Below are 112,545 nucleotides of genomic sequence, written 5' to 3'. Positions count from 1 at the left end.
TTTCTAACTTCTCTTGCGGCTATTGGTCTGTGTGAATGTTATCATGGACCAGACAGAATGACCCAGCAGCCAGGGACTACTTCATAAGGAAAAGTGAGTCCCCTCACAGATGAAGGATGTAGTGAAAGCAGCCAGGTGACCGGGAACTAGGAAAACCCAGCCCCACCCTCTGTGTTAGCCTGCTAGAGCTGCTGTAACAAAGGACCACACGCTGGGCGGCTTAGACAACAGTTCTGGAAGTTGGAAGTCCAGGATCAAGGGTGTGGAAAGAATGTGGCCCAGGCCCAGCTCCCAGCTTCTAGGAGTTCCTTTGTCTCCGGCAGTCTTCATCCGGCATTCCCCCTGTGTGCGGGCCACTGGATCAATTTCCCCTTTCTAGGGACTTCCCTGGTGGCGCACAGGTTAAGAATCGGCCTTGCAACGCACAGGATGTGGATTCGACCCCTGGTCTGGGAACTAAGATCCCACATGCCAAGGAGCAACTAATAAGCCTGCTAGCCACAACTGGAAGGCCCGAGTGCTGCAACAAAGAGCCAACGTGGCCAAGTGTTTGCTTAATTTCCCCTTTTTATAAGGACCCCTGTCATACTGGATGAGGGACCCGCCTCTTTACAGTATCTTAGCCAACTACATCTGCAAGAACAAACTGGTTCACAGACACTTGCTGCTTGGATAGCAGGAAAACTCACCAGATAGCAAGTGCCACTGACCCCCCACCCCCACCCCACACCACTGCCAGGGCGGTGTAGGAGGAAGGACCGACGCCAGGAACAGAGAGCCTCTTCCCCTGCGCCTTGCGGGACAGCATCAGCACGCTACAGAGCCTCCCTCTGCACCTGCTGGCCGTGGACAAGTGTTCTCAGGGCCCAGCTCCAGAATCTCAAAGCAGGGCCCAAAGCGGGTGGATTTGGAGGTGAGAGGCACTCCATGGATACTGACACAGAGGATTTTCCTTCTCTCTGCATTAATGAAGCAGGGAGAATCACACACACACACACACACACACACACACACACACACACAGAGTGGGAGAATCACACACACACACACACACACACAAGTGGGAGAATCACACACACACACACACACACAGAGTCAGCTTGGCTGAGAAACACACACACACACACACACAGAGTCAGCTTGGCCGAGAATCACACACACACACACACACACACACAGAGTCAGCTTGGCCGAGAATCACACACACACACACACACACACACACACACACACAGAGTCAGCTTGGCCGAGATGGAAGCAGCCGCAGTCATGCCAAGGCCAGTACATTGCCAAGGTGGTGGACCAACATTCCTGCTTTGGACACACACACACACCAACATTCCTGCTTTGGACACACACACACACACACACACACACACAGTCAGCTTGGCCGACACACACACACACACACACACACACAGTCAGCTTGGCACACACACACACACACACACACACACACACACACAGTCAGCTTGGCACGCACACACACACACACACACACACACACACACAGTCAGCTTGGCACGCACACATACACACACACACACACACACACACACAGAGTCAGCTTGGCCGAGATGGAAGCAGCCGCAGTCATGCCAAGGCCAGTACATTGCCAAGGTGGTGGACCAACATTCCTGCTTTGGACACACACACACACCAACATTCCTGCTTTGGACACACACACACACACACACACACACACAGTCAGCTTGGCCGACACACACACACACACACACACACAGTCAGCTTGGCACACACACACACACACACACACACACACACACAGTCAGCTTGGCACGCACACACACACACACACACACACACACACAGTCAGCTTGGCACGCACACACACACACACACACACACAGTCAGCTTGGCCGAGATGGAAGCAGCCACAGTCATGCCAAGGCCAGTACACCTTGGCCGAGAAACACACACACACACACACACACAGTCAGCTTGGCCGACACACACACACACACACACACGCACACAGTCAGCTTGGCACACACACACACACACACACACACACACAGTCAGCTTGGCACGCACACACACACACACACACACACAGAGTCAGCTTGGCCGAGATGGAAGCAGCCACAGTCATGCCAAGGCCAGTACATTGCCAAGGTGGTGGACCAACATTCCTGCTTTGGACACACACACACACCAACATTCCTGTTTTGGACACACACACACACACACACACACACACACACACCAACATTCCTGCTTTGGACACACACACACACACACACACACACACACACACCAACATTCCTGCTTTGGACACACACACACACACACACACACACAGTCAGCTTGGCCGACACACACACACACACACACACACACACACACAGTCAGCTTGGCACACACACACACACACACACACACACACACACACAGTCAGCTTGGCACGCGCACACACACACACACACACACACACACACAGTCAGCTTGGCACGCACACATACACACACACACACACACACACACACACACAGAGTCAGCTTGGCCGAGATGGAAGCAGCCGCAGTCCGAGATGGAAGCAGACACACACACACACACACACACACAGTCAGCTTGGCACGCACACATACACACACACACACACAGAGTCAGCTTGGCCGAGATGGAAGCAGCCGCAGTCCGAGATGGAAGCAGACACACACACACACACACACACACAGTCAGCTTGGCACGCACACATACACACACACACACACAGAGTCAGCTTGGCCGAGATGGAAGCAGCCACAGTCATGCCAAGGCCAGTACACACACACACACACACACACACACACAGTCAGCTTGTACACACACACACACACAGTCAGCTTGTACACACACACACACACACACACACACACAGAGTCAGCTTGGCCGAGATGGAAGCAGCCACAGTCATGCCAAGGCCAGTACATTGCCAAGGTGGTGGACCAACATTCCTGCTTTGGAAATGAAGACAAAACCTCTGCATCTGTAAAGCTTCCTCTTCTCACTCCTCTGGTCCTCCCGCTTCTGGTCTGTCCCCCACACCCCCATTTCCTTCCAGTAGAGCCCTTTCCTGCTCCAGTTAGACATGATGCTTTCTGATGCTTATACTCCAGGACCCTGATGAATACAGAGGATGAGCAGTAAGGAGATGGGGTTGTGACACAGAGATGCGCAGGGGTCTGAACAGCCTGCCTGCCGTCAGGAGTTGTACGCCAAGGGGAAGGAGAGCGTTAGTAAGCCTAGGTTCTTGGAGTAAAAATACAATATTCCCAGCAAGGAATATTGAAAATGAGGGTCTTGACTCAGGGCAGTGGCATTGTAAATAGAGGACGGGAGGAAACAGAGGAGGGGGGAAGGAGGGGCAGAGGACAGGCAGGACTTGGGAGGAATGGGACGGGGAAGGGAAGGCTGTGACTTGAGTCCACAGGGGTTCTTTCAACCGGTACTTACTGAGCACCTACTGCAGGTTCCGTTCCAGGCACCGGATACGCAGCCGTCAACACAACAGAGCGGCTTACAACCTGCAGTGCGGAAGACACAACAGCCAAACTAGCAAAAGACACCATGTGCTGGTATGAAAACAGGTGAGGGAACAGCCAGTGCTGGAGATTGGGGGTTGCTGTGCATATCACAGGGTTCTGCAACCCCACCGCTCTCCACATTTTGAACGGGATAACTATGTGTTGCAGGAGGCTGGCCTATGCATTATAAAATATTTGGCCGTACTAGTGCTTCTCCAGCTATTAATAGAAACCAGTAAAACCTCTACCCCCATGCACACGTACACACCAGTGACAACCAAAAACGTCTTTAGATGTTGCCTTATATGTTTCTGGTGGCAGGGGCAGGGGTCATCTGATTGAGAACTACTGTTGTAGATCATGTTTGGGTTTTCTGTTTTGTTGTTTTATGCCCCAGCACGTGTCTGTCTTGGCAAATGTCCCACGTACTTGAGAAGAATGTATTCTGCAACGGTTGGGTATTCTGAATTAAGCAATGAGGAAATTTCGCAGGGACATGTGGACTCTGGTCCATTCTATAACTAACTTGGTGGTGGTTTAGTCACTAAGTCATGTCCAACTCTTGTGATATATTTATTTTTTTTAAAAAGTCAATGCCAGTGCCATGAAAACAAGCAAACAGAAACCTTAAGAATTTCTACATTAAAAGAGACTAAAGAGACGTAACAACCAAGTAACATGTAAGCATTTGGGTAAGAAAAAGCTATGACACATTTTGGGTAACAATTGAGGAAAGTGAAATATGGACTAGAGTAGATACTACTGATTTTTTAAAGTGTGATAATGGTATTAGAGTTATGTAGGAGAATGTGCCTGTTTGGAGATGGATGCTTAAGTATTTAGCAGTAAAATGTCATGATACCTGCAACTTACTTTCAAATAGTTCAGCAAATGAATGTGAAAGTCGGCCAGTCACGTCTGACTCTTTGCGACCTGACCTCACGGACTATACAGTCCATGGAATTCTCCAGGCCAGAATACTGGAGTGGGTAGCCTTTCCCTTCTCCAGGGGATCTTCCCAACCCAGAGATCTTATCTGTAAACACTGAGATGAGACTATGCCTATCTGTAAACACAGAGGGCAGGAAGAGAAGGGGACAACAGAGGAGGAGATGGTTGGATGGCATCACTGACTCAATGGACGTGAGTTTGAGCAAGCTCCGGGAGATGGTAGACAGGGAAGCCTGGCGTGCTGCAGTTCCCGGGGTTGCAAAGAGCTGGACACGACTTAGTGAATGAACAATAACAAACACCACTGATAACTGATAATTAAAACTTACCTGACTGGAATTCCCTGGTAGTTCAACTGTTATGCACTTTCACTGCCAGGGCCCAGGTGCAATCCTTATTCAGGGAACTAAGATTCTGCAAGCCACACAGCACAACCAAAATAAAAAAGTAAAACTCACCTGATTAAAATAGTGTAGAAGAGCCCAACATGATATGAAAATACATAGAATATACATAGAAAAAATCTGGAAGCAATATGCAAACATTTAACAGCAGTTTACCTTTCAAGTTTCATTTACAAAACTTTCACATTTTATGTTAAAGTTCAAACACTGTAGAAACGTCTGATGGTGAACATATTTTGATAACTGGGAAAAAGGTTTTTTAAAATCCCAAATATGTATTTACTGGATGATTATGTAACAGATGCCCCTCTACCAAGTTCCCAGCAGCTGCCTCCTTCCCAAGGGGCTGAGGAGGAACAGACAGACAAGCCGGCGGAGGAGCCACCGCCGAAGAAAAGTGCTCCTGAGAGGAAGCAGTGAAGCTCCCGATTCCTGAGGAGCAGCCTTCCCTCCACCAGGGCCTGCAGGTTCCTTTGACAAATGGGCTGTTTTTAAAAATTAAGGCTGACTATTCTTTGCTCCTTGTTAACAGTAGAAAAGAATTTAGATACGGGGTTGTAAAAATAGAAGACTCATTTTTATTGTGACTTTAATAATGCTAAATTTCAACACAACTATATATGCTGATGGTACTCCGGAAATTGGCCGTTTTGCAAATGAAGAAAATTATCTTTCAACTAATGAAGCATTAAATGTTTCAAAAATGTCTTTCCACAATCATCATCTTGACAAAAGAACCCACACAGTACAAGCAAAATAGGGGAAATGGGAGTAACACTGGTGGAGAGTACCAAGTCAGTACTCGGCTTGTGATGCGTGTTACCGTTCTGCAAGATGGCCCATTGGGAGAAATCCGGTCCAGGTACACAGGCTCGGTCTGTATGACTTCTCACAACTGCATGTGAATCAACAGTAAAAATCTTCATTAAAAAAAGCCTTTCAAAGGATCTCATGAGGACACAGACTCATGAGGACAAAGTAGGAAGCAAAAATCTTTGTTTCTGAAAAAATTCACATTTATTAAAAACAGCAATTTCTAGCCAAATAATATAAAGCATTTTAAATTAATTATTTGAAAGTATGTACACTCTTTGTATAAGTGAACACTTTAAACTGTACAGATTTAAACAAATAGTCATTTAGCAAACAGGGTGGATCACTATTACCTACTCAGTAAGGTATTTGAGTGTTTCAGAAATAAAAGCTTCAAAGCACAAGAATGAGTGCCATCAAATATTTTTATCCTTAAGAACACACTCTGCTCTGTACATCAAATGAAATCAGTCACAGTACTGTACAATAATCATGCCCTCATTTCTTTGGAAAGGCTATTTAAAAATCAAATGTACATATAATATACAAAACTGGATATTTTACAATTTATTTCATTAAACACATATTTAAAATAGTAGAAGTGAAAAGAATCTTCCTAATTCATTCATTTCCTATCAAAGAATGAATATGGCCCCTCTTTACCTTCTACCTTCCCAAAATATACAGAGTATTAAGGTCTATCAAGCAATATCCATCACCAAGTTACACTGAGGTGAAAAGCAAGTGACCTTTCAAAATGACAGACATCAGGGTATGTAAACTATCCACACGCGGCAGGAGTCTACTTGAAGTGAATGAAAAATACTAGTCTCAAAGAATGAGGTCTGCTAGCTACATTCCAGAGCCCTTGTTAGCGTTCTATCTCTAAACTAGTGTCTGAGTAACTCAAAATTCATTGTGAACCAAAAAGCAGGTGACATTTACTGTAACATCAGAGGCAAAACCAATTCAATCAGGAAACAGGTATTTGTAGGAAAACTCAAGAGATGTGCGTAATTAATTTGATGATCCCTGATATCAGGCAGTCCATTTTGAGGGATGGGCGTCTTCACCAGTTTGTGAGTAAACTGTATTCTGCTGTCGCAGGCTGCCGGCTCGAGGCACAGCCGCTGTGCATGTCCCGGACATGAAAGTGCTTGCTTTCAAAGAACTACGGAAATGGAAGGCAATGTGCAGAAAGCTGGTAACCCTCACCATCATGCATGCGACCTGCTATTCACTGGGTTTCCTGCCTCCTCACTGTGCCAGCCTGAAGACCCCTAATTGGTACCTCCCCCTCACAAACACTGCCTACTGTACCGTGAGATTCTCATTAAAGACACGCACGCACCCACCACGAGGAGGCTGCAGCCCCCGCCTGCTTCCGAATGCTCTGTACTGAAGCCATTCACAGAGTACACATTCTGGGACCTTACATGAGGCCCTGTATCTTGAAACTACCTCACATCAAACACACAGAAAGAGAATACCCTGAATGCCCAGGAAAGCAGGACGTGTTCTCAGAAGCAGCCAATCTACTCCAAACTAAACTTCAAAGTGAGAGGAGAAACATTACAAATAGAGTGTAGAAATAACATTTCTGGAAGTAAAAAAAAAATAGTCACTGTGGAATGCTCAGTGTTAAAAGGACTGCAGTGTTTCTCGCTCTAACAAACCTCACTCTTAGAATTTCCTAATTAGCTGTATTTCCGAAAAGCTCTTTGTGGCATTTATTGTAATCTATTTTCACTGCATTTTTCTTAAGAACCATTTCCCTGTGTGCCCTCCATAAGTTTTTCCTCTTAAAAACTTACACTGCTTGTGACCGTTTAAGTGAGGCAGTTATCAGCGCTCATAGACTATATCGCTTATCTTTGGCATGTTGATGTTTTTAAAAGGGAAACACAAATCAGTGCACACATGCTTCCATTTCATTCTGTGATCAGCCCTGAGCGGCGGCCGTGTGGTTGGGACGTCCCTCGTCCAATTCCCCGGTGTCCTGCAGGCCTCCGGACCCAGCAGCCCGTTCCTGCCAGGTGGCCGTCTATACGCACAGCCCCACAGGCCGAGTTATTTAGAAACTGACAGTAGGAGGTTCAGCTGAAAAGCAAGGAGAAAGGCTGTGTTAGTTCCGCTGTGCAATACCGTACTCAAGAAAAGGTGTTCAGATTCTCACAACCAGAACAACAGGGCAAGTCTAAAATTTTTAAGAGACCAATAAGCTCGGCTGTAAAGTAGAACCTGGACCCGTGATGGTCTGACTCCTGGAGCAGCCCCAGGGGCACCACACATCGTGGGGTCCTATAAGGAGGCACTGCCAAACCTGGACCCTTAACTCATTCAGAAACCGATGAGGAAGACAGAAAATAACTAGACACCAACACTGACAAAAAACAGAAATAGCTTTCAGAGGTCCCCAAACTTCTTGGCACCAGGGACCGATTTCATGGAAGACAATTTTTCCATGGACTGGGGATGGGGACAGTTTGGGGATGATTCACTTGAATTATATTTATTGTGCACTTTACTTGTATTATTATTACATCACTTCCACCTCAGATCATCAGGCACTAGTTGGGAACCCCTATAAATAATCAACTTCATCTTTCTCTATGCAGAGTGTGCTGTGCAGAGAGCTGTATGCTAGGAATTCTTTCAATGATTCTTCATTGCACAAGAACAGGCCCGGCAGCTTCGGGAGCCCCCTGCCCCCTCTTTAAAGGAGAGCGTGACATAGAGCCGGCCCAGGGAAACCAGAGAAGTCACCACTGTCACCAGCAGGGATGCAGCCTGAGCTCTGCCACCCTGGCCCCGGGGAGACCTGTGGCTGACTGAGCCTGGCAGCGCATCCTTCTAAAGGCAAGGGTTTTTTGGGTTTGTTTTTGGGGTTTTTTGCATTTTATTTACTATTAAGTATGCACATTGCAATTTATGAGATCTATTGGCAACTATAATTGTCCTTTCCTTTAAAAAAATTAATTTATTTAATTGGAGGCTAATCACAATATTGTGGTGGTTTTTGCCATTCACTGACATGAATCACCCATGGGTGCACATGTGTCTCCCCATCCTGAACCCCCTCCCACCTCCCTCCCTACCCTATCCCTCTGGGTGGTCCCAGAGCCCCGGCTCTGAGAGTCCTGCTTCACGCATCGAACTTGCACTGGTCATCTATTTCACATATGGTAATAGGTATGTTTCAATGCCGTTCTCTCAAATCATCCCACCCTCTCCTTCTCCCACAGAGTCTAAAAGTCTGTTCTTTTCATCTGTGTCTCTTTTGCTGTCTTGCACACAGAGTCGTCAGCAGTCACTAATACCAGTTGTTATTATTATCTAGAAAATGTAACGGTTCTGAAAGAGGATCAAGGAACAGAGAGGAGGATGGATTCTCTTAGTGTTTTTCAAACTACTGGTTGCAACCCATTGGTTCGTCGTCATGAAAACTGTTCAGTGGTTCATCAACAGAAGAGAGAAGAAAATCAAAGCAACTGAGTTGCACACAGTGTGGGTGACCACGACAGAACGTGGAAGTTACAGACATACGCACACACACTAGAGCACATTCCTCACGGGCAGGAGTCAGGTGGGGACCAGGAGCTCTGCGTGTTCTGGCCAGACCCTCCCCCCCTCACACCTTTACCCACGCTCGTGTCGCCCACCAGAGGCAGCCCAGGCCCCTGAGTCACCCCGCTGGGCTCCTCCCCACCTCACAGCCAGCCCTCTGACCGGCAGCCCGGCGCCCGCCGGCGCCAGGAAACGCCGCCTCCGCCGCCTTCGCAGGTGGTGGCTGTTTCTCTCACACTTGCCGCGATCACCGGGCCTGGAGGTGGGACCGGAGTCCCCCTGCCCCTCACTGCCATTCCCGGGCCACTCTCCTTCCCTCTCCCGCCACCCTCCACAGCTCTGGTTTTCAGGCCAGGCCACACATCACTCCTCCACCAACCACTCCTCGGCTGCAACCTGGCCGTGCACTTTTTGCAGGTCTCAGAACGCTATCATTTTTTTCTAAAATTACTCCTGTGAGAATTCTTGGTGATTTCAACACCCTGATAGTTAACCTTCCAGGGTGGAGGCCTCTCAGTTCTACGGCCCCTTTCCTCTAATGCCCTCTTCTTTCACCAACCTCGTCAGCTCCTCAGGCCATGGGCACCTGCCAGCTCCATGTTACCCCTCTCTGCAGCGGCTCCACGATCCCACTGTTACAGCTCACACTGCGACCCCACAACGACCTTCCAGCTCATCTTCCCTCTCGTCCTCCCCCTCCAATGATACTGACTCAACCAGGACCTATGACCCGGGTTCCTCCCGCCTTCTCACTCTCTTTCCCGTGCTCCTCCTACTTCTCGTCTGCCATGTTCCACAGCAACCACTACAGCCACTCCCTAATTACTTCAAATGACTTATAAAAAAGCATCCTGATTGTATGCAAGAACTACAGAGACACCTTATCTTTGAAAAATAAGAAACTCATACAGTCATAAGAATGAAGTTCTGATGCAAGCTCCAGCATAGATGAGCCTTAAAAACATGATACTAAGAGACAGAAGCCAGTCTTCAAAGGCCATGAAATGCATGATTGCATTTAATGCACTATCCAGACTCGGCAAATCATAGAGACAAAAGTGGATTAGTAGACGAGGGGAGAATGAAGACTCTGCTAAAGGGCTTTCTTTGGGGTGGGATGAAGATGCTCTGAAATTAGACCGTGGTGATAGTTCCAGGACTTAGTGGATACACCAAAAACTCTGAATTAAAAAGATGAATTTTATGGTATATGAATTATACCTCAATTTAAAAATGGCCCCACTTCTCCTCCAGTTACCACCCCATCTCTTCTCTCTCCGCATAGTAAAACTCCTCAAAGACTGACCACACTCACCGCCTCCAGTCTCCCCCTGCAGGTTCAACGCAAATCAGACGCTCACCAACCTTACTGCTCTCCTCTCTAGTCCTTACTAAACTCCTCAACGATTCTTAAAACCAGAGACAAAACATCCTCTGTGGCGCCAGTCTACTCCTACTCAATGAAAGTTTGCTGACAGAACGGAATAAGTGATGAGAGTAAACACAGGCTGAGCTCTCTATTCAGTTTTTTTTAATTTAGGAAGAAGAGAAAAAGAGGATATCTTTCTAACATCTTTGAAATATGGGCCTCTTATACATACTGCAAACAAAACTATGCAGCAACCTAAATACCACTATTTGAGTCTTCCACAAAGAGTTTATCTTAAACATAGCAACTTTCAACTACAGAAAGCATTAAAAAGCAACTGAGGGGACTTCCCTGGCAGTCCAGGTGTTAAGACTCCATGATTCCATGGCAAGGGGCCAGGTCTGATACCTGGTTGGGGAACTAAGACCCCATGTGCCACAAAGTGTGGCCAAAAAACAAAAAAGCAGCAACTGAAAATCTGAACACCATCACCAAACGTGAGATAGCAATTCAAGGCTTAAAATCTTGATCATCAGAATAATGTACAATTTTAAAAATTACAACAAAATATGGTAACTCAAAAGATACTATCTACTGAAGTAAAATAACTAAAAGGTTATAAAAGTAACACAGATTACCTACCTGTTCCATAGAAGGACAAGCAATGATTTGAACATCTTCAGGGCTAAACTCTTCCTTTAACAAGACATGGAACTTCTGGAAGACTTGCTGAATATTATTCTTAGAAAGAAGAAAAGGCAATCGTATTACATGAGTCACTGAAAACAGATTCAGCCTCCTTAAACATGAAGAACCAAGGAAGTTAAATACTATTATTTGCCAAAACAAGTGGAGGAGACGTATCTTCCAGGGGATTACCAAAGACATGTAACTAGCACTTAATATTTCACATGCCAGCACAACCTGACTAATAAGACTTATCAGATAGTATTTCCTAGAAAAAACTAAACTCTTGCCAGCCTTGTCCCCTCCAGAGAATAAGAGTTTTCAGCAGCAATTTCTTCCACAAAAGATAATGAAGTTCCCAGACACATAAATTGTACTTTAAAAACCAACCAATGCCTTGGGTAAAGATGTGAGCTCAACACAGAGCTGGAAGCAGTGAGTACTAAATCTGCTCTGGCGTTTAATCCCCTGGGGGTCGCTGCAAGCCATTTATTTCCACTACTCACCAGTGAAATGGGCACAGTTCCCGAGATGCTGTTCTCTCAAGTGTTGGGCCACATCTCACACAAAGGTCTGATTACTTATTTACTCATTTACTAATTTCTACTTTTTGGCAGAAATTACCTTTGGGCCATAGGTAACCATAAAAAATTAAGATAAAATGAGGGCTGGGCGGGGAAGGGCGGGCAGAATCAGACAGATGCAAGCTTTGTAAGTCTTTCAAACATTTACAAATATTTACAGGAAGAGGAAAATGCTAGACAAAGCAAGAACACTTGAAGAGACCAGCCAATGTTCACACAGATCATCATGAAACTTACCCTGACTGGTTTAAACAGGATGAACTCAGTGTCCTTGTTGGACAGGTACAAGGACATACTCCTCAATGTCAGGGGCAGCTTTGCTTTTATCGTCTTGTAGGTACCTGCCACAAGGTCACTGACCTTTGCTGCAAAGAAATCAGCCTCCTCAGTATCACAAGTAAAAGCAGAAGTACTTCCATTTTAATTCAGAGGAGAATAAAAGGAGAGAAAAACAGCAAAAGAAGACTATTTCCTCAAATAATTTTTTTCACTTTTATTTATCAAGTTTAATCACAAGCCCATAAACATTCATTAAGTATTTAGATACATAAAATTCTAACCACAAAGGCTAAACAGAAAAGAATTCCCCCAGCATGGCTCAGGACATTCATAGGGACGGTAGTATGGTGCCTTTGGAATTTGGAGATAAGAGGTAAGGTAAAATTAGAAGTCATTTGCAGAGAAACACTAGAAAGAATTACTTCGTAATGAATGAACTTATTCACTGTGACTCTTATTGACTCACAGTAAGAGATGCTCTCTGTCTTATGAGATCATTCAGAAAATGCCCACACATCTTTAATGGGAACTAAAAATCCATTTGTTATGTTCTTATACTATATTATCAGAAAAGGAATAGAAGCCCAGAAAATTGTAACTGAAATAATTAGTAGCCCAGATGTAGTGTCTCAAAAGAAGTACAAATGGAAAAGAACAGTAGCAATCTGTATAAAGCATTTAAGAGGGAAAATTACCTAGAAAGCTAAAAAGGAAAAGACTGATTAATCATTTCAAAGATGGTCAACCTCCCTCATAAGTAAGGAAATGCATATTAAAACAACTGAAATAGTTCAGACTGCTTACAATTACTAAGGTGGTGCATATCCACATTGCAGAGGAGTGGGGAGACAGGCCACCTCATGCACTGTTACTTGTGGCCATGCCCTGAGGCACTGAATGTGGAGACCTAACAACTGGTTGCCTGTTGTTGTTCTAGTTGCTAAGTCATGTCCAACTCTCTGCGACCCCATGGGCGGTAGCCCACCAGCTGCCTCTGTCCATGGGATTCTCTAGGCAAGAACACGGGGGTAGGCTGATGTTCCCAGGATCAAACCTGTGTTTCTTGCGTTGGTAGGTGGGTTCTTTACCACTGAGCCACCTGGAAAGCCCATTTTAACTACTGGACCACCAGGGAATTCCCCTTCATCCACTGTTGATGGGAGTACAGTAGAAACTGGTTCAACTTCTTGGAAGAGATACTGGGCAATGTCTAGCAAAACTGAAAATACACATACTCTTTAATATTTAATGTTTGTACTGCTAAAAATTTATGGACATGCTCACAAAATACCACCAAGATAGGTGTGTTTATTAAAGAGTATAAGGAAAAACTAAAAGTAATTTAAATATTAATTGAATTATTAAAGAAACTGTACTCTAGTGATACATGTGTCCATTAATTAGAATGGGTAGAGCTGGATACGCTGACATAGAAAGGGCTCTAAGGTACAGAGTTAAGTGTTTTAAAAAAAGGGGGCGGGGAGGGGATATTTTATAAGCAGATTGGGTAGGAGGTCCCTGGAGAAAGAGAACCAAGCATGGTTTTCTTGACATAAGGGAAGCCATTTTGTCCTAAGCCTTTCTGTGATCTAAGCCCAGCCACAATGCTTGTCCCTGAACAGGTCTCAGTAACTGATGATCTTAAGGGAAATAAGGGAATGCAGGAACAAAGGAAAAGCAGTCAAAAAACAACGGTTCAGTGACAAAACACTAGCTCTGTCCTCAGGGATACAGAGAACAATCTGATACACATCTTTGAGTTCTGCAGGCAGTAAGGCCCACAACCAGGTGGAGGCTGGAATGATGATGTTGACCCTCATGACTTCAATCAACTAAAGCTTAGATTCTGTAGACCACTGCCCCAGTTCAATGCTCAATTCTCTGCTCAAGCCCCTTCATGCATACGTGTACCCTTGGCTTAAAACTTTCCCAATTTTGCTGTCTGGGGAGATGCTACTTTGGGAAAGATCCCTGGTGTTCTTTCTTGCCGCAAGTAATACCTCCTTCCTTCTCCTGATCTTTGCCTTGTTTATGTCTTTTAGCTCAATAGTTACCAAAAGGCAAACTTGGTGAGTGTGGAGCTAAAACTTGTTACCTGAAAAGTGGTTACCCAGGTTTTTCAAGTATAATCTTATTATATTATAATCTTATATAGTATATTATATCTTATTATATTATAATAAGTATATTATATAAGTATATTATAAGTGTATCTTTTTATTATAATTATAATCTTATTATAATCTTATATAGTATAATCTTATTTGTATAACATGTTTCAAGTCCATATATGCTAGAATACCCATGTTCAGGAAGCAGCTGTGAACAGTTGTTACCTTCGAGAGAACTAGTTTGGAGGTGGAGAACAGAAATACTTCTAATTTTATACCTCTCCACATTTCAACTTTCAAACCACGTTAAAATTTTTTTAGTTGAGGAGGGTTATAGATGAGCAGGGCAAGAAAGTGCCAGTGCTCTCAAGAAGAAAGAACAAACAATCCAAGAACTGTATATTTTTCAAAACAGATGAAAACTCCTTTAAGACAGTTAATTCCATAGGCTCTGGTCCTCCCATCACTAATACATTTGAGGCATCACTGGTCAGTTTTCAGAAGTCTGGATAACTACAGTTATATGTGGAGCTCAGTAAATAAAGTACCCTAATTCTTAAGAAGGTATATTTCCCAGAGTGAAATAACAAACTGGCATCCTAATTATAGCTCAATCTCATGAGTTCATCAGGAATTGACCCCAAGAATGTGATCAAGTCGGCATGTACCACATTAACCCTGGGCTCCAGGGGTCCAAGACAAGTTCCTAGACTCTTCTTCTTGGTGCTCCCTCCCCAAAGGCTCGAAAATCCTTGACATTTCAGTGTGGGTTTCTCATGTTACAGATCAAGAGACAGTAACGCCATAGCTCCCTGTGGCCAAAGGGGGCATAAGATACAACTAGGTAAACTGAAGTGTCACTGCTAACATTCGCCAGCATCTCCTCACACAGAAAGAAAGAAAGTGATTAAATGACAAAAACAGTAGGCCCTATTTCATCTAGTCCTTCTGTCGGCTTCCTTTTCCTTTCATCTACTCCTCCTTTACTAATGCCAACGGTAGCGTTACTTAAGAGCACCACACACTCAACACTGAGACTTCTACTAGGATTCCACTTGAGAAAATGACAGCCCCTATTCTGAGCAAGAGAGAATCTTTTCAGAGCAGAAAGGAAATACATTAATTATGCATCGAGCCCCCAGGCTTAGCTGTACTAACTATGCGTATGCCAATTTGTTGGTTTCTACCTATTTTAAGAAAAATTTATTGCTCCCAAGAGTTTCATCTACATTAACATTCAAAATAAAATCAGCTCCTATTCTAAATAAACTCGGCAAGTAACTGAAACCTTGAGCCAAAAGCCCAGTTAATCTAAAAACAATCAGAATTCCTTCTAGAACTGGTGCTGAGCTACAGACTGACAAGCCTGCTGCTGACCCTGAGGGGTCAGAACAAGTGGTTGCCACCAGGCTGACTAGTTAGAATGTCCAGTATTGTCTGTAAAAGACTGGTTTTCTGTCTCTTGACAGAATGCACTACGTGAAGGATGTTCTCTGTCCTTTCGTAATATGGCAAAGATTTCAACCTCATATACAACACAAGGTTTAAAATAATAAATCCAGTATACCACTCACTATCTCTACCACAGTAAACAAAAGGACTAAAGCGTGTCACAAAGTTTATTTGCAAAATAAAACAAATCAATGCAAACCTATAAAATTCCATGACAAATTATTGGAATAAAATCCTGCCTTCCATTCAAATACAAGTGACAATTCTCTATGCTTCACAAATCTTCCTAAGAGATACAGAGCTACTCTTACTCTTCTCTGTTCAACTTCAACCTAACCTGAGGCACTAATAAGAGTAACTGATAATTTCAGAATGGCCTCAATTCTTGTTCCCAAAAGAAATATGTAACTGACAGACATACATTCTTTCAGTATGGAAAGCCAATCATGTTAAAACCTAATTCCACTTTAAGTGCCTATAGACAGTCAATCTTTTATGGCTGCTGAGACGGAATCATCTTTCGGCTTTCTCACTATAAGCAAAACGCTTCCTACCAACTTGCAAACGGCTTACCCATAATTAAAACAGATTGCTTCGCCATCGTGCTCTTCTCATTCAAAGGATCTCTATCCCAACACGAGCCAAGGAACAGCAAGAAATATATAATCTAACAAAGTGATTTATTCTGGTTGAATGACAACTTAAACTGTCACAAAATGGACTAAAAATAACCCACAAAACTAGTCTTGATTTTCAATGTCTAATATCTTATGCCAAAGAAGGGAAAAAACCTTCTAGCACAAAAAATTTACATTTAGGAAAGAGTTAAGACAGGAAACATCTCAAGCATTTCTGCCAATCAATGACATTACCTGCCAACTCCCAAACAACTTTTACAATTTTTTTTCAAACACTCTAAAACATTAAAGAGAATGTAACTTGTATAAAATGTAATAATGTCCAATATTTCTTCATATAATACTTGGAAACAGTAGCATACTCTCCATTAATTTCATACTATCAAACACTGTATTTTCATCCAAGTTCTAAGACAGTGAAAAGCAGGTATACAAAAACTAGTGCACTCAAAGCATTTTCATCTAAGCCATATTTTATTTTTAACTGGGTGTGTGTGTATGTATATGTATGTGTGTGTGTTTTTAATTCTTCCTTTGACTTGGAATGCTTACTGAAATACAAGTAGTGTTGGCTCAATTAGGACCTGTCAACTCCAAACTGGATCTTGCATTAACCTAAATCACAGCAGGAGTAGGAAACCAACTCCAAGCTGTCAGAGCAAGACTATATAAATGCACATTAACTGACATCCTAAAAGAGAAATCCCAGTAGTAAAATGTGGATACCTGGTTGTGCCCAAGGCTGTTGAGACAGCGTGTACTTAGGTCCTCCCTGACTGGCCATTGTTTTTAATGCTGAAACCTAGTAGAGGAGACAAAAGGAAAAAAGTTTCATTTCACTGGTGACAAATTAAACAGGACTGCTCTCAAAAGATGTGACACCATTCGAACCTATGAAAATGATAATAACCAAATGTACAGCTCTAAGAGAAGATGGATCATTCCCCATAGTCCTTTACAACCAATAAAATACCTTAGCAAAACTTCTTTCGTGATTTCAAGGCATACCACTGTTTTGCAAAAAGAAAACCACACCAATGTCCTGAGGCATTCTGCCTGAAACATTTCAGCAAGACAAGAATGAAGACTGAGAGAAACATCAACACCAAACAGATCTCTCTTTAAGTGGACTGTTAGGTTAACTTTAAATTATTTTCCTAAGTTATCAGAAAACTGTCACAGGAGCTGGACAAAATCCCCTTTATATATCTACAGGGTCCTTTTCTTCATTATAGGCAGAGAGAATGTTATTAAAAAAAAGGTTTTCAGATAGCATCAAAAAGCACACCTGACTAACCAGTGTTAGAGGTATGAAATTGGATGCCCACCCTCTAGTCACTTCTCTCTTCATTCCTCAGCATCAGTCCAGAGAAGCAAAACCATGCATTTTGGACAAGAATGTTCTTAAGATGGCAAATTACAGTGGAGCTAAGGTGGAGCTGGGGAGCGTAAAAGACAGAAATTCATAAAACATCTTTTTTAGAAAGGACTGCTAGGTGCCAAAGGTCCAGGCCATGATCTTGGCCTCAGCAGACAGTCTCATTAGAAAGACTTCAACACCAGCTCTTTATATTTCTCACAGAGAAGGCCACATAAATATTTAGGCAGAGAATGAGCACAGACAGGATATAATGTTAACCCAGACCTCTCCAGTCCTCTGTTTCTACCGAGCTCACATTCCTGGAACTACTTCTAGGCCCTTGCTCATGTTGTCATGTGTATAAAATCACCCCTTTCCACTGTCACTCAATTCCTCTATACGGCTTTATTTTTACTATGAAATGCTGCTTTTAAAAGTGAATCATTGTCTAGGGATTAGACAATGCTAAAAGAAAAACATGTTCATGTTTAGTGTATATTATCCCCAATATTTCCCAACATAAATAAAAACATACTAATGTGTCTACATTTACAAAAGCAGGAACACACTGCTCTGAAAACTATTTTTTTTCCACTTAAATCTAAGTCCTGAACATTTTTCTGTATCCAACTGTTACACTTTAATAGTAATGCCTGCCTGTTAGTCCACTGACTGTTCCAGAATTTAACCAATTTCATAATGACATATATTACACAGAACTATTTTTTTTATTAAAAGCAAATATATACTTGTATATTCACCTCTATTTACTATCTAGATAATATATCAGGTAGGCCATAAAGTTTGTTTCAGTTTTCCCAGTAACATCTTATGGAAAAATCTGAATGAACTTTTTGGCCAACCCAATACTTGTCTTTAAGTTAAACCTCAAGGAGCATTTTCCTCAAACAGTTTCCCCAATCAGCCCCATCTTTTTTAAAACCCCACAGGATGAAGACAGACCCACTGTCTCATAATGACACTGCTGTACATATCTTCATGTTTACATAATATCCATCTTGATTTCCCATTAGGTTATAACTCCGTAAGAACAGAAATTAAATTTATAGGTCAAATTCTATTACAACACTATGTCAGAAAAAAATTTAATTTATAGTGTTACTGGGGAAATTAATAATACTTCAGAGGGAACATTAAGAGTAAACTTGCAATACTTTAGCAAATTGCTTGAGAGGAAATGAAAACTGCTAAATAAGTCTGATTTTTTAGCATAAACTGGTCCCACCATGGGAAACACTTTTTAGCTTAGCTATAAACTTTGAAATTATACTTCCTATAAAATACTTTCATTCAGGTTTTTTTTGCAAAAGCAAAATCTTCGCTTCATATTTGTCACATACTAACATTTCTGCAAGTACTTAGAAAGTGCTTTGCTATTTTTGATCTTCTGGTTGATATATATATATATATCACTATATAGAGTAAGTGAAAGTTGCTCAGCCGTGTCTGACTCTGCAACCCCATGGACTGTAGCCCACCAGGCTCCTCTGTCCAGGAAATTCTCCAGGCAAGAATACTGGAGTGGGTTGCCATTTCCTTCTCCAGGGGATCTTTCCAAACCAGGGATCAAACCCGGGTCTTCTGAATTGCAGGCAGTCTCCTACACTGCAGGCAGATTCTCTACCGATTGACCTCCAGGAAAGCCCATTGCACTTTCTAGGACCATTCAAATGATGCTGAGAGAAAAGGCTATTTTTCAAGGAGCAGGAAACAAGGCAAAGTTCTTCTAGAACTTTATCATTCTAAAGAAATTTCATTATTTTATAAAATAAAATTTTATTAACTGTGACCCCAAAAAAACAGGAAGGATGTTTACACCAGACAGATAGAAACATCATAGAAGTGTTCATCTTATGTGTAATGGGTCACACTGCTAAGGCTGAATTTCTCAGACTGAAATGAAGATGATTTAACTACTCTAGGTACAGGGGATATAAGGAGAATTAATGAAAACAAAGCATCTCAACAAAGAGAGCTCAAGGAAAGAGCTACATAAACAATAAAGGCAAAAAAAAACACCAAAAACAATAAAGCCAATTTACAACAGGCAAAGGGGATTGGAATCACACCTGGAGTCTTCAGGTACAAAAAATAGTCTTCTGACAACCTAAAAATGTTTTATCTACAGACTCTCATAGTTTGCTTTATGGCAAATCCATACTTATTTTATTCAGTCCAAACTCAGAAACAAGCTGAGGACATTTTGTTAACGAGGCTTACATCCAAACAGTAAATGCCGAGACCTACAAGCATACGTCCAAATGAAAGATGAAAAACTGTTTCCTTTCTACCTCGATGAATACTGCTTTTGTTCAGTCATTTATCAAGGCACAAGAACTGACTGCCTTACAATGGCAATTATAACAAAAGGGGTATAAGATTCTGCACCTGCAGAATTACCTTCAAAGAAAATCCTTTTAAAGTTTTAAAATCATTTACTCTGTCTCTAATATTCAGAATACTAGTAATGTTGACTTGGTGAAACGTGAAACATGAAAACTGGTTCACAAATTCTAAGAAACAATGTCTTAAATGATCGCAAGTGTCTGTATGAACTCTAGTGTGTACAGCGCATGTTGAGTTGCCTATGTGTGTATATATCTTCGCCTTTGACCCACTCTATGCCAAGAGGACAAGGGAAGAAACCTAAATTTGGAATTTGTTGTTTTTCAGTCGTTCAGTCGCGTCTGAACGCATCTGACTCTGTGACCCCATGGACTGCAGCTCACCAGGCTTCCCAGTCCTTCACTACCTCCAGCAGTTTGCTCAGTCTTACGTCCATTGAGTCAATGATACCATCCAACCATCTCATCCTCTGTCACCCCCTTCTCCTCCTGTCCTCAATCTTACCAGCATCAGAGTCTTTTCCAGTTTGGAATAAGATAACGTAAAAGGGATGCTGGGTCCTCTAAGCTGAAGTATCTACTAAAGAGTCTGACTAAACAGAGGAGCAGTGAGGGACCAGGGTTGTAAAACAAAAAACGAGACAACTGCGAATGAACTGAGGAAGGGCCACACAGACTGAGCTGGTGCGGGAGTGAGGGAGCCCTCTGCCTCCCTGTCCCGCAGCAGGAGCTGTGTGATCAGCTACACAGGGGTCCCCGCTGCAGGGTGCAGCATGGCCATGCAGAGCCATGCTATAATTCAGACTCGGCTCAAGGATGTTCAGTGTCCAGAATCTTCCAAAATACACAAAGGTAAACCAGATTCCCAGGTGGCACCTGTGGTAAACAACCTGCCTGTCAATGTAGGAGACGTAACAGACGTGGGTTCAATCCCTGGGTGGGGAAGATCCTCTGGAGGAGGGCAGGCAACCCACCCCAGTATTCTTGCCTGGAGAATCCCACAGACAGAGGAGCCTGGCGGGCTACAGTCCATAGGGTCGCAGAGAGTCAGACACAATTGAAGTGACTTAGCACATATTAAATACACCAAACTTATACTCGGGTCAACTTGGACAACTGCCATCAGTAAATTTTCATTCTTTTGACTTCTGGGAAAACTGTGCTTTTCTAGGAAAAAACCCGTTAAGCCAAGATTTCATTATAACCAACTTGCTTACATCAGAAGATTCATTCTGCTGCTCTGTCACTGTAAAATATTCATCTCTAGCATTTCCCACCAGTATGAATGTGGACGCCCTCCCCAAAACATATACTACAATCTACAAACTAGTTGTCCTTGAAGGCAGTTTTAGTAAAAACTATGATGACTTGTTTGTAACTTACAAAATATCAATATTTGCATCATGTTTTAAAAATCAAAAGCTGGTAGAAAACATTTACACCACACTCCTTTTAAATTTATGTAGTGAGGAAAAAAAAAAAAGACGCACACATTCCAAATTCTTGACGAATATACCTCAATATAATATACCTCAATCATAAAAAAAGTTTACCATTTCTATATTTGCGTTTTTTTTTTTGGTATCATTTCTTATTTTTAAAAACTAGTATCTTCTGTCTTTATCACAGGACCCAGCAACACGTTACCAATGAACAATTTCCTGAGCTGCCTCTTGTCTTTTCATAGATACACCCTGTGTCCCCATTTAAGACTTAGGTAAGCAGATTTGAGAAAAAAAGGCTATCATGTTTTTTTTTTTTTAAATGTCCTCAAATTCAAGTCTGGATGAGATTAATAAAGTTAATGTCAAAACTTTTTAAACATCTTTACTAGGTAAGTCCTTAGCAACAAAACTTAGGTTTTTTAAAGACAATGATTGAAAAAAGAAAGTCATAAGTGCCATGATCTGGTTTTTTTCTTTGCTGGCATTTGCCAGTTCATGGATTTTAGCTGGGAGACAGAGAGACAGACAGATTATTATAAATCTATATATCTGGTGATTAACTGCAATGATATAGAATCTTCAATTCTCAATACAAAATGAAAGGTAGGAACAGCATGTAAAACAGGAGGAAAATAAAGCACTCATTTAGGTAATGGGAAACCCTCACACATAGGTCTGTGACTACTGCCATGAAGGTCCCAATCCAAGTGAGAGTCCCAAACCACATGCAGACACCTACACTGTGGAGATCAGAGCTAACCAGAGCCTGCGATAACTAGCTTTGCAATACTCACACTTTCTTTTAAAACTGAAGAGTTCTGCATGCCTACCTAAAAGTCCAAACCAAAATGCTTCCGTAAGAGGAAACACGGTGATTTCTCAGGATTGTTAAGATGTTGGTTTACTATTTCCTTCTGCCAAGGAGTTCACAAGGTAATTCAAATTGCAATCTAGGGAAGAAGTCAAAATTACTTTACCAAATATGCAGCAAGGTCTATACCTTTGTTAGGAACTCCTCCAGCGGCTCCGTGAACAGCTTGGTCTGCTGCTGAATAAACTGCTCACAGGCTGACTTCAGGTGGCGGTCTACGTCTTTTTTAGAATCAAGGTAATGTTCTCTTATCTCGGGAGTACCCTTAAAAAGAAGACGACAATTTCCTTCTGTTTTTGTGTGCCTAGAAATTACCAGACATGTAAAGAATGTCATTTCTCTCCCACCACCAAGGAAACAGACTCCTTCTCACCTCCAACAAGAACTCTATCAAGGCATTGTTGCTATTCAGCCTAAAAAATCTTGGAACAGTCATAGGATTCAGGATTTTAAATGCTGCATCTGTGAAACAAAATTACTCATCCAGTGAACATGTACAGTTTTAACAGAGAAGTTACGTAACTATTTTGGTGTGTGAACATACACTCGTTCTCTATCACCACAGAGCAAGGGTGCTTTCATTTCCAAGTCACCTCCATGAGTGGGTGAGGTTAGTGCCGTGATGGCTACAGTACTCACACACACATAGTTATTTTCTAGAACTCAGAATTGCAAAATGGCTATTAACCGCAATTATTTATTTTTAGGAAAAAAGAAAAAGGATAAATGGTAATTAACACCTTCAATTTCACAGCTTTGCTTTAATGATGCTAAATAAGATTTTCTTAAGAAGAAAAAAAGATTCACATACTTACCCAGCTTCTTTTGTTTAAGATCTGGCTGGCATAGAAATTTATTCATTCGAAGCAGAGAGAATAAATTAATATGTCAGCCAGAAAAAAAGAAGAAAAAAAAACACCAAAAGGACATGTTTACCCCTTAACCTCCAGACTAACTAGAATCTGTATGAAGTACCAACAGGTCTCATTAATGTTCAAATGCAATAAGATATAACGTTAGTCGTGAGAGGTTAGAGGCTTAAAAGTAAAGATAGCAAGTATTATTAAGTGATAGTCAGAAAAGACCATTGCTTTGCTTTGCCTTGCCAGGCTGGAGAAAGCACAGCATGAAGTGCTTCTAGCCTGGAATTAAAAGCACACACACACCACACTGTACTCCCTGCCTTGACTGTGAACTGATTTTACTGAAAAAAAAAAAAAATCCCCTATCAGATTCAGTATTCTGAATTCAGTATTCTTTAGTAAATGACTTTCATTTCCACTGTCCTTTCTGTAAGAAACCTGAAAAACTGTAGGTAGGTGATCATACAGCATGATTACAGAATCTTCATTATGTTATAGGGAAAACATACTTTAAACCAAAATTTGCCAAAATTTTAGAACACTTCATTTTCTCACACCTCAGTGGATCTATAGTAGAACGAAGCAGCAACAGGTTATGAATTAGAAAAAATATGAAAGAAAAATAGATCAGTCCTGCTTCACCTCATCCTTTGAATAAAGTAAGGACCATCAGTGCCTGGCACTCCTCAAGGTTAGGGTGCTAGTCCCACATGTCACACTGAAAGGAAAGGAGGAAACCAACCGGAATGTTTGGGTAATGGAAGCCTCTGATGAGAATAAACTTTAAAAAAAAATTATGCATTCTGTAAAGGCAAAAGTCAGGAAATCTGGCCGCTGTTATAAAAAAAAATTTACAGAGCAAATGAATAACATACAGGCTTACTATCCAGATTACATCAGAACCAAAAGGTATTCTCTACAGTGAAAAGGAAAGTGCATTAGGAAATGAATAAGAGTAAGCTGTTTTACTGTGACTCACTCTGATTCCAAGTGATATTATATCAAGTCCACTATTTTATAAGCAGTCATTAGGAAAGCAACTTGTTCCTCTTGGAAATCCTATATTTGGAGACCCTCTAAACTAAGGAATACAAAAAGTAATCTGAATGGCTATGAATTTTCACAATTCTCCCAATGCACAAGGGAGAAATCCATTCATTTCATAAATGGATGGCTTAAGGCATTAGAGCTTAATTTCCTTGGAAATGGTTAAGAAAAGATAAAGTTTAGATAAATTTGTAAGTAAGGGAGATGGATATTGATGGCATACCCTTTAACTGTTCAAGATCAGCCTCTAAAAAAATAACTAATCTTTCGGAAATTATCACTTGCTAATTCAGTCAGAAACAAGTCATTAGTATGGATGAAGCGCCTATCTCAAGATGATTCAATGTCTACCACTCAAGACCCTATGCGATTACTTAACCAGCTGATTTAATAATACAACTTAAGTTTATTTAAGCACCTTAAGCTTACAAAAACACTTATATATATTTTCATTCATTTTCATTCTTAATGATCTTGATAATCTGGTGAAAGCATCATGACGGGTTGATTCTGCTCATTTTACGTGTGGTACGTAAGCTAAAACACCTATTTGAAACAAGAACCAGGAAACGATGGACCAGGAATAGAACCTGACTCACTCTTCTGATTTTATCCAGCTGGCTTCCTGAGTTTCTATGAACTGACAAACCCAACTCAATGTCTAAAATCATTCCAGTTAGCTGACACTCTTAAGTATTATTACAGTGATCTTTCATTTTTTAACTGGTTATGGTAATATGTGGCAGATCTAAGAGAAGTCATACTCCACTGCAAGTTGAAATGCTCAAATATAGTTCTCTCCATAAAGAAAACACAGCAAGTTAGATGTAACTAGGATGCTGTCAGCTCAGCTCAGTATGAACAAGCAACATGCTCAGCAAGCACAGCATGCAAAATAAAAAATTGCAGATGAACATAAAATAAACCTATAAACCTGTGCTGCCACACTTGGACGGGTCAAACACACCCAACTGTGCCAGCCAAGGCAATGAAGTACCTCTAGTTTTCTTGAGGTCCAGGGAAATTTCCTTAATGGTGAATTCAGTGTGAAACGGAGCAATTTGTTCACGAAGAATCAAAAGGTGCTTTATTAAGAAAAGTTGTCCATCAATCTGAGTCTAAATTGTAAGACAGAAAAATGGATATTATCACAGATTAAGTAAAAATAGGAATACATATAACACGTTTGCTATTAACTCAACATTAATCTCTCTAGGTCACTTGCCTTTAGCATAACTACATGGTACCAATACTCCTGTTGTGCGATGAACTCTACCGTATTTTCATGTTCGAACTATCTGGAAAAATCTTACTTCAAGCTTTTATTATCATCTATTCTACTTAGCAAACCCAAGAAAGTAAACCAGACAAAAGGTCATAAAAGCAGCACAGTTAGAAGTCAAGTCTATTCTAACCTGGTGCAGAAAGAGAAGAGGCAATACGGCCCAAGAGGCAGAAGAGGCAGAGAGAAAAGAGGCAATACGGCCCAAGAGCAGCATAGCACCGGAAGCAGAGCTCCAAGCCTGAGCCTGACTCTGACCTCTCACAGCTTCCTAGTTTCTCCCGGTAACACAGCTTTCACTGTTTGGTCAAAGTGGTTTCAATATTCAAAATATCGGAAATATTGGTATTTATGTAAAAAGTACAAAAGGAGCCTCCAGATGTAAAAAGATTTGGGGTGGTCATTTTTGATTACCCTGCCAGCAATGGAGAACGAACTACCTACACCCCACAGAGGAAGTGCAGACACTCCTGCATTTCCTTGTACCCTCTCAGGACACATCCTCAAGAGTTTTGTGATGCAAGCTCAGCTCTCAAAGTTCTGACCCAGTTCCCAAAATAGTGAATCACCATAGCTCTCATTTCAGAAAAGAGTCTGTATATTAAGAAAAGCAAGGCTATGTTTGCTCCTTCTTGCTGCTATCCAAGACAGACTGACTTTGAAAATATTTTTGATGAACTTATTCTGCATTAGGAAAAGAATAATGTCTTTCAGGAACTAATACAGGCATACCTTGGGGACACTGCGGGTCTGGTTCCAGACCACTGTAATAAAGTGACTATCGCAGCAAAGCGAGTCACACAAAGTCTTTGGCTACAGTGACACCATACTATTACGTGGCCAACAGCATTATGTCTAAAGAAACAAAATACATACCTTAGTTTTAAAATACTTATTGCTAAAAATATTAGCCATCTTTAGCAATAAAGTATTTTTAAATAACCATCATTTGAGCCTACAGCAAGTCAACAGTAATATCAAAGATCCCTGATCACCGATCACCATGACAAATATAATAATGAAAAAGTCTGAAACACTGAACTGCCAAAACGTGATGCGCACACACCAAGTGAGCAAATGCTGTGGGAAAATGGTGCCAGCGGCATGGGTGATGCAGGGTGGCCACAGACCTTCAGTTTGTAAAACACAGAAGCAAACCCCCCAGTTACCTGTGAAGAACGACAGAGCCACGCACGGTGAAGCGAAGCGCGCTGTGCCAGCTCTAAAGAGGCCGTTACAGTGACTCCGCTGTTCTCTCTCCTTCCCACCCTCCTGAACGGACACAAATCAACCTGCACGTGTGAGTTACCTGACGGAAACTCACTTTGCAGTCTGGAACACAGAGCACTGGGTAAGGAGGAAATGCTACCCGTTTTGAATAATTGCTCTGTTTTCAAAAGAACTAACAGTTTCGAAGGAGAAAATAGTACCATATAGATTGGATTTACTTTGCTGAAGCTACTGTGATTCAGCAAATAGTATCGTGTTAGTGTACTGATATACTAGGTGCTCAATTTAAGTATGGAAGAAAATTTCTTGCCTTAAGAAAGTCTCAACACATTAAGACATTTGCATTGATCACTTTTCCAAAAGTTGAAAGATGAAAAGCACACTTAGTTATGAAAATAAATCAGCTAATTCTTACTAAATTGAAGGTCTCCTCATATATATTTAAGTACCTTATAATATGAAGGAAACAGAGTCAGACGATGGCCTTATGCAAGGATGGCCTTACAGGTGGTGTCAGGAGTCAAATAATTTAAAAAAAGGCTTTCATTCTTCCCTTTAAAATGGGGACAGTGGTACAAGAGTATATAAGCACGTGAATTTTTTAAATTAGGTCATTTTTTTCCCTCTGATAATATAAGAAATACATGCTCACTGTATAAAATGTGGAAAATAAAGACAAGTGTGAGAAGAAACAAAAATCATCTACAGTCACCCAAAACCTTTCATCACTATTTTTTACATGAATATACTCATTACATAGTTATCATCTGATTCGTATCCTGTGCCTTGTTTTTACCTTAACATATTTACGTTAAATTTTACCATTCCCTCTTCTAGAATTTAACATCTGTATATGTCACTGTAAGGAATATACCACAACTTACTTAAACATGTGTCTAGTGTTACACATGTTTCCTAATTCCCTCTTTCACAAAAGAATATGAAAGCTCAGGCTGGGAAATATGTTTTAAATTTCAAACTGCCTGTCTATAACTTAACTTTCCATTCTCTTCTAGTTCCCATGTCAGAATTTCCCTTCAACTCTCAATCCCATGAATGGGAACATACAGTGGTCACAAACAAAGGCAGAGTTTTTTCCACATTCTCCCGTGAGGAGGATTCTGATTTTAGTTTATCTAAAACCTTGAAGTTAGAAACCAAGTTTATAAATCTGGAAGTCTAGAAAGATTCACAAGGTCTGAAAACTCCCACGAGCTATGAAATTTTGGCTGTAAACAGTCCCACAACTTCCTCCCTGTTGGGGAACAACAGGTATTTAGGTGGACAGTTAGAGCAGCATCCTGAACCATACTTTCTGAAAGAAAAAAACTCTCAGGGGCTGTGGGAGCAGCACATGCCAACAGCCATCAGCCCCAGATCCCTTCTTCTTGAATAAAAACTGTAAGTTACAAAATCACGTCAACGTCACATAATCTATGGGCCACAACTCTTATCTTCCAAACTGACTGACTGATTCCTCCAAGTGAGGCCATTCAACTATTTAGAATGTCATTGTAGGGATGATGACAGATTGCTATGATTCCTTTAAAACAGTTTCGGTATTCCAGGGAAAGAGCAGTCTAGTACCTTCCTGCTACTAACACTAGAACAAGAAACCTTTATCCCACAGAATTATAGCCTAAGTACCACCTTTGGTACTTCAGCAAAGCTGGCACTCTCTTACATAGCGTAGTCTTTAGCACTAAAATGAAGCACTAGCTTCTCTCAAAGGGCCTCAAAATTAAATCACATTAAAAAAATAAATGCTACTGTCAAAATGGCTTTAAATTTCTGTGCCCGTAAATAAACGCTGCATTCCACAATAGTATTATAGATGATCAGATTTCATCTAACACTTCATCAAACCTTGTTTTTGCTGATGGACTCTGATGCTCCAAGCAGGGACTGAATGCAGGCCGACAAGGCTTCCTGTGATAGTCCTTGGAACACTGCCCTCTGGTGAAATAAAAGAGAAACATCCCCTGTAGCACTTGAAACATAGCAAAAAGGAAATCTGTAGGCTATTGAGTACAGTTTGCTTGCCCTCATCTGATGAATTAATTTATTACTACCAATTGCAAATAGTCAGACACGACTGAGCAACTGAACTGAACTAATACTCCTCCCAGACTTTCCTATTCCCACATAAGCTTTCTAGACCAGCACAATTTCGTAATTTGCACCTCTTGAAACTCTCATGTGACCTTTCAACAATATTTCCAGAGCACCTATTTCATGCCAGGCTCTGTGCTGGTCCTGGAGGCACAGTGGTAGGTGCACAAAGCAGATGTGATCTGACCTTGTGGAGCTCTCACTTCAGTATGATCTCATGATATAGGCTATTTTTTAAACATACAAAACCAACTTTAAAACAAAGCCTCAGTAAATCCACTTCTAAAAATGTATCTCAAGTAATATCAGTACTGTATTCTAAGACTCATACGCATGGCTCTTTTCATAATATTATTTAAAGCAGCAAAAAAAAAAAAAAATCTGGAAATAACTTAAATGTTCAGTGATAGGCGGCTGACAAAATACTAGTAAATCTAAATTATGGGAACACTGTACATGAAATCAAAGGATGCTAAACAGGAAGTGATAAAATTCTTGTACAAGAATATAATTCATAAAAACAAAATCAGGTTACAAAACAAAAGGTGACATATGATTAATTTAATTCTGCCATGGCTGCATCTTCCCAGAGGTGTGGTATGTGCACAGACTCCTGTCAGCTCCCCTGCTTCCTCTCTGCCTCTGCTCCACCTGAACCGGAACTGATCAGGATGTGTATGACCAAACATTTATTACTAGGCCACCATCCTGGGCGCTGGTCTCGGGTGTGATGATTTATTCTCTTTCTGCACTGCTACCCTCTCCTCTGTTTCTCATGAGGCTACTGCACAGTGAGACGAGATTAAAGCTGTCTCTTGCTAGGGCAAGATATACCCATTTGAAAGCAGAGTTCCAAAGAATAGCAAGGAGAGATAGGAAAGTCTTCCTCAGCGATCAGTGCAAAGAAATAGAGGAAAACAACAGAAGGGGAAAGACTAGAGATCTCTTCAAGAAAATCAGAGATACCAAGGGAACATTTCATGCAAAGATGGGCTCAATAAAGGACAGAAATGGTATGGACCTAACAGAAGCAGAAGATATTAAGAAGAGGTGGCAAGAATACACAGAAGAACTGTACAAAAAAGATCTTCACAACCCAGATAATCACAATGGTGTGTCACTCACCTATAGACAGACATCCTGGAATGCAAAGTCAAGTGGGCCTCAGGAAGCATCACTACGAACAAACCTAGTTGAGGTGATGGAATTCCAGTTGAGCTATTTCAAATCTTAAAAGATGATGCTATGAAAGTGCTGTTCTCAATACGCCAGCAAATTTGGAAATCTCAGCAGTGACCACAGCACTGGAAAAGGTCAGTTTTCATTCCAATCCCAAAGAAAGGCAATGCCAAAGAATGTTCAAACTACTGCACAATTGTACTCATCTCACATGCTAGTAAATTAATGCTCAAAATTCTCCAAGCCAGGCTTCAACAGTACGTGAACCGTGAACTTCCAGATGTTCCAGCTGGTTTTAGAAAAGGCAGAGGAACCAGAGATCAAATTGCCAACATCCGTTGGGATCATCCAAAAAGCAAGAGAGTTCCTGGAAAACATCTACTTCTGCTTTATTGACTATGCCAAAGCCTTTGACTGTGTGGACCACAACAAACTGGAAAATTCTGAAAGAGATGGGAATACCAGACCACTTGACCTGCCTCTTAAGAAATCTGTATGCAGGTCAAGAAGCAACAGTTAGAACTGGACGTGGAACAACAGACTGGTTCCAAATAGGAAACGGAGTACATCAAGGCTGTATACTATTACCATGTTTATTTAACTTATATGCAGAGTACATCAAGAGAAACGCTGGGCTGGATGAAGCACATGCTGGAATCAAGATTGCCGGGAGAAATATCAATAACCTCAGATATGCAGATGATATCACCTTATGGCAGAGAGCGAAGAAGAACTCAAGAGCCTCTTGATGAAAATCAAAGAGGAGAGTGAAGAAGTTGGCTTAAAACTCAACATTCAAAAAACTAAGATCATGGCATCTGGTCCCATCACTTCATGCCAAATAGATCGGGAAACAATGGAAAAGGTGACAGACTTTATTTTTCTGGGCTCCAAAATCACTGCAGATGGTGATTGCAGCCATGAAATTAAAAGACACTTGCTCCTTGGAAGAAAAGTTATGATAAACCTAGACAGCATATTGAAAAGCAGAGACATTATTTTGCCAACAAAGTTCCGTCTTTGTTGTTCAGTCAAAGTTATGGTTTTTCCAGTAGTCACATATGAACGTAAGAGTTGGACTATAAAGAAAGCTGAGCACCGAAGAATTGATGCTTTTGAACTGTGGTGTTGGAGAAGACTCTTGAGAGTCTCCTGGACTGCAAGGAGATCCAACCAGTCCATCCTAAAGGAAATCAGTCCTGAATATTCATTGGAAGAATTGATGATGAAACTGAAACTCCAATACTTTGGTCATCTGATGTGAAGAACTGACTCACTGAAAAGACCTTGATGCTGGGAAAGATTGAAGGTGGAAAGAGAAGGGGACGACAGAGGATGAGATGGCTGGATGGCATCACTGACTCAACAGACATGAATTTGAGTAAACTCTGGGAGTTGGTGATGGACAGGGAGGCCAGCTTGCTGCAGTCCATGGGGTCGCAAAGAGTCGGACACAACTGAGCGACTGAACTGAACTTGCTAGGTCACTCACCCTGCCTGCCTTAGGAAGACAGCTTCGACTGAGACCCTCTCCTCCTCCTGCTCATTTGTCTTTCTTTACCTTTGACTGGTCAGATGGAGAGGGATAAGATTTGAATGTAAGCTAGGTGAAAATGTGATGGGTAGGCCTAGGGCATAAAATAAAAACAGGCACAGTGTCGTTCGTGGGCGTACCTACTGTGTGCCTAAAATACCCGCTAAGCACCTAAGAGACTTCACCAGGGTCTGTGATGACAATGGGTTCTCTGTGCAATGTGGCCCCACGTACTTCCCTTGGCATCCTGGCTCCACTGTAGGAAGTTTCTGAATCCCAACCTAACACTATCATTCAATACACCTACTGGGAGGACCTGGGGAAGAAGGGCTGCCAACATCCAAGTCTCCCTCTGGGAGAGATCTCAGAAGCTGGGCAAAACAGCTGAGATATCCAACTCTGCACAGGCGACCTGGCCTCACCCCTAAATATCCCAGAATTGAGTAAAAGGCGCTTTCTGGTTCAATCCCAGAATCTCTAAGTACAAACTCCAGGAGTGATGCAGTTTAACATAGACACCAAGCAGTGAGCTCTCCAGTGAACCCATGAGTCAGCTGTGCAACCCTGCTCAGGCCTGAGGGCGGTGAGCACAGAGGATCTCCAGAGTGGGAGGTGATACACACGCTCCCTTCTGAACCACACTCTTGACAGACAGTGGCTTCTGGACAATTAATTACATGATTGTCGTAGTCTTCCCCGGTGGCTCAGGCAGTAAAGGATCTGCCTGCAATACAGGAGACCCGGGTTTAATCCCCGGATTGGGAAGATTCCCTGGAGAAGGAAACGGCAACCCACTCCAGTACTCTTGCCTGAAAAATCCCATGGACAAAGGAACCTGGTAGGTTACAGTCTATGGGGTTGCAAAGAGTTGGACACAACTGAGCGACTTCACTTTCTTTTCTTTCTGTATTTAATCACTTCTCTCTTCATATGCTATTTAAATTGTAATGCTCAAATTAATTTTTGAAAAGTGAATTAAAGTCACCAATTTTATAAACTCTTTTTTTGGGTTTTACCACTAACAGTAAATAAATGTAGACAACTGATCATTCAGTGACTGATAGATCATTAAACTGAAACGCTTAAAATAAATGTGCAGTATAAGCTGAGGCTGAAAAAATAAAAGGGTACTGCTAATTTCAGCAAATAATTAGTCCATGGTTAGAAACATATGTAATCTGTGTAACAAGAAACATCTGTTAAAGAGGTTGATTTAAACTGAGTACAAAACTAGTTGCATTCAGTACTAAATGTATATTATACAAAATATACATATGTGACATTGGACATATTAACCTTCCTGCATCTCTTTCTTCATCTATAGACTAAAGACAGATGAACTAATCAAGAGTTTTAAATGTATCTGCAGCCATGAGAAACAATAAAAGTTATAGGTCTTTTTCTCAAAAAGATAAATACAAACATATAGACAAAATTTTACCCACAACTTCAAGGTGTTCACAGATAACCCAAAGCCCATGAGAGGATTCTGAGAGCCTACCAAACACTCAGGTTAAGAATCTCTAAGTTAGATTGATCTTAAAGTTATCTCTGTATCTAAAAATCTTATTATGTGAATCTACTACCAAGCAAAATATATTGCATCAAGATCTTAAAATAAAATTCAAATTAAAAAATATTTTAAGTCACAGAGCAAACAATTTACAGTAAGATACAAGGATTGACTGACACACATACATCTATACATCTGTACAATTTGGAGAGACAGACAAGAGTTCGTCGAACTGTAGGATACCACATTCCATGAAGATCTGCTGGAGAAATCGTGGTCTGCGGTCTAGGATTGAGAGATTCAGATGAACCTAAAACCCCAAATGGAAAAGAAGACATTTCACAGGTCTGTCTTACATGCACAGCAACTATAAACTGTTAGTTTCTGTTACCTATCAAAGGCTGGAGGTATACATTTTCTCTAGACTCGTCTCTAATCGAGAATGCCAAAGGAAATCTAAATCAGTGACAGGTGAGATTTAATACACTGAGTAAGAACACACATGAATACACACATCTGTACATTCTAGCCTCCCACACTCAGCCCAAGTTGCCTTCTCCACACTGGAATCAATTATCTTTATGAACTACATGAGCAGTATACACACATTACAGAATACCATGCACCCAATAAAAAGGAGACAGATCAAAATGTAGTCACGTAGACACAAGTCAGGGTGGGAAGGGAGTAACAAGAAAACAAAGCACTTTAAACCGGAAGATTAATCAAAGCTCGTTTGCCTTACAGCCTTCCACGTGCAGAACTGTATCATTTCCAGGCCCACTCAGAATATCCAGTGCCCAAGTGACCACAGCTGTGTGTCTAGCCCCCCATCACACCCTCCCCAGGTCAGGAAAGGCAGCTGCCAGCAAGTGTGAAGAGGAGAATTCGAGGAATGTGGCTGCACAGCTGCACAGAAACACTTCTGTAAGAGAAGCACGATCACCGGGTGGAGGGACCTGGGTGGAGGGACCAGAATTTGGATGAGCCATCAAAGTGGAGCCGAAATCACACTTTGAGACCAGAAAGGCAGACTGAAATGCAGGCTGGGTATTAGAACACACCAGGAAACGTTACCAAATTTTTCAGTGCAATAATGGTTTATGGTTACATGAAAGATGTCCCATTTTGGGGGGTGGGAGGAGAGATGCTGAAATACTCAAAGGTAAAGTTGCAATGATGTCAATAACTCACTTTAAAACAATTAGCAAAACTATTAGATACAATATGATAAAATGTTAAGTCTTAAATCCAGGTGGTGGGCATAGGTGTTCATTGTATCATCCCATGTTTCTGTGTATTTGAGGGTTTTTTTTAATAATAAAAAAGTAAAAGTATAGCCAAGCAAAACAGAATTCATTTTTTAAAAAAAAAGAGCTATAGGGAATTCCCTGGTGGTCCAGTGCTTAGGACTCTGTACTTCCACTGCAGGTGGCCTGGGCTTGAACCCTGGTTGGGGAACTAAGGATCCTACAAGCCATGCGGTGCAGCCAAAAAATAAAAAACATTTAAAAACAGCCAGATCTTCATATGCTCAAAAGAAGACCTGGAGGCTTGTGGAGTGGATGTATGCAGGAAAGGGTTGAGGGCAACGTTAAGGGTTGGTGCTTTCTCTTTATCATTCTGTAAGCTTAATTTTTTTTCAAAAGCATGTGATACTTGTAAAATTTTAAAAAGCTCTGCCTTACTTTAAACTAGGATATCTACTTTATATAAAATTTCTTAAGGAGAAAGAATGAACTAGATAAAGTATATCATGGAATATTTAGGAGATTAAGTATCCATAGTTTTGCTGAGAATCAGGCTATCTGCAGGATTCCTCCTTCAAAATGAAAGAGCCCAAAAAGTACTCCCAGGTTAAAGTTCAGTGAAATAAATGTGTTTAAGTAGCTTAAAGCCAGAAGTCAATTTATTCGTTACTTTTTTCATTTTCCTGAGAACAGTTAATAGTTGAAGAGGTGGATGGGGAAAAGTTCCTTACACTGCAAGTCCAGAGCCTACTGGCTGCCTCTTCTGAGGAGCAGCGAAAACTGGCTACAGGGCGTCCCCCTCGCCTGCTGTCTCCTCCTCCGTGAGCCTCACACTGCCCTCACTTGCATGTGAGGCAATCACATGGAGATTAAGAGCTACGCTTTTTGAAGATACTGATAATCAGCCTCTTCACAGGATAGACCCTCCACCAATCTGCCAATTTGCCCTGACATCTACTCCTACTGGGCTTCCCTGGTGGCTCAGATGGTAAAGAATCTGTCCGCAATGCAGGAGACCTGGGTTCGGTCCCTGGGTTGGGAAGATCCCCTGGAGAAGGGAAAGGCAGGCCACTCCAGTGTTCTTGCCTGGAGAATCCCATGGAGAGAGGAGCCTGGTGGGCTACAGCCTGTGGGGTCACAGAGTTGGACACAACTGAGTGACTAACACTCACTTTTTCACTATTCCTACTACATGAACATCACATCACTTAAAGGCCTCACTTTAGAGGCATCTCCTATGTACTTCTGACATACCAGAAGACCAGGAAAAGTGATTACTCTTTTTTTTTTTTGCTTCCCTTGCCAAGACTCAGAGTCTTGCTTTCCAACCCCAATTCCATCTCCATTCTAAATAACATTAGGAACCATATGGATGATTCTCGTGGTCGTCCCTGACCTTCTCAACTCCACAAAGACCTTTGCTTCCATTCCTGCACCCCTAGTCCAGACAGTCTAACTTTCAGAATTATTTTCTTATTAATTTCTACAGATTTTACTACTCTGAACTATTCTACCTCTTAATTATTAAAACTCAGTATCCCACTCTCTGGCCACAATGTCCTCAGATTTCTTATTTCTCAACTCTTTACTCAAACCACTCTGCCAAGCCCTCCTCCTCTGACTTAACACACCCTCTCTTCTTGCTTCCCAGCTCTCTGGCTGTTCTTTCCCTGCCGACCTGGTACCAGTCCACTCCCTCCATCTGCTCCTAATGTCAGCCCCCCCGTTACAATTCTCTCCCCAGACTTCCACGGCTATTCTGCTACTCTCTGTCCTGGGTGATCTTATACAATTCCAAAATATCAATGAAAAAAAAGAAAAAAAAAAGTATCAATGACTCCTCAGTTTATCTCTAAACCAGTCTTCCTCTTTATAGCTCTAGAGCAGTGCAGTCCAAGAGGACTATTATGTGAATCATAAATGTGACACGCTAAAACGCCGCCTGGACTTCCTCGGTGGTCCAGTGTTAAAGAACCCACTCGCCAACACAGGCGGCACGAGATAACTCACGAGTTATCCAGGGTGACTCTCAGACAATTTTGCTCCTTGCATAGCATACACCCTAGTTCAAACTATCCCATATATTTCTGTCGATTTTTCACCCCAGTCCAGGCACATTTAAAAAATGCAAAACTGATGGTACAAGTAGCTAGAATTTCCAGGTCCATGAGATTATCCCAACACCTATCACACTCTGGCCTGTTTCAGCTGCTCCTTCCCTACAAATAACTGGTGCCCGAACACACCAAACCACGTGACCTCCCCAAGCACCTACGGTGTTCCACTCCTGTCTGCAGGCCTCCATGCTACTCTGTCTTAAACAACCTTATTCCACCTGGCTCTCTCATACTCATCCACACGACAGCTTTCAGATTCCACAGCTCTCACTGAACCTGCCTTTGTGCACACAAAGCTCATCCCCCTTCACAATTCTTCCACGGTCCTTCCATGGTCCCAGAGAGTCCTGTGCATTTCTCTATCCTGTCACCCTTGAACTTCTTGCTTAATGCCTGTGGCGCACCAATCTCCCCCCACTACAGTGTGGGCTCCTCAAAGGCATAAACAGTTTTTCATGCCTGAGACACGGCAAGTCCTCAATATAAGTTTATTAAATGAATGAATTAACTAATGGAAGTTAAGACAGCATAACATACCAGATTTTGTTAGACTATTAGGAGGCTCTGCTTCTTCTAACCGAACATCTGAAAACGAAGCTTCTGAAGGTGGTAACTTCTTCTGTTCATCTTTTAAACTCTGAGCAATTTGCTGTATAAAGAAATCAGACAGAACATTAAAGTGTAGTTTTTAGCTGTGTCTAGCAACACGAACACACTGTTTCTATAAAGTGAAAGATATATATCCTAATTAATGAATAAATGGACTACTTAAGAGAACCATGCCAAAACAGCACATAGAAATGAAAAGTTAAACTGGTAGTATCTCTATTTTCATAAAGGCAAACACAGACTTTCCTGAACCACTAATTTCAGAACCATTACAAGGTATGTGCTAAAAAGTCAAACATACAAACCTCAGATTAGAAGCTTAATTTTCAACTTTATATTTAGAAACAAAATACTCAGACTTAAGATTGGATACAATGTGGATGTCAGAAGTGCTTGTATCAAGTAGTCAGCTAACTCACACCATGGTTTTCTCTTTATGTGAGAAGAGCTACAGTTTGGTCTTCTTTTAAACATTTTTTTAAAAATTATCTTATGGACTGGAAACTATCTGGCTCTTCTTCTTCACTGCTTAAAAAAATATCATCAAATATACACATCACTAACTACTAAGGGGGCAGTGAAAATCCTACCAATTTACATTGGTTATACAAGCAGAAATACACAGAAATGAAGGCCTAAAAGACATTCAGCTACTGCCAAAAAAAAAAAGAAATGGCCAGTTAACTATTTAGGAGACAGACTCCAAATCAATCAGGCCTGTCCTTTCATTCTGCATGCACAAATCAGAAAGTATAGCTAATCCCCAAATAGCACACAGATGTAGCCAGACCCTGATCCTCACCAAAAGAAAACAAGCAAGTAGATTCACTGGAAGCAGTATCCTTAAACCAAGAGGTCTATACAAGAAAACACTCAAGACACTGGCCATGTGATGACTGAAAAAACACACCAAATGTACTACTAAATTGAACTGGGAGGGGGCATGTGTGTCCTAAGCCGCTTCAGTCATGTCAAGTTCTTCGTGACCCTATGGACTGTAGCCCACCAGGCTCCTCTGTCCATGGGATTCTCCATGCAAGAATACTGGAGTAGACTGCTATGCCCTCCTCCAGGGGGTCTTCCCGACCCAGGGATTGAACGTACCTCGCTTACATCTCCTGCATTGGCAGGAGGGTTCTTAACCACTAGCACTACCTGGGAAGTCCAGGGTCGGGGTGGGGGGAGTATACAGTAAACTTAATCACCTGACATCCTATCAGACAGAATTATTGAAACAGGTACTCTATCTAGAAAACAAAATCTGATATTCACAAGGAGAGACAAGGAAAGACAGGGAGGAAGGAGAAAGCGAGCACAAGTCCCTGCATCAGGCTTAGAAGCAGATCCACTAACACCAGTCTGCCAAGAATCTGACACTGCTAAAGGTCCCCACCAAGAAGGCACAGGCTCCTCCTTCACCAGACAGACGCCGTCCTGAGGATACGCGCCCCAGCAGAGGTCATCTCCGCAGTCCTCTCCTCCGTGCTCTGACCTGCGCAGGTGACCCCATGGGCAGGAGGGACATGCTGCCTAGAGCTCTGGCTTGTGCCTCCAGCTTTACTGTGGGCCTGGCCCATGAGGGAGTGACTGGCAGGTACAAGGTGCGCTGACTGGCTGACTTTCCAGGGTGCCGAGAACTCAGCACAGGCCAAGGTCCAGGGGGTGCCGTCACTAACTTCCTAGGACAGTGGGTGACACCAACAACTCCCCCAGCCCGCCCCTTCCCATGTCCTGTCTCCACTGCTGTAAGCTGCTGCAGTATACTTGACTTTGTCATTCAAAAAAATAAATCAATAAAAATAAGAAGCTCCAGGTTCTAATTCTGTTTTAGCACTAATACCCTAGGCATTATTTAAACTCTGTCCAGCATTCAAAGGAAATGCAAATACATTTGTAACTGAAAGATTAGTGAGATGTACCTAAGTCTTCAGACCATAAACTGGAGACCAGTACTGTGCAGTTCTGAGGAAACAACGTCCAGGGTTTTTAATAAGAGACCATCACACATGGTTATGTGACCATCCACTCTGGTGGATCATATGTTACTAATCCTCTTCTATGTCACTTACAAACAATGGCCAGAGCTAAAGGCACAAGGTGAGAAGCACGGTCAGGCTGAGGGAGTCTCGGCAGCAAGCTTGCTTCCTTGCCTTCCTTCTTTTACCTACTTTGCTTGATTGTGCGTTGCTCTGAACATGGGCGCCTCCTCCTCTAGGAGGGTCGGAAGCTCCCGTCGCTGCGTCCAGCGGGGTAGCTAACCTGGAATCACCTTCAAGGCCACAGTCAACACAGAGGTCTGACCCGAGGAGGGTCTGCAAACAGGCCTGGCTGGCAGCCGCAGAGTCTCACTGTCACAGGAGGGCCAGGCTGAGAAGCCAGGAAGTTCGGTACAAAACTGCTGCAGGACACCTGGGAGTGGTGCGCAGACCCCACAGAGCAGGGGCTGCCCGAAACCGGGGGAGAGTTCAGGGACCTGACCAGCCGGGCTGGCCTAGGAGCCAAATGTGGACACTTCCTAAAGAGAAGGGAACACCAGCGCACCCGACCTGCCTCCTGAGGGATCCGTATGCAGGCCGAGAAGCAACAGGCAGAATCAGACATGGAATAACAGACTGGTTCCAAATAGGGAAAGGAGTATATCAAAGCTGTATATTGTCACCCTGCTTATTTACCTTACATGCAGTGTACATCATGCGAAATGCTGGCCTGGATAAAGCACAAGCTGGAATCAAGATTGCCGGGAGAAATATCAATAACTTCAGATATGCAAATGACACCACCCTTATGGCAGAAAGCAAAGAACTAAAGACCCTCTTGATGAAAGTGAAAGAAGAGAGTAAAAAAGTTGGCTTAAAATTCAACATTCAGAAAACTAAGTTCACGGCATCCAGTCCCATCACTTCATGGCAAATAGATGGGGAAACAACGGAAACGGTGACAGACCATTTTGTGGGGCTCCAAAATCACTGCAGAGGTGACTGCAGCCACAAAATTAAAAGAAAAGCTATGACTAAAAAAAAAAAAAAAAAAAGAAAAGAAAAGCTATGACAAACCTAGACAGCATATTAAAAAGCAGAGACATTACTTTACCAACAAACGTCTGTCTAGTCAAAGTTATGGATTTTCCAGTAGTCGTGTATGGATGTGAGAGTTGGACTACAAAGAAAGCTGAGCACCAAAGAAGATGTTTTTGAACTATGGTGTTGGAGAAGACTCTTGAGAGTCCCTTGGACTGCAAGGAGATCCAACCAGTCCATCCTAAAGGAAATCAGTTCTGAATATTCATTGGCAGGACTGATGCTAAAGCTGAAGCTTTAGCCACCTGATGCGAAGAACTGACTCACTGGAAAAGTCCCTGATGCTGGGAAAGATTGAAGGCAGGAGGAGAAAGGGACGACAGAGGATAAGATGGTTGGATGGCATCACCGACTCAATGGACATGAGTTTGGGCAAGCTCCGGGAGCTGGTGACAGACAGTGAAGCCTGGTATGCTGCAGTCCATGGAGTCGCAAAGAGTCGGACACGACTGAGCAATGGATCTGATGCCACTTACAAAAAGAAAGAAAGCAAAAATTCAACTTAAAAACAGAATGCATAATGAAAAAGAAGAGATAACTGAACACAATGTTTGTAAAATACAACTTAAAGGAAAGACAAAAAAAAAGAACACTCTAACAAATCATTTCTGTTCAGTTTTTAAAAATGTTATTTCCTAAGATTTCATGGCAAGTTTCCCTTGATTTTGCATCCTGAATGAGAATTAAAAAGAAATATCCTATCTTCACCGGTATAAAATATCCAAACGTGTGGGGGTGGGTGAAAGATTCGACAAGAAGACCCACCTCCATCATGACTAACTTATCAGGATATGCTAGATCTCCAGGAGCTGGTTTGTAGCCCGTGATGTCCGTCTGAATGTAGATGTGGGTCCGGTAGACAAGCCGCTCCTGTACATCTTCTAGCATCTGCTTTACGCCAGCTGCAAATGCCCCCAGCTGTTCAGCTGATTTAAAAACAAAAGGGCAATCACCCATTCCTTTAGATTTAGAAAATACTTTCTTTAAACAAGCAAAAACATTACAAAATTGTCTACAATAGGATAAACCAGTCTTGCTCCAGGGACTGGTTATATTCTATTTTGAAATAACTGTCTTCCAATTTCCTCAGATTTAAAGTTGAGAAATAAATTTGCCCTTAGATCTTCTTCCTGAGACTCTCTGAAATAACTTCTATTATTAATATGACTAACAAAATCTTAGTTTTAAAGTGCTCTGCGATTTTTAAAAGGTACCTCATATAGCTTCATACCAATCCTGAGAGATGGCTAAAGCAAGTTAACTAAGTTAATCCCCATTTTACATATAAATTGAGTTCCACAGATACTAAAAGACTTGTTAACATTCTTACAAGGAAAAATGAGTATAAAAAAAATAAAATGAGGGAATTCCTCAGAGGCTCAGTGGTTAGGACTCTGCACTCTGAACTACCAACGGTCCAGGTTCAATCCCTAGTCAGGCGCGTGTGCTCAGTCGTGTCCGAATTTTAGTGACCCCAGAGTGGACTACAGCCTGCCAGGCTCCTCTGTCCATGCAATTTTCCAGGCAGGAATACTGGAGTGGGTTGCCATTTCCTTCTCCAGGGGATCTTCCCCATCCAGGGTCTGCTGCATTGCAGGAGGATCCTTTACCACTAAGCCACCTGGCAAGCCTCAACAGTGTACTAGAAATGCCCAAACAAAACTAATGATTGCTTCTCTCTGAATTTCAGATGCCAGAAAGAACAGTAATTGCAATTATTTTATTACTAATTTTACAAAGACTTTAAAATTCTTTCCCCATTATTATTTTAGTTACAGGATAAAGTGCATCTTGGTTCAAAAAGAGACAAGGCATCAACCCAAGTTTTAAATACATTAAATTTATATGGGGGGGAGTGGCTAATCTTTTTCAAATTCATTGAGTCACAGATATAATTTAAAGACACCTTTTGGGACATTTCCCTGGTGGTCCAGTGGCTAAGACTCTGTGCTCCCAATGCAGGCGGCCTGAGCTTGATCCCTGGTCAGGGAACTAGATCCCACACGCCACAATGAAGACCCAGTGCAACCAAATAAATATTTTTTTAAAATAATCTTTGAAATGATCATTTCTACTTATCATTTACCATTATTCTGTACATGATCTTCAAGCACCTCATTTTTAAGTATCCCACAAAGTTCCGATAGAGTTTCTAAGTGAATAACATGAATGATCAATGGCCTGAAGACATCATACAAGGACACACACAGTTTCTCCAAAAGTTCGCTAAAATGAAAGAATGAAACATGGTTACCAGTAGTAATCCTTTTAGTATTTTCTAATAGTTTAAAAGTCACCCTTAATTACTTCCAGTCAATAAAAATAATGAAAACCTACTGGACTATAATATGCGGGAACATTAAATAATGAGAACTGAAAGGCTGAAAGTAATTCTCTGGACTGTTTTTGCTAGAATCAATAAAAAAGCTCAGAATAGGCAATCCTCACAGTTAACAAATTAGCTGGCCTCAGTTGAAAGTCAATTTATTATAATTTTTACTTACATTAGCAATAATCTTGTGTCTATCCTTTCAAAAACAATAAAATATTTCAGTAGACTTAACTTTCCTACACCATAAATAACCTACACTATAAAATAATTTAATTATTTTTAATTTTCCTACACTATAAAATAACCTACACCACTATGAATCAAATGGTGACATTTTTCCCAGGAAAGACTGGTTCAAAACTCTTGAATACATACAGATTTAGATAAACAAAACTCAAAAGTATTCTGGACATGCACCAAGTATTTTGACAATTTTAAACATCTGAAAAAAAAAAAGTGAGGCTGTTTATACTCTTTACATTGTCAACCGTACTCTTCTATATATAGACTTTCACCAAAACCATAAGATGTGTTTGTTTCTTCCCCATTATGAGAGTCATAATCTTGGGATTCTTATGAGTCAAAATCACCAATATAAGGAACCCAGAAGTGACTAACAGTGGGTTTGAAAGACACTTTGAGAAAAATAAGAAGAAGGATTTTAAATAGTATCTACATTTTTAAGTATCTTTCATGAGTCAGAATCACAGAATTTTTTAACTGAAAAGAATTATTACACTTAGTGGAGACAAACGGCTCCATATACCAAAATAGCTCCCTATATAGGCATCTTACTCTTGTAACTTGCTGTTTCCATAATTATAAAAATATGAAAGCATATTGGCCTTTAAGCTGCATAATTATTTCAAAGTAAATAGCCACTGTCTCATCCAACAATACTCTGTTCATATACCCACAAAAATTAAAACACGCCTTAGTTACCTTTAGAGTACTACTATAATATAATAAGCCATTAGCAAATTAAATCTTAAAAACAAGAATCAGAGTCCATGTACCACATACTCTAATTTTGATGTTGGTTTTGTGAAAAATTCATTGTAAAGCTGGTGTTCATCCTGGCACACGTGAACCATAAAGGCACAGCCACTGCGAATCTGTGGGGAACAAACACACAGCATCTGTGATTAAAGGCACACGACGACTCCAGCCGGCACTGATGAAATAAAGCAAACGCTTTATTTACAGAGAGACTATGCGTATATATTCATAAAACCACTTCCTAAATAACAGAAAACAGTTCTCAGCATAATGGGGACATGGATGACTTTTATTTTCTTACGTTTTCTAAACTTGTGACAATGAAAAGCACTCTTCCAGTTCAAAGGAGGATATTTAAAAAAAGAATCTTTATGTACTTTCCTACAGTCTGAATTAAAATCACACTAAATAAAAAAGCACTCCTGCAGCAAAAGCTAAGATTAAACTGTCTACATAAATCCACCAACTCTGAAACTTCATCTTTCAAAAAACAATACTTATTTGTAAATCATCACATGCTCCAAAATAGATCACAATTAGAATATTTTGCCCAAATGAATGCTAATTACTAAATGAGATTTGTCATAACTGAAAGATTCTGTAAGTTTGTTGACGGTGGGACCAAAACTTATTTACCCACGTGTAGTTTCTAGGGTGTCAGAACAGCTTAAGAGAAGGTTTAACATTAAACCACAACAAGCAGAAACTTACCAAGGCACAGTGGTCTCTGTTATTCTGGCTGGTCAACTCTGTCACAGTACAAGTAATACTGGGGCCCAAAAGGAGCTCCCGCTGATCAAGGTAACACTGGTGGATGTCAGTTAGCAGCTGCTGGTATCTGATGAAAAGCAAATGAGACGGCAGCATCAACTTCTCATTCCAGGTATGTAAATTAAATCTGATCTTAATCCAAAATAGGGTGCCAAGACTCCAAGGCTATACATGGTTGCTGCTCCAAGGCTACACATGGTTGCTGCTCACTTGCCCACATTAAAAACTAGAAATATTTATGTATATAAAGAAAAAGCAAACAAAATCACAATGATCTAACAAAACCTTTATCTTTTAAAGAAAGATTCATCTTCCAGGAGTAGTGGTCCTACATCTACCTCAATGAGAAGAAAATCCTGCTATATGGGAAAAAGATGCTTTGTAAACTCACAAAGTCAGGTCTATAACCTTGTTCCCCAAACTGAGCTGTGTGCCACAAGAAAAGGCTGGTATAGCACACAAGCTAAGTGCTCAGAAAACATCAGGGACACAGCAAACTGGGCAAAGTAGCACTTCAAGGAAGGTAATTTGGAAACTGAAGAACCTGTAGGTACTCACTCAGGTATTTTTTCAGATCGTTGTTCTATCTGTTCAATGAGAGTCTGTGGAATAAAGAAAAGCTCACTAACTTCATCTGTTTTAGTTATACGTTTAATTACTTTCTGACTGTAACAGTAACAGAAGCTCATGTTAGAAAATCTGGGAACACAAAAAAGCTGAAACATAAAAATCACCTAAAATGCAAAAATGAAAAAAAAAAAAATCACAATATTTTAGAATATTTTCTTTCAGTGTTTGTATGTACACAGTTACTTTCCTTTTTAAACAAAACTGGAATTATACTATATATTCAGCTTTACAATCTGCTTTTGAAAAATAATATTTTTAAACACTTTCCTTTTATTAAATAACTTCCGTTATCAGATGAAAATGTTTGAAAAGCCTTAGCCTTACTGCCTGGCACTTAGTAAACAGTCAGTGAATCATCATTATAAATACTATTTAGAACATCACTTTACATGGCTATTTGATATCCCACTGGGTGGATGTACTCTAAGTCTGACATTCTTCTATTGCTAGTCATCAAGGTTGTTTTCTAAAATCAGCCCAGTGGTTAAGAGCTCCAGGTCATGAAGTGAAACTAGGGGGTTTAAGTGCTGACTCCCAGTAGCTGTCTGAGCCCAGGAGAACAAGCCCACATCACTGAGATTCCATTTCTGACCTTGGAAAGCTGATACAATAATAATACCTATGTCCCAGTTGGGGGCTCCCAGCACTGGGTCAGAAAAGGTAAATATTTTTAGAGACTTTTGTTCCATTCTGCTAAAATGCTTTTGAGGAAGAAATTAACTATTAATACAGTCCATTAGCAGTATCATCTGTCTCACCAAATCCTGAAAAACACTACTACACCTTACTTTGTCAATTTCTAACAGACCAAAAAATACCACTCACCACTGAGTCCTCTTGCCTACACCATTTTTGCTAATCAAAACTATATCACTGTTAATTGACTAACAGGTGAAAGCAACCAACCTGGCACAATCTAAACCTTGAACTATCAACTAGCTGCTGTATCTTCTTTAAACAAGACCAAGTTCCTGCTCTGAAAAACAAAAACTCCTTTCCACTTACTTTTAAGACGGATACAAGGAAGAGAGTGGGGTCAAAGTCAGCAAAAGCAGATCACTCTTTCCAGAAACTTCACAACAGTAAAAAAAGATACACATACCAGCTCCAGTCAGCTGTATCTGGGATGACACTGGTTTAAAATATTGACTGGTTCTCTGCTTTTCCTGAATTAGCATGACATGAAACATCCTTCATGAGACGGTCTCTGCCATCATTCTTATTTCTCATCACACTTCACTAAAGTCTGTGTTCTAGTATCAACAAATTACATGAGGTTCTCCCCAAATACATGTCTTTTAAGGTTCTATTACCTTCCCTGTACATGTTGCTCTCTCTGTAAAAAATATCCTTATCAGTCCCCCCAAGTGCTCTCTACATTCAAGCTTTTTAAGCTCAAATATCAGCTTCATCTGGAAACCTTCCCTGAGCATCACAGAAGAGCTAGGTGTTTGCTGCTCTGTGGGCTTAAAGTCCGTCAACAAATACTGCTGTAACGTGGAAGGACAAAGCCTAACATTCATTCATGCTCATTTTCCTGGTATAAGCAAAGGACCTAACATATATTAGCATTTCCAAAGGGCTGGCTAAATAAATTTCATAGCAGTATCTTTTTTATGTCAATAGACTTACTCTGACTTTGGGGGCAGCAGCTCGAAATTTCACATAAAATAGTGTAAAGGCATTGTCTGCATTAGGTACAGATGAAGGATCCTAAAGACACAAAGCGGAGGACAGAGAAGGCAGATAATTAGCAAACAAAAAATTATTCAGAAAATATAACACAAACCATGTCATATGGCTCCTGCTTGGCCTATATACCAACCAATAGCTTACAGAGAAAAAGACTAAATACTGTTATTGCTACATATAAAATAATTGTGTGGAGCTGCCATCTCTCTCCTTTTTATAATTAAAATTTATCCTATGCTTCAAGAATTTTGGCGGTAAAAAAGACTGAATTCAGATTCACAATCATTTACTGACTGTAGAATACTGGTCAAATTATTTAACCTCTCTGAGATACAGGGCATCCATTAAATGGTGACAAAACATATGCACAAATGTTCTACAGAGCTCAGTTACAAAGCACTAGCACATAGTAAGTACCAGTACGTACTAGGTATTAGTTTCAAAATTAAAAATTTTGCAAAACAGAAAAATTATACAATCTGTTCTGTAAGCTAAGAGCAATGTGAATGATAAAATGCAATACAAAAATCAGTAGCTCTGAACGGAAAGCTCAAGAAAATATTCCATATTTTTAGAAAGTAAGCTTAAAAAACAAAATGTATTACCTTTAAGGTTTTATTTTTTTTAGGAAAGAAATGTGCTCAATGACCATCCTATCTAGCTCCACTCTTATTTTCTAACCTAACACTCAGCTAATTTTCCACCTAGCATCTACCACAATCTTTAATTGATGAATTTACTTCTTTCTTTACTGATTATTTCTCCTGAATATAAGCTCCATGAAGGCAGGGACTTTGTTGTCTCCTTTCACTACTGTACCGTTCCCATATAATGCCAAGCATTTAGGAGGCATGCAATAATAATAAATTTCCTAAATAGAGAAAATTGAACCCGTCATTTATAAAGAAAAATACTCAAATCATCCATCATATATAATTCCACCACTCAGAACCACTTTTATCATTTTGATGTATTTCCTAATATTTTCTTTAAAAAGACAGAAAATGTTTCAGTGAGAAATAGTCTGAATCTTTTTTTATCATATAGTACTGAATTATTTCTCACATTCTTATGTATTCTTTGAAAATAAAACTGCGACAGACAAGTATATATGGCCATTTTTCTTATTATAAATGACATTGCAATGTATATTCTTTTTTAACAAAAGGTTAAAAAAAATGGAGCTCAGTCAGTTCAGTTCAGTCGCTCAGTCATGTACGACTCTTTGCGACTCCATGGACCACAGCATGCCAGGCTTCCCTGTCCTTCACCAACTCCCGAAGTATGCTCAAAATCATGTTCATCGAGTCAGTGATGCCATCCAACCACTTCATCCTCCATTGTCCCCTTCTCTTCCTGCCTTCAATCTTTCCCAGCATCAGGGTCTTTTCCAATGAGTCGGTTCTTCGCATCAGGTGACCAAAGTATTGGAGTTTCAGCTTCAGCATCAGTCCTTCCAATGAACACCCAGGACTGATCTTTAGGATGGACTGGTTGGATTTCCTTGCAGTCCAAGGGACTCAAGAGTCTTCTCCAACACCACAGTTCAAAAGCATCAATTCTTCGGCACTCAGCTTTCTTTATAGTCCAACTCTCACATCTATACATGACTACTGGAAAAACTGTAACTTTGACTAGACGGAACTTTGCTGGCAAAGTAACATCTCTGCTTTTTAATATGCTGTCTAGGTTGATCATAACTTTCTTCCTAAGGAGCAAGCATCTTTTAATTTCATGGCTATAGTCACCACCTGCAGTGATTTTGGAGCCCAGAAAAATAAAGTCTGTCGCTGTTTCCATTGTTTTCCCATCTATTTGCCATGAAGTGATGGGACCAGATGCCGTGATCTTAGTTTTCTGAATGTTGAGTCTTAAGTCAACTTTTTCACTCTCCTCTTTCACTTTCATCAAGAGGCTCTTTGGTTCTTCTTCACTTTCTGCCATAAGGGTGGTGTCATCTGCACATCTGAAGTTATTTGTATTTCTCCCGGCAATCTTGATTCCAGCTTGTGTTTCATCCAGGCCAGCATTTCGCATGATGTACTCTGCATATAAGTTAAATAAGCAGGGTGACAATATACAGCCTTGACGTACTCCTTTTCCTCTTTGGAACCAGTCTGTTGTTTCATGTCCAGTTCTGTTGCCTCTTGACCCGCATACAGATTTCTCAAGAGGCGGGTCAGGTGGTCTGGTATTCCCATCTCTTTCAGAATTTTCCAGTTTGTTGTGATCCACAGTCAAAGGTTTGGTGTAGTCAATAAAGCAGAAGCAGATGTTTTCCTGGAACTCTCTTGCTTTCTTGATGATCCAGTGGATGTTGGCAATTTGATCTCTGGTTCCTCTGCCTTTTCTAAAACCAGCTTGAACATGTGGAAGTTCACGGTTCATGTACTGTTGAAGCTTGGCTTGGAGAATTTTGAGCATTACTTTGCTAGTGTGTGCAATGAGTGCAATCGTGAGGTAGTTTGAGCATTCTTTGGCATTGCCTTTCTTTGGGATTGGAATGAAAACTGACCTTCTCCAGTACTGTGGCCACTGCTGAGTTTTCCAAATTTGCTGGCATATTGAGTGCAAGCACTTTCACAGCATCATCTTTTAGGATTTGGAATAGTTCAACTGAAATTCCATCACCTCCACTAGCTTTGTTCATAGTGATGCTTCCTAAGGCCCATTTGACTTTGCATTCCAGGATGTCTGGCTCTAGGTGAGTGATCACACCACTGTGGTTATCTGCATCATGAAGATCTTTTCTGTATAGTTCTTCTATGTCAGACTAAGGTTATAGAAAATAAACAAACAAACAAACAAACAAAAAAAACCCCACCTCACCAGTTAACTCACCCTTTTTAATAACTGATTTGTGAGGTTCTGTAGTGTGTTCACAGTGTATGTCTTCATGAGATGCAAAGCTTTAGAAAGACACTGCTTAAACTTCAGTAAATATACAGGATAATCTTTAAAATTCGGCTGTAAAGGAAAGGGAAAGATTTATAAATATGAAACAAACATTAACAAAGCAAACTTTTAATGAAAACCAACCTTTATGTAAAGCTGCACAGAAAGTTCAAAAGGTCTTACGTAGGTCATACGCTCCTTGAAGACAAGTACTATGACTGTTTCGGTCAGAGCCAAATTCTCTGTGCCTGACACAAAGCAGGGGCTCAGTAAATATTCGCCATTTTTAGCAAAATATATTTTCAGTACCCCACAGACCTCAAGGCTAATATGTGAGGCTCAGCTAGGAAAAGGATAGGAGTTGGGTGAAATAAATACAGCTATAAATCCTCAGTGGACAGAAGGAGATGGTGATTACACTAAAGGGCTTGTCCCTTCATTTCCCCTGCCAAGTAATAATTTTTGTTTCCAAGGAAGTAGCTAGCAAAACAGAAGTCAACAGTCTAAACAAATCTCTAGTCCTTTTAGATGGGATAAAAGTGTGTCAGCCAGACCCTTTTTCTACTTCAGGGGTTTCCACAGCAGCTCAAAGTACAATATTTTTTTACATCACTATGAAAGTGACTAAGAATTTACCTCAGTTTTTCTTCAAGTATATTACAGATATGTATTTTCCCTTAGGAAGAAATAATTATTGCATAAGAAGTGATGTAACAGAGATGTTAAGATTTTTTTAAAACGTACAGAAATACCATGACTTACATGAGCTGAGATGTATGTTATACAATCATCTAACTTGGCCAGCATAGGTATAAATCCTTCACTATTCACAGACAACGTAGGAGAATTCAATTTCTTTAAGGGAAAAAAAAAAGCTTTACATTAAGAGTCAAAAAATAGCCTCAAATGCAGCCCATGTGTTACAATACAATAGAGGACAAATTAAAATTATATGGATTGAATTCAGTTTATTCCTAATGAGCTTTAATGGAGCTCTTCATGAATTAGCAAACATTATCCATTGTACAGTTACATTAAAATAATACATCAAGAACCTAGATTTTTCATTTTCTAGTACTTTAAAACATAAATTTTCACATTTCAAAAAGTGGTGATTTTCTCAAAGTTAAAACATTAAGTTTAGCAGTCATACTATAAAAGTAGAATATTAAGTAAACATATACAAGTAATAATGAGTATAAATATAGGAAACATAATATAAACATGATATTTAATGTTTAATGTAATAGACAATATATGTTAAAATATATAAAGCTAAAATATAAGTAAAATCAGTAATTTCTAATCTTGATATACAAATAGTTTGTCAATGTATTCCATTGTTAATTGGCTACCGTTTTTATTTCTCTCTCAAAGAACTTTAATAATTAAGATTACTTTTAATAATTTTAATAACATGATATATAGTTATTATAATTAATTTATGAGCCAGAAGCAAAGAAAAATATAATTTACACAGCAGTCCTCATTGTGACGATCCCTTTGGGATACAATGCTTTAAGAGGGCTATAGTTTTCCTCAAACTAAACATGAGATTAGTTTAAGAAATGTTTTAATTAATATTATAGAAACACAACCACAGAAACATTTAAAATGGAATATTTCTTCTTATAAACATCACAGTTTGCCAATAAGATACTATTAAAGAGTTAACCAAAACAGAGATTTTAATAACAAGAATACAATATAAAAAGAACTATTATTTAAATCATATGTGGAAAAAATCTGAACTGGTCATGGTATGTCTATCAGCCACAAATAGGAATACCGTAACAACAAGTAAACTGTTACGTTAAAAATACCACTCAAGCCAATTTATAAGTTTAAAAATTATACTCAGGAGGGGGAAATAGATTAAAAAAAACCCAATGCTTACTGTGTTAATAGTTTCCAATTCATTAAAATAGGAAAGTTTTTGTTGAATGTTTTCGGCCAGATCAACAAGTTCCGACTTGCAGTTTTTTAAAAGAGAAAAATCAATTATTACAAGAATATAAGAATCAAAACTCCATTGTAATCAAAATTACATTGAAGAGGTTTATATCAGTCATACAGGTTTATACTAGATACATAGTTTCACAATAATGCCCAAAGATTTCTGCAATCATGGGCTAAAATAAGCAATGATTCTTACAGTAAATTATATAAGCTCTTTTTACAAAATAACAAAGCATTGCCTTTTAAAAATCATACAAAATACACACAGAGACATCTCTGAGATAAATATAGTAACTTAAATATTCTATCTTTAAGTCACAAGTTTAAGTGCAATTTAGATCTGCTCATCATTTTATAAACCCCACCATTACTACAATCACTACCCCTTGTTTGAAAAGTGTCAACAGGGAATTCCCGGGTGGTCCAGTGGTTAGGACTCAGTGCTTTCACTGCCAAGGCTGAGGTTCACTCTCTGGTCAGGGAACTAAGATCTGTAAACCACGCAGCGTGGCCAAAAATAAAGTGTCAGTAATAAAGAGCAGACAGAGCAAACGAAATATCCTCTTCACTCTGAAACTGTACTGAGACCTAACAGCTCAAAACATAGGAGAGCCTGCCAGGGCCCCTGCTCACACAAGCTTAAAAGCAGGCTGTCAAAGTAACCATTTGCATGCTTACAAATGCAAGTCTCTTACAGAGCAGTGTTCAAAATTAAGGAAATCAGAATTAAATTATATTCATTTATTTAAAAATATTAAATATAGTTACTGACATTCTCTCTTCTTCCAAATTACCTGCTCTTTCAGGAGCTGTTCACAGGCTTCATGTAGGGTTCCTGTCTTATTGGACACAAAAAGATACTGTTTCTGCAATGATTCCAGATGCTGAAGAGCACTGTTTACATCATTCAATATAGCATCACACTGCTCCTGAAACCCAGACAAGTAATCCCTCATCTGTCTAGAAAACAGAACCAAAAGGGGATTGGCAATAGTATTTTCCCCCAATAGGCATAGACAATAAACAACAAAATCTTGTTTTTCCCCCAAATGCTTGCATTTCAGAAGGAAAGTCTGACCTAGTCACAAACATTTATTAATTCAGAAATGTAGCAAAAACTATGTCACAAACTGTTTCAATGCTTAAAGAGGAAAATGACTGAAACTATGAGCAAGGAAAGGAATCAGCCAGCCCTTGGCTGATTCATATCAATGTATGACAAAATCCACTGGGGGAAGAAAAAAATCTAGCTGCTATTGTGGAAAAAAATAATAATAAAATAAAATAAAATAAAAATAAAATAAAATAAATAAAAATAAAATAAAAAAAAAAGAAAGGAATCAGCCTTGGAGCCATAAACTGGCTTTTCACATGTAGGTCAATAAATCACGGGCTCAGTTCTCAAAGACTGGGACACCAGGGCCACCAAGGTCATCAAGCAGGTCCATCCCTCAGGTCAAGTCTGCCTTTGAGGGACAAAGTCACAGGAAGAATTCTGAACTTGGAAGATGTGAGTCCAAGTCCCAGCTCTGCCCAAGTCTCCACAACATTAGGCAAGGATTCAATATTTCCAGGTCCCTGTTAACTTATTTGTAAAATGGGGATAATGCTGCTATGAAGACTAAATGGAATCATACATAAAAGAGTCTAATACAGTGCCTAGCAACAGTTGTCACTTAATGTTAAATGAATGCAAATTCATTTACAACCCAGAGCCCTCAAATCAGCTAGAGATCATACAGTCACTTCCTCCATGCTGTCAATATACGCAAACAAAACAACACAGCACACGCCCAGTCCAGTCGGCCATCCCTAAAGTCTCTTAGGTCTCTCCCTCTAAACAAAAGACAGCAGGGTTCCTGACAACACTCCCACTTCATTTAAAGTTTATCTAAAAATCAAAGTCTCTCCCTCCTAACCTGCTAACTGACTTTTCTTTTAATCACACAACTTTCACTACCAGTTGTAATGACCTACATCTTCTCTACCTATCCTTAAAGAACATGTGACTATTCAAGTTTTCTTTGTACCTTAATTTTATTTAAAGACACAGATTACAAAATGCTTCAGATGATCTAAAAATCAGGATAGCCAACAAATGAGAGCACATACCTATATTTAGTTCCTTCATCCTGATCCATCTGAGTTTGTAGCTTTGCAAACCATGAGAAAAACTGGAAAAATAGAGTATTATGTTGTCAATAAAACTACAAGAAAGTGAAGAGTGGCTACAAGCTAAACAGCAAGTCAGAAGGGCAGACACTAAGTCGTATTGTTTGGGGCTCAGATATTAAAAGTTTTAAGCCAGGAGATGATAACTTAATTGCATGGTCAGTGTCTATATGCTAGCGAAAGCAAAGTATCTTAAAAACACTGGCCACATTCAGAGTCAAATAATAAGAGTATTAACAAGACAATATGTATTAACAGGAATAAATATTTCTTCCTAAGAGGTTATTGCCTACTTGCTGCTGCTGCTGCTAAGTCGCTTCAGCTGTGTCCAACTCTGTGCGACCCCATAGAGAGCAGCCCACCAGGCTCCCCCGTCCCTGGGATTCTCCAGGCAAGAACACTGGAGTGGGTTGCCATTTCCTTCTCCAATGCATGAAAGTGAAAAGTGAAAGTGAAGTCGCTCCGTCGTGTCAGACTCTTAGCGACCCCATGGGCTGCAGCCCACCAGGCTCCTCCGTCCATGGGATTCTCCCAGCAAGAGAACTAGAGCGGGTGGCCATTGCCTTCTCCTGCCTACTTGCTAATTTGCCTAATATGAGTAGATAACATAGGGCTTCAGGCAAATATTAACATTATCTAATAATAATTGTGAGACTATAAGCTCAGAAATAACATAAAGGAGTGGTTTAAAAACATAGCTTTTGCATCAACTAAACCTGGATTTGAATTCTGGGCCCATCATCAAGTTGTATGCTTAAAATGAGTACATTTTCATTATATGTAAATTATAACTCAAGGTATTAGATTTTTTTAATTTAAAGAGAGATGATGCTGCTGCTGCTAAGTTGCTTCAGTCGTGTCCGACTCTGTGCAATCCCAGAGACAGCAGCCCACCAGGCTCCCCCGTCCCTGGGATTCTCCAGGCAAGAACACTGGAGGGGGTGCCATTGCCTTCTCCATTAAAGAGAGATAGGCAAGTGCAAATTTAACCCAGATTTTTTCCTCAAATACTCCAAATAAATTCACAGACATGGTGCAAGATTATCTTCTATAGCTCTCACGTGGGATCTAAAGTCAAAGGTATGCTTTATTCTCCCAAGATATTACACTCGCCAAGTACCTTGGCTTTCGTTCACTGATCCCTGATTGTAAGAGATGGAGGTGACTTTCAGATCCAGGTTGGCCTAACTCAAGAGCCAGAGCTTTTCATCCCTCTGCAGCACTGCCCTTCCTAAGTGTGTGCAATTCAGCACATCTACTCCATGTCTCACTTGGTAACCACCTCAGCTTTGATTTTTTTTTCAAACTCAAGTTATAGTTGACTTAAATTTATAGCTGGGAACAAGTGAAAACAAGCAAAAAAACAACAGATCACATATGCTAAATTACTGAAAAATAACCGTAAGTGTTCGTCTAAAGAGAATACTGAGGTTTTTAAGAAAGAAATGTGTATGTCAGGTCTGTGTACGTCCATGTGAGCACACTCGCATGCTGGGGGGGCACACATTAACACAGACACACTGGGAGGAGGTCAGAAAGGCATAAAATATCAAAACCTTAATAAATGTAACAGTCTAACAACATTCAGACTTAGAATATCATATTTTTATCTGTACCGCAAATAAAACTGGGCAACAGGTTCACTTAAGACACTTAAGAAATAGCCACCACTAACACAAAATCACAAAATCAAGACTGTTCTAGAAAGAGATACTGCTTTGGGCAAGATCCCTGGTGTTTTCCTTACTTGCTGCATATAATACATCCTTCTCCCACACACACAAAAAAATTCTAGAAAGATTTTAACTACAATTTTAAAAGGTCAAAAGTCTTAACTAGGGCCTTTTCTTATTAGCCCTCTCTTGAGACATTTGAAACAATAAATATTCTTAGAAGAAAAAGCTGCCATTCACCTGCTGTGCAGTTTCGATTCTTTCTTCTTCCATGTCTAAGGACGTGAATCCCTTCAAGAGAATGTCTTCTGTAGATTCGGGCACTACTGAAGTCTGTGCAACGGGCAGTGACTGGGAGGTTAAACTGCATAAATCTTCAATAGGGAGCTTGAAAAAAAAAAAAGAGTCACAAAGAGATGCAAATAAATTGAAAATTCTCTGAACTTAACTCAAGATTGGTAGTCCATCTCAGTTGTTATGAAAGAGAAATGTTTTCCATTAAATCATCTGAGGTTAGTAAGTGCCATATAATACTAACACTTATAGTTAGGCTCTCTCTATGGTGACACAGCCATAAAGAATCTGCCTCTCAACACAGGAGACACAAAAGATGTGTGTTTGATCACTGGGTTGAGAAGATCCTCTGCAGGAGGAAATGGCAACCCACTCCAGAATTCTTGCCTGGAAAATTCCATGGACAGAGGACCCTGGCAGGCTACAGTCCTTGGGGTCGCCAAGAGTCAGACACGACTAAGCAACTGAGCACACACACATATTAAACGCTAGTCTCAAAATGCAAACAGGATACCAATATCCCATTAGTAAAGTTTTAGACTTACCTTTTGAAAACTGGTGGCGAATCTGTACTAATTTGCACACATTTTCCTACTGGAACCTCTGGTGAACTAGCACCAGTCAAAGGCAAACCCTGTGTGCTAATGAAAGGAGCTGGCCCTCTCAGGTATCAGCACAAAAGACTGACCTCCTTAACACCAACCAACAGAAAACAAAGTGTACCCAAAAATCAATGACCAACAAGTGCACCTCCTTCCACTATTTCTACACAGCTGACATACTTCACCCACATCTTCCAGCTGACAGATTCTGAAATTACAACTGAAGAGAAAGAATTTCAGTGTCCCATCAGAGTCCTAAGAACCTCACTTTGATGCCATCAGACCCAGAATACTGTCTAGTTCTCCATTACCAAAGATAGTCCCGGTGTTCATTTGCCTACAGTCACACAGGCAGGCTGTTTTTAGACTTAAAAGGGAGGGGGTGGGGGGTGGGGTGTGATTGCTGGGGAAAGTAGAGAAAGCCCCAACTATTTCTTTTCAATCCCAGTTTTCAACCCTTAGGGCATGATATCTAGGGTCTAGCAGTAAAAGACCTTAATCCAAGGTTTTAGGAAATTGCTTCCTATTTTTCTAGATATAGAAATTTCATCTGAAGGCAGTATTTTCTTTTTAAAGCTAAAATAAAATAAGGGAGATGCAAAATGCACCATCATTAATTTAGAAATATGACCCTTTAAATGTAAGGGATTTTGCACCTGGGTTCACGTGGGGCTGTCCTCTCAGTCACGGTAAATAAATCACTTTATAGCAGCCTGCTTTGAACCCTGCTCCTGCTCCCTACTTTTTCAGCCACGCAGCTTTTGGGATCCTAGGTGCCCGACCAGGGATCGAACCCACATCCTCAGCCGTGAAAGCAGAGTCCTAGTAACTGGACCACCAGGCAATTCCCTGCTCCTGCTCACTTATGCGCCGTGTTACAATGGGCAACTTACTTAATACCTAAGTATTTCTAAGTTAATGATGGACTTCCCAAGTAGCAGAGTGCTCAAGAAATCCACCTGCTAATGCAGAACTGGACATGGAACAACAGACTGCTTCCAAATAGGAAAAGGAGTACGTCAAGGCTGTATACTGTCACCCTGCTTATTTAACTTATATGCAGAGTACATCATGCGAAACGCTGGGCTGGAGGAAGCACAAGCTGGAATCAAGATTGCTGGGAGAAATATCAATAACCTCAGATATGCAGATGACACCACCCTTATGGCAGAAATCGAAGAAGAACTAAAGAGCCTCTTAATATAACTCCATGGCTGATTCATGTCAATGTATGACAAAACCCACTACAATATTGTAAAGTAACTAGCCTCCAACTAATAAAAATAAATAAGAAAAAAAAAAAAGAAAGTGAAAGAGGAGAGTGAAAAAGTTGGCTTAAAGCTCAACATTCAGAAAAATAAGATCATGGCATCTGGTCCTATCACTTCATGGGAAATAGATGGGAGAAACAGTGGAAACAGTGACTGACTTTATTTTTCTGGGCTCCAAAATCACTGCAGATGGTGATTGCAGCCATGAAATTAATTTCCTTGGGAGGAAAATTATGACCAACCTAGACAGCATACTGAAAAGCAGAGACATTACTTTGTCAACAAAGGTCTGTCTAGTCAAGGCTATGGTTTTTCCAGTAGTCATGTATAGATGTGAAAGTTGGACTATAAAGAAAGCTAAGTGCTGAAGAATTGATGCTTTTGAACTGTAGTGTTGGTGAAGACTCCTGAGAGTCCCTTGGACTGCAAGGAGATCCAACCAGTCCATCCTAAAGGAGGTCAGTCCTGGGTGTTCATTGGAAGGACTGATGCTGAAGCTGAAACTCCAATACTCTGGCCACCTAATGTGAAGAGACGACTCATTTGAAAAGCCCCTGATGCTGGGAAAGATTGAAGGCAGGAGGAGAAGGGGACGACAGAGGATGAGATGGTTGGATAGCATCACCGACTCGATGGACATGGGATTGGGTGGACTCCAGAAGTTGGTGATGGACAGGGAGGCCTGGCGTGCTGCGGTTCATGGGGTCACAAAGAGTCGGACACAACTGAGCGGCTGAACTGAACTGAATGCAGGAGATGTAAGCGACACAAGTTCGATCTCTGGGTTGGGAAGATCCCCTGGAGAACGAAATGGCAACCTACTCCAGCATTCTTGCCTGGCAAATTCCATGGACAAAGGAACCTGGCGGGCTACAGTCCTTGCAAAGAGTCAGACACGACTGAGCACTTTCCATTCATCCAATATAGAAATTACATTATCTGTATGGGGCCACTGCAAAAACAAGAAACCAAAAGTGTGAGAAAACCGACTTCTTGGATCACTGGGAAGCTGCACACAGAAAAAAAAAGTTTAGGAAGGTGACTGACTGATCCCCAATCTCCGCACAAATGAGTCTGACTCGAGAGCCAGGAGGGTCTTGGGTGTATGTAAATATGTATTAAGGGCATCACCTCTTCATATAAACTCGTGCTGAATGGTGACACAATCTCTGCTATAAAAGGACTGCTGGGCAGTAAGAATTAAGCTTCTGAGATCTGGTGAGAATCTACCTTGAGTTTAAAGTGTGACCAGAACTGTCTGCTGCCACCAGAGGTCTGAGGACAGAGGAAGCCAAGGGCGGCTGCGCACGCCCTGGGCGGCCACGCCAGGCTCCAACCAGCTGTCTCCTCGGGAGGCGTCGCCGGAGACAGAGCTCCACGCACGGAGCACGAAGCCTGCCGATCAGTGAGCCGAGAAATCAGAGCTACTGCTATCATCATGTTATCGTTATCCACCACTACTCACTAGCAGAAACAGAGTAAGTACGTTTATTTGATTAATTTGTATTGAAGTACAGTCGATTTACAATGCTGTGCTAGCTTCCGCTGTTCAGCAAAGTGGCCCAGTCATACACAAACACAAATCTCTCTTCAGATTCCTTCCCGCTACAGGCTATTACAAGGTGCTGAACATAGCTCTCGCCCCTACAGACAGCCCTGTCGCTAGTCTATATGCAGTAGGAAACACCTGCTAACCCCAAGCTCCTCAGTTACCCCTCCCTCTCCCACCTTTGGGAGCCATAAGTCTGTTTCCACATTTGTGAATCTGTGTGTTTTGTAAATAAGTATTTGTGTCGTTGTTTTAGACTCCACATATGTCATACCATATTTGTTTTTGTCTGACTCACCTGACTTAGTATGATAATCTCTAATTCATCCATGTTGCTGCATATGGCATTATTTCATTCCTTTTTATGGCTACATAATAGTCCACTGTATAAATGCCAAATCTCCTTAGTTCATTCATCTGCTGATGGACATTTAAGTTGCTTCTGTGTCTGGGCTATTATAAGCAGTGGTGCTATGAATCCTGGAGTGCACGTATTTTTCAAATTAAGAGTTTTCTCCTGATGTACACCCAGGAGTGGGGTTGCTGGATCATATGGTAGTTCTATTTTCAGTCTTTTAAGAACCCCCCATATTGTTGTCCATAGTGGCTGCACCAATTTGCATTCCCATCAACAGTGCAAGAGGGTTCCCTTTACGTAAGTAAATTTATTTATCAGAATTGAACTGCTTCTTGGAAACAGAATAGTCTGTAAATGACCTTTGTCAGTTATTTATGAACAGATCATGACAACATTCAAACACATAATTCTCTCAGCAGTTTATACATTATCTAAGAAGCTCAGACTGGCAAAACGTCTACCTGCAATGCAGGAGACCTGGGTTCCATCCCTGGGTTGGGAGGATCCCCTGGAGAAGGAAATGGCGGTCCACTCCAGTATCCTTGCCTGGAGAATCCCATGGACGGAGGAGCCTGGTGGCTACAGTCCATGGGGTCGCAAAGAGTCAGACACGACTGAACGAACACACACACAAGAAGGTAAAGGGGGAAGGGAGACGTGGATCAGGCAGAGATTTGGGGAAAAAAAGCAGAAAGCAAGAAAGCACACGGAGGTTAGGCTGAAATAAAAAGGCTAGACAGAGTGTGGCTTGCACTCTTATAATAAGAAAAATACAAATAATCTACAAACTATATTCCACTAGAAAGCTGAGGTCCCAGTGTCATCAAGCAGCTAAAAACCTAGATAAAGAAGGGCACCTTCAGGCCCACCAACAGCTGAGGGTTGAGGAGGAACGTTAAGAAAACACAAAATTCAAAATGATATGAAACATCTTCTTCCCATGGACCCATTCCCCAGCCACCCAGTTCCCTCCCCAGGAGCTACTAATGTTAACTAGTTTCTCATGAAGCTTTGCTAAGACAGTTTATGTATATACAAAGGAAGTGTACCTTTTTGTAAAAACCCAAATAGCAGCATAATACATACATCTTGCCCTTTTTATTTGATATGCAGCATTTTCAACAGAGTATAAGAAAAAGATGGAATTTATTTTCTTACTTCAAATTCACAACTCTTGTCATTAAATTATAACAAGGGCATTATTTTACAAGTCCAGCAGTTTAGAATGATTACATGAAAATCAAGTTGCCCTCTTCCCTTCTTCTCTGACCTTTCAATTCTTCTCTGAGGAAATACCAACACTTATAATTTGAGAAATATTTCTAAGGAATTGTAGGGTAAAATGAAGAACTTTTAAAAGCAGAAAGAACCAAAGAGGTTATCTGTAATTTTTATCAACTTTCTTTTATAAAAATTTTTCATATTTTTATTCCAAAACTTCAGAAGAGTTAAAAAGTTCACTGTTTTCAGTATTTTTGGTGGTTATTCCATAACTCGAAAACACAGATTAACAAAATTGTGTTTGAATTCATCAATTTAAGGTCCTATCTACTGACTCCCATGATGTAAGGTGAAATTAATACCCTTAGTATTTCCTTCTATATTTACTCTCAAATTCTGTTACCTATATACCATCTCTTTTATAGACTGTCAAAATTTATATTGTTAGATAATTAAGTCTTAGATTCATTTCTTAAATGATGAATTTGCCAAAATTGCAGATTTACTGAAACCACCTTTTTTTTGGATGTGCCACATCCTCATTACTGCCATGTCAAAAGGATCCAGGCGTGTCATACACATGTGCTCTGTCACTTTGAACAAAAACGTATCCTCTAATATACTTTAGAAAATAAAATCATATGAAAACTCTATCTACTTGAGAAGGTACTACACAGTTACTCCAAATATAATCTAGACGTTGTGAGTAAATGAGATAATCTGAATTATGAAGGAGCATTCTACTTGATCACTTCATGAACAAATGACCACTTTCCAACCACAAGGACTTTTAAATATCAAAAGCAGAAGGCGGCTTCCTGTCCTGTTGCCTCGTTCTAATACAAAACCATTTTCTCTCAAACAAGCTAGCAGTCGCAATGCAACCACTTCTAAGAAACAATTTTTTAGAATCACAAAACAAGTTGCTTTCTAAGAGGTTATGAGAGAATTCGCTGGTGGTCCCTTGGATAAGACTCCTCACTCTCAACGGAGGGGCCCGGGATTCAACCCCTGGTCAAGGAATTAGATCCCACGTACCACAGCTAAGACCTGGTGCAGTCAAATAAATAATAAATATGTTTTTAAAAAAGAAGTTATAAAAAGATGACCTCATGAGGTACATTTGCCCAGCTGTCTTCGTTCCTCAAAGCACCTGAACAGAACGGGAAATTAAGAGCCGTGTGTTGGTGTCACCAACTGTCCTGTTCTGACCGCTCTTTCACTCCTGGAGAGGAGATGACTGAACACCTCTGGTTCACACGCACTGTCCCGGTGTCCAGATGGAGAGGACATCAACCATCAGAGAGGAAGGAGCCCAGACTGGGCTACTGGGCTACTGTTCCTGATTGGTAGTTCTGGAGAGCTCCTGTATATAAACGGGGACACTAACATATCAAATACTAATTACAAACTATCCAGCCTTGCCTGACCAGCTGAGCAGGTCCAGGAAAAAATAAGCAAATATGCCTTTCTCTCCAAACTTTTCTTGCGCAGTTTTGGGTTGGAGAAAATCACTTTTGTAATCAATGCAATGAATTTATTCCTTAAACGAAACCTGACATTATCGACTCTGCTTGGAGAAAATCATTGAAGAGGTACAGATGGAGACTCATAACCTTCCTCAAGGCACCTAACTCCTCCTTTTCTGACCCCTGGTCTGAGTGACACCTACATCAGCTCAAGATGGTAAGACTCTAGCCTGTACTTTTACAGTGCTAGTCATCTGGGGAGAGAAGCACATTCATAATACAACACTGATAGGCAGCTTGCTGTGTGCACACACATCATTTAATTCTCACATACCCGGAGAGGCACATATCATCCCCATTGTATAAAGAAGAAAACAGTTTCAGGGAAGGATCAATCTAGTCACAAAGCCTTCAGGAAAACAGCTCTAACAGTCAATTACAGGTAACTTTCAGGGTAAATCATCTCAGCATTTTATCCAGAAAGACTAAACTCAGCAGAAAGAAAAAGGATCTCATGACTAAAAAATATGCCCTAGCTACAAGAAACAAGTCTACCACAAATTTTCTTATTTAACACCAACTTAAAAGGTGTAACTCCTTTCCAAGAAAAGACTGGTTCACTTTCATAAAAAAGAAAGTTATTAACAGCTTTATGATATTTATTGAAAGTTAGCTGGTCTCTTGCTATTCAACTAACTTGCCCAGTTCCTGCTATTCAGGAAACAATTTATCTCCTGAAAATAAATGGAAATGCTACAGAAAATGCTTCGGAAAATGATACAGAAAACCCTTTACAGATACCTGCGTTGGACAAAATAAAAACTGAGGCATTCTTTCTCACTGCCAATGTTAAAAGAGTGACAACAGGGTTAAAAAATTCAGTTTCCGTCTTCCCTGGTGGTTCAGTGGTAAGGACTCTACCTGCCAATTCAGGAGACACCAGGTTCAATCCCTGGGTCAGGAAGATCCCCTGGAGGAGGAAATGGCAACCCACTCCGGAATTCTTGCCTGGAAAATTCCACGGACAGAGGAACCTGGAGGGCTACAGTCATGGGGTCCCAAAGAGTCAGATGAGACTGAGCACACACATGCACACACACGTCTTCCCATCAGACACATAAAGGGGAAAGAGGGCTGTTGAAAGCAGAAGGGCAATGAGAAATCCCTCTAATGAGTTCCAGGATGGGTAAATGACAGGCTGGTACCTGATTCTCACAGGAATCCAACACAAACACTGCACACACCAGAAGACCTTCACTGAACCTCTGATCTGGTCACACTCTACCTACCCAGGACTTTACATTGCCTTTTCCTCCAGCTAGAAGATTACTTTTCTTGTCTTTACAACGCTGGCTTCTTGTTTTCCAACGTGAGTTCTCTACTTAGTCAATTTCTTAGAAAGGCCTTCCATCTTATCTGAAAGGGCATACCTCATTCTTTGGTGTCATACCATCCTGTTTTATTTTCTCTATATCCTGGACCACCATTTGAACTTACCTTCTTAGCTCTTTTTTTACATATTCATGATCACCATGTCAGCTCCATGAGGCAGGGATCTTGTCTTTCTTATCTTTCCATCCTCAATTCCTGGCCCTCAGTCAGGCACATAATATATGTTAAATGACTGCATGGGGCTAACAGTAGGCATTATATTGCACGAATATCTCATAATAGGATGAAAATGAAGAAATTCCATTTACTTCTCTCCAACCACTTTTCCTCATGCTCAATAGGAAGAATAATAGTTTGTGACCCAAGGCAATAGAAACAAATTGGGTCACTTTTCTTATGGGACACAGTTTGCCAAAGATACTGTGAAGTCCAAGCATACTGCTTTGGTAACAGGCCAGATCCAACTATAAACAGACTGAAATATTTACAGAGCAAACAACTTCTATTCCCCGAGCATAAAAGGTTTTGATGGCAACGTCAAAGCAAATTTCTACCTACTTCTTCATTTATTTTAAATCCACTTTCAGCACAGACTTATACAGGTGGACAGAGAAACCCAAGAAAGAACACCTGTATTTTACTGCAAAGGATGAGGCAGTGTAAGTGAGAACTTTCGAACCGAAGTTCTTACCCTCTAAAAGCTTAAATCGCTAACTCCACCTGCCTTTGGACACCAACGTGTGAAAACAAGGCTTTCAACATCAAAAGTAACTATGGGTGCAAATAAAATGACCTTCTAAACCTGGCCCCCAAACCAGAAAAAGTTTGTCAAACATCTGACAACTCATGAAACATACTTCTTGATATTATAATTAATTGAATTGAATCACACAGGCAGTAAAATGCACAGCATCCCAAAATGGTACTTATAATTAGAAACGTTGACACTAAAGCCGAAAACCAGCATTATCTAATAATAATGTACTGACCTAGCTTCCAAAGAGAAACATTTTTATAAATATAAACACAACCGGCACTTGATTTGAGAGCTCAACAGATCAACGTGCGATGAATGAAAACTGTCACCGGGGGCTAACTCTGGTCTTCCCCAGGCGCCCCTAGGGAAAAAGGAAGCCAGGTTATTCATTAAGGTGGCAAACGACCACCACCAGGAGGCTGTCCTGAAAGCGAAGCACTTCGGGTTCGCCGCGCTCTCCTTCCGGGAGAGTGTGGGCGGCAGGACCGGGCCTCGGTGACCCCAGGGACACCCGGGGCGAGACACCCGGGGCAAAGCTCCCGGCCAACCGGCCCGGGCCGCAGGGGGAGCGCCGGCGGTCCCGGGCAGCGAGAGGCCTGACAGCCCGGGAAAGGGAGCAGCCTCGCCCACCGGAGCCGTCCCCGCGCCCGGGAAGGAGGGCAGAGACCCGGGGCGGGGGTCTACAGGGCGGTATGTCGGGGGACGCGGCCACGGAGCTGACCCAGCCCGGCTCCCGCCGTCGCCTCACCTCGGCCGGCACGGGCAGGGCCTCGGCAGCCGCCTTCAGCGCCAGCACCGAGTCCGTCTGCCGGTCGGTCAGCGGAGCCGTCGTGTCCGCTCTCCCATCCCACAGAGCCAGCTTCTCCCGAGCGTCGCGCTCCGCCGCCGCCTCTGGCAGCGACAGCAGCAGAGCCGCCTCCGCCATCGCCGCCTCCCCCGCGGCCCGCAGCAGCAGCGGGGAGGTGGGGACCCCGAGAGAGACACAGAGAGGCCCAGGGCCACTTCCGGGAGCGCTGAGGCTTCCAGCGCGGCACCGGCGGCGGGGCGGGGCAAGCCAGAACACCCTGACTCCGGAAGCGATTCCCTCCCCTGCGTGAGCGGGACTGAGTCCTGGACCGACGTGGCTTTCGACGGGGTACAAGTATTTCCGGTTGGGATGTAGACCGAGAGGACGAAGGCTTTAGGCCCTAACGGAACTAGACTTGCCCCTACCGGAAGTCCCTGCCTCAACATCAATAACTTTATTGTTACGTGTCGTTATTGACAACTGTGCTCCGTGACCCTGCCGGCAGGGGCATTACTGAGCTCCAGGATCTGCTGCCTCTCTCAGCTCACAGCACCGTAATTTGGGTTAGGTCTGTAGATTGCGATTTCCGTGTTGACGTGTTGAGTTACCACAACTTTTCCAACATTCAAAATTCCGCTGTTAGAGACCTAATTTATGAAAACATAAAAACTCAAAGGCTTACGTATATCAGACATCATGCATGCTAAGTCGCTTCAGTCGTGTCCGACTCTTTGCAACCCCATAGATTGTAGCCTGCCAGGCTCCTCTGTCCATGGGGAGTCTCCAGGCAGAATACTGGAGTGGGTTGCCGGGTCCTTCTCCAATATCAGGCATCATAAATAGTATCAAATAACCACTCAAATGTCAGGCATTGAAGAACTGGATCAATAATTCACGACACAGATGTGTAACTGGAAAGCTGTTCTGCCATTTATATCATGTAGATTTCAGCAACAAAATAAATAATGATACTATTTGACCATAACCTTTGGAATAAAATAAATACCTGAGTTCACACTGATATGAATAAATAAATAGGGAAGAAAAAAACTCCACTTTACTAAAGAATTTCCACAAATAAATGTAGAAAGACCAAGGGGAAAAAAATCATTAAGGATATCACAGCAATAATTAAAAAGCAGGGGAAAATCTAGGGATGCTAAAATTAGTGGGTCAAAGTTTGAGGAGATACAGAAATTTGCATAGTATCAAGGGATCTCTCAAAGATATTTATTAATGGGGGGAGGTGAGGATGACTGTAAACATTACAGTGGAGAAACCTGGAAGACATCCCCTTAACCAAGTGATCAAGGTCAACATCATCACCATGAAACTCCTAATGATAGATCAAGAAGGACACAGTATCACTTTTGTGATATTCTTGCCAGAAATGCAAAACCACATTCTCATTATGAGAAAACATCAAACAAACTCAAATTGACAGACATCCTACAAAACTGCTCACCAGTAGTCTTCAAAAGTGCCAAAGTCAAAAAACAAAAAAAAGTCAAAGTCATAAATGAGAAGGAAGACTGAGGAATTATTACATTTAGGGGATGAGAGAGACTTGACAAGTAGATGCAATATGGGAGCCTGGATTGGATCTTGGGACAAAGAAGGGAAAACTATAGAAAAAAATAAGCACTATGGTTTAGATAACAGTAGTGTACCAAAGTAATTTCTCAGCTTTGATTGCTGTATATGATGTGGTTATGTAAGATGGTAACACAAGGTGAAACTGGGTGAAGGGCACATCTGAACTCTGTAGCACTTCTGCAGTTTTCTAAAGTCTAAAATGGCATCACCAACACAATGGACATGGGTTTGGGTGGACTCTGGGAGTTGGTGGTGGACAGGGAGGCCTGGCATGCTGCAGTTCATGGGGTCGCAAAGAGTCAGACACAACTGAGCGACTGAACTGAACTGAAAATTATATCAAAGTCAAGAGTTAAAACTTTCCTGGTGGTCTAGCAGTTAAAATTCCATACTTACCATATCCTACCTGCCACAGCTAACACCCACTGCAACCAAATAAATATATTAATATTTTAAAGAGTTAAAATTCTTGTAGCAAATGTGTATCTCTTTGGAGAAATGATAAAACTGAGAATAAAACAGTGTATCATACTGTTGACCAAAGGAAAAACTCCCAAAATATTCACAGATGGTTAGAGTTATTAATAATTACTTTCTTTTTCTTTTTTTTCAGTGAGTTTTGCATCTAAGTTAAGGGGTTTTTTGTTCGTTTAATTAGTATACCTAAAACACACTTTCTCCTTTCCAGGCCAAGCTGATTACAAAAATATCAGAAATGAAGTTTATCCTGTTGAGTTTTGTGATGATAATTCTTCACCAAATATTATCCTTCAGAGGCCAAATATAAGCATCTTCTCTCACAAATGTGCTTATTCTGCAGATTTTCCTAAACTCGTAATCATGCTTTGTTATTGTTGTTGCTGTTTAGTCACTAAGTTGTGACCAACTCTTTGGACCCGGTGGACTGTAGCCCACCAGGCTCCTCTGTCCATGGGATTCTCCAGGCAAGAATACTGGAGTGGGTTGCAATTTCCTTCTCCAAGGGATCTTCCCGACCCAGGGATTAAACCCAAGGCTCCTACAGGTGGATTCTTTACCGCTAAGCCACCAGGGAAGCCCCATAGTCATGCTACTTTCTTTTAAATATTATGCTAAGTTTCTTAAAACCAACTGGTGGTTCACAGTACTACAGGGATGCAGTGCAGGTTGTGGTACTCACAGAAATGATTTAGACGAGGGCTGAATCTTTAACCAACTGCTGTGAGGGCAAATGAGGCAAATGAGGGGAGAGAAGGGTAGATATCCAACACAATAATGACTGGACTATTCTTGAATTGGAGAACTGGAGCTAAGAGAAGACAGCAGAGATCCAGCGATCACCAGCTGGCCCTGCAGGGTGGGGGAGAGACAAGGGCAATGGAACAGTAACTGCAGTGTTCCTGGGGGTATTTTCAATGCAGAACACTGGCACAGAAGTATATACATTTGAACAATGCTCAAAATTCAGTGGAGAGTGTGGAATATAGTATGCTGAATTCTGCTTCAGACTCTAGTGCTCTTTTCTGTATGGGCAAATACTATCTAGTGGCCCCTCACCTCCAGAAGTACAAATTTCCTATAATGGATCCACCTTTATACTCTATATCACATGTCAAATTTCTTCCTATTTCCAACTGATGATTAGCTTATTCCCATATGCACTAGATGCCATGACAAATACAACTGCAGCTTTGCTAATGTAATTTTTTTGGGGGCAGGGGGCCTCACCTCACAGTTTGCAGGATCTCAGTTGCCCAACCAGGGACTGAACTCAAGTCACAATGGTGAAAGCACCAAATCCTAGCCACTAGACCACCAGGGAACTCTCTCTACTGTAACTTTTAACAATATATTTATTTGATTCAAGTATTGACAAGTGTTCCCATAAAATCATTCAAATTGATAAACACTCATATCACATATATGTGTATATATGCATGTATGTATAAAGCACACATATGTATTCATATGGAGAAGGAAATGGCACCTCTAGTATTCTTGTCTGGGAAATCTCATTGACAGAGGACCCTGGCGGGCTACAGTCCACGGGGTTGTAAACAGTAGATGCGACTGAGCACACACACATGCACACACTATGTATTCATACAATGTGTGCATGAGAGAAATGAGAAGACAGGACTGCATAGGCTATCCTGGTGTTGGAGAAGACTCTTGAGAGTCCTTTGGACTGCAAGGAGATCAAACCAGTCAACCCTAAAGGAAATAAGCCCTGAATATTCATTGGAAGGACTGATGCTGAAACTGAAGCTCGCTTTGGCCACCAGATGCGAAGAACTGACTCATTAGAAAAGATCCTGATGCTGGGAAAGATTGAAGGCAGGAGGAGAAGGGGACAACAGAGGATGAGATGATTGGATGACATCACTGACTCGCTGAACGTGAGTTTGAGCAAGTTCCAGGAATTGGTGATGGAGAGGGAAGCCTGGCACGCTACAGTCCATGGGCTCGCAAAGAGTCAGACATGACTGAGCGACTGAACTGAACTGATCTTGGGAAAAGGACAAAGATGAGGTCACTGGAGTCTCATCCCCATACCATCGTAGATGACATTTTCGTTTATGCTATTGCTAAGTCACTTCAGTTGTGTCCAACTCTGTGCGACCCCATCCCTGGGATTCTCCAGGCAAGAACACTGGAGTGGGTTACCATTTCCTTCTCCAAGGCATAAAAGTGAAAAGTGAAAGTGAAGTCACTCAGTCATGTTATTCAAATTTCCCTTTTGACCTCTTGATCGAAACCTTGTAAGTAAGGCAGGTTTTTCTCCCATTTAGATGTAAATAAATGAAACACAGGATGATGAAGTGAGACCTCAAAGATATTTGTGAAGTTGAAGGAAAATGCCACTTTAATACACTCTTTTCTAGAGGGAAACTTGCCAACACCTATCAAAGCACAGGCCAGAGAAATGGAAAGAGAAGACAGTCCTTTGATCCAGCAATTTTATATGAGAGAATCTATCCTGAGAAAATTTTACACATTAAACACAAAAAAGTACATACATAGGATAATTTTGTGGGAAAAAAATGGACACAGCTTAAATATTTTTCAATAGAGGGAATGGTTTAGTTCCTATTATCTATTGCTACCTAACAAACTAACCCCAAAATCATGCCCTACATGAACCACCACTTCATTATCTTTCATAATCTTGCAGGTCAGGAATTTCTAGAGGGCATATCAGAAAAGACTCCTCTCTATTCACCAAGTCTGGAGCCACAGGGTCTCTCCTTGAGGCCGCTCATGTGTGAAGACCTCAGAGTATTTGGATGTGACTCAAGGCTTGAAGACATTGTTCCAGCTTCTTCTGACCTTGCATCAGAAGTCACAGAAGGTCATTTCTGCTGCACTCTGCCAAGCGAGTCACTTTAGTCAGGTCAGATTCAAGGGGAGGAGCTGACCCTCTTCCTAATGGGAGGAGTAGTTAAGAATGGGCAGCGTTTTTTATTTTTTGCTTTGGTTGTGCTGCAGGATCTTAGTTCCCTGACCAGGGATTGAACCCTCACCCTTGGCAATGAAAGCATGGAGTCCTAATCACTGGACTACCAGGGAAGTCCCTAATTAGTGTTCCATTGAGAATCCATAAAGTTCTACACATATGTGCAACTATTTGGGGACCTGCCACAAAGAAGCAGAGACGAGTTAGGTTGTGGGATACAAATATTGCAGGGAATTCCCTGATGGTTCACTGGTTAAAACTCCATGCTTCCACTGCAGGGGTCACGAGTTCAGTCCTTGGGGTTCCTACACGGCACAGCATGGCCAAAATATATATGGCAATGGTTTGAGGAGTCTGTCAGAAAAGGGTAGAGGAAAGGAAGTTTTCTGAAAGGGATTTGTGACTGTTCTCTGAAATTAAGAACGTGAGCATAAACACCAAAGCAGCCTGGAAATTGAGCAACAGCTGGGCCAACTGTAGAGGAAAGAAAGAAAAGCTAGAGGGACTTGGACCTCAGGGGATTGACCAAGAATTGGAAGCCACCTCCGCTGGCCTCTGATGGTATTAATTCCTCACGTGGTGCTCATTCAGCTTGTGACTCCCTGCCAGGGACCAGTAGGTTATGGTGTAAAACATGTAAACATGTACTAGCTGCTGCTGCTGCTGCTAAGTCGCTTCAGTCGTGTCCAACCCTGTGCGACCCCATAGACAGCAGCCCACCAGGCTCCCCCGTCCCTGGAATTCTCCAGGCAAGAACCCTGGAGTGGGTTGCCATTTCCTTCTCCAATGCATGAAAGTGAAAAGTGAAATTGAAGTCGCTCAGTCATGTCTGACTCTTAGCGACCCCATGGACTGCAGCCCACCAGGGTCCTCCATCCATGGGATTTGCCAGGCAAGAGTACTGGAGTGGGGTGCCATTGCCTTCTCCGTATGTACTAGCAGTAAATCTAAAATAACCGAACCCTAACACAAGGTCTTAAGTGGTTATCCCCAACTCCCAAAGAAGGTTCCTTCCTTCTCCCCTTGGCTGGAATGTGGGGAGGGGAGGTACTGGTCACCTTTGGTCACCTCTGGAGGACTCCTCTGGGTGGAAATATGCTCTCCAGCCTTCTGGTTGGTAAATGAGGGATGTTTTGTTTAGTTTTGATGATTAAAACCCAAACAACCAAAAAGGAAAAACGCATGTCTTCTTTTGCGAATTAAATAAGTTTCGTGATTATGTCATGGCATAACAGGCAGATATTCACGCGAAATAACCTAGATCCTGCATTTTAAAATTTTCATCTGCAGATTTTTATCAAGCGTGACTGGCATTTTGTTGAATCGAACTGTAAACTTGAAACAGGGGAAGGAAGAGAAAAAAATTTTGCCACTTTTGCTTCTCCCCCCACCCCCGCTACCCCCCCTCCTCCCTCCCCCCCCACCCCCGCTGCCCCCACTTCCTTCCTGGGTTGTGAGCTTGCTAAAGAACAACTGTGCCTGAGCCTCAGGGCCCGCCAGGGCTGCCCGTGGTTTCCGTGGTCCGGCTTCCCCTCCTTCCCCGCCTCCAAGTCTGAGCGTGCGCCTCCCGCTGGCCGCGGCAGGTGGGCGGGCGCCTGGGGGGCTCGCGCGCCAGTGGCCGGCTCACCCTAACACCGTGACAGCCACGCAGGGCCCGCTCCTTTATGGGCCGGAAGAGCGCCCAGGACCCCGCGTATCTGTACCAGGCTGCCTGGGGACACTCCCGTTCTTGTCACAGAAGCTGGATCCCAGGCGGCCACGACCCAGCTCCCCGCCGGAGAGCATCAGCATCCCAGCCTGGGGTCTCTTTGGAGGCTTCGCTGCACACGTGATGGATGGTTAAGCCGGTTCACTCACATTCCCGAGGCAGGCGCCAGGGTCGGTTCAGGGTGCTCACCATCCTCTGCCTGTCCTTGCGTTTGTGCTGGCAATGCAGAACGGTGTTTAAGAGCCGGGTCCCAGAGGCCAACCACCAGGGCTAGACCCTGGTCACCTTCCCCGAGTGAATGTGGGGATTGTAACCTCCGTGCCTTAGCGCCCTGGTGTGGAAAGGTGTACTGAGTAAAATAATACAGGTACGTGCCCTTAGATGAAATGAGATGCTCTAATGTGGAAGCTTTAGCATCACACAGGGTGGCTGCTCAATAAAGCGTAGGTATTAGAGAGGAAGGGAGAGGGGGGCAAGAGGAAGGAGGAGGAACTTTGACTTTCAAGTGGCTTAGATTTTATTTTAACCACTGGAATTTTCCAGGCTGACCTTCCAAAGCCTCTAGGACTTGATGGCAGCTGTACCTCTGCCTGTGGGGACCTCCCAGTAACACGTTCCAAGGACAACTTCCCCACCTGCTTTCCAACCTTTCTTCTGTGCCACGCCCCAATGACCGGACCCACTGCCAGCAGTCATCAGCGTCTATTTCCACATAGTTCTCAAGTGGGATGGGGCTCCAGAAGCACGCTCAGTGGATTGAGAAGCCCCGATACTCATGACAGTCCACGCTCTCCAGCCCTATAAGGAATCACTGTCTTACACCAGCAACATCACACACCAGGGACACCCAAAGCATGTGCCTGTGTCTCAGCCCACACAGTTAATGAGGCCCCATCCTGCTCCTCCATGGGGCTCAGAGCAGCTAGAAGCAGCTTCGTGGTCATCTTGACAGTCTCTAGCTTAAAGGCACAGTGACTTCAGGCTTTATTCTCAGAGAGCAAATAGCACACACTAGCACCTGGGTGTGTTCCCAAATAAGGGCTCTTGACCTTGTAAGAATGGGATGAAGAGCTGGAAGAAAACCTAAAGAGCCTAAAATCAAACTCTTTCCATAATACAGATGAGCAAACTGAGGTAGACAGAGAGAAGATGACCAGTCTAAAGTCCTATGGATGATTAATGTCAAAACTAGAACTAGAACTCAGACAACCTGGGGGTGATGCTCTTTGTACTATCCCAGAGTTTTTCCAAGTTGTGTGTGAGTGGTCAGTTGCCCAGTCGTGTCCAAGTGATACCCAAAGCCTTTAAAAAAAACTTGAAAAAAAAAAAAAAAAAAAACTTGCAGAGTCCCAACTCTGACGTAAACAACTGTATGATGTTACTTAAGCATGGGGCAAAAAAGAAAAAGAAAACTTGACCTAAAAGCTTTGCATGTTTACATCAAAGTGGATTTATAAGCTACATATCAGTAAAAATATAAAACCAGTAACATTCAAAGTAATAATAAAGACGTGGATGATACTGTCTTGCTGGAAAACGAACTTGCTGCTGACGATATGAAGATGGTGCTGATTCCTGCCACAGAGCTGCTCTGGGGTTCTCACACTCATGTTACACCAGCAACACACTCAGTCATTTGAATCACCAGGAAGTCTTCACGCAGGCTGTATCCGAAACATCATGTTGTCCTTAAATGGCTTATACATTTGTTCAGTCGCTCCGTTGCATCCCTCTTTTTGTGACCCCATGGACTGCAGCACACCAGGCCTCCCTGTCCTTCACCATCTCCCGGAGTCTGCTCAAACTCATGTCCATTGAGTCGGCGATGCCATCCAACCATCTCGTCCCCTTCTCCTCCTGCCTTCTATCTTTCCCAGCATCAGGATCTTTGCCAGTTAGTTGGCTCTTAGCATCAGGTGGCCAAAGTATTGGAGCTTCAGCTTCAGAATCAGTCCTTCCAATGAATATTCACAGTTGATTTCCTTTAGGATTGACTGGTTTGATCTCCTTGCAGTTCAAGGGATTCTCAAAGAGTCTTATCCAAAGGCACCAATTCTTCGGCGCAACAGGCCTGCCTGTTTGTTGTGATCCACACAGTCAAAGGCTTTAGCATAGTCAATGAAGCAGATGTTTTTCTGGAAGTCTCTAGCTTTTTCTATGATCCAGCAGATGTTGGCAAACTCTGGTTCCTCTGCCTTTTCTAAATCCAGCTTGTACATACCATTTGCATATAAATCAATCCCTGTTCTTCTGTAGCTTAATTAAAAGTGAGGGAGGTGGGGTAGAAGCTGAAATCATGTGGCAATCCTAAGACAATCATGCTGATGATTCAGAAAAAATATCTACATAAAGTATATGAAATGAAAACACACATTAAAAACACTGATCAAAGGCCTTGGTTCAAGAAACACCACACAGCAACTTCCCTGATGGTCCAGTGGTTTAGACTCCACACTTTCATAGCAGGGGGCATGGATTTGATCTCTGATCACACAACTAAAATCCTGCTTGCCAGGCACTGTAGCAAAAAATAGAAGGAAAAAAAAGCCACACATTGTATCCTGCTGCTCTAAAGGCACAGATAATGGTGAACATCCCTATTACGTGCTATAAATGTCTGTAACTAAACATTCTAAAGCTGTATCTTTGCTTCTTAAGAATTTTCATCCATTAATGTCTTAGAATAGGCCGCTAGAAATGGAAAACTGTCTATGGGACAGCAGTCAAAGGTGTTCCAGATCAAGGATGGGAAGAGAACATGGAGGAGATGGAGACACGGATCCCAAGACATCCTTCCGGTCCACTTCAAGGTCTCACCTCGGTCAGCCCCACTCAGTGCTTAAAATCTGACCACTGCCAAAGATCCCAGCTAATAATGTAACATCGCAAGAACAGCTGATGTTATAGTATCAAGTACCTCTCATCTGCTCCTTACTTTACCCAGTAGGTGAAGTTTAAGTGCCAAAACATTAAATCATAGCATCAGTGAGGAGGAAAGATTAAACATCTGGCTTCTCAGATTTATACATTCACTTCATGGCTTACAATGAAGTCACAAGATGAAATCATTTGAAAGAAAATATTCTTATGCCACCTGCATGTCTGCAACTCCCTCTTGCATTTTTCAGAGCATGGTAATTTGAAACTGTTTAATTTCTTCCTACACGATCCCTAATTGATTATCAGAATCACTTCTCTTAGTGTTGGTTTTTATAGCTTCAAAAAGTATTTGAAGATCTGTTTGCCTTTTCAAATTATTTCTTTGCTTACTCACTGTATCAATTTCTCATTCACACATCAGTGATCTGTATAAATCACTTTAAAAATGGACAATCTACTTAAATAGTAGGTTAGGCTTTATTTCACGACAGAACTGCTTCCTTAGGTCAGACATATGGTCCCCCAGCTTCCAATTTACAATCAAGGCATAATTTGAATAAAGACATAAGCACTTGTCAAGTTTTCAACCTGAAAAAGCTATGAACTGCATGTTTATTAGTAATAAAATTTAAAGAAATGGGAAAAAAAAATTATTACATTGTGTTGCTAAAAAATAACTTCCTAGCCTTGCTTCTTCAAGTTTAGGGGTGGTAACTGTTTCCCACCGCAGCTCATATCTAGGTTTTCTAACAACCATGGTCGGTCTCTTGAACTCCATTCAAGTCTTTACATAAATTCTGCTTCTTGATGGGAACTTGTTCAAATACAACCTTTTCATTCTGTCCCCCAAGTCTCCTAACCTTTCATATTTCCCATCTCCTTGTCTCAAGCTGTATACAGAGAAATTTCTTAAGATCTATTTTACAGGTTGAGACGGGCAGTGCAGGAGCGCGGGGAGAGGAGCTACCCCACGTCCAAGGTAAGAGAAACCCGAGACAGTTGGCACTGAGGGAGGGCATCAGAGGGCAGACAGATGGAAACCACAATCACAGAAAACTAGCCAATCAGATCACACGTACCACAGTCTTGTCTAACTCAATGAAACTAAGCCATGCCATGTGGGGCCATCCGAGACAGACGGGTCATGGTGGAGAGGTCTGACAGAATGTGGTCCACTAGAGAAGGGAATGGCAAACCACTTCAGTATTCTTGCCTTGAGAAGCCCATGAACAGTATGAAAAGGCAAAAAGATAGGACACTGAAAAATGAACTCCCCAGGTCGGCAAGTGCCCAATATGCTACTGGAGATCAGTGGAGAAATACTGGAGGAATGGAGCCAAAGCAAAAACAACACCCAGTTGTGGATGGGTCTAGTGGTAGAAGCAAGGTTCGATGCTGTAAAGAGCAATATTGCATAGGAACCTGGAACGTTAGGTCCATGAATCAAGGCAAATTGGAAGTGGTCACACAGGAGATGACAAGAGTGAACATCAACATTCTAGGAATCAGCAAACTAAGATGGACTGGAATGGGTGAATTTAACTCAGATGACCATTGTATCTACTACTGTGGGCAGGAATCCCTTAGAAGAAATGGAGTAGCCATCATAGTCAACAAGAGTCTGAAATGCAGTACCTGGATGCAATCTCAAAATGACAGAATGATCTCTGTTCCTTTCCAAGGCAAACCATTCAATATCACGGTAATCCAAGTCTATGCCCTGACCAGTAATGCTGAAGAAGCTGAAGTTGAACAGTTCTATGAAGACCTACAAGACCTTCTAGAACTAACATCCAAAAAAGATGTCCTTTTCATTATAGGGGACTGGAATGCAAAAGTAGGAAGTCAAGAAACACCTGAAGTAAATTTGGCCTTGGAGTACAGAATGAAGCAGAGAAAAGGCTAATAGAGTTTTGCCAAGAGAATGCACTAGTCATAGCAAACACCCTCTTCCAACAACACAAGAGAAGACTCTACACATGGACATAACCAGATGATTGACATCGAAATCAGATTATATTCTTTGCAGCCAAAGATGGAGAAGCTCTACAGTCAACAAAAATAAGACCTGGAGCTGACTGTGGCTCAGATCATGAACTCCTTATTGCCAAATTCAGACTGAAATTGAAGAAAGTGGAGAAAACCACTAGAACATTCAGGTATGACCTAAATCAAATCCCTTATGACTATACAGTGGAAGTGAGAAATAGATTTAAGGGACTAGATCTGATAGAGTGTCTGATGAACTATGGACGGACGTTCATGACATTATACAGGACACAGGAATCAAGACCATCCCCAAGAAAAAGAAATGCAAAAAGGCAAAATGGCTGCCTGAGGAGGCCTTACAAATAGCTGTGAAAAGAAGGAAAGCGAAAAGCAAAGAAGAAAAGGAAAGATATACCCATTTGAATGCAGAGTTCCAAAGAATAGCAAGGAGAGATAAGAAAGCCTTCCTCAGCAATCAATGCAAAGAAATAGAGGAAAACAACAGAATGGGAGAGACTAGAGATCTCTTCAAGAAAATCAGAGATACCAAGGGAACATTTCATGCAAAGATGGGCTCAATAAAGGACAGAAATGGTAGGGACCTAACAGAAGCAGAAGATATTAAGAAGAGATGGCAAGAATACACAGAACTGTACAAAAAAGATCTTCATGACCCAGAAGATCACGATGGTGTGATCACTCACCTAGAGCCAGACATCCTGGAATGTGAAGTTAAATGGGCCTCAGGAAGCTCACTACGAACAAAGATAGTGAAGGAGATGAAATTCCAGTTGAGCTATTTCAAATCCTGAAAGATGATGCTGTGAGAGTGTTGCATTCAATATACCAGCTAATTTGGAAAACTCAGCAGTGGCCACAGGACTGGAAAAGGTCAGTTTTCATTCCAATCCCAAAGAAGCGCAATGCCAAAGAATGCTCAAACTACTGCGCAATTGCACTCATCTCACACGCTAGTAAAGTAATGCTTAAAATTCTCCAAGCCAGGCTTCAGCAATACGTGAACCGTGAACTTCCAGATGTTCAAGCTGATTTTAGAAAAGACAAAGGAATCAGAGATCAAATTGCCAACATCCGCTGAATCATCGAAAAACCAAGAGAATTCCAGAAAAACATCTATTTCTACTTTATTGACTATGTCAAAGCCTTTGACTGTGTGGACCACAATAAACTGTAGAAAATTCTGAAGGAGATGGGAATACCAGACCACCTGACCGGCCTCTTGAGAAATCTGTATGCAGGTCAGGAAGCAAGTTAGAACTGGACATGAAACAACAGACTGGTTCCAAGTAGGAAAAGGAGTACGTCAAGGCTGTATATTGTCACCCTGCTTATTTAACTTATATGCAGAGTACATCATGAGAAACGCTGGGCTGGAGGAAGCACAAGCTGGAATCAAGATTGCCGGGAGAAATGTCAATAACCTCAGATATGCAGATGACACCACCCTTATGGCAGAAAGTGAAGAACTAAAGAGCCTCTTGATGCAAGTGAAAGAGGAGAGTGAAAAAGTTGGCTTAAAGCTCAACATTCAGAAAAGTAAGATCATGGCATCTGGTCCCATCATTTCATGGCAAATAGATGGGGAAACAGTGGCTGACTTTATTTTTCTGGGCTCCAAAATCACTGCAGATGGTGATTGCATCCATGAAATTAAAAGACGCTTATTCCTTGGAAGGAAAGTTATGACCAGACAGCATATTAAAAAGCAGAGACATTACTTTGTCAACAAAGGTCCATCTAGTCAAGGCTATGGTTTTTCCAGTGGTAATGTATGGATGTGAGTTGGACTGTGAAGAAAGCTAAGCACCAAAGAATTGATTCTTTTGAACTGTGGTGTTGGAGAAGACTCTTGAGAGTCCCTTGGAGATCCAACCAGTCCATCCTAGAGGAAATCAGTCCTGGGTGTTCATTGGAAGAACTGATGCTGAAGCTGAAACTCCAATACTTTGGCCACCTGATGAAGATCTGACTCATTTGAAAAGACCCTGATGGTGGGAAAGATTGAGGGCAGGAGAAGGGGATGACAGAGGATGAGATGGTTGGATGGCATCACCTACTCAATGGACATGGGTTTGGGTGGACTCTGGGAGTTGATGGACAGGGGAGGTCTGGTGTGCTGCAGTTCATGGGGTCGCAAAGATTCAGACACGACTGAGCGACTGAACTGAACTGATTTTACAGTTTACTATTGCTCTGTTCAAAGAACTATTTTTTTTATCTTATACAAACTTTATTGCTCTTTAAAAATGAATCAATACAAGTATAGGCTTCAAACTCACTACTGAACTAATTCCATCTCATTAATTTTTTTAAACTAGCTAAAATTTTTTTTCTTTAATTAGGAATCTCAGGAGGGAAAAGTTGTATCAGGATTTAAAGGCAAATTGCCTATCTATTTAATTCTAATGATGTTCTTCAGTTATAAAGATTTTCAAAATATTGTAATTTTCTAAAAATCTGGTTATATTTTTAATTTGCCTGGGCATTTTTTGAGACTTCTTCCCTGTTTGTTTCACTCCTTCTGTTTCATTAATTTATATTTGTATGAGTCATGCTTTTACATTTTCCTGAAAATTATCCTTTAATGAGGGGAAGTACAAGGTAGGCTGGATCTCACCCAGGATGCAGAAAAGAACTCCCTGGGAAAGAAAGACCTCCCTGGTTGAGAACAAAGGAGCACTCAGCCATTTGTAGTTATAAGCAAATTGCTGGACCCTTTCCAGCCCTGATTCAAACTCCACAGTCTCTTCTATCACTCTTTTTAGAAAAGTATTTATTTTATTCTTGGTTGTGCTGGGTCTTCCTTGCTTCAGTTGGGCTTTCTTTAGTTGTGACATGCAAGCTTCTCATTGCGGTGGCTTCTTTAGGTGCAGAGCATGGACTCTAGGCTCAAGGGCTTCAGTAGCTGGAGCTCGTGGCCTCTAAAGCTCAGGCACAGTAGTTGTGGCGCACAGGCTTAGGTGCGCCACGGCATGTGGAATCTTCCCTGACCAGGGATCAAACCCGTGCCCCCTGCATTGGCAGGCAGATCCTCAACCCCTGGACCAAGGTGATCCTCTTCCATCACTCTTAGAGAAGAACTTCAAGTTGCTTCTTGCTTGAGTCTCTGTGAAGGGTCTCTGGTCACAATGAGATAAAGTTAGAAATCCATAACTAAAGGAAAACTGGAAAACTCACAAAATTGTGGAAATTAAACAATACACTCTCAAACAAGGTATCAATAAAGAAGTCACAAGGGAAATGAGAAATACTTAGAGACAAATGAAAGTGAAATGCAAATTTACAACTTAACCAACTAGAAAAAGACAAAACTAAACCCAAAGCTAACACAATGAAGGAAAATAAGAAAGATTAGAGCACAGATAAATTAAATAGGGAATAAAAAAATCCAAAACTTGGTTCTTTGACAAGATTAACAAAATTCACAAACCTTTAGCTAGATGGACTAAGAAAAAAAAAAACCCAGAAGACTAAAATTACTAAAATAAAAAATGAAAATGGAGACATTACTACCAATTCTAGAGAAAAAAAAAGGAATATAAGAAACTACTATGAATAGCTGTATGCCAACAAATTGGATAATACAGATGAAATGGACAAATTTCTAGAAACACAAATCCTACCAAGACTGAATCAGGAAGAAACAGAAAATCTGAATGGACCTATTCAGTAAGGAGCAATCAAAAAAAAAAAAAAAAAAAGAATTATTGAATCAGCAATAATTTTAAAAAAAAAAGTAAGGAGATTGAATCAGTAATCAAAAATCTAACAAAGAAAACCCTTGGACCTGATGGTTTTACTGGTGGATTCTACCAAACATTTATGGAAGAACCAATACCAATGTTTCTCAACGTTTTCTAAAAAACTAAAGAGGAAACACTTCCTAACTCATTCTATAAGGCCAGCATTATCCAGATAACAAAGTCAAACAAAGATGCTGCAAGAGAACTACAGACAAATATCCCTTATGACCACTACTACAAAAATCCTGAACAAAATATTAGCAAGGAGAATTTGGCAGCATATTAAAAGGATTGTATACTATGTCCAAGTGGAATTTATTCCTGGAATGGAAGGATGGTTCAACATACAAAAACTGATCAATGTAACATGCTACATTAACAGGATGAAGGAAAAACCCCACATGACCATCTCAACTGATGTGGAAAAAGCATCTGACAAAATTCAACACTCAACAAAATAGGAATAAAGGGAAACTACCTTAACATAATAAAAACCACATATGAAAAATCCACAGCAAATATCATACTCAATAGTGAAAGACCGAAACCTTTTCCTCTAGGATCAGGATCAAGGCAAAGACACCCACTTTCACCACTTCTATTCAATATTGTACTGGCAGTTCTAGCGAGAGCAATTAGGCAAGGAATACAAGATATCCAAATTAGAAAGGAAGAAGTAAATTATCTGTTTGTAGATGACATGATCTTAAGTGTAGAAAATTCTAAGTATTCTACAAAAAAAGACTATCACAACTAATAAATGAATTCAGCAAAGTAATAGGATACAAAATCAACACACAAAAATCAGTTGCATTCCTCTATACAATGAATAATCTGAAAATTTAAAACAATTCCATTTACAATAGCATCAAAAAGAATAAAATACTCAGAAATTAACCAAAGGGATAAAAGGCTTGTAAGAACTTATATAATAATAACATTGCTAAAAGAAATTGAAGATGACAAATAAATGGAAATACATCCCATGTTCATGGCTTTTAAGACTTAATTTTATTAAAATGTCAATACTACCCAAAGAAATCTACAGATTCAATGCAATCTCTATCAAAATCCCAATGATGGTTTTTGCAAAACAGAAAAACCCATCCTAAAATCCATATGGAGACTCAAAGGACCCCAAAATAAGCCAAAACAATCTTGAAAAAGAACAATAAAACTGCAGGATTCACATTTCCTGATTTCAATTCTTAATACAAACCCACAGTAATCATAACAGTGTAGTATTGGCATAGATAGACCTATGAAGATACATAAATAAATCCTCACATATATATTGAAATGATTTTTGACAAAACTATTAAATGGAGAAAGGACAGTCTTTTCAACAAATGGTACTAGGGAAACTGAAATATCCACATACAAAAAGAGGAAGTTGGACCCTTATCTAACAGTATATATAAAAATTTAAAAATAGACCAAGGACCTAAATTTAAGACCTTAAAGCAATAAAGCCCTTAGAAGCAAACTGGACTTCATTAAGTTTTATAATGTGTAGCAAAAGGCACTATTCAAAGAGTAAAAAGGCAACCCACAGAATGGGAGAAAAGATTTGCATATCATATATCTCATCAGGGATTAATATCTAAAATTACATAGAGACCTGCTAAAACTCAATAAAAAGACCAAACAACCCAATTCAAAACAAAGTACAGAACTTGAACAGACATTTCTCCAAAGATATACAAATGGACAACAACAACAGCAAAGAAAGAGACTCAACACCACTAATTTTTAGGGAAATGCAAATCAAATCTACAATGAGATAACACCTAACATCCATTAGGATAGTTACCATTAAAAAGAAAAAAAAACAACAACAACAACAAGAAGTGTCAGCAAGGATGTGGATCAAGTGGAACCCTTTGGCACTGTTGGTGAGAATGTCAAAGATTACAGCCCCTATGGGAAACAGTATGCAGTTCTTCAAAAAATTAAGAATACAATTACCGTGTGATCCAGCAATTCCACTTCTGGGTATATAATCAAAAGGACTGAAAGCAGAGTCTCAAAGAGACATTAGTACACTCATATTTATAACAGTATGATTTATAACAGCTCAAACATGCAAACAGCCCAAGTGTTCATTGATGGATGAATAAGCAAACCGTGGCATATATGCATAACAAAATTATTATTCAGTCTTTAAAAGGAAGGAAATTGTGAATATGCTAAAACATGGAAGATCTCCTAGAGACTGAGAATAGAATGGGGGTTGCCAGGTTTGGGAGGAGGGGAGAAAATGCAGACTTATTTAATGCGTATAGAGTTCAGTCCCTTTAATGGGTATAGAGCTCAGATGGGACAGTTAAGGGGATGGATGATGGTGTACTTAATGCCATAGAACTATACACTTAAAAATGATTAAAATGGCAAATTTTTAAATGCATATTTTACCGCAATTGAACTGAACACTGACAAATCTTTGTGTCATAAGAGAAATTGGGTTAATAAAGAGCTCAGTAAGAAATAGCACACACAGCACTCTCACCCCAATTCTCAGACTCCTTGGTGACCTTAAGATAACGTTTACCACATAAGATTCCCAGAAGTAGTGAACAAACGTTAGTAGGTTGCTTCCATTTAACATGGCAAGTATTTCTGGTATTATCTACTCTGCAAATTTGGAGTAGGAAATGGCAAGCCATTCCAGTATTCGTGCCTGGAAAATTCCATGGACAGAGGAGACTGGTAGGCTACAGTTCATGGGGTTGCAAAGAGTTGGACACAACTGAGCACACATGCACGCAAACACTCTGCAAATTATGATGTTAAAACAGCGCCAAGTAGTAGAGCAAATTAAAATAGTGACGCAGGGGGACTTCCCTGGTGATCCAGTGGCTGAGACCCCACGCTCCCAATGCTGGGGCCCAGATTCCATCCTTGGTCAGGGGACTCGATCCCACATGCCGCAATTAAGACAGGTGGCACTCGTGGTGAAGAACCCACCTGACACTGCAGGAGATGTAAGAGATGGGATAGATCCCCGGGTGGGGAAGATCCTCTGGAGGAGGGCACAGCAACCCACTCCAGTATTCTTGCCTGGAGAATCCCATGGACAGAGAAGCCTGGTGGGTTACGGTCCACAGAGTCGCAAAGAGTCGGACACGACTTAGCGATTAAGCATGCACTCATGCTGCCGCTAAAGATTTTGCATGCCATAACTAAGACCCGGTGCAGCCATATAAATAAAAAAGCAAATAAATATTTAAATAATGATGCAGGAGTTCCCTGGTGGTCCAGTGGTTAGGATGCCACACTTCCATTGCAGGGGGCATAGGTTGGATCCCTGGTCAGGGAGCTAAGATCCTGGGTGTCACACAGCCCTCTCTCCCCTGCACCAAAAAAAGAGGTAAAGTAGTGACAATTCAAAATGAAACAGTTCTTGGATGTTCATAACCCTGGCATTAACTGTTAGATGCAGACCTACTTTTAAGTCAAGAATCACTGGGATTCTCATACATACATTCAGCCCAGAGGTAACAGCTTACATTTTGTCAGCTTCTCTTTCCATAGAGAATTGTGGGTTGTTTTAGAAATCTATTTGGAAGATTATAATTGATGAAGCAAAACCTCTTAAAAATGTAGTAGTCACTCTAACCATATAATACAATGAAACTGCATATCATTATGTCAGAGTAAGTCTAAAAATTGTATAACATACTGTGTAGTTTAGAGGCTAAGTGTGTACATGATACACTCTTCTAGAGGTTTCCCCCACTGTCCAAAAAAAAAAAAAGAAGTTAAAAAACTTTTTAAATTATAAAAGTACTAAGTTTACTGAGGAACAGGAAGTAGTTAAAACTGAAATAAACAAGTTTCCCATTTAACCGTTCAGCTCAATTTTATGTTTGACAGGCATTAGGTATACTTTACAAACATAGTTAAAATACAAGTAGACTATTACATATACTGCAACTCTCACTCCCCCCAATTCCCTTCACTTATATGTACCTTGACCATTTGTATTCCAAATTAGTCCTCTTTAAGATTTTTCTTTAAATGGCAAAACATCAGTTTTCAAACCAACCAATACAACTATGCATAAAGAAAATATTAATAATTTTCTACCCTGTGATGATTCAATTTTGTGTCAATCTGACCTTGCTACAGTGCCCAGATATATGGCAAGCACTAGCCTGGATGCTGCCATGAAGGTACGTGCAGCTGTGAATAACGTCTACCATCAGCTGACATTAGGATTACACTCCACATTGGACTCCCTGGCTAGGAGTCTGCCTGCCAGTGCAGGGGTCACGGTTCCATCCCTGCTCAGAGATCTCACGTGCCGAGGGGCAGCTCAGTCTGCACCCCACAACTGCTGGGCCCGAGCTCCACAGCCCAGGACTCACCACTATCGAAGCCCGTGAGCCCTGGAGCCTGTGCTCCGCAACAAGGGAAAGCACCGCAATGAGAAGCTCCCACTCATCGAGACTAGAAACAGCCTGCGTACAGGAACAAGGCCAAAAATTAAACAAAAGTTTTTAAAAAGCGCTTAAAAAAAGATTACACTCCATGATATGGGTGGGCCCCATTCGATCAGTTAGAGAACTTAGGGGGGAAAAACTGGTTTCCTAGAGAAAGAATCCTGACTTAAGACTAAAACAGAGGGAGTTCCCTGGCAGTCCAGTGTATTCACTGCTTCAAGCCGCATGGCACAGCCAAAGAGAAGAAAAAAGACAACTAAAACCCTGCCTGCGTTTCCAGTCTGCTGTCCTGCGTAACTGCCCTACAGGTTTTAGACTTGCCAGCCTCCCAGTCACATAAGCATATTCCTTAAAATAAATCATGCATGGGCACACACACTCATCCCACTGGTTCCTCTTTCTTTGGAGCAGCTTAATCCACAACCTTTACAACCATTCCCTACTGACGTAAGTTTATGCTTTTTCCTCTAAGCAATGAGTTCATGATATACTTATAGAAGTCTACATCTTAACTTGTTTTCTATATGATAGCATATCATGCACATCTTCCCAGGTCAGCAGACTGAGATATAACTCATTCTTCTCCTGAGTCCGTGGTAAGCTACTGTACAGATTATTATATCAGCAAGAGACATATAGGCATAGGGAGTTTCCAGGTTTTGGCTCTTGGTCCCATGATTTGCATCAAGTTTGCAAGAAACTGATCCATCCATTGCCTTTGTCTTCTATTCCCATACTCTGCTTCAGGGTGGAGCAGCTGTCATCTACTAAAAGCTTACCATCAGATTTTCTCAGCTGTGCCTTTAAAAATAGATAGCCTGGATTCCACGCCCAGTGTGTCTAACAGGTGCCTGGATCCAGTGGGATGTGAATTCTCCAAGCATTTAAGGTTCACCAGCAGCCGGCTCCTCCCACTGACCTTCACGTGAACTCGATCACATAAAGTGTGTCATCTGATCTCTTAGGCAGGGGACCAGAGACCACAAGGCTTCCTTTTTTTTTTTTGCCAATTCCATTTTTTCAATAGACCACTGAATTTATTTCAAATGTTAAGACAGGCACCTAGAAAATATGTTCAAGTAAAAAAATAAATAAATAATGAACCTGGTTTGCATTTCATCCCCTGGTTGTTTTATCACAACCAGAGGTGTCCGCCTAGCCAACAGTTAACCAAGAATCCTGCCAACACCAGGCACTGGAAGAAGGACTGCGGGGGTCCTAAAATTTCAAGACCCTGATGGCGTCCCACCTGTGTTCCATAATCTCAAAGCTGCCTTGCCCAGCAAATTCAACGAGCCAAATTCACCCGCCTCTACTGAGCTGCAGACTGGGAGGCCACACACATCTCCAGGCAATTAGTAAGATGATCTCAACAACTTCTCTAAGCAGAGAGAAATGTCTGCAGCCACCTTCACAAATGCCAGATCTATTCCAACTTTCCGAATGGTTTAAGAGCTTGTCTTTGTTCAAATGTTTCAATGCATCTGAAATAACCACAAATCATTTTTATTGTATTACTACAGTTTATTAAATAATGACACAAGGTTTATGCCACATTTTCCAACAATGTTTAAATAAAGAGTTCAAAATATAAAGGCTTATGAAAACTTTTATAGTCTTTATATAATAATATTCACTATTTCTGGTGCATGAATAAATACAGAAAACAGAAGCTGTTCTTTGTATCACAATCAGCCAAACTTAGCCATCAATGATTACACAAATCCACAAGCAAACAAAAAAAAATCCACTTTCTTCATTTGGGTTATAAAAGCTAAAAATCCCTTTGCTACATTTAACAATACCCAAGGGGGTGGAGGGAGGGAACTTATAGTCACAGCCCCGGAGACAAGGAGACCAAATCTCCCAGTCCTTCAAGTTCTTCCTTGGTTAGAAGCTTCAACAACTGCATAACTCTTTCAGGGAACAGAAAAAAAAAAAATCAAAACAGGTTAAGACTCGGTTCTATAAGGTATTTATAATAAGTCTGCACTGAAGAAATACAGCATTTTTGTCTTAAAAATGTGCTTACCTTTTACAGAGAGGTTTGGTTTTTTTTTCATCCTGGTATGAATATGAACATATTGGAATAAACTGATATAATGAATAGTGCATGACATTCAATCTTTTCACGATCTTCTAAATGAACTCACTTCTACTGTTTTAGGAATTATATGTACACTTATAATGTTTTCTACATTAAGGGGAAAAAACAAAGAGTGGCTCATAAAAAGTCATCCTTTAAACTCAAGGAACCCAAAAGTGAAAGCCTTTCTATAGAAAGCCCTTACATCAATGGAATGTTCTGGTAAGAAGAGAAGTGTCCTCTTTAAACATATGGTTTAGTACGAGGGATGAGGCCTGAAGAGGGTCAGCTCTCTAGTATCACACCCGGAGCTGGTCAGCAAGAATCATCTGAATCTTGAAGCAATCAACACCTACCTGCCCCTCTGACCTCCTCCTTTCTTGTCTTAGCTCTTACTTTTGGAACAGAAATCCTGCTTCACAAAATTTCATTTTCAAAGTCAGCATTAATATAGAAGGCAAGGTGAGAGAGACCGGGAGAAAAACTGCCCAATCCCCCAAAAAAATCTGCATGCCTTCTATTCTGCTTCGAAGGAGGAAGCAGTCCAGGGGCTGGACGGACTGGGAACCTGCATATACCGCAAAGGTGCCTGTCCTGGAGCCCCAGCAAGTATATATTACTGTCACTCTCACAGGGCTTCCCAGGTGGCGCAGCAGTCAAGAATCTGCCTGCCAACACAGGAGACACAAGAGAAATGGGTTCGATCCCTGGGTCGGGGAGACCCCCTGGAGGAGGAAATGGCAACCCACTCCAATATTCTTGCCTGGAAAGTCTCATGGACAGAGGAGCCTGGCGGGATACAGTCCATGGGGTAGTTAAGAGTCAGACACAACTGAACACACTCTAAGGGTAGAACCAAAGTTACCCAAGTGAATGTTGAATATATTTTCTTTCCTAGGGATGTCTTCCAGAAGTATAAAGGGCCTGGGACTCTCTGAGAGTCACTTTTTATTTTGAAAAGAGTAAGATGAAGACAAGAAAGAATGATATCCTGTCTTTAGAAGAAAAGAAGGAAGCTATTATATACCTCTTATCAGACTCTGCTGCTAAATCACGTCAGTCGTGTCCAACTCTTCGCGATCCCACGGACTGCAGCCTACCAGGCTCCGCCATCCCTGGGATTCTCCAGGCAAGAACACTGGAGTGGGTTGCCATTTCCTTCTCCAGTGCATGAAAGTGAAAAGTCAAAGTGAAGTCGCTCAGTCGTATCCAACTCTTTGGGACCCCATGGACTGCAGCCCACCAGGCTCCTCCATCCATGGGATTTTCCAGGCAAGAGTACTGGAGTGGGGTGCCATTGCCGTCTCCGTATCAGACTCTAGGTATACAAAAATATTGCTTTTCAAATTTCAAGCAAGTATTTTCCATCCAAACTGATAAGGAAGCCCAAGACAGGAAATATTTTAACAAATGTGACCAGAACTAAAGTAAAACCCAGGAAATCTGGAAAAATCAACTCTTCAATTAACTTGCCACATTTCACTACGGGAAACACAACAGCACGTTAGCCTTTCTTTCACAAGAGTTTTATCACAGGACTTCACTTGGGAGAAGTCCATGATAAAATGACTCTCTTCACACATAGGAACTATTTATTCTGGAATTATGGCTATACAACACCATGATGTAAAGACACTTATCCTACAAGTCTAGTAGGAGGAGCTACTGTTTTCTTCACCTGACACTCAGTATCAACAGATGTTAGTATCCCTATTGTAGACTGGGAGACAGAAACTTTGCTAATATCACAGGGAAAATTATTGAGTTGGCCAAAAAGTTCGTTCGGATTTTCCCCACACTCTTGCAACCTGAAGAAATGTTTTGGCCAACCCAGTACTACCATCACCTAGGACAGAACCCAAGTTGCTTAAACACACCTCCCACAACACCGACTTTGCTACCTTCCAAGCCAACCTCTCACACCATCATGAGCTTAGATGGTAATACTTTGTAACAATTCCCCACAAAGGTCGAGTTGTCAAAGGCTTAAAAGTCACTTATTATAAGTGAAAGGTCCTGCCAAAATAGAAAATTACAAAGCAGTGCAATGTTCCAGAGATCTCTATCCTGCCCTGTTTATGCTTGGGGTAGACCAGGTCTCCATGTGTGAATTTCTTCAGCGGACACGAAGCCAAAGCCCCCCCAGAAGCTCAGGAACAGTAACACCATCTCAGACGTTCTATCCCACGGTTCCAAAGAGCTTCTTCAGAACAGTCTGGGAGTCTCCGCTATGAGCTGAGGTGCACCAGGAGTTACTCTTCGCCTGAAGGAAACAGTCCACAGTTCCTGACGTTCACGCAAGTTTTCTTTAGCAAGAAACACGCATTTCCTGTTATCTTTGATGTCGAAGGGCACTTGAATGGTAAGGACTAGTGTCTGGATGTTACAGTCGAGGCCGTTAAACATTTGGTGCAGAGCGTCCGACGCGGGACACAGCGATCTGAGCTAACCCAGCCCTCACCTGTTGCTCACACCCCAATCTGTGGCGGGCCAAGCAGTGAGAAGCAGTGGGAAAGACAGGAAGCTTCGCTATTTCAGAGGTGAGCGTTTTCAGAGGATGTCTCATGCAGTCTCGACCTGTCACAAATCCAGTTTCTTCAGCTGCTCATAGGTCACAAAGAACTGCAGGTGTATTAGTTAAGGCTGACATTTTATGCCATCTTAATCCTGACCCATCAAAGCAGACCCACAAATAGCACACACCTCCTAACAAACATGTCTGGGCAGACAGTGTGCTGTGGGCATGATGAAATATGAGGGGCTCCATCCTCAACCACCCCAGAAGAGCTCCCCGGGAGCCTTCCCAAGATCGGCCTGGAAGAGACAGACCACAGTCGAGGCACACAAATCCCTCACATCAGCTGCAACAGCTTCTGGGAGTACATCCACACTGCTAGCTTTTCTAACATTGGGGAAGACTGTACAGAATAGTCAAGTCTGTAAGAGAAGGCAGGAACCCTGGAAGTTCTCCTCCAGGGTGGCCGGGAGGCAAGCTTCCATGGGAGGGAAGCACAGATAATGACGAACAAGGGTGGTAAAGCAAGTATCCTCAATTAAAAAAAAATTTTTTTTTAAAGTAGAACAAGGGTGGTAGAAACCAACATCTCCTACCTTACAATTCTTTCATTCCTAATAAACTGTTGTTTCTTTCCTGCCTCTCACTTTGGTGTGGAGGACAAACTGCTTATCAGGCAAATAATTCTGGAGCTAATTCCTATCATTGGGCACTCTCAAGCATTCTAAACATAGCTGCCAAACCACATCCTGCCCAAGGGTGGCCAGGGATTTACAGAATAAATAAATAAATCCTTGTCTCTCTCTGAAATCATAAACACATTCAGCTCCTAGAGCAGAGTCTAAATAAAGGTTTTCATTGATATCATTGGCTTTCAAGAACACCATCATTAAACCAAGTTTCACAGAGCCTGGCAGAGAGACTTTATACCTGTGTATAAAGAAACTAAATAGTTAACTTCTTGAATGAGAAGAATTCAAAAGAGAAAAAAATCTCCTTTTAATTATAGTTAATAACCCAATAGTTTATGCAAACAACATTCTTTCGGTATATCTTTGTTCAGATCTACTACAACAGAAAAGGATACAATAATATTCCAAGGACCAAGTCTCAACCAATTTGGCCAAAACCCTTTATATAGAGCAAAAAATCCTTCATTCTTCCATGTCTGTTAGAAGGGAGGGAAAAAAAAGTTAGCACCCAACTTTCCAATTATGTCAAATATGCCTCAATAATTAGTAGCCAAACTGAACTGAACTGGTCTATTTTTCTTAAAAATAAAGTTCTGTTGGAAGGACTATCTACGAAATCATTGCCCACTGCCTCTCTTTGTTCTTTAAAGCTTTCTGCCTAGGTGAGGACTCAGGCTCTGTACCACACCATGCCACACCCAAAGCAAACAGGAGCTGGATGAAGTGAGATTTAATTCCAAGCTAGAGTCTACTGCCTCCTTGCCATGTGGACTCACAACAGGTCACATATGAGAAAGGGAGGCAACAGTGATAAAGGTATAATTCAGGGCACCTTTACTTCATGTTGTTGGATGAACAACATTAAGTATCTTTGCTTCATTAAAGCAGTATTTTGAAGTCTAGGGGTGTGCCAGCATCATGATGCAAACAGCAACCACAGAAGTGGTCCCTCATCTTGGCTGCCGGCAGGCCAGTAGCAGAGACAGTCCCAAACTGTCATCTACTCATCAACAGTAGGCCCAGTTATTTAAACTGCGAATTAAGGTTACGATTCATGGGTTCCTTTCAGAGATGTCTGAATGAAGGATATTCATTCCAGTTTGACTCAACAGGAAAGTGATATATTCTGGAAGCAGACACAATTCTACTGTCATCGCAGAAAATATGAGTATTTTCTCACCCTTCACAGCAGAGCAGAGACAGAAGAAAAATGAACTTTCATTTCTAAATACTCATTTAGATTTTGTATTTATAAAAGCCCCTGTGTTAGGCAAATACTGTACCATCTCAAGGCTTTAGAGCATCACTCATCGTAGTTATATTAAGCCCTCAAAACTTAGATACTTCTTTGATTAAATAAATATAAATTTAAAAATGTATATACATATGTATACATATATTTGGGGGGCAGTTTCACAGACGGAAGCAATCCACAGAATGTTGAAGACTAAGCAAATGTGCTTATTTCCCCAGTGTCCCTTATATTAATATATTATATTCTATGAACAAGGTTTTATTATTATGCTTATACTTATTATAAATATATATAATATTTCTACATGACATTATTCCAGGCACCATGCTAACCATTTCGGCAGTATCATCGCAATGTTTTTATAATAATCCTGTGACACAGGTGGTATCACCGTGCTACTTGTGAGGAAATCGAGGTGTACACTGTCTGTACACAGACCAGAGTCACAGGATTACCAGTGACAGAACCAGAGGGTCGTCGGGCTCTAAACCCTTGTGTTTTTAAATCACGAAGAGAAACTCTTCAGGGGATAACATGGAAGCCACAGAAAGAACTCACAACAGCGCACAGACGGACAGCCCCGCTCACCTGTAACAAGCAGTCCAGGGTGCCTTTGTAGCCGGGGCACTCGCCGTCGCGGAGGACTCTCTGGTTCATCATACGTGTCCTCACCACATCCACAGGGTTTGAGGCCAGGGCTCCCGCCAGCCCACAGGTGAAGCTTGAGCTATAAGGGACCATTAGAGAAGCATATCAAAGGCAGGAAACAGCCTCCCCCCAAATCAGGTTAATGGGTAACAGGTAACAAGACAGAACGCATGCGAATCAGGACCTTATCTAAGTGCTACACAGACTTCTAAACACCGGCACTGTCATCCTGGCTTATAAATTCCAGTCCCGGCGAACAATACCTTCGAGGTTCTGGGCTGTCGTAGAAACAGGAAGGAATACAGAAACATACAAGGAACATCTTCCAAGGATGATCTATTTAGCTATCTATCCACCTATAAACAGGCATCAGAATAATTTTAGCTGTATCATAACTATCCTGTCCTAAGAGATCAGAGACAAAGATTTCCTCACGGTAATATAATGCCCACCGGGGGCCCATGGGACTACTAAAACAGACCCGTTCTGGCATCAACTAACTCAAGAGTCGGGTTTCACGGCTTCGGAGCTACCAACACTTTGAACAGATAAGTCTTTGCTGGGAACGTCTTTGCTGTGCAGTGCAAGATGTAAGTGGTTCACTAGCCTCTACCCAGATGATGGCATTAGCACTCCCCGTCCAGCTGAGGCATAAGAATCAGAACAGTCTCCAAAGCTGCCAAACGTCATAGAAACAGAGAGTAGAAAAGTGAGAGCTAGGGGCTGGGGGAAACAGGGGAGAGGTTGGGAAAGGCACACCAACTTTCAGTTTTAAGATGAAGAGGGTCTTATAAAGCAACTTCTTGTTGTTTAGTCACTCAGTCCTGGTCTGACTCTTTTGCTGCCCCAGGCTCCTCTGTCCATGGGGTTTCCCAGGCAAGAGTACTGGAGTGAGTTGTCATTTCCTTCTCCAGGGAATTTTCTGGAGAAAATTTTCTGACCCAGGGATCGAACCAGAGTTTCCCGCATTGGCAGGTGAATTCTTTACCACTGAGTCACCTGGGAAGCCCTATAAAGCAACTATACTCCAAAATAATTAATTTTAAAAATAATAAATGAATAAGGTCTGAGGGCCTAATATATAATATGGTGGCTATGGTTGATAACAGTATCATACATAATTTAAAATTGCTACGAGAGTAGAATAATTTTGTTCTCACACACAAAATGATGGATGTGTCAATTAACTGGATGGGGGCAATCATTTCACAATACACATATGTATCAAATCACATTGTGCACTTTAAATAGCTTACAATTTTACTTGCTACTTATACCTCAATAAAGTTGAAAAAAATTTTTTAATATAAAAATAAAAGAATGCTAAACACGATCATAGTTGCGTAATAAAGCACATGTGATATACTTTTGTGGGGCTTTCCTGGTGGCTCAGTGCTAAAGAATCCACCTGTCAATGCAGGAGACTCAGGTTCGATCCCTGGGTTGGGAAGATCCCCTGGAGGAGGGCATGGCAACCCACTCCAGTATTCTCACCTGGAGAAACCCATGGACAGAGGAGCTACAGTCTACATGGTCGTAAAAAGTCGGACACGCCTGAGCACAACACAGCAATATATTTTTGTAGATGGACTTACATGTGCATAGAAAAACCTGAAGGTACATATCAAACAGTTAACACTGGCTACCTAGGTAAAAGGATGAAGGCTTATTATACGTTTTCCTGCTTTACTTCTGTACCGTAATTTTCAAATATGAGAATATAATACTTTTTTTTTGAGAATATAATACTTTTATAATACACTTTCTTTAAAATGTCTATAAATTTGTAGTCAATTTCCACTCTAAAGTCATGCATACCTAAAACATTAATTAAAAAAAAAACCCATAAACATACAGGAAATGGGTATACACCGTGTCTCCCATCAGGCCTGAGAGAATCAGATGCTTCTTGGTGACGTCGTAGACTGGCAGCTCCACGCCGACCACGATGGCAGCCCTCTGAGCAGTAAGGGACACACCCTGGGTAAAAACATCAATAATGAAGATTCAGACATCTCTCCCCCACAAACGATGGCCAATTTTTATACCTCTGCCTGCTGGTGGGTAGAATTGCAGAGTGACAGAGGGCAAGAAGTCAGAAGCTCCAAAGTCTAATTCTGATTCTGGTACTAACTATATGACCTTCACCAGGACAAGTCACCGCTCAGCGCCTCCGGTTTCCTTGTATGTACACAGAGAATGGGACTGGGTCGCCTTTCGGATCATTCTATGAACTGACAGTCCCTAGAATACTAGGAAATAGCATTCCATATCAGCAACTGATTAACGGTCTTCAGAGAAGCCATGAAACCATACCACTGAAAAAACCCAACATAACTGTAAGCCCTTCTCCCTAAGAACTTAAAAAAGAAAAAAAAAATTCAGCCTTCAATGCATTTCTTCCATGTGAATTACACTAAAGTTACTGTAAAATCATGACACATTCCTGATGTAAAATCATGACATGTTTTCATTTTACAAATTAAGGAAATTAAGGAAGACGATCCCTTCAAGAGCAGATGTCATTCTTCAGTTACTTCATTATGCCATTTGGATTAGATAAAATAATGGAAATAGGGAAAACAAAACCTTTTTTTTTAAAAGAAGAACCAAGTCAGCTCACCTTCCACAGTCCTCTCGTGCCCTCTTGCTGGTAAATGTTAATGAAGTTGCCTATCATTCCTCTTTGAAGAGTGCTGCTCTGAGCTTGCATCCGTATCTAGAGATTAAAGACTAACGTGAGAAAGAAACTAGAAAAAAAAATCTGCTGTTTAATAACCGTTAAAAGAAAAAAAAAAAAAACTGTACCATATATATTACTATAAAGCTAGCTTAAGTTTATATGGATTGGTTCTTAGGCACTTTGGAATCATCAAAAAGCATCGAGGAAAGTCCAGAGTATTGCAGGTAGTAGCTCATTAAGTGTCAAAACAAAACTATTATTAATAGTCTTTTGAAATGGAAAGAAACTGGCATATTTTCCTCTAGGTTACTAAGCAGGAAAGAGACTCTGAGTGCTAATTCTAAAGACTTCACATAATTAATGAGTATCCAGTGTGCCTGGCAGCATCAAGCATGGGCAAGCACTCTTCTTAAATTAGTTACTCCAAGCCACTATTATTTCACTCCAGCCAAACCGAAAGGTATGTGGACATGCTGGCCAAAGGACAGCATGTGATGCCGTCACACTCTTTTACACTTGAACCTACAAGTGAACTTTACCACAGCCATGGAATTCACATGACCAAGATGTCAACATAAAAATAACATTTGATGTAGCTCTCCACATTTTTAAAAATAAAGAGGGACTTTTCACTAAAAACTGGTACCTTATTTTGTCTGAGGGAGCACATGCATTTACCTCGAACTCTAAAGGTGATTGCTACTGCCATGGTAAAATGCGAAAATAAGACAAAATGCAGGAACTGCCTCTCCGAACATTTAAGAGGTGAATGAGTGTGGAAACTTTTCTCTAGCAATCTAACCCCAGCACGGGGTAAATTTACAGCCTGGTAGTTCTCTTTGCACCCATGTAACCGTAGCGTCCCTGCCATATACAACTTTGATGTTATCAGAATCTCCTACTAGACTGAAGACTGAAGGCAGGGTCCTTGCCTTAGTCATCCTTGGATTCTAAGCACACAGGACACCAACTGGTACAAAGCAGAGTGCAATGGATGCTGCTTGTAATAATGGGGGAGAAGGAGAAGAAGGGAAGGAAATGGAAAACTTGAGAGGATTCAAACAAGGACTTGCACCTAATTTTGACTTTAATTAGTTAGCCCCAAGGGATTTAAGAAGGCTGTATCCTGGTACTGTCGGCAAGGTCATCTAATAAGGTATGTCTACTTGTGGTTAAGTAAATATTTTCTTTATTATTTCCTGGAGTCAGATTAATGGATAACATAATGCCTTCAGAAAGGGTCACCAATATGCAGCCTCGACAGGTGTAAAACTTGCAGTTCACCTATTTTCATGAACCAATAAAACATAGGAGATTTTCAATGACAAATGAAATGCATCCAAGCCTAAACGTTTTTCTCTGGTTAGTCACCAAAACCTCCCAAATCACCACCGTCTGCAAGAACGGGCTGTACTCGTGAGCTCACCTCCATCAGTGGGAAAACCACTGAGTGCAGCTTTCTAAGTCAGAGGCTTCACGGCACTAAACTGTAAACAGATTCACACGTGCACCGTGTGTTATATTCACAAATTTTCATGATCTGAGTGTTGATCTCACGAAGAAAATGCAGAGTGTGCCTATAAGACACAGGGCTGTGGTGGTGGTTTAGTCACGAAGCCGTGTCAGACTCTTGCAACACTATGGGCTACAGCCTGCCAGGCTCCTCTGTCTGTGGAGTTCTCCAGGCAAGAATACTGGAGTGGGTTGCCATTCCCTTCTCCAGGGGATCTTCCCAACCCAGGAATCAAACCCAGGTCTCCTGCATTGCAGGCGGATTCTTTACCAACTGAGCTATGAGGGAAGCCCAAGATATAGGGCTGCCTACCTTCAAAACGTCTGTTGGATTAGCAATGCTTGAGGATATGACTCCAGAGAGAATCCCACAGACCACATTTATCAGAAGGGTTTCATCTGCAAAGACACATTATTTGACTTTTCATATATATAGAACTCTTCATGTGAGTAATGCATATACAAATGAAATTCACATACACACCACTTGTTCACTTAAGAGAATAAAGAAATATATGCTTAACGAAGTAAGTGATTTTAAAAAAATTTGGGATTTTGTTGGCGGAAGAGATTTTGATCAGGAAAAACTTTTTTTTTAATTACTTCTTTTTATTGTGACTGCACCACTTGGCTTACAGGATCTTAGCTGCCCAACTAGGGACTGACCTGAGTCCTTTGAGTGAAAGTCCTAACTACCGGACCTCCAGGGAGGTCCCATGGCAAAATTTCTTGATACCTAAAAAAGAATGTGAATTATCATGGAAGAGTAACCATCCATCAATTCACTCGTGTGTGTAAATGTAACTATTGTAATTAAGATGAGGTAGTACACCACCTGGTAAGAGAATAGAAGATACCCTATGAGATAATGTGGAGATAAAATTTTCAAGCACACCATATTTATTTGGAATACACTGAAGCACTTTTAAGGCATCTTTGCTCCTCACCCAACAGTGACTGGTGCTCACTCCTTTGTAAAAAGAGATAGGAACTTCTATGGATTAAAGCAAAGTCAAAGAATCAACCAGCAATAAAATAAAATAAAATCAGAGTTCTTTTTTTTTTTTTTAGTTGGAGGCTAACTACTTCACAACATTTCAGTGGGTTTTGTCATACATTGACATGAATCAGCCATGGAGTTATATGTATTCCCCATCCCAATCCCCCCTCCCAAATCAGAGTTCTAATACTAAGAAATACAGTCTGCTTTCCTGAAAAATAGGTGATAATTCCTAGGACTTTAAAGAATTTTAAGTAGGTTAGAACTGTAATGACATACTCTAGTCTGGATGTTGTGGCGATAACTCATTAAGAACCTTGTAAATTGCTCCTTTTAACTGTCACCCTCCTAAATTCAGCTGATAGCTGACATGCTTTCAGCAGAATTTGTTTAGACTTTATGCCCAAAGTTCTCCTCTGTTCGTAAACCACTTGAGTAAAAAGACAAACAACCCACCTCCTGTCCACAAGTGGAAAAAGGATTCCCCGCTCACCTTCTGGACGCTCGACAAATAACCGCTTCAAGCTCTGGTAAGTGCCTATCTTGATGGTGCCATAGGAAGCCTGGCGTAACATTGCCGGGGCGATCCTGCCAAACCAAGGGACAAAGAAATTCTTCAAAGTCACTGAAAATCCTCTAGAGGGTGCACACAAGAGACACAATCATGTTATCTGCCTTCCGCAAACTACACTAAGAGGGATTTTTCTTAAAGTTCAAAATCCAGCAAAAACACAGGCAGGTCCGGTCAAATGTGTGCAAGTTATTAGCTCCCTAAGTGATAGTTCAGCCCACTGTATTTATCCTCAGTGAAAATGCACACGAATATGTGAACACAGAGTTCTCTTTTCCCGATCGTGGAGGGCTCTCCTTCCTCAGGACAGGGCCCCTGATGAAATCTGGCCTCGGTCAGCATCCTCCAGGTTTCTCTGAAGTTCACCGCCCGCCTCCCCAGGGGCCCTATTCCAGTTATTCCCTCTTCCTCCGGGGACCCGCCCTGATCCCAGAACCACCCTGTGGCATTCACACTCACAGGCTCTCCTGCCGCACTTACCACTTCCTTCTTAGGCTGCAATGGGCTTCCCTCCAACTTCTCCATCAATAACCTCCCCCCACCAAAATGGACCCAGGGGACATCTCAATTACTAAATCAAACGATGTTTTTCAATCGGCATCTTATGAAGCCTTGTCGCCTTTGTGGTATTTGCTCCAGCCCACCCTTGACCCTGCTTGCAAGCATCTCCTCCCTAAGCTGCCTTAACTTCACCCTCTTCCATCCCTCTTCTTTCTCTGCACATCCTACCTCTGTCCTCTGGGGGGCCAGGGGATTCCATCCTTCCTCTCTTCCCTCCTGGCTCCACACACTCACCAGATGAGCTCATCTGCTTGCACGGCTTCAGCTGACCAGACTGCTGACTCCTAAACTCATGTTTCCAACCCTGATTCTAGGATGTATTTCCACCTGCTTCCCAGATTTCTCAACTCGCATGCCCTGCACCTACCACCACAGCAAGAGTCCACACTGAGCTAATTACCCCTACTTCCAAACGATCCGTCTCCTCTTCTGGGTCCCAGGCCAAGGAATGGAACCTCCGTCTGCATACTGGCCGGAACCGGAAGAGACATCAGCCCGTCTCCTCCTCCTCCTCCACCTCCATGGATGAGGTCACACACTATGTGGATGCTCTGCCCTAAACGGTTCCTTCAGGGCAGGAGTTGCTGCTGGACACTACTACCCGGCTCCCTTGCTAGCTGATCCCAGGAGGATTCAGCAGGCAGAAGGCGGGAGAGAGGGGAGGAGGGGGAGGAAGCAGCAGAGGGATCTCCTCCTCTTCCCTGGTACTAGCAGAGCATCCCTCAACCACTCCTACAGGCTCCTTCAAGGCTGCAGCTCTGGTAGGCTCTGAGAACACTATTCCTTTGTCCTGGTTCCTTTGGTCCTAGCCTGGGTAACCATTTCTCATTTTGCCAGTTTCTAGGTAACCCTTCGATTGTTCCCTTAACCCCTAAGCAGCCCTTTTATTAAAGTGAAAGTGTTAGTCGCTCAGTCATGTCCAACTCTTTGTGACCCCATGGACTGTAGCCTGCCAGGCTCCTCGGTCCATGGGATTCTCCAGGCAAGAATACTGCAGCGGGTAGCCAATCCCTTCTCCAGATCTTCCCAACTCAGGGATCAAACCCAGATCTCCTTCATTGCAGGCAGGTCCTTTACCACTGAGTCATCAGGGAAGCCCCTTTCATTAAATCTCCCTTCATTTAAATCATCCAAATGAATGAGCTCCTGCAGGGCCTCTGATAGAGACAGGGTTCCATCTTAATCACTTTCCTATCCAGTACCCACCGCACAATGTTCACTAAACATTGGACTAAAGAGAAGCTGTTCACTGCAATTCTTGCCCATGGAGAACAGGACATCATTTTCATTCTAGTAAAAAGCTCAGTAATAACCAAGGGGAAGAGGGAAAAAATAAACTACAGAATGTTTCAAAACAAATGTAATTTTTGTACCATTATCTGTATTTGACTATAGTAAAAAGTTTTACCACAACATTCACATATAAAACACGTAGATAGCCTCCAACTAATAAAAATAAATGGAAAAAAAAAATGAGCAGAAGAAAAAAAAACATGTAGAAAACAAAGTTGAAATGAAAAAAACCAACCATTGCTACTTGCTCTTTTCAAATACACCCCAAACTTGTACTTTTTCTCTGTGAAGTCTCAGTGTGAAGTCTGTCCATTTGAAACATCTACTTACCCTGAATATAGCGCTTTCAGGCCTTCCTCTCTGCCTATCCTCACTAATGCGTGCAACATTCCTCGATACCTGATTTCTTTAAAGTTTGCATCATTCTTCTGGCCTTGAATCTGGAGCCGTGTCTTGGTTAAATCAATTGGAAAGGTACCTTAAAATTTTTCAGAAGGAAAGGTTTCACTTAATAGAAAGAAATTCCACTAAATAAAGGATACACAGTGACTTATTACTGAGGAAACATTCAGACTAAGAAGCAGAATTAAGAATTTGATACTTTGCAGTCTTCTACTTATTTAAAAAAAATTAAGAATCAAAAGGTTTTTTTTATTAAAATTAAAAGAATCAAAAAGTTTTAAGAATCAAAAGAATCAAAACACGTTAACTATTTTCTTTTCCATATATTTGCATTTATGTCGCATCTGTTTCTACATAGGATGTGAAGAGGCTGCACTGCTGTCTGAAGTAGGCACTTGGAATGCTTTATACAAACAGGATATCCATTCTAAACTCCAAGTGACTGGGAATTCCCTGTCCCAGCGGTTAGGACTTGGCTTTCACTGCTGTGTCCCAGCTTCAGCCCCTGGTCGGGGAACTAAGATCCCGCAAGCTGTGCAGCATGGCCAAAAACTAATTATAATAAAATGATAAAAATAAAAGTTACTGCACTGGGAGGACCCAGAGGAGTCGGGTGGAGAGGGAGGTGGGAGGGGGATCGGGATGGGGAATACGTGTAACTCTATGGCTGATTTGTGTCAATGCATGACAAAACCTACTGAAATGTTGTGAATTGGCCTCCAACTAATAAATTAAAAAAATAATAATAATTTAAAAAAAATAATAAATAAAAAAAAAACACCTCCACAGATCAGAGAATGAAATATCAAAATTATTTTTCATGAAAAAACTAAATAAATAAATAAATAAATAAAAGTAGTATTTTTCACACATATGAAGGCTAATATTGTGTTCAGTATGAGTGGAGACAAATGCCTTCTCTAAAGGAGTTTCTTACTGTGTGTAACAACTTAAAAGTGACTCTTGCTGCTGCAGCTCAGTCACTTCAGCCGTGTCCAACCCTGTGACCCCGTGGACCACGGCCCGCCCTGCTCCTCCGTCCATGGGATCCTCCAGGCAAGAACACTGGAGTGGGTTGCCATGTCCGCCTCCAGTGATAAAGTGTGAAGTGAGTGAAGTGAAGTCGCTCAGCCATGTCTGACTCTTTTCGACGCCATGGACTGTAGCCTGCCAGGCTCCTCCGTCCATGGGATTCTCCAGGCAAGAGGACTGGAGTGGGGTGCCATTTCCCTCTCCAAAAGTGACTCTTAATATAAGCTAAAATGTTTAATGTAGTACCTAGGAGAGCATCCATCCAAATACACACACCCGTACATAGTGACTGTGAGTCACTGTGTCAATGAGTCCAGAGGAAACCGAAGGCAGGGGCGGGTGGGTGAGTGGTCAGAGTCCCAGCCCATCGGCTCCAGGCCCTGCGCTCACCTCCGGGGCAGCTCCATCCCAGGTCAGCAGTGACTCACCCAGCACCTGGCACAGTCAAAGTGGGTTTCACTTTGTTTTGTTTTCCTTTTGGCCACAGCAGGAGGCTTGTGGAATCTTAGTTCCCTGACCAGGATCAACCCGGGTCCTGCAGGCAGTGAACGCAGAAAGCCCTAACCAACAAGTGTTGAATGAATGATTCGAGGAATAACGAAAGGAGCACACGGGACGTGATGGGAGATGGAGCTGATGAAGTCAGCAGCAGGACATGGATGAGCATGATGGGAACACGATGATGTGGTGACAGCTGCTCCCCTCTGGCTTGGGAAGATCGTGGGGCCCCCGAACCTCTTTAGAGTCAAATGTGTTCACAGGGACAGAGTAGGAAGGCCAACAAGGAGAATGGGGACAGGTGTCAGCCAACAATGATTCACGAGGCTTCTGTTAGCAACAGGTTCAACCTTCTCCCCACTGAACTTTGAACCCTAAACTGCTAATAAGCAGTCAGAGTCATTGTTTACCTATCTTTTTTTTAATATTTATTTTATTTGGCTACATCATGTCTTATGACAGTTGCATCATGCAAGATCTTTCCTTGTGACAAGTGAGCTTAGCTGCCCCATGGCGTATGGGATCTTAGTTCCCAGACCAGGGATCTAACTCATGTCCCCTGCATTGGAAGGTAGATTCTCAACCAATGGACCACCCAGAAAGTCCCTATTTTGTCTTAAAAGATTGCCAAGAGGAGAAAGAAATTTTGAATTCTAAGACGAAGTGTTTCAAAGTCTCACATTCTGTTTGAACTACATTCACACCAGTCTTCCAATATCCAATATCCAATTATCGTGACCAAAGTCTCAGCCTGGTGGATGCAGCAGGCAGCTGGCCAGCCTCCGCTCTGGGCTCCTTACTTACCACACTCCGCTGTGATGGAGGCCAGGCCTCCGTACACGAAGGGCTTCCAGTTCAGGGCCGACATGCTCACCGCCGTGTGTCGTTCACAAAAGCATAGCCTCCAACGGGGTTTTTCCTGGACACAAAAGTAAGACATTTCAATGGAACTTCTCACACAGGCAGTTTCTTTTTTAAACTTGTGTTTCACTTGGAGATGGGCTTCCCTGGTAGCTCAGATGGTAAAAAAAAAAATCTGCCTGAAATGCAGGAGACCCAGGTTCAACCCCTGGGTTGGGAAGGTCCCCTGGAGGTCATAGAAACCCACTCCAGTATTGCTGCCTGGAGAATCCCATGGGCAGAGCAGCCTGGCAGGCTACAGTCCACAGGGTCGCAAAGAGTCAAATGAGGGTGCCACCAGACGCTCCCGTGGAAAACCCCACAATTCCCAAGGTGATCTTCACCTTATAAAGCGAAGCACCCTATCTCCTAAACCCCAAATCACTTTATACGTGGCCTTATATAATAGGCTATAAATAATCCAATAAAATAATAACTTGAAACGCGTTATGTGTATAGTGTGATACAATGAACGCAATTTTCTGGGTGGCCCGTGTTATCTTCAACCTGTTCTTCAACACTCAATAAATATTTGCTAAATAAATATTTGCTATTAGCTTGCCACTGTCTTAGTGAGTCCCTCCTGGGAGGCAATGAGGTCCTTCAGATTCACAGAAGTAGAGAAATGTTGCAACCCAGTGGGTGTCTCAAGCTAAAATGGTAATTATTGACCTAAAACGGCCACAGTATACTTCCAGTGTATAAGTGTGACCTCTCTTCTCTTACCCATAGTATGTTACCAGCTGTGAGGAGGCCTGGGATGAAGAATCAAGGCAGACTATGGGGTGAGAGCCTCATCACTTCCTTCCTCGTTCATAAAGCTCCAGTTAACCTCTAGGTTTTTCAATTCTCCACCCTCTTCATCGTCGAAACATCCAAGACAACCAGTCAGGGGTAGAGCCCATACCTTTCTCCACTAGGCAAAATAAAATGCCCAGCTTTTAGGCCTATTGTGGAAATTAAGTATATTTTTTAAAACCAACACAAAAAAGACACTCACAAAGGTTGCCTTCCATCCTCCTTTGAGTCCACACGCCCTCACTCACTGTGACATATATGCACGCACCTGCCGCAGCCAGGTCCCCACATTCATTATATGCTCTACAGCTTCATGGGATTTCAGCTGGCAAATCTGGGCTTGCGCCCATTAAAAGGAGACACGGAAACTAGCCCACTTTCGTGCATATGCTATCGACTTTAATTCTTGTCAGTTAAAGTAAAATTGCATTCAGTTGACCAAAAAGTTCGTTGGGGTGTCGAGTAAGATATGGAAAAACCAGAATGACCTTCTGGGCCAGAAATTTACTATAGTCATTGGCAAGCAACACGCCCAAGGTTTTTTCTTTGTAGGTCCAGGGAGTCCTACCAGGCGACCTCACACAAGTCACCACTAATGTCTGTTCACAAGATGGCCAATCGGCTTGCTTAAACCAAGAGAAAACACAGGAACTAAAAGGGGATCCTGGTAGACTGATAAATTGTTATCTATTTCTCATTTATGGACATTAACTAAATTCAGAGTGGTTACAGATGGGTAAGATAGAAGGCTCCTTAGGCATGGAACTTAAAAATCATCATGTTTTATGTATTTTTATACCAAAGAACAAGGACCGCTCCCAAAAACTCATCTAATATCCTTAAAGTTTAATATTTGTATTTAACTAATTCTTAGCCTTACTGAAGTCATAAGTAAGATAATGATTAACACTATAAGTTACAAGCTGTAAAACACTAAATAATAAATCCAATAATCCATGTACTGTCCTCAGCCCATTCTTGAATTTTGCTGACTTCAAGTTTATAACCACGTAACAGTGACATGCGGAAGTACTGTAGCTTGCCATTACAAAAGTGTTCAATATAAATGATTTCAGTGGATCCCCCCACAAGAAGTTTGGGATAGGACAGAAAAACAGACCAGGAAAGCCAGTTTCAGGAACGTGCCTTGTCCAAAGCCACATGGCCACGGGGGCAGAAATGGACCTACAAACCCCAAATTTGAGCCCAAGTTTCCTGTTCTTTCTGCTACTACCTGAAGCTGTCCATGATCAAAAGGAATGGCGGTGTTTGAATTAAGCAGAAAATACTACTAAGCAGCTCTGAGTACTGCTGATGAGACACATCATAGAAAGAATAAAAATGTGCTTAATTTAAGAGAAAAGTCTTAACAGAAATATATATTACTCAAGTGAAAGTGAAGTCACTCAGACTTGTCCGACTCAATTTTGAGACCCCATGGACTGTAGTCTATGAAGCTCCTCCATCCACAGAATTTTCCAGGCAAGAGTACTGGAGTGGGTTGCTATTTCCTTCTCCAGGGGATCTTCCTGACCCAGGGATTGAACCTGGGTCTCTTGTATTGTAAGCAGATGCTTTTACCATCTGAGCCACCAGGGAAGCTCCTAAAAATACTCAGAAGGTAGTCAATTTGAAACAGTTCAGTCGCTCAGTCGTGTCCAACTCTTGGTGACTCCATGGACTGCAGCACACCAGGCTTCCCTGTCCATCACCAACTCCTGGAACTTGCTCAAACTCATGTCCATTGAGTCAGTGATGCCATCCAACCATCTCATCCTCTGTTGTCCCCTTCTCCTCCCAATCTTTCCCAGCATCGGGGTCTTTTCCAGTGAGTCAGTTCTTTGCATCAGGTGGCCAAAAAACTGGAGTTTCAGCTTCAACATCAGTTCTTCCAATGAATATTCAGGACTGATTTTCTTTAGGATTGACAGGTTGGATCTCCTTGCAGTCCAAGGGACTCTCAAGAGTCTTCTCCAGCACCACTGTTCAAAAGCATCAATTCTTTGGTGCTCAGCTTTCTTTATAATCCAACTCTCACATCCATACATGACTAGACAGACCTGTCAGCAAAATAAAGAGGAATTGGGGGGGGGGGTTCAGGATGGGGAATACATGTAAATCTATGGCTGATTCATGTCAATGTATGACAAAACCCACTACAATACTGTAAAGTAATTAGCCTCCAACTAATAAAAATAAATGGAAAAATAAATAAAATAATGTCTCTGCTTTTTAATATGCTGTCTAGGTTGGTCACAGCTTTTCTTCCAAGGAGCAAGCGCGTCTTTTAATTTCATGGCTGCAGTCACCATCTGCAGAGATTTTGGAGTCCAAGAAAATAGAGTCTGTAACGGTTTCCATTGCTTCCCCATCTATTTGCCATGAAGTGATGGGAGCGGATGCCATGATCTTAGTTTTCTGAATGTTGAGCTTCAAGCTTTTTCACTCTTCCTCTTTCACCCCCATCAAGAGGCTCTTCAGTTCCTCTTTCACTTTCTGCATTAAGGGTGGTGTCATCTGCGTATCTGAGGTTATTGATACTTCTCAATCAATTTGAATATGGATAATTAATTTTTCCAATATACAATATACAGATAGTTTTTTTTTTTTTCCAGAGTTTGCAAAATTCACATAGTGCAAACAAAGCCCCAGAGCAAACAACTCAGGGGCACTTAGTACCTTCAGAGTTGTACCAGTGCCTCTACCTAGTTCCAAAATATTGCATCACCCTGTGGTCAGTGAATTGCAGGTTCTTTCTTCATAATGAAAGAATTCGAAGATGAAGCAGAGAAATCAAGAAAGTAAAGTGAAAGTTTATTTAAGCAAAGAGGGAGAGTAGGCTTACAGGTGAAGAGCTGCCACCCACAGTTTCTTTGGCAAGCTGGTTTCAAGGAGCATACAAGTGAAGGGGCGGAATATTTACTAGAGAAGGACGAGCATGAGGGTCATATTCCCTGATTTTCATCCCAGCCCCATTTTCCTGAGAGGAAGAAGGATTTTTGTCTTAGGGATTTAGCTCAGATCACAAGTGTCATGGCATCAGTGCAAGATGGGTACTTCTTATCTCTAAGACTTTGCTGCTGTTGAGTCGCTCAGTTGTGTCTGACTCTTTGGGACCCCATGGACTGTAGCCCACACCAGGCTCCTCTGTTCATGGGATTCTCCAGGCAAGATTCCTGGAGAGGGTTGCCACTTCCTTCTCCAGGGGATCTTCCCCACCTGGGATCGAACCTGCATTGGCAGACAGATTCTTTACTACTGAGCAGCAGGGAGGCCCTCTTGTAAAGAGAGCACAGTGAGCAAAGGATTACATTTGGATGCAGGTGATTCCCATCTTTCCTACGTTTCTTTGTCTGCTTTTCCGACCCTTATCACCCAAAATGGTGTCGTTTCCCGTCAATCTGAAGGTTCCTGCTTTCCTTTATCTGCCGATGGACCCTCGCTGTTTACAAGATGCTTGATTTCCTGCACTTGGCCCCTGCCCCCATTTCTCTACTCACACCTAACCACCTCCCTGTTGCAACTAACAACTCCAAAAGGAAATTAACCATTCCCCACCCCTCATGGCCTCTAGGATTCTTTTCTTGGCTGTGACACTACAAGTGCTGAGTGGAACACAGGACTCCTTTCAGCAGCTCCTAAGGAAATGGCACCCCACTCCAGTACTCTTGCCTGGAAAATCCCATGGATGGAGGAGCCTGGTAGGCTACAGTCCATGGGGTCGAGAAGAGTCAGACACGACTGAGCGACTTCACTTAGCACTTAACCTATCTGAGGAGCTTCTTACAAGTACAATACTAGGGCCCCACCCACTGAATGAGGACCTCAATGAGTCAAATAGTGATGGCAAATAACGCCTTGGAATACTTATCACTTAAATAACTTAGGTAGTTGATCAGATAGTGATGACACTACAGATAGTTCTTTTGATTCATCTTATTTAGCAGTGATTTTTTCCTACAGTGTAGTGGAAATGCATACATACAAAATATACACACACACACACACAAACACAAAAGACATCCTCTAAAATGTCAGTAAAAATGTATGGGAAATGGATTTTACCTGATCTCTAATTTAAAATGTTTTTAAAAAACTGTATCATATATGACTTCTTGCCATCTCACCCATTAAATCTGGCTTTCTGTCAATACTTCGTTTTGCTAGTTTAGTTTTAATGAGATTTGGCTTTTTTTTTCTTCTGTCGGGCTTTCAGATTAGATTTTTTAGTTATAATGCTAAAACCCAGAGGTTCTGGGTTACACTCATATGCAAATACTCAACTAGGGTGCCACATTGCACTGGCGTTGCCTCCCACGGTTTTGAATCACCATGGATGAGGCACACACCCACCCGTGAGTTCCCATTCAGATGGACCCTCACAATACCTTATCTTCCACAAACCAGAGCCCCTCTGGGGTCCCTGGTTAAACTGAACGAAAGTACTTTCTATTCAACTACTAATAAGATGTTTAAAAGTTAACTAAAAGTAGGGTAAAAATAACTTTGGAGCTCTTCTCTTTTCCTTTCCCAAAGCAGGACTAGATGCCTGAGCAGTTAAGACTACCATGCCTTCCCAGCGTATCGTCTGCAGCGTCAAAGAAAGAATAACCCGGCTTAAAGAACAACCCAAGAGCATCAGTAATTGGGCAAGCATCCAAACAAGAGGTTCTGGTTAATACTGGAATAGGAGTCCGTAGGTCCAGTAAGCGTACTGGCCAAAGTTAGCTGTAACAGGGCTTCAGCTACCTGGGGCCGAAACCTCTCTTCAGCATTTCAACCATTTCTTTGTTTTGGAGCTCTCTTTGGAGGGATTCTCCTCACACACATTCCTTAACTTGCTAGTTCAATTTTTGGCAAAATCCCAACTCTACTCAAGTGCCAAGACTGAAGGCCAACACAGTCAGGGAGACTGAGTGTCCCTTCGCAAATCACTAGTGTGTGAGCAGTAAGCAGTTCAGCCTGAGATTCAGGGAGGGACTTACAACTTGCAAAAATCCCAGCATCCTGCATGGCAAGTGGCTGTTGATCACTGATCACTTTGCTCTCTTCTTCGGGCCCTGCTTTCTAGCTAAACTAAAACCCAAAGACCAGTTCTCTAAGCTGTGAACACAGTACTGACAATGGCTGTCATTAATAATACATGACATGTACTAACGTCAGGCACCGCTCTGTTTTCCACATAAAAGATTTTGGTTAATCTCCATGACCTTATGCAATAGGCATCATCACGGTTCACAACTGAGGACAGCCAGCCTCAGAGAAGGAAAGTGATTTTGCCAAGTCACACAGCTATGGACTCAAAATGAGCTCTCCCTGAGGGAAAGTTGATCTTCCTCTACTTAACCACAAAGCCAAACAGTATTTTCCAAAGACTGTTTTAGAAAAACATTGGCGCAACTAATGAGAATACAATAAAAAGCCAGATGGGGGGTTGGGAGGGTAGGAAATCAACATACTCAAAATAAATGTATGATTTTCCTGAGGGGGGTAATATAAACATTTCTTAACTATTAACAAACAAGTGTTTCCTGAGCGGAAATGCCTGTATAAATTAAGAATTCCAAAGCATTCTCTCTACACTTAAGATAGGTTACATATCCTATTACATTTTCTATAACTTCAGCATTTATCTTCCCCTTACGGCATCTATACAGCTGCAAAGAGAGGTAATTAAATACAGCAACTGCTGCTGGAACTTCTGAAAACTTTCCAAGTTTCTCTTATATAATTAACTCTGGGTAAGTTCTTTCAGTATTACAGTGCTCCCTTTTCAGTTCCCAATCTTAAACCGCAATCCAGCCTCTCACCTTCGGTGCGCTCATAAAGCTTTGTTCCCCGCAGGGCTATTTTCCATGGAATTTTTCCTATTTCCCATTCTTTTTAAAGGTACAGGACGAAAAACAAGCTCATCAGATTCACGAAACGTGGGATTTTAAAAGAGTCTTAGGAATCTATCTTATCTCATATGAATTAACTGAGTCACAGAGCTTGGCAGCAGCAAAATCAAGAGCAAAATTTACGCCTTTCAACTTTTCTCGCAACGGGAGCACGAAGGTAGACTCTCGCAGGGCTATGACACGTTGAGCAATTCTTGCGCAGGAACAATGTCATTGCAACCGCTGTACACGAAATTAATCACACCTAAAACTATGCTAAAACCCTTAGCTACACTAACTTTCCGAGCAAATGAATTCCACCAGTCCATGAAAACGTGAGACAACCTGGCGTGTTCCAGGAGCAACTCAAAGAAGAGAGGGCCCTTTCCCAGAGTACGCAGCTCGCCCGGCCCAGGTTGCACACTCTTGAATGAACCGCAGGTGTGAGCGATGCAGAGGCAGGTGAAACGCACCGCGGCTGCGAGGGCGCACACGCCGGGACGCAAGACGGGCCTCACACCTGATCTCGGCGACGCTGGGAGAGAAATCAACCACCATGCCGCCGAGTGATGAGAGCCAGGAACCGGCCCTCCTGCAGCATCGGGCCGACCGCAGGCAGCGGCACCACCAGGAGGGGGGCGCACCCCGGGACCTCGCGCCCCATCGAGCCGAAGAGCAGCAGCAGCCCCGGAAAGGGCCCACCCGCGCCGGGGCTCTCCAGGACCGGGCCCCGCTCCCCAGCCCCCTGGCCGCGGCCGACCAGGCAGCGTCGCCGCGTATGGGCCCGGGAGTCCGGCGCCGGTGGTTCTGGGCGCCGCGGGGCAATGAGGGGGCGGGCTGGAGGAGGGGCGACCGGCGCGGCCGCGGCCGGAAGGCCAGGCACTTACCCAGCGGCTGCGGCCCTCCGCCTCCTCGGTCCCGGGGTCTGCAGCAGACGGAACCGGCAGCCGCGCGGGAGCTGGAGGAGAGGCAGCAGGGAGGCGGGGGCGGCCCAGGGGCCTGCGCACAGCCCCGCCCCGGCCCCGCCCGCCGGCTCGGCTCCTATTGGCCGCTCCCGGCACAGGCCACGCCCAGGCCGTCCCAGGCGGCGGGGGGCCACCAGGCTGTAGGCGGGCTGGACCCCGGGCTTCGTCTCTGGCAGGGGTGGGAGCTGCCCTGGTCGCGGTGACGCCTCCTACGGCCTCGAGATCGACGCCGCAGTGAAAGAGAAACTTAAGAGCCATGGAAGAACCCTCTGCAATCAGAAGTAAACTTGCTCCCTTTTTATTTAAAACGCGGCTTTTTAATGTGAAAATTTATAAACCAAATGAAGACTTGTACAGTAGACTCTGCACTAAATTTAACGCTAACATTTCACAAAACTTGCGTTCTCTTTCACTGTATAGGGCTTTTTTTTTTCACCCTGAATTATTGGAATGTTGCAAACAACCCTGCTTCTCCCCCTAAATACTTCATCATTAGGACAAGCAAGAAATGTATTACCGTTTCAGTCCAACCCAATATACTGTCCATATTTAAATTTCTTTTGTTGTCCCTAAAAGTCACAAACACACACACATTTTTTACCTTTTCAGTTCAAGATCTACCCGGGATTACCCGAGTACTAATCCTCTCACTTTTTTTTTTAAGCTAGCTTGCAGGATCTTTGTTATTCCATCCCTAGATCCAAACCTGGCAGGCCGACGGTGAAAACACCCAGTCCTAACCACTAGGCAACCAGGGAATTCCAGTACTCTGAAAAAAATCTTTCATTACTTTGACAATTTGAAAAGTCCAGGCCAATAGTAGACTGTAAGAGTATGGGGTTGAGGAGTCGGGTGGGGAGGGAGGTGGGAGGGGGGATCGGGATGGGGAATACGTGTAACTATATGGCTGATTCATGTCAATGTATGACAAAACCCACTGAAATGTTATAAAGTGATTGGCCTCCAACTAATAAAATAATATTTAAAAAAAAAATAAATAAATAAATAAAAAATAAAAAATAAAAAAAAAATAAAAAAAAAAAGAGTATGGGGTTATTGAATTGTTTATGATTAGATGCAAGTCAAACTTTTTAGTAAGAGAAGTCAGAGGTGATGCTGTCTATTTCCATCCAGAGACACTGTATCCTGCGTCCATGTCAAGCCTGATCACTTGGTCAATGGTGGTCTGGCAGTTCTCCACAAAGATCCTCTCTCCCTCTGCAACAGATGATACCTGTATTTTGTTTCTCCTCCTTCCCTTCCCCTTCACAAGTCTCCTCTTCTTTTGAATAACAGCATGAACTCTGGTGTTCTTTAAAATTCAATTTAATCTAGTTATTATAACCAACTACCAATATTATTTGTGGTGTTTGAATTTTTTGTGACCTGTGAAAGTCCCTTCTTGCGCTTTCCTTACATATATCCTGTTATCTTTTTTTTTTTTTTTTTTTTTAATATTTATTTATTTGCTTGTGCTGGGTCTCGGTTGCAGACTGTGGGATCTAGTTCCCTGGCCAGGGATAGAACCCAGACCCCCTGCATTGGGATCAGCCAAGTCTTAGTCCCTGGAAACCAGTGAAGTCCCCATCCTATAGATCGATCGATCAATCTTTGAACACTATCTTGCTTTCTGACATAGGACCTCCTAGTTCTCCTTGCATTTTCTCTGCCTGATGCAGAGAAATCTTAGTTCCTTTTAGTAGGAAATGGTACTTGAAAAATTAGATCTTAGTGTCCAGGGCGCTCATTGCTATTGGGATGTTATTTCTTCTAGGCCCTTTCAGTGGACCAAGTGTATATATATTCAAAGAACTATAAAACACTAAACAGTATACTCTTTACCCAGATATATTTTAAAATCATGAGTTCATATTGATATCTCCAATTAAAAAGTCAGCATCTCGAGGTTCATTCTAGCCTTCCTCTTTCCATTTTATATTTTTCTCCTCCCACAGTGAAAAACCCTGGTTACTAAGAAAAAGATGTAAAATATGATGTCAAAAACAGTAAACATGGTGGGGAGAGGTAAAAATGCAGGAAAACTCTGGTTCACGTCAGCATTAATGTATTTACTGGTTTATTCTATCCTACAATATAGACAAAAGAGCTGTGACTTCAATACTAACACCAGTAACAAACCTAAGTTTAAGGTTTCTTTGCACTTTTTTTATCTTTGTAAATACATCTCTTCCCAAAGGCGTAAAGCTAGAGGATGGTGATCAAAAGTTACTTGAATTCATCTGCTTTGCAATATGGTTGTGTTATCTGTGTGATACACTGTGATACAGGGTTAGGTTTGTTATTTTTATTTGCATAATTTTAGCTTGCTTTTTTTCATCTTTCTTATCTAACTTTAATTTTTGCATGTATAAAGTGT

The 112,545-nt window shown here is 41.7% G+C and overlaps 2 protein-coding genes across 3 annotated transcripts; both read right to left on the bottom strand.

Annotated features, from left to right (window-relative positions):
• Positions 1 to 5,437: 5,437 nt before the first annotated feature.
• On the bottom strand, positions 5,438 to 65,881 carry COG3 (component of oligomeric golgi complex 3). The gene is made up of 23 exons (XM_065901999.1): positions 65,022 to 65,881; positions 55,601 to 55,747; positions 53,628 to 53,689; positions 52,310 to 52,475; positions 51,454 to 51,528; positions 50,319 to 50,411; positions 49,503 to 49,628; positions 46,602 to 46,682; positions 44,898 to 44,941; positions 44,280 to 44,406; positions 43,593 to 43,684; positions 42,324 to 42,463; positions 41,003 to 41,163; positions 37,089 to 37,200; positions 33,370 to 33,494; positions 28,713 to 28,802; positions 25,332 to 25,452; positions 22,798 to 22,886; positions 22,554 to 22,688; positions 17,109 to 17,184; positions 12,140 to 12,267; positions 11,274 to 11,372; positions 5,438 to 7,795 (listed from the first exon to the last, which is right to left on the bottom strand). Exons 1-23 carry the CDS (start codon positions 65,196 to 65,198, stop codon positions 7,766 to 7,768), a joined length of 2,496 nt encoding a protein of 831 aa, XP_065758071.1. The 5' UTR covers positions 65,199 to 65,881; the 3' UTR covers positions 5,438 to 7,765.
• A 20,500-nt stretch (positions 65,882 to 86,381) lies between these two features.
• On the bottom strand, positions 86,382 to 110,181 carry SLC25A30 (solute carrier family 25 member 30). Of its 2 annotated transcripts, XM_065902036.1 has the most exons (10): positions 110,091 to 110,181; positions 102,431 to 102,545; positions 100,025 to 100,172; positions 97,763 to 97,857; positions 96,583 to 96,668; positions 94,698 to 94,793; positions 93,930 to 94,054; positions 92,015 to 92,153; positions 90,567 to 90,647; positions 86,382 to 89,586 (listed from the first exon to the last, which is right to left on the bottom strand). In XM_065902036.1, the coding sequence occupies exons 2-10, from the start codon at positions 102,492 to 102,494 to the stop codon at positions 89,545 to 89,547; spliced, it is 876 nt and encodes a 291-aa protein (XP_065758108.1). In that variant the 5' UTR covers positions 102,495 to 102,545; positions 110,091 to 110,181; the 3' UTR covers positions 86,382 to 89,544. The 2 variants fall into 2 exon arrangements, with proteins under 2 accessions (XP_065758108.1, XP_065758109.1); XM_065902037.1 differs by lacking the exons at positions 100,025 to 100,172; positions 102,431 to 102,545; positions 110,091 to 110,181 and adding an exon at positions 98,802 to 99,019.
• Between the last annotated feature and the right edge of the window lie 2,364 nt (positions 110,182 to 112,545).

Source organism: Muntiacus reevesi, chromosome 11 (assembly GCF_963930625.1).
Source record: "Muntiacus reevesi chromosome 11, mMunRee1.1, whole genome shotgun sequence".
Lineage (NCBI taxonomy): Eukaryota > Metazoa > Chordata > Mammalia > Artiodactyla > Cervidae > Muntiacus > Muntiacus reevesi.
The sequence above is the reverse complement of the archived record's forward strand: the minus strand, read 5'-3'. Positions and strand labels throughout refer to the sequence as shown.

Bases quoted from the DNA above. Each gene is read 5' to 3' on its own strand.
- COG3 (XM_065901999.1), bottom strand. From the start codon at position 65,198: ATGGCGGAGGCGGCTCTGCTGCTGTCGCTGCCAGAGGCGGCGGCGGAG. The intron at 37,201-41,002 runs GTGGGTCTTCTT...TTCTTTATACAG, and splicing joins ATAAGTTAGTCATGATGGAG to CAAATTGCTCAGAGTTTAAA. The intron at 33,495-37,088 runs GTATGTTATGCT...TTGGGGTTTTAG, and splicing joins TAATAGTCTAACAAAATCTG to GTTCATCTGAATCTCTCAAT.
- SLC25A30 (XM_065902036.1), bottom strand. From the start codon at position 102,494: ATGTCGGCCCTGAACTGGAAGCCCTTCGTGTACGGAGGCCTGGCCTCC. The intron at 96,669-97,762 runs GTGAGCGGGGAA...GTGTCTTTGCAG, and splicing joins ATTTGTCGAGCGTCCAGAAG to ATGAAACCCTTCTGATAAAT. The intron at 90,648-92,014 runs GTGAGCGGGGCT...CCCTTCTAACAG, and splicing joins CCCTGGACTGCTTGTTACAG to ACATGGAAGAATGAAGGATT.